Source organism: Thermobia domestica, chromosome 6 (genome assembly GCF_964235325.1).
Source record: "Thermobia domestica chromosome 6, izTheDome1.hap1.1, whole genome shotgun sequence".
Classification (NCBI taxonomy): Eukaryota; Metazoa; Arthropoda; class Insecta; order Zygentoma; family Lepismatidae; genus Thermobia; species Thermobia domestica.
The window spans coordinates 56,448,112-56,592,290 of NC_137459.1; the positions used below are offsets into that span (position 1 = coordinate 56,448,112).

Below are 144,179 nucleotides of genomic sequence, written 5' to 3' on the forward strand. Positions count from 1 at the left end.
GTTCCTAATAAAAAAAGTTCAGTCACTTTTGGATTGTCATAGGATAGTAGGAGTTGGATTTTGGGATGCAGCCTGAGAGATTCTAGAGGAGCTAACTGCTTGAAAAAATATTTTTGAATCATCTGTAACATATGAAATAAGGATATGTATCATAAAAAATTGAAAGTAACTATGTCTGCGTAATCATCACGGTCAAATTGCAAAGTCAAATGAATTGACGTTTGGTATATAATCAGGCTCCAATCCCAATTGGGAAGTTATCATACGCGTGTCACTTTCATTATAATACATATCCTTAGGGGGAGTAGAAGTCCGAATTTTTGCGAAAAATTTAGTATCTCACAAGCCGTTCAACTGAGAGCTGAAATTCAGCATATAACTCTTTATTAAAAATAAAGAGAATATGCCCTGGCATTTTTTAAAATTGTCTTTTATGAGTGGGGGGACGGGGGTGCATTTTCTATATATTGGAAATTGGTAGTGGGTTGATTTGTAAAAATAATCGAAAACGATTGATATTAGTTGAGAAAAAAATTGAGTAATGCAAACTAAAGTTCTTTTTGAATTTTATACCCACTGCTTTCTATTTATAATTGCTGAAGCTGGTGTTTAATATATGGAGCGTTCCGAGCATAAGGCAATCAAGCCATAAAGTTAGAGAAAAATGGCCATAAAATTTGTATTCTAAACTTAATTACATGGGCATTTACAATTAGTACGGCATGCTTAATTATATAGAAAATTAGTTTCTCTCTCTCTCTCTCTCTTTTTTTTTTTTTTTTTTTTTTTTTTTTTTTACGTTGGTCTACTTTTCCTTGATTCGAAACTTTTAAATTTCACCCTATTTTCTACTGAAATGTGTCTGTAAGGCAACAAAGAAATAATTACATATGATAAATTTAAATTCATTTTAATTCGGAAGATGAGAAACACTTTGCCATTATATATCGTAAAGGTCAGACCCACCAGTATTGTAACAAAGAGGTGCTTGAGCCAATGACGGGTGATAATTTCACAGTCTTGTTTTATTACAAGTGTAATCTCTTTAGTCAATGTAGAGGAGGACGTGGGTCATCGGTCAGAGTTGATGTCGATGGGTTTTGGTGGGTCGGAGTTGGTCGCAATGGTTCAGAGTGGTTCATAGTTGGTGGTGGGTCAGAGTGGATCACGATGGTTGATGTGTCAGAGTGGGCCAATGGGTCATTTGGGTGGTGGGTCATAGTGGGTCATGGTGGGTCGTGGATCAAATTTTCATTGACCCACACCATCTCTGGTTAAAATTGTACTAAAGATAAGAGGCACCGAAGATGCATGTCGGCTATTATGCTCAAATTTTGCGCATGGATAGTACTCCACCAGAAAGCAATAAATCTGAAACGGTTCACGGTATGACCTCCTAGAACTCGAGATGTAGGGGTTTGTCTGATTGGCTAAATTAAGACGTCAATGATTTATCCTTCAACAACCAAGCTTTTTATGATCGTTTCCGTGGGGAAGTCAGAAGAACACGTGCCTAGTAATCGTAATATTGATAGTTCGCGTCCACCCCGGGGTATTTGTTTTGTGTTTTTTTGTTTCACCTAAATATAAAAAATCACACATATAGGCATTTTAACATATTTTGGGAGAGTAATTTTGTGGTTCGTTGGCGTTTCATCGCGTCTCTGCCGCTGGTAGTAAAGTTTTCAAAATGGAACTTGGGCCATCACGGATCGTCGCTGCGGGGCCACCAATTTATGGCGAGAGGTTAATAGTTGACCATCTGTAGTCCACCGACGCTTACAGCTTAGGGTAATGAACGATGTCCTTGCCTTGTAGACTTCATGACTACCGATGTCGGCAGTCAACTAGCTTTTAGTATTCCTTTACTAACCATCTATCGTTCATGTTTGTACACGGTGTTGTCATAATAATAATAATAATAATAATAATAATAATAATAATAATAATAATAATAATAATAATAATTATTATTATTATTATTATTATTATTATTATTATTATTATTATTATTATTATTATTATTATTATTATTATTATTATTATTATTATTTGTAGTAATAGTAGTATAATTGATGATAGAATAATTATTGTCTATGTATTGTCTAGGTAGGGCTACACACAAGATTTTGCTCGTTTTGGTTCGACTTGACTCTAATCCGAGTCGAGTTAGAAGATATTTTTCGCGCCGAGTCCAAGAGTAGACCTCAAAGATGTCTGTTTCGAGTCGAGTCGAGTTTCAAAGAAAAGTCGTTCGTGCCCATCCCTACTAATGAGAGCTTAATCGGAGTTAAGCGAAATTGAAAGTCTCACTATTTATCTAAGCGACCCCGAAAACTATGAATCTAATATCGATCATTTTCTAGCAATCTTTTATATGTATCCCCCTCCCATTCACCATAGGTAACCCGACAGCACTCTTTTTGAAACTATAAGAAATGTGGTTAAAATTACTCTAGGCCAGTGGTTCTCAATCTAATTCCTATCACGATCCCCTTTTATCACACGCTCTTGCCAGCGACCCTTTTATAATTTGTTTTATAATAAGCTTGTGTGGGATTTTTAACATACCTATTTCTACAATAGTAGAATCCATTTTTTTGTTTATAGTGAACAGTGCCATGGAAAATCAGCTCCCGGGGCGAGAGTTTAGTACGATGTCACCGTATATATGAGTGACGTCGACAGACTAGCTACGAAGCGCCACCATGGTTAGCACGAAGCTCAATAACATTTTCAAAATAAACCCTACCTTTCCTTTCCTTAATTTTGAGCACATTTTATTATGTTTTTCCTTCTATTTTACACATGTGCACATGCACTTTCCTAACATGAGTAACACACTTCCTCCGAAATGTGTGGCCAATTTTTTCGGCGCCCAGCACTGACAGTGGATACAGTAACTGTAATATCTATATTCCCAACGACGAAGGTGCTGGTTCAAGATGGATGTTAAACTCCTTCATTGAAGAGGCCATTAACGTATCCGATCTAAGCCCACAACTTCTTGACCAAATAATAGAATGATCATGCGACAAGTCTTTGCAACTGGTTTTCTGAAACGAAGACTTGGACAAGTTCTGCCTGATGAGGAGAGAAGAATATCCTGGTCTGGTGATTGCTGCTTTAAAAGTAATAATTCCATTTGCTATATCGTACTTGTGCGAAAGTGTTTTTTTTTTTTATGGTAAACATTAAAACAAAGATAAGAAATCGCTTATCAGTTGAAAACGGCTTGATAATATTCGTCATGAAGATTGAACCGGGCATTGCTGCACTAGTGAAATTACACCATGCTTAGGTATCTCATTAGGTTTTAATTTTAATTGTATTTCAATGTGCAGGTTTTGTTTCATGTGTATTTTTCTAGTATTTCTATATACAGTTCTCATTAGTTTTATATCATACCTCTTTGATTTAAATTCATTTTTAAACAACTCTAGAGGAGACCGGGGCTTGTTGTGACAGGGGCAGGTTGTGACAGCTATGTTTCTAGGAATAGTGCAAACAATATACACCACCTGGCGACGCTAATTGACGTCTAAAGTCACGAGTTCACAGGCTATTGTTTCCCATCAGTGTGAGTCGCGCCAAGCCAGAGCAAAGAAGAAAGTTGGTTTTGTGGAGGTCTTGATATATTTTTCAAGGTAAGTTTGATTTCTGTTTTCTTCAATATAAAATAGTTGGAAATATTAATGTTTTTTTCTAAAAACTAAAGCAACTATAATACGCATGTAAACGGTTTTGTTTGTTGGTAAAGTAAAATTGAAATACTGAATTGCCAATAAAAGCAAGAAAATACCCATTGGGGCTAGTTGTGACAAACTGCTAGGGGTAAATTGTGACAAATGTCACAACTGACCCCGCAGGAAACCAGACAATAGAAGTTTATTGTCTAATTAATTTTATTAATTTTACATAAGGAATATTTTTAATGTTTTGTTAGGACGTGGACACGTTATTAGTATTGGGAAGAAATTTCCGATTTCTAACGCATAAAATCATTAGCACGGTGTTGATTGTATATGCATCAATGTTTGCATATTTAGACTGGTTTCTTTTGCATATGTCTCTTGTGGATGAGTGTACTCAAGGAATCCCGGGTTCGATTCCTGGTGGAGACACAAATGGTTCGGATCCCACCTTAGTTGTAGGTCCCTCCTTAGGACGTCATTACCATTCCATGGAAAACAAAGACTAACCGCCATGGGTTCACCGTGTCCAGAGACCTTTGAATCAAAGACTTGCCTTTGGACAGAACACAACATCATCATTAACAATAATAACAACATTCTTTTGCATGTAGTTTGCAGCAATTTGAATTTGCATTTTAATGTTTGCTTCAATCTTTCTCGTTGCAGATGGTACGAACATATAAGAGAAAGACAGAGAGGGGCCAGATACCAATTGAAGTGTACATAGATGAAATAGACTACTTATCTAATACCAGGCTCTATGGGCCTGGGAGCCTCTATAGAACTGACTGAGCCACACAGTCACAGAAACTATTCCTTGATTCTTTTTTTCAATTGACAGATAATAATTAAATGATTGTGTAACTACAGTATCTTTATATGCACATTAGAAAACTACATGTATGTTGTATTTTTCCATTTCAGGAAAGGAAAATCCTCTTTCAGCTTCTACCATTTGATACAAACGCAGCCGACAGGTATTTACAAACGCCCAGGAGGAGGAGTTGGTACAATATATCATGACTTGTAGTAAATTATACTATGGATTGTCACCCAGAGAAGTTCGTCGACTGGCTTATGAACACTCAGTTGCTAATCACATTCCCGCCCCAGAAAAATGGATTGACATGAACATGGCTGGAGTTGATTGGTTCACTTTATTTATGAAACGTCACCCTAGTTTATCAATCCGATCGACACAACCTACAAGCTCAAGTAGGGCAACAAACTTTAATAGGCATAATGTGAATATGTTTTTCGATAACCTTTCTGCTGTTCTTGATAAATATCAGTTCCAGCCTCAAGACATATATAATGTGGATGAAACTGGTATTACAACTGTACAGAAGACAGGTAAGGTAGTAGCAGAGAAAGGAGTCAAGATAGTAGGTGCTGCTACATCAGGTGAACGGGGTAGCTTAGTAACAGTTACAGTAGCAGTCAATGCTATCGGAAATGCTTTGCCACCAATGTTTGTCTTCCCTCGAAAGAGATTCGACCGACTTCGATTTCATGGTAAAAGTCCCATAGGAAGTATTGCAGGAAGTAATCCATCAGGTTGGATGGCAGGAGACCTGTTTGTGCAATTCATGGAGCATTTTGTCAAACATACAGGCAGTTCTCTTCAACATCGTGTCCTTTTGTTGCTTGATAACCATGAATCTCATATCTCAGTGCAGGTAATAAATTATGCCAAGAAAAATGGTGTTGTTCTCCTATCATTCCCACCTCACACGTCCCATAAGCTGCAACCCCTGGACAGAGGAGTATATTCTTCATTTTAAAAGTTAGTTGCAAATGGAATGGATGCATGGATGAAAAACAATCCTGGGTGTGCACTTAGTATCTATGACATCCCGACTATTGTGAAAACGGCATTTCCTCTTAGTGTAAATCCATCTAATATTCTTAATGCATTCAGAATAACTGGTATATATCCCTTTAATAGAGACATTTTTACAGATAATGAATTTTTGCCATCAGAGGTAACTGATCGATATATTGAAGATGATGACCACATTATAAAGTTAGCACTAGGACGTACTTCACTAACACATCACTCAACTTCAATAGCACCCTCAACCTCAACGAACTTTACAGGTCATAATGAAGAACAAGGACCAACTAACATTACACAAGAAGTGAATTCAGAACTCCCAGCTCTACCTGTGAAAGAAACAAACCAGCCTTATCCAGCAACAAACCGTAAAGAATCTGAAACCTTATCGACTGTTGACAATTGACCTTCTACAAGTAAAGAAAAACCACAACTGTCGTCTATGCAAAAAAAATGCCTCACGACGAAACGTCTAGAAATAACAGTAATCCTCATCATGTTAGTCCTAACGCCCTTCGTCCGTTACCAAAAGCTAGACCCAGAGAAACTAAAGGAGGAAGGAAGAAGCGAGTGTCCGCTGTACTCACTGATACTCCAGTTAAAGAAGCATTAGAAGCAGAAGCAAGAGCAAGACATAAAAAGTCTCTTAAGAAGAGTATAAGCCGTAATATTTTGAACAGCTCTATGAAAAAAGGGGTGAAAATTTCAAAACATAAAAATGATAGTGACGATGATAGTGAAGATTGTTTTTGTCTTGTGTGTCTGGAACCATTTTCTAATTCCAAACCCAGAGAAGCATGGGTTAAATGTGTTGACTGTAACCAGTGGTCACACGAAGCGTGCACAGACGGTAATCCTATTTATGTATGCCACAACTGCAACTCGGATGATGATAGGGGGTCTATGTAGTCTAGGTTTGCATCATAAGTCATTTCGGAAAGGAATTGTGATTCTATTATAAAACTGAGTATTAGGAAGGAAGTATTGTGGACTCATATAACTGTGTACGATAACGATAATTTAGAAAGAATATTCAAATGAAAAATTGAAACTGGTTTCTTTATGTATAGAAAATATTTTTGTTAGGGAACATTACTTTTTCGTTATGTTTAGCACAATTTATATTAAAATTACATAAGCGAAATCATGCACATTTCTTTCTGTCACAACTTACCCGATCAAAGTCACAACCTACCCCAGCAAGGGGCATGTTGTGACAAAACATTTGTGTTTGTATTTTCTATTGTATTATTCTTGTAATGAAAAATATAGATGCAGAAAAAATTATTGAAGTAGTCTAATGTCTAAACTTTATTTTAAGACAAAATTTTTTGACATTTAATAAAAATGGGATCTTAGAAAAAATAAAAACTGAATTTTGTCACAACAAGCCCCGGTCTCATCTACTAACTAACTAACTCTATGGCCTATGGAACCCGGAGGTTCAATGCCGCGTTCACAAAAGCTCTACACTGACTTCTATCCTTAGCCAATTGGATCCAGTTTCTACTTTGTATTCTTATCTCAGCGAGATCCATCTTAATATTGTCCTCCCATCTGCCCCTAGGTCTTCCTAATGGTCGTTTTCCGTTTGGTCTTCCAGTCAAGACTTTCAAAGCGTTTCTACTTTCTTCCATTCTAGCTACCTGACCTGCCCACCTAAGCCTCCTAGACTTGACGACCCTAACAATGTTGGGTAACCGTATAAATTATGTAGTTCCTCGTTATGAAGTTTCCGCCATTCCCCATTCCCGTTCCTCTTGGCTCCGAATATTCGTCTAAGGATCTTGTTCTCAAATACTTTCAGTCTATGTTCTTCCCTCAGAGTAAGCGACCATGTTTCGCAACCATACAGAACAACAGGCATGATTATCGTTTTGTATATTTTAAGCTTCAAATTTCTCGACAGAATTCTCGACGACAAGAGACTTTGAACCGAATAGTAACACGAATTCTACACCCTTTGAAAATGTTCAGTAGACTTATTTTTTATTGTTCTTTACAGTGTGTATAAAAAATAAAAGTATGCCTATCAGAACAAAATTAAAAATAATATTTAAAAATAATTTCTGGTATTAGATTCTAACTATATTTATCTCTTCCGCCTATCTTCGCGATCCCCTAGGGGCCGCGACTCCCAGGTTGAGAAACCCTGCTCTAGGCATACATGAGTTATGATGGAACATACATACATACACTTTTATATGTATAAATGCAGATAAGAGAGAGTTGAGAGAGAGCGATTAAGGAATTACCGCTCTCAATCTCTTCACTTTACTTTTGCGATTCGTGAATTTCTTACGTTGGGGCTAGCTAGTTTTTTGTCTTGAACCACGATCCGATTTTCGATATGCTCTACCTAAATGCTGTAAATGCGAATATTGAGAAGTTATCTGCGATGAAAGTAGCTGCAAATAAATATATTACATAACTTATTTATTGCTATTACACGATTTTTTAAATTTGTATTCAATATTCACACATAACACACCGACGTTCTGTGAATACCTCAGATGTTATATTTTAAAGATAAGAATTACTTATGTCGTGAAATGATATGAATATATATATTCAACTGATATATACAACTGATGATATGAATATATATATTCAACTCATATATACAACTGATGATATGAAAATATATATACAACTGATGAATTGTAATGTAACTATTTTACATAATTTTCATGCATTGAGGAAAGTAGAATATCATAAAGGAATCTCACCTGAACGGGTATCGAACTCACGATTTAAACGCTCGGTGGTGTACCACTGAGCTAACATGACCGCTTTTCGGAAGCTGCTTCTGAAATATAACTGAGCTCATACATAAATGCTCTTTTCCGTATGGAAATCACAATGACGAAACGAGAGCGTGAATACATAGTCTCGAAATATTGTATCATTAAGTATTTCAATCAATGTTACTTTTTTCTACACTTAATACCATTTCAACATGTCTTATTATATTTAACAGAAGGAAAAACATATCTGTACATCTTTTCCCGATTACTAAGGTTGGCTTTGGAGGTTCGAACCAGCAGCTTTAGTTTACTGTTTTCCGAAGACACCCGAAGTTGGACTTCGAAAGTGTTCGTCTCAAAACAGCTATAATCATATCGCTCAATCTGTTTGGTATATGGTATATGTTTTTATACGTGTAAAGTCAGTATAACAATTCATTCTTTAAACAGCTTTTCGTATGTATTAATATTCCTTTATAAAAACTGTTTTTATTATTATTATTACGGCGCACCATTTTCAGATTTCTTTCGCGAGTCGTTGACCAAGTCGTTCGCCACCAGCGTTGCCAGACTCACAGCTCGGAATTATTCCAAAACCTGATCGAACTTATGCTAGATTCGGTCAAATTATGCTAGATCATCATAATTACTAATTCAGGAGTTTAAAAAAAAAAAGTTGAGATACGATAACGTAACTTAAAATACACAGAGAGCAAGAATGCATGGATAGAACTCAATACTTCACGCACCAAAATTTTAACTCAACTAAATTACTGCAGTCGTTGCCAAACTCAATGGCGTATATATCGTATAAATGAATGCAAAGTTTTTGTTTACATATTTTGAAAGAAAATTACTTCGCAGCATAAGCGGAGTTGGGAATCGTCTGCTGGGGGAGGGGGCAGATTTTTGGTCGGTCTCGGAGCTGTCATTTCAGGAATAGATATGATCATGAAGTCAGAAGTAAAGATGGTTAAGTTGTCAAAAAGTTGGGGGGAGAATGGCCCCCATAGCTCCGCCCATGCCTCGGAGTTAAAGGATTAGAAAACCCTGGGTGGAGCCACAAAAAAAAAAAAGCCCAAAGCCGTTCCGAACTTACTTAGGAAAATAAGACTGCCTGTATGGTTTACCGAGTGTATGAATCAATGGAAGAGGATACATTTCTGCCGTTCTTTTTCTTCCCACGACCAACTTCTCCAGGTTTTACGGCTTTTTGATAACTTGCTGAAATTGTGCTAGATTTGGGCAGGATGCTAAAAGCAAGATGCTAGGTGCTTAAGACATGCAAATTATGCTAGATCTGGCAACGCTGTTCCCCACAATAGGCGTGTCGTGCAAGTAACCAATCACACGTCAGGTACTAGCTTTTACCTATTGCTTTCTTCTCACAGCTCAGAACATTGGTAACTATGGATAGACGTACAGCAGTAATTACTTTATGGGAGTTGGAAGGTTATTCTGCAACTGCAGCTAGCAGGCGAGTAGGTGTCCCGGCCTCTACAGGAAGGCAATGGATTCGGAAATATGGTGCTAGAGGTCAGACTGGTAATTTACGATCTCCTGGTCGTCCGCATGTGTCAACCGAAGCCCAAGATGCGAGATTAGTAAACGAAGCCCGGTTAGACCCACTAAGGACGTCTAGACAGATAAGGGAAGCTTCTCTCTTTCCTGGTAGTAAGCATACAGCTTTGCGAAGGCTTCGTCATGCTGGGTTACGTGGCCGTGTTGCTGCCGTGAAGGAAAAACTCTCAGACGACCACAAAATTTACCGTCTCGCGTTTGCACAGGCGAATGTGGGTCTCAATTGGGAAAACGTAGTTTTCTCAGATGAATCCATATTCACAACATCAAAGGAGGGACGCCGTTTTGTGTATCGTCCGAGAGGCACCCGATATGACCATGGATATGTGGCTGCTTGCAATCGCAGTGGCCATGTATCTATTTTATGTTGGGGTATGATTTCCAGTCGCGGAGCAGGACAGCTTCATAGAATTGAAGGACATCTGGACAATGCTCAGTACTTAGACATTATCAGTAATATCATGGTGCCATCTGTTTCAGCCTGATGGTGTAATTCAGTTCCAGCAATACCAGTCGCCAATACATAATTCCCGTGTGGTTCAGGAATGGTTCGCAGGGCACCCTGAGATTGATTTAATCGACTGGCCGCCTCGTGGAGCAGACCTCAATCTCATGGAAAATATGTGAGCAGAAGTGAAGCGTACTCTAAGGGAAAGTTGGCCTGAGGCAGATCCACCAAGAACTCAGGATGACCTGTGGCATCTTGTTTCCGAAGCATGGCTGGAGGTAGGGGAAGGAGATAGATTTGTCACCCATGTAATAGATTCCATGCCCAGAAGAATGGAGCGTGTAATAAATTCAGAAGGGTCTTGGACACAATATTAATGTCCCCGCCTTAACTCCCGAAAACAGCCCTTTTCAGGGCTACCTAAACGCTTCTGAAAATATTTCTAGAAGTAAACCACTCCTTGTATCCGATTTCTGTGCAATCCTACTAACAAAAGAATGATAATTAGCTGTAGGCTTTGAACTCAAGACCTCTTCAGTGGCAAGTCCGTACTCTACCAGTGAGCTAACATGAACACGCAAACCTAACCTGAAGAAACACGACTTTCAATTTCTGGTATTCGATGACAATGATGCTCATATACGTTGCAAATGTTGTATTCAACTTGGGATATTCCGCAACACACACACACACATAAACAAAGCGAAAGAGAGAGAGAGAGATGAATACACAAAAGCATATTCAACGTATTCGAATGAGACTCTAAGTAACGACATTCCGTTCTAAAGATTATTTGTGTTTCTTCCCGTGACGTTAAGGGGATCGGGAAAAGCTATGTGTCTTGAAGCAGGATACGACTTTGGATACTCTGTTTATACACTTTCTATATCCGTAGGAATATACTGTATTTCACGAATATAAATAACATACTGTAATGAGAATATTGAGAAGTTAAATCTGTATGACAAATAGCTGCAAATAAATACACTACATAACTTATTTATTGCTATTAAACGATTTTCCTAACTTGTATTTAACATTCTCATATATAATAACAACCTACTGTGAAAATTATCTCAGATGTTATATTTTAAACATAATAATTACTATGTTCTGCAATTATTATGTTATATATAAACAACATGTATTTTAATGTAATTATTTTATATAATTTTTCATGCATTGCGGAAAATATAATTTTAAAAAAAAGTATTGACCCAGATTGGATTCGAACTCATAACCTTATGAGTTGAAATCCGACAGCTTACCAATGAGCTAACACAAGGACTTCTAGAGTTAAGCTTCTAGCGACGTATAACGGATCTCAAGATAATTATGACATTCATATCCATGACAAACGCTGTTTCTGTTCTACTTTGACTTTTATTTTAGTACTCAGGCGATAATTATGTTCTATTTCTTAACTTTGAGCATTCTTTTACATATGGAAAGATTCTTTAACGTATTTAAAGGCTCCATTACGTATAGAAAGCTAAATGACAAACAAGCATGTGCAAGGTTTCGAAATATTGTATCATTAAGTATTTCAATCAATGTTGCTTTTTTAAACACTTGGTAACAAGTCTTATTATATTTAAAAGAAGAAAAACACATCTGCAAACTTTTTCCCGATTGCAAAGGCTGGCTTGGAGGTTCGAACCTGGCTTACTTTTTCCCGAAGATACCCGAAGCTGGACTTAGAAAATTTTTGCCTCAAAACACCAATAAAGAATGCGCTCAACCTTTTTGAGACAAGGTGTACATAGAAATACAAATATCTCGTTTGAGTTAAAATGTTGAGTACATTTGGAGTAGTTTAAGATTGAAATTTTGAATTTTAACATTGTAGATCGGTCGCGAGCCACAGCCTACTGGCTGCTGTGATAATCTTTGCCATAACCGAGAAACGATTAATCGCCCTCACTCTGTAGTTTGTCCGTCCTGCAGCTTATTACCTCTCTCTTTCTCTCTCTCTCTCTCCCAAATTGTGTTTAGTTGTACCAGTAAGGATGGCTGGCTCGATTTTTTTAAAAGTAGAATTAGTCGAAATTTAACTTTGCGGCCGTTCACACAAATATTTCCAATAATAATAATAATAATAATAATAATAATAATAATAATAATAATAATAATAATAATAATAATAATAATAATAATAATAATAATAATAAATCGATCAATAAGCTTTTGCAAATCAGCTATCCCAAGAGAGGTTTTCTTCATTCTCACCAGGCAAATGTCGGAATAGTACCTAACTTACAGGCCCCAAGTACTCTCCTATCCAACGCCTTTAACAAAGGACGTTATCCATATGACATCTTCGTCATCAAGCCGGAGATGCAATAACAACCGTTATAATGTGAAATAAATAAATAAATAAATAATAATAAACAAATAAATATTTTTTCTCTGAAGTAGTAGCTGGCAAATTAACGTGTTCTTTGGATTTTTTTCACTATTTGTCGATGTTTTTTTTTTTTTTTTTTACATTTTCGTCAATGGAATTTACAAAGCTATTGTTTCTTTTACTTTTTAACTAATTTTCTAACATCTTGCAAATTGCGAAGCAACTCTTAATTAGTCAATTAACAAAGAAAGTTTAAACCTTTTGGGATTTCCAATTCTTGAGGTAAATTTTAGACTTTCACTGAAACTGTTACTGCTTCCTTACTATTTATCGTAGGATCATGGTTCATACCTTGTTTTTTCAGGATATCTTTTCTAACGATACCACTTGCTTGTCCGTATTATACACCAGAAACGAGAAAAGCGTGGAAAACCGGGAGTTTTTTTCGATTTTTTCAAAATTTTTGCGCCCATTTATATATATGTACAAAAATACTGCGTCATTATTACTTGGCCTAGCATCATGGTTCAAACGCCAGTTTCTTCGTATTACGCGCTCTTTCCAACGCTACAATCACATGTCCGTATCGTGCACCTGAACGAAGAAATTCGTTTCTTTTTTGAAAAGTCACCCACCTCGGAACATTTCGCAACTCTGGCCCGGCCTAGGTTCACGTAGGAATCTGAAAATTTCTTGGAAAATACGTTGTTATATACAGAATTCATGTGCAAAATTTCAGTCTGATATCTTGAAAACAAAGACCATTTAAAAAAAAATTGAAGGTGATCCATTTATAGATATACAGGGTGGCCCAAAAGTAAGTATACAACCCTGCATTGATTAAATATGACAGTTTATTAAGATAACGAGGTTATTTGCTTCGGTCTATTTCCACTTTAACGTATAAGTGAAAAGAAATCAAATAATGAATTAGCCTAAGTTAAACCTGTCTGGATAATAATAAGTAAATTATATATAATGTCATAAGTCGATCAGTACACTAGACTTTTGTGACACCCTGTATATACATGTATTCTAAAAATTCCTACAACATTACTATTTGGCCTAGGATCATGGTTCAAACTTCATTTTCTTCAGTATTACGTGCCTTATCCAGCAGTACCACCCACATGTCTGTATTGAACACATGAATCCGAAAATTCGGTAAAAACCGGATTTTTTCTGAAAAATACACCCTCTTGGAATATTTGCGCCCCTCGGGTCCGGGTTCAGGTAGGGATCTAAAAAAATGAGAAATACTCAAAGGTGAACACAATCCGCATGCAAAATTTTAATTTTGATATCTTGAAACCTAAGGTTTGAACTTTTTGAAATTTTCCTTTAAAAAAAGTCACACCCATCCCTCTCCTTGGCACCACCAAGTTTACCATCCGGTTCCAAAACGAATCTGGGGTGTTCTTTGGTCCATGCTTGACTTGAACAATAAAAACAACCGGGTTCAATACGTGTTACATGAGCTTAATAAGTGTTTGAACACAACACTACTCCATGGTACTGATTCGTACTATAAATCCCCAAAGGGTTAAACACTATTAAGCAAATATTTTCAAAGTGACGGCTGTATCAAAATGATCAAAGATTGCTGTGACATACTCATACGCTACAAGTCTTTCCTGACTTGTTTTCTATCCATTCCTGCTAACAATTTTTCTTTTTTATCTGAAAGAAAATGAAACAGCAAAGAAAAATGTTTGTTTACCCCGTCCTTTTTTCTGTTTGTTTGTTTAGTAGGTTGAGGTAAAACTACTACTAGTACTAGCCGCTGAGTATTTATCGAAATCAATCGCTCCTTTCTTTTATGTCAATTGAGGCTACAAATGAGCACTTTTAATCCGAGGTTCACTGTTGTAATTGGTGGTATTGGGAACGACGGTGAATACTTGAAACAATACCGATGACAGGTCGTATGTTTTGTTATTTTTATGGAGGCCAACGATTTCTTGGCGCAAATATATTCACTTAATTTCTCTTAACTTTTAAAGTAAAGACCACATTTTTCGGAACCTCCTTCCGAGATTAGAAAGGAACTGGTTCCATCCCATATTGCCTTGCTCAGATTGTATCCAATTGACAGAATGTGAATTTGAATTTGGAAGGTAAGGAGAACGCATGTTACATCTTGAGGAAAAATCACTGCATGGTCAGAGCGCTGTTTTGCATTATAGAAAAGATCCTAGAAAATTAGATTCCCACGCCCGGAAAACGCAAATATTTTAAAAGAATTTAGACATCATTCTTGGTAACAGCCTGACGACCAGCTGTTTAGTGAGATTTTTTTCTTTGTTTTGAAATAAAATACATGAAAAGCAGTTGCTATTTGTTCCAATGAAGTGAGTATACTATTGATCAAATGTAGCGTATACCCGCGTGCTTCCTAAATTTTAGATGGCTATACGATAGTTTCTAAAAATTAGAGGTGGGTATACGCCGTATACCCGCGTATAGCCTCCATTACATCCCTGATTGAAAAAAGGAAACAGTTATTTCAGCGTTTCTGATAATTGTACTGCAAAGGGGAGAAAAGAAGGCTATTTTAATTATAATGAAATTTTCCTTTTTTATTCACAAAGTGCGGAATGTGGCAATTTCCTTCAGTTGGAGATGTAAAATACAGTCTATAAACTCTTAAATAAGAATAAGGAAATAAGTGTTTCAGCGTTTTCAAACATTTTACTTGCAAGGGAGGTGAGTGGAAAATTTCAATAATATTAACATTTTACATTATTTATTCAGAAAGTGCTTAATGTAAGGATTCTTTAAGTTCGAAGTGAGAAATTCGTTTCTTAAACTCTTAATTAAAAATAAGGGAAACAAAAATTTAATCGCTTTCAAAAATTCTACTCCTGCAAGGGGAGAAAAGGGGCGATATGTATGATTATATTTTCAACCTTGGTTGTTAATCCTGTAAAATTGATGTTGGAATGTAGTCTTATCGAACGTAGAGCACTTGGAGTAATCCCAGATTGGTAGCATTAGCTCAGGGTACTTCTTAAATTACCTCTATCTTAATGTTGAAAGTACGCACCTATATATGTGCTTTGAGGTACTAATAGAGATCTTCACCACTGTTTTGAGACAGCAAAACAGAAGTGTGTGTGTAATATAATAAAGAAACACAAATTGTAGTTATTTGTAACATGTATTTATATAATTATTGTGTATATGTGTGTTATGCATGTCTGATCCAATTAAGAAACTCATTGGTGTAATTTCGTACATCTTGGAGAAACTATTGTGATATATTACAGCTGTTCTCAATAGTAAATCAACATTATTTTTCTCAAAATGAAATCGAATTAGAGTATTTTTTTTAAGTTGAATAGAAGATTTTCTGCAAAAAGTTACTTTTCGAATGCACGGAAGGGCCTGTGATAATGAAACGTCACTCCATAAACAGCGTAATTATTTTCCATCACTAGAAGCATCTTCCGTCAGACTTACCATCTTGCCCGAGGTGAAAATTTTTAAAAGTGCGGAAGAGTGGAAAACAAAGTGTTGTTTCCAAACAATCTATAGTGATCAACATAAAATTTATAGTGGAAAACAATACATAGTGTTTTTGTGCTGATGATTCTCAAACAGTTATGGAAATAATGGTGTTTAAAAATAAGTGAAAATTTTTGCTGTATATAAAAGCATTGATGTCTGTTATCAGTAATAACAAAGCAGAGTTGGCAAGACTGTAAGATTACTGAATGTCAGTGGAATTGAAATCATGCGACTCGGTACAAAGTCCAGTATCACATCCGCACGACCAGTGTTGCCAGATTGAGCTACAAGTAGTGGATTCGGTGATTTTTCTAGCGCCTTCGCTATCAGAATTTCAAATTGAGCAACATGCTACCTTTTGGGCTACTTTCAATTATCTGTACGTTCTATATATATATATATATATATATATATATATATATATATATATATATATATATATATATGAGAAATCACAAATTATTAGTTTTATATAATAGAACTAATAAAAGTTTTGTATGTTGCGTATTCTGTTTACAATGAACAATGATTTTACCAAAACTAATCTATTCGATACTAGTTCAATTCTTACTTTAGTACTTTTTAATGCCTAGATCTGACAATAGGAGACTTTTGTTGAGTTTGTGTTGTTGTGGTGTTACTAACTGTGTTACTGTCTTAGTTAATGGCTAGGCCTAATAATAGAACAGAGCTGTGTAAACGGGATCATTGCAAAGTTAATTGAGTTACTGTATTATCCACATTAACATAATGAGTAACTGGAGTAAGTATAATAAAAAAACTTCCAAAATCAATGGCTCCCAGCTAAAAAATTTAGAAAATGAATTAAAGAAGTGAAAAATAACAGTGAAAAATCGTACTGTAAAGGTTGTAAAGTGTTTTTTTTTTTTTTTTTTTTTTTTAGGGTCTACAAAACTGACTTAAGTAAACATGTCTCCTTGGAAATCAAAAAGGTCGTTCATTTTATACTATAATCGTATGCCCATTTCATTGCATGCTACAGTTTCACTGCTCCAACCGTAGTATGGAGCACAATCCGAAACTGCAGTTGCCAACCCAGACACCTGGTGTATTTCTGCTCCAAGTGTTTCTATTAAGCCGATAAGGATATACACAGTATTATACGATAACGATATACTTATACGATTAGTAGAAGTGCATAGTTGCAAAGTAATTCATTTTTATATTTGGGCTACAAGTAGTTCAAATCAGCTACTTATGCAGCATAACCTCGCTACTTTTTAATCCTAAGATCTGGCAACATAGCGTACGACGTGTTTGAAACTATATCTTTCTCCCTTGTTCTTGCAATCTTCCTCTCTAAAAGAGCAGTGCTCCGAAGAGAAATTATATATATGTATCTAATTCATACAGCTATAAAAAGATTGACGTGCGATTCATAAAATGTTTTATGATTTCGTTTCACTTCACTTTATCGACGTAGTTAAGATAACAGACTACAGATGGCAGAAGCATATACTTTTATATCTTACGTTTGTATAAAGACTACAGTATAATGCATCCCAGAACATTAAAAAAAAAAAAAAAAGGAAAGACAAGTAACGAAAAGACATTAAAATAAACTTTGGTTAAAATAAATAAAATGAACATTATCTTAAGTAGTGAGTTTTGACTCAGAGGAGAAAACGCACAAGCCTTATGGACTTTTCGGGGTACACTTTTAAACACTTTAAAAACTGATTTTGAAGTTTATTTACGTATATTTGACAATTATATCTCCTATTTAAGGCATATTATTTATATTTTTGCTTATATTATCCGGTTAAGGAAATTAATTTTTAATGAATTAATTTTTAGTGGAACGCTATTGTATAATATTTGAATAGTTGCATCCTATTATTACTCTTACTATACGTATGTCTATAACAACTCAGAAAGAATACCCAAATGCTGGTACACGTAGCGGAAGCAATATGCATTTCTAAACAAGCTTATCATTGGATCTAAATTTGACTACCAGGCTGCAATGAAGCTAAGCAATGAGGTGCAATATGAAAAACTAGTGCTCCTTACTTAATAACATGCAGAAAAATATCTTGTACAGATGAGTGAATAATTCAAGAGTAGGATGAGAATCCTCTTCCATAAACATCGTATCCCCCTCTGTAAAGAAGAAACATTGTTGGGGAGTTGATGTTTATATGATTTCATATTGCAAAATATTTCATATTCAATTTCCGCCTGTAAAAACACCGTACGTTACATACTGTCCTTACGAAAATTGCAAACATGTAATGATTTTTTTTTCGAAAAAAGTATGTGTTGCATAAAAGTAGTTTCAAATTTGATTTCCTCACCATCGAGGATTCGATTCCCGGTAGGGAAAATCAGTCGAAAAGTGTCAGTTTCTTTAGGACATCTAACCTGAGTGAGGCTTCCCTGTTTTTTTTCTCATTCACTCCAACAAATTATGGGATGGAATCCCTAACATACAGGTTACATACCGCTTTCTTCCTTTCCACTTCCCAGATAGTGTGCTCAACGAAGGACGTCATCCCTCACACGTGACGTGATTAATGCCAAAAATGTCGGTAATGCCCCAAAATATCTATATATCTCGTATTAAAATGTTAGATTTATATGCTTGTCTCCAAAGAAAAGTTTATAGTTGTTTCTGTTTTCCTTTACGACAGTGCATTTTACCGCCAAACCACGTCAAAGATACTACCTTTAACCATATTTATATTTGAGTGTAATAGCAGTGGCGTATTTAGGGGGGTTCCGGGCTTAAGCCCCCGAAATCTTACTTCCTATAGTAAAGTATATAAAATATATTGCAGAATTTTCACATTTTCAGGCAAAGCCCCCCCCCCCGAAAGTTAGCAAAGCCCCTCCCGAAACAAAATCGTAAAAACGCCACTGGTTAATACTATTTGTGTAACCGCAAGTTAGTTGATGTCAAACTAAAAAAAAAGTAAGCGTTACGAGTAAACAATTACAACGTTTAATTAAGAAAGATTTTTAACCTATAGCGTACATCAAGACAAAGCTTGTTGGGGTACCAACTAGTTTTTATAATGTAAGGGGTCAAATGTAAATATATATATATATATATATATATATATATATATATATATATCCACAGTGTGTGTGGTGGGTTTAGTTCAAGCTAGGGGAGGTTTTGTGATGTTATTTAGATTTTCTTGTGCCGTGGTTTGAGGCTACATTTACAAGTAATAATTTTATATATTTGGATTTCTCTGTGGTCAGGTGTTGCAAATTCTCTAACGTCTTAATGATAGATGTACCAGCGGTGCCTAGAGGGGGTACCATGACGCGCAGAACGTCATGAGTATGTTTCGTTGAAAATTTCAACTAATTTAATTTTCTATCTAAAATTATTTTACAATTTCATCTTAAACTAAGAATGGTACATTAGAATTTGGATTTTGGAGTCGGGAGATTGTACATTCATCACTTCCAGCATGTTCTCTGATTCTTGGTTCCAAACCACGGTCAAGTTCTGGTAGACTATTCAGATATAATAAACTATTCAATGGAAAAACGTCTCCATAACACGATAGAAATAATAAAAAATACTATGAATATTCGAGAATGGAATGTCATGGAGTATTTCGTATCCCTTTGTGTGAATGGTAGAAGCTCCACAGATAATATGCGAATTATTGAGAGTTAAGAGGAACCCCTGTGGTATTGAACAACCCCATATTTTTTTCCATTTTTCATCCTAAGTGTCATGTGCATAGGGATGCGCACGAGACAAGATTTGTGGCTGTCTCGTCTCAAAAATGTGCTATAAAAGTGATGTCTCGACTCGAAAAATATATATTTCTCTATTGGAAGAGCCGTGTCTCGACTCGAATTTTGTCAGGAAAATCCTGTCACGACTCGTCTCGTGCGCATCCCTACATGTGCAATTTGGAGAGGGGAGATATTTAACCTAACTTGCCTTTCATCTTAAACAGAATTATTTATTTTCCACATATTGTTAAGAGTAATTCGTTGAAAATAGCTCATACTCTTTCCTCCTGGGCATGACTAAAGTATTTCTAGGCACGAAGTGATTCACTTGTAGGAAGCACGGTTGGTAATTTTCATTCCTTAACTATTTCCTAGTCTTTTTCAGAAGTACTAAAAGATCTAATGAATTCTGTTAAAAGTTCCAAAGCATTCTCTTGTACTTCATTCTACAAAAAGTCAAAAATATTTATTGGATAATTACATAAAATAAGAATGCTTTTTATTCATTACGGGTTGCGGCGAAAGGGGATATATTACCACTGAAGAAGAGAAAAACATTGATTAAGCTTAAAAGTGCCTACTATCTGATTTCGAGGGCACGTATAAGAAAACAATTAGAGCGCATCATATGCTATGAGGAGGATGGTCACTGCCGGAATTTTGCAATGAATACCCCAATCTTCCAAGCTTCATCTACCGTGTTCAAAGGACTCAAAGTGTCGGTATATTGTTTTGACAATCATTCATGCTTCCTGTCGCACATTGTATGATCTTCAAAGTTGACAGATTTGAATGCAAACGAAAGTCTAAGGAACTATTTACAGCAGTGGATGTAAGTAAAAATGTTAATTACTACGATTTCTACACTAATATCAGCCGTTTTCGATCATTCTTATCTGTATCCCCTTACCCCTTCCCTATGTGCGTTTGAGTAGTCTTACTCTCACTAAAGATGTACTTGAACCTAAGCCCACAAAGTGGGGATGATGTATATATTTCCTGAAAGTTTGGGTTAAGGTAAGATCAAAACTGGTTACCAAAATTAGGGAGATCTCATGCATTCCGCTTGGAAGCAGCACTTTAACTAACTAACTAACTCTATGGCCTATGGAACCCGGAGGTTCAATGCCGCGTTCACAAAAGCTTTCCACTAACTTCTATCCTTATCTAACTGCATCCAGTTTCTACTTTATATTCCAATCTCCGCGAGATCCATCTTAATATTGTCCTCCCATCTGCACTGCACCTAGGTCTTCCTAATGGTCATTTTCCGATTGGTCTTCCAGTCAAGACTTTCAAAGCGTTTCTACTTTCTTCCATTCTAGCTACATGACCTGCCCACATAAGCCTCCTAGACTTGACGACCCTAACAATGCTGGGTAAACCGTATAAATTATGTAGTTCCTCGTTATGAAGTTTCCGCCATTCCCCATTCCCGTTCCTCTTGGGTCCAAATATTCGTCCCAGGATCTTGTTCTCAAATACTTTCAGTCTATGTTCTTCCCTCAGAGTAAGCGACCATGTTTCGCAACCATACAGAACAACAGGCATGATTATCGTTTTGTATATTTTAAGCTTCAGATTCCTCGACAGAATTCGTGACGACAAGAAATTTTGAACTGAATAGTAACACGAATTTCCTGTTTTTAGACGACATTTAATTTCTTCGTGAATATGATTTTCCTCTGTTAATATTGATTCTAGATATTTGAAGGTATCCACTTTATCAAAAGTATTATTTAATATTTTAACGCATTCATAGATTGCTGTATTACGGTCCCGACGCATTTCCATGTATTTAGTTTTCTCTGCATTTACTTCTAAACCCATGTCCCTGCAAGCGTGTAATAAGATCTCTGCATTTCTTTCTATTGTTCTCCTATCATCTCCTATTAAATTTACATCATCAAAATATGCCATAACCTGGTGAATAACGTTCAACTCTAGGCCCTGGTTGCTATCTTTGATTTTCCTTATGGCGTATTCCAGAACAAAGTTAAATAATAATGGCGACAACACATCTCCTTGTTTCAGGCCATTTTCGACGTGAAAGCTCGTGGACAAAAATTTTCCTACCCGGACTTTACTTTGGGATTCATTTAAACATATCTTATTTAATCTAATTAGCTTTCTCGGTATTTGAATTTCTGTTAGAACGTTGTATAATGTTTATCTCCTAACCGGGTCGTACGCTTTTCTAAAATCAACAAATAGTTGATGTACCGGGTTATTGTATTCCCACCTTTTTTCGAGTATTTGGCGAATGGTAAATATTTGGTCGATAGTTGATCGATTTCGTCTAAATCCGCACTGATAATCTCCAATAATTTCATCTGCGTATGCAGTCAATCTTGCTAATAGAATATTTGAAAGGGTTTTATAGGGTGTTGAGAGAAGAGAAATGCCTCCATAATTATTACAGTCAATTTTGTCGCTTTTCTTGTGAATTGGAACAAAGATTGATTCTTTCCACTCTTGTGGCAATTCTTCCTTGTTCCAGATAAGGAGAATGAGTTTGTGTATCTTGTTCCACAATTTTTCGCCTCCAGCTAAAATTAACTCAGCCGGAATTTCATCTACACCCGGAGATTTCCGTTTCTTTAATTTCTTTATAGCGGTTTCTACTTCTATTCGGTTGGGTTCTGGAATATACGGTTCTGCGGTATGTGTCTCCTTTTTTCCACGCACACTAGGTTTTGATTGATTGTAAAGCAAACCGTCAAAGAAATATTTCCATCTATTTAAGATGCTATCCGTGTCAGTGAGAACTGTACCGTCAGATTTCTTTAATATATAAGCACGAGGTTGATATGCTTTCTTATATTCGCTAATCCCCTTATACATGTCCCGGATGTTTTTATTTTTACTATTATCTTCAAGTTCCTTAATTTTAGCTTTCAAAAAATCCCGTTTCTTTGTTCTAGAAGTTTTGGAAGTTTCCCGCCTGATATCTGCGAAATTTTGTGTAGTTATTTCATTCGGATTTTGTAGCCAGCGTAATTTTGCTTGATTTCTCTTCTCTGTTAGTTTAATGCATTCCTGGTGGAACCATGGTTTCTTCTTACGTATTTCCGCGTGTCCCAATTTTTCTTTTGCTGAAATTTTAATGCTATCTCTAATTTCAATCTAAGTGTCCTCAACACTAGTGCACTCCGAATCTTCTAAAACCGAGAATCTATTCGAAACTTCAATCTGGTATTCCTCTCGTACCTGGCTCTCTTCTAGTTTCTTTAAATTAAATCTCTCCGTTTTAGGACATTGAATATTACCTTTATTGAACGATAATCTCTCTCGTATTATCGCTGCTACCAGGTAGTGATAAGTGTCACAATCAGCTCCTCTGAACGACCGGACATCAATTATGCTACGCCTTCTTCTATCTACTAAAACGTGATCAATTTGATTATGTGTTTTTTCCGTCTGGTGATGTCCAAGTGTATTTATGAACGTCGCGATGTGGGAATTTTGTACTCTTCACGATTAGGTTTCTGGATGTTGCAAAGTTCACGAGTCTAACACCGTTGTCATTACTTTCCTTATGCAGACTTTTGTTCCCTATAATCGGTTTGAAAATATCCTCTCGTCCTACCTTCGCTTGAAATCCCCTAATAGAGTTTTCATATGGTATCGCGGGAGTTGGTCAAATATCCGTTCCACTTCTTCGTAAAAACTGTCTTTTGTGTCGTCATCTTTATCTTCAGTTGGGGCATGTACATTTAAAACAATAATATCACAACACCGTCCCTTAAGAGTAATAAAAGAAAGTCTGTCAGTAACAAATTCAACCCGTTTAATTGCCGGTAATATTCGTTTGTGAACGAAAAACCGTGTTCCTAACTGGTGATTTTTATTTCCTTCCCCGCAAAAGAACGTAAAATTTCCGGAATTCACAGATCCGTTTCCTTCCTACCTAACTTCCTGAACTCTTACTACGTCCATCCTGTATTTCTCTAACTCACTCGTTACGGATTTTAACGAGTCTGCCCTATAAAGACTCCTAATATTCCATGTTCCAAATCTCATGTCCATTTTCTTTTGCTGAGGTCGTGCCAAGATATCAGTCCTTGTCCGTGACTTTTGTGAATATTTCTGAACAAGTGCTTTTTTTTACAAGATGATGTTGTTAGCCTTACCCAAACACACAAGCTGGAGGACCACTCCTAGTCGGTTATCCGCGACTGCTTATTCAGTATATTCGCAGCTAACCTCTATATCTAGAGGCCTTCTCCTCAATCCGCATCCTGAGGACGCGCCATGCCGTGGTGGCATCAACCCACGTTATGGAGGCAGCACTTTACTCATTTTTATTAAAATCTTTAAGCGTGTCTATAAAGTCCGTTGTAACCGCGAAAAATCTGAAATGGTGAGACAGATATGAAAACTGAAAAACATGTCTTTCATCATTTCAAATGTACAACGTATCAAAGTAAAATAAATGGTCCCAGAGTCCCAGACGGGGTCCAACTCAAAATTGGTAAATGGAAAGGGGAGTCAACTTCCATATGCTATGAAAGTTGGTATTGAGTGAAAGAAGATTCTCTATTCTCGACTCGAGTCTCGATTCTCTACGACAAGCCTGTGCAAAATAACGTTGAGTTAAAATATCAACTCAATTTTCACTGCAAAGCCTATGGCCACTTGTATGAATCTGAAATGTTGGAATAGGTGTAAAAACAAAAACACAGATATGTTATTATTTCAAACGTATAATGATTCAAAGTAAAAAAAAATGTTCCAGGTTCCCTCGCAGGGTCCCAGACATGGTCCAACTTAAAATGTTGAAATGGGAAAGGGGTTCAAGTTGAGTATCGTATGAAAACTGGTGTGAAGTAAAAGATGAAAGAAGTATCGACTTTTGATGATAAGCCTGTGGAAAATGGCGGCGAGTCAAAATGTCAACACACGCTCGTTGAAACATTCTAGTTTTGTTTGTTTGTTTTACACCAGTCTCACCGGTTCAGATTAATAGGAATGAGCATAGACTTTTCAATGACACTTATGTTGACATTTTGTCCCACCGCCATTTTGCACAGGCTTATCGTAGAGAGTCGAGACTTCATTTATCTTCTTTCATTCAATACCAACTTTCACACGGCTTTGTGGGTTCAATAACCGGGATGTACTTGAACCTGAAGACTTTGTAGGTTCAGGTTCAAGTACATCCCGAGTCAGTAGGAGGCAGAATTTGGTCTTAAGAACATGGAAACTGTTACCAATCAGCTTATGAACCCCGAAAACTATGGATTTGACACCAATATCGGTCGCTTTTTTTTTAAATTATCTTCCCTCCGACTCCCCCTAGGTATATAATGAGAGACTTACTCTCATTGGGGAGCTGAACGTGGACTTAAAGGGCATCGAAACTGTCCTCAATCAGCTTATAGACCCCGTAAACTATGGATTTGACACAATTACCGGTCGTTTTTGAATATTGTTTATATTTCGTCACCTTCTCCTCCCTCTTAGGTATGCTATGAGGTATTACTCCAATCATAGTCTTTTTTCAGACTATAATTAAAACTTGTACCAAATTTAGTTAAATTTCCTCCAGACGTTCCAGAGTTATTCACTTTCTATATATAAAAATTATGAAATCAAAATAGGAGAAATGTTAGCATTACTGGAGTTCCAGTTCATTTCTATACTGTGGAACGAAGTCTTGCACCGAATTACATTTAAATTTTTCGTAACTTTTCAACATGACTAATCGCGGATTAACTTTTGTTTATACAACGATGGATCAAGAAAACAAATAATATTCTGAATATTTCCTGACCATAGTAGGAATAAAGATAGATATTTCACTTTTTATTGTTAGATTTTGCTTATAAACCGTTTTCAGTTTCACTGAACATATCCTAATGAAACACCACTATCTTAAAGTGAAAAGTGAGAAAATTTTAAAATAACACAGAGAACATACAAATCTAAGTTAAAAGGAAAAAATATATTATTAGTTAACAAGTTTCCTGCTTGCTTAATGCAGGAGGCATGGTATGTCAGTGGTAGAGCGCTTACCTCTGGTATGTGGAGTCCCTTGTTCGATCCTCGACTAAGTAAGTTTGTGGTGGACAACATCGTGTCCATAGGTTATCTCGGAATACTGCCGTTTCCTCCCACATTATCATTCCACCAATTCTTCCATTATCATTCACTTGTTTTAATCATCGTTTCCCTTAGCCTAAAGCGCATAATCGTGGAACGTTAAACTTAAAGATTTCATTTAATTTATTTTTTTTAACTTAATATAAAGCTACCTCCTGCAAACCACAAACTTAAATAATTACTTAATATTCAATAAAAAAAAAGAATCAGACTTTAAGAAGACAAGATAATATGCAATTATTTAATGCGTTTTTTATACTATATACAAACGTATAAAAGTGCAATAAATGTAAACCTGATCTATGGTAAACGAAATCTAAATTAACAATTTCACTAATTATCTCGATACATTTTGTTAATTATGAAAATTTTAACTTATTTATTCAAGATAGTGGGAAAGAACACGAGCTTAGTCGTTTCTAGTTACCTGGTCGTATGCAACCCCCCAAGCACCGCAGGTTTTAAGGTTGCCTATCACAGAGGCAAAAACTGTGGTTCTAGAATTCAACATGTCTGTGAAGTGGTCCCGCCCACCTAACGAATTTTTGTTTGTCTTATCTACATCGTTAGTTTACGTTAGTTTTGCTTAAATTATCGTTAGTTTCAAAAAATAAAATTTTTATTCAAAAAATAAATGGGCAGGCCAACTTCACGGTTCCTCACCCACAAACGAATTTCAATTTTCTTCACATCACATCATTAGTTTATCGTTACTTTACATTAGTTTTGCTAAAACTATCGTTAGTTTCGCCAAAATAACGATTTTATTCTAGAAATAAAGTTTCCCGCCAACTGTGAATTAGCCCGCCCATATTGAATTTTCTTAAACTTCCAACTCATATCGTTACTTTACGTTAGTTTTGCTAAAATTAACGTTTGTTTTGCAAAAATAACTTTTTTATTCGAGAAATAAAGGTTCCAGCCAAAAGTAAAGTTAGCCCGCCCATAAAGAATTATCATAAATTTCCATCTCACATCGTTAGTTTACCTTAGTTTTACTAAACCTATCGTTAATTACACAAAAATAACATTTTTTTTTTCGAGAAATAAATGGGCCGGCCGATGTATATAGAAAAACTGCCAGGCGACAAGAACTACAAGTACTACGAGCTCTGATTTTGCTTTCTCGCATTTCACATGTAGTAAAGTGTATGCAAATATTTGTGGTTGTTGTCGCCTTGTGTGTTGCTTATTAACTACAAGGAACACTTTCCTTTATATATTACAATGTAATAAAACAACGAATATAATCATATTCCTTTATATTAATTTACATATTGTAATACAATAAAGCAATGAATATAATCGTTATATTTTACTTTACTAATTTTAAATCTAATAACGTCGCGAAGAAAACTTATAATGTACGTGTAAATAAACAAGTATCTAACTAACTCTATGGCTTATGGAACTCGGAGGTTCAATGCAACGTTTATAGAAGTTCTAAATTGACTGGATCCTTAGACAACTGAATCTATTTCTACTTTGTATCCTTATTTCTGCGTGATCCATCTCAATATTGTCCTTCCCTCTGAGCCTAGGTCTTCCTAATGGTCGTTCTCCGATTGGATTTCCAGTTAAAACTTTGAAAGCGTTGCTACTTTCTTCCATTCTGATTACATGACCTGCTCCCCTGACCCTAACAATGTTTGGCAAACGATATAAATTATGCAGTTGCTCGTTATGTAGTTCCCGCCATTTCAAATTCCCGTTTCTCTTGGGTCCGAATATTCGTCTCAGGTTCTTGTTATCAAATACTTTCAGTCTACGTTCTTCCCTCAGAGTAAGCGACCATGATTCGCAACCAAACAGCACAACTAATAGCACTTTGATATAATAAATGCATAAGCAAACCATACCTCAGTACAAATGCGAAGAACTAATAACGTTCCCCACACATTTTAATCTGCATTTATTACATATAGTTAATTAATAACTTGTATACTTTAATAATTTTATGAGTATTAACATCTACTGTACACATAACTTAGCTATTACATTTTAAGAACTTTTCTTGACACAGGATTTCTGCAAAAGTTACTGTCCTTATATTTATATTATTATTATTATTATTATTATTATTATTATTATTATTATTATTATTATTATTATTATTATTATTATTTGAAGATCATTACTTATGTAAGATAGACTTTTATCAATGAACTTAAAAAGTCCGTTACTGAATCGTCTATGTCTGTGTTTCTGTCTGTCCGTCTGTTATTTGCGATTTTTTCAACCTTAAGTCCTCCATAGAACATCAAAAACTATCTGAGAAAGTGATGATTTTTTTTTTTTTTTTTTGCGTCACTCTTACCGTTCCCGAGATATTGGCCAAAAAGATGGCCGATTTCCGGAGATTTAAGGATCCATATCACTGGAACCATAAGTCATAGAGAGATTATGTTGGTGTTGACCAATGCCTAAGTGGATGGTGAACATTTTGGTACCAAATAGTAACCGGTAGCCACTGCACAACTGGCTACTGGCAAATTAGCCACCGTTCCCCAGATATTGGCCAAAAAAGTTCGAATTTCGGGAGATTTGAAGAGCCTTTTTCCTGGAACCGTAAGTCATAGAGAGATGATATTTTGCGAATTTTTGCGAGAAACAGAAGGAGGTGTGTATAAAAAGATTTACTTTTACATTTAGGAACAATCACAGTTACCCTTCCTGCCCCATCTCTCCATTTTTTTAAGTCCGTTCTAGCAGTGCTCTTGGAGCACTCTCAACTGGTTTCTTATGTATTTTGTTTACACAAGTTGATTCTAAGATTGCCTTAAGTGTATGAAAAGGTTTATTTTACCTATAAATATAATGAACTGATGCTGTTACCGTCCTATCTATTGCAGTTCCCTATTTTTTTCTTTTAATGACAGCAGTAGGCAAGAAAATCCCCAATCTAAACATTTGAGAAGCATTAAAGACGCTAGATAAGAACTTACCAATACAAGAAATAGACTAACAATCATCTTAATTTATATTATTCTTTATGGTTCTAATTAAATTAAATTTCTGGTTTTACGTGTCACGATTATGTTTTTAAGGTTAAAGGAGACTGGAGAAAAAGGAGAAAGGAGATCAAATATCTAGCCATAACAGCTAGTGTATGAAATTGTAAATTATCTTCTACTTATTATCTATAAATTATGCTAATGTGAATACGTTCCAGCAGCTTCAGTTGAGGCTGTAAAGGTGAAGTATACATGTCATCTTCATTGTCAATTTTAATAACTTTAGTACATTTTCTCCCTCCTGCAATTTAAGAAAGTAGATTCGACTCTACTCTCCTGGAATTCGGTGACACTTGCGTTCTGGGAGGAAAAATAATTTCAGAGCTAGAATTTTTTGCATTGCTTGGACAACAGCAATATTCGTCACATCAATGCTTACACGAAGTCAGATGGGAGAGCTTAATAAAATTTCTCTCTGATTACGTTATTTATTATTCTTTACTTGTAAGAATACAGCGAAATTCAGAGTTAAGCCAGTTGAGAATGTTCCAAACGCATTGCCAGAACTACATTAAAAAGAATTGAGACATGGATCGGGAAGGATAACGATCGTTGTTTCTAAATATAAAAGTAAATCTCTTTATCCACACCTTCTCTTTCTCCCCAAAATTAGCAAAATATCACCTCTCTATGACTTACAGTTCTCGAGATATGGCTGCTTAAATATCTAGAAATTCGTACTCTCTTGGCCAATATATGGGGAATGGTGGCCTGTTGGCCAGTAGACAGTTAATCTGTGGCCACCGGTTACTATTTGGTAAGAAAATGTTCATCATTCTCTTAGGTATTGATCAACATGAATATGATATATGTGCCACTTACGGTTCCCGAGATATGGTTCTTTAAATCTCCCGAAATCAGAACTATCTTTTGGCCAATATCAAGAGAGCGGTAAATCATAGAGAGATGATATTGGTGTTAATCAATCCCTAATAGAATGTTAAACAGTTTCGTACGATATTAATTGATGGCCACTATCGACTGGCCACCGGTCGAAACAGTGGATAGTTAGACAGTGGCCACCGGTTACTATTTGGTACCAAAATATTTACCATCGTCTTAGATATTGATCAACATCAACATTATCTCTCTAGAACTTATGGACCCCGAGCTATGGCTCCTTAAATATCTAGAAATTGGCCATTGTTTGGCCAATATCACTGGAACGGTAAGTCATAGGGAGATGATATTGGTGTTAAACAATACCTAAGAGGATGGTAAACATTTTTTGGTACCGATATTAATTGGTGGCCACTGGCCAACTGACCATTGGCCAAACAACTGGGAAGTTGGACAGTGGTCACCGGTTACTATTTGTCACCAAAATATTTACCATCCTCTTAGGTAATGAACAACACCAATATGATGTCTCTATGACTTACGGTTTCCAAGATATAGCTCCTTAAATCTCTGTAAATCGGCCATTTTTTGCCAATATCTCGGGAACGGTAAGGGTGACGAAAAAAATAATCACTTTCTCTGATAGCTTTTGATAGCGTATCGAATACAGGGTACAAAATTGAAAAAAATCGCAGATAACAGACAGACGGACAGAAGGACAAACAGACAGAGAGAAAACTCAGTAACGAACTTTTTAAGATCGTTGAATATATCTTATGCAAAAAAAAAAAAAATGTGAGTGGTAGACAGTGCTTTGGTAGTACATTTTGCTTTACTAAGAAACTGTGCTCTAGGGAATGTGCTTGTATTTTTCTACTCTTCTAAATTAAAGGAGTCTAAAACGAAGAATTGATATTAGAAATATTTCAGTTTAACATCCCACGATTATGCCCTTTAGGAAGACGATGATTAAGGCAAGCGAATGATGATAGGAAAATTGGTGGAATGAATAAGTGGAAATAAATGGGAGTACCCCGAGAAAACCCACGGACACGATGTGCCAACCACACACTTACTTGACTGCGGCTCGAACCAGGAATCTCATGCAGCAGAAGTAAGCGCTAAACCACTGAGCCACAGTGCCACGCAATAGTAACTGGGAAAGGATCGGATTGTGCATCGAATTGTCACTTCAGACGAAAAGTCTATCTGCAATGAAAATCGTAAATAGTCAGGACAATTGTAGGAATGGATTAACTTCCAGAAAAGTTTTCAAACCACGTCTTCATCCACAAAATGTCCTGAGGTATAGTGGTGGTCTATGATGAAAGCTACCCATCGTGTCTTTCACAGGTGAGGTAAAACCAGCAATGCAGACCGTTATAGTGCTGATCCTCATTAAATGTACAGGAAACTTAGGAAACTTGTCTGCCAAGTCTATCCAGTAATTGCCAACTTCAGGTGCGCACTCAGAATTATTTTTCCTGGGAGGAGTCCAGGCTTTCGGAGGGGTGGGGGATGGGCAATTCTACAACCCACTACGTCTACGTAGTATTGAACGGGTATTATTCTGCGCCTGAAAAGAAGATAAGTAATTCTAAGATAATTCCACCTATATTTTCAGAAAGAAAAAGTATAACTAGCTACATTGTTTATATAAGAGAAAGTGTAAGATCAAATTTTGATGCTACATCAATCATTTCCCTGTTAAGTATACTTTTATTGAGAAAGTGTGCAAATGCTTTGGGAGAAGTATGGACCCAGTGGACACCATCATGGGTGTATATCTGGCCAACATGCATGATGTTCTTATGCTCCATGAGGCAGCTCGCTTTAAAACAGCGCGCAAAATAAGGCAAAAGCTCTCGATGAATTACAATATGAAATGAACGAACTATGCTAATTCAGTGCTGAAACAAAAAGTGGCAGATCGGTGAATTATATTTGCAATAGACGAATACGATTAAAGACGGAGTATGTTTTTTCGAACATTGAATCCATATGAAAGAAGTTTCTATCGCTAACTACACAATTTAGAGGTCTGCACGGGCCGGAATTTTTAGCCCGAGCCCGGCCCGGCCCGTGAATTTATAATATGAGGCCCGACCCGAGTCTGAAATACGTTTTAGCATTTAGGCTCGAGCCCGGCCCGAGCTCGTGTGATAATCAAGTGAGCGCGAAATAAGCCAAAATTACAGAAACTTAATAATTAACGCTTAATAGTATTTTTATTTGCAACAATTAGAGGTTTAATTTTGTAGTTGTGTTTTAAAAGTTCTACAGAAAAAAAACGGTGCAATATATATCGTTGTACGGTATATTTACAAAGTTAGGCCCGAAAAGGCCCGAGCCCGGCCCAGGCCCGAAGTTATATATGCTTTGTAATTCCGAACCCGGGGTGAGGGCCGGGTAGGGCTTAGGCCCGCGGGCTCGGCCCAAGCCCATGCAGACCTCTACTATAATTGCGGTTCTATATAAGAGTGAATATTGAAACCAGAAATTTTAATAGTTTCTACTATTTTTAATTTCAATAGAAGAATAAGAGCTGAGATTTAATATCTTTCTAGGATTCTGAATCCATAAAAAATGTCGCCTCCTATTCCTGTTTCCACTTTATGGAAATCAAAATTGGAACTGAAAATTGAAAATTATCACTTCCTGTTGGAACAAAGGAATAAAGTTGTAGATGAAACGTATTCTTGTGGCACTATAGTGACCACGACGACTCTCTACACAAAACAAAGAACTGCTTTCTCTCACATCTGATGCATCGGAAGAATTCGGTACGATTCCTAGAGTTGCCTTGCGGACAGTGGCGGATCTAGAAGGTAAAAACTGGGGGGCCAGCCAAACCCCAGACTATGATATGTATCATGAGTTTACAATAAACTTCCAAAAATATATAAATAATAGCTTAAATTATTTTGGCCACTCAAAAAACTGGGGGCCTAAGCCCCTCGGCCCCAGGCTAGATCCGCAACTGCTTGCGAACGCATACTTGAGAAAAAATGAAACAGTGGAACTGCACCAACAACATTGCCGAACTTGGACATGGCAAGTGAGCGAAGAAAAACAGCACTTTAAAACAACTACACCACGAACACTAAAAATTATTCGAATTAAACGGTAACAACAATAATAGCAAAAATAAGAAACAACTACAATAACAAAAATAAACAAAAGGAAATTTAGTGGCAATCCGACAACACTGTACTCTCAGCAGATGTTGTTCGTATAACAGGAGAGACGATATTGGCAAAATTTCATGGGTGGGGTTTGTTAACCATAACAAACCCTCGCATTCTTTGGGTGGCGCAATTTGTAGATCTAGGTCAAGCTTCACGACTCATGGCAATCACCCTATATATATATATATATATATATATATATATATATATATATATATATATATATATATATATATATATATATATATATATACAGAATGTTAATGAACTATAGTGACAAACTGTAAGAGGTGATTCCTTACATCAAAATAAGAGAAAAAGTTCATATGGACCTGTGGGCAAAAGTGCATATTTTCAGAGCTAGGGCTGTCCAAATTTGCGAAAAAGCCAAATTTCAAGTGGCCCTATTTCGAATTTGAAAAACTGAGGATGATGGTCCTTATCAGCGTAAAGGAAGTCACGCATATGCAATATAAGAATGTATATTTCACTAATGTTCAATGGGTGTACAGAGTATTCGGTGCAGTGTGAAATTCCCAGACATGCCATCAACCGAATTTTGAGATATGCTCTGATTTTATGATTGGTCCAAAGTAAGCAAACGATAAGCCTTGATAGCAGTGAACACGGAATCCTTTAGCGCGATGTCGGAAGTGTTATGAATCGCCAGCAGCACTGTCTCTTGTACTCGGGAAAACGCATGATGCAATGTTTTCTTTCACGCTTATAAATGAAGAAAACATGAAATATACCGTGACGAAATACATCGCATCACACGTTATTCCGAACGCAAAAGAACATGGAGCTGCCGGTCCCTAAAACTTCCGATTTCCCTCCGAAGCGTTGGGTGTCCACTGTTGTCAGTGCTTACCTCCTGCCTACTTTAAACCCTTTTTGAAATTAGGGTATATCTGAAAACTCTATTGAGAGCATATCTGAGAATTATACCCTGTACATCTATTGAAAATTGACGAAATATGCACTTTTGAATTGTGTATGCATGGCTTCCATTACGCTGATAAGGACCATCATCCACAGTTTCTGGAATTCGAAATTGGGCCTCTTAAAGTTTGGATTTTTCGAGTTTTTGGACAGCCCTGGCTCTGAAACTATGCACTTTTTTCCATAGGTCCATAGGACCTTTTTTCTTTTATTTTGATGTGAGGAATCAGCTCTTACAGTTTGTCCGTATAGTTCATTAACACCCTGTATATATATGTAAAACGATCTCTTTTACATTTTCTTCAATGGCGATTAGTGTCAAAGAGGAAAACCCTAGATTTTCAACACTTCCGGTGGATAGGGATGACGGTTATTTTGGGGACGTTAATTCCACACACACACACACACACACACACACACACATATATATATATATATATATATATATATATATATATATATATATATATATATATATATATATATATATATATATATATATATATATATATATATAAACATTTTTCTCTCACTTTGACCTATTATTCTCAATATTGAAACTGAAAAGGGTAGTAGATATTTACTATTTCCGATAACACTATGGGAGTAAAGTCGGAGATAAAACTTGTCCTTGCGGTACTAATTGAAAATTTTTAAAATACATTTCACTCTCTATTACATTCTATCACTATGATGATCAGTGTTAAAAATGGAAATTCTAAAACGCGGGAAGTCCGAGTTCGATTCTTGATGGGAGCTCATGTGGTTCGTATCCCACATTAAGCTGTAGACACATGTCTCATATATCCTTGCTACTGAAAGGGAAACTAAAAAGTAATTTAAGTAATCCAACGGAAATTCTAGACTTCCATCACTTTCGGTTCGAAACAAAAGATAAAAGTCTTGTAAACGCTTATGTATAGGAAGATGAATATACATCGGAATATCAGAATACGGTATCTCGCTAATTATTATTATTATTATTATTATTATTATTATTATTATTATTATTATTATTATTATTATTGTTGTTATTATTATTATTATTGTTATTACAAAACTAAGTCGTAAGTCTTCCAATATCTCCACAACACAAAAAGTAGGTGTGTGTGTATGCCGCGATTGACCGCAGGCGTGAACCCAGAATTTTTTTCTTGGAAGATGTCCAATACTATAAAGGTAACCAAGAAAGTTCTGTCGCGTTTTAACCCACCACATTTGAACATTGATAAGCTACCTAAGACTACCTGGAAGGTAAAAAAAATAGTCCCCATCAGCATCGACGAACTTCTAACAACGTTCTGGAAGGCCATAGATTTCCTCGTGGTCCAACTTGGTGGGTCGTCAAGCGAACGAGTATTAAGTGCATTTTGCACCTCTACTAGGGATTTGAACCGGCGCCCTGTAAGGTGATTGTCCAAGTAATGGAGCAGGTGAAAATCGGACAGTGCAATGACTGGAGGGTATGGCGGATGCAATAGTGATTCATATCCAAGGCGTAGAATGTGTCTCGGATCATCCTAGCCACGTGGAGCTTAGTGTTGTCCTGTAACAGGAGGACCCCTTTGCGATTCAGCAGTGACGGTTCCAGAGTTTTGAGGTTTTTTTTTCTTGAACACGGCTCAAATGATAACAGTACACAGTGCGTTGATGCTCTGACCAGCTGGCAGCAGTTTCCGATGCACGATGAAGCGATAAGTCCACCAAATATACAGGAGGACCTTCTTCTAGTGCAGTATTGGTTTCGACTGCTTTGTAACTTTTCATAGGAAGCTAACCAATCATGACGGCGCCGTGGAGCGTCGTACAGGACCCACTTCTCATCACATGTCAACTCCCTGTCCAAAAATGGATTCTTCCTCAGACAAGGCAGCAAGAAAACACAGGTGACAGCAAGAATTAGCATTTAGCGCGGTGGCTCAGTGGTAGAGCATTCACCTCCAGTGCGTGCGGTCCCTGGTTCGATCTCAGCTCGCGCCGTGTGGACTTTGTGGTGGACAAACGCCGTGTTCGTGGGTTTTCTCGGGGTTCTCCCGTTGCCTCCCACTTTCTTCATTCCACCATTTCACTCAATTCTCATTATCACCGTCTCCCTTAGCCTAACCGGCATAAGCGTGGGACGTTAAACTTAAAGATTTCATTGCTTTTCATTTTCATTTCTCAGTGCCTGTTTATCTATCAGTTTCAAGTTACAAGATTTTTTCCGATATAGAAAGTAAAATGATCCGTCCTGTATGCAAAAATATGCGTATGTGTGTGCTCAATTTTGATAGTGCCTACGTAACTATAGCATGCCCGTAAATAATCATAGTGCCACATTCTTTATTTTGAATCAAATTACAATAAGTATCATTCTTTAGATGTGACTAAACTAACGCTATTGCATTCCAACATATCTTCTAGAAGCTTCTATATGGGATAAACAGGATGTTCTTGTTTTCAATTACTCTTTGTGTTATTGACCACGTGATATTCTTTCGATTTCATTCTCATACAATGATGCTATGCGTGTTTCATTTCCCTTGTGATGTTATTGAAAGAAGTTTTATGTTTCATACATTCCAGATATACTTATCAAAGGAAACACTTATTTTGATGCTCTTATTTAGTTATCTAGTTTCAGAAAGGAACAAAAACACAATGCGTAGTTAATTACGTCATTACATACTTTCTTGTTACTGCTGAGAAGAAATAATCAATACTTTCCGACACGTAATGCTGTAGGTATTATTGAACGAAGATAAATTACATGGGCCTCTGCTTCGAGAATAGCGGTCAGAAAATGTACAGTCAGTGACAAAAGTTCTTTCTGTTTGATGAAATAAGTTTAGTAAATAACTTCAGAATGGAAGGATAATTTGAGTACAGTTTTCACTAAATGAAAAAAATGTAATTTGCTGTACGTACGAGCGATAACACCGTTATTCCCAAAATAAATTTTACGAAACGGAAAGAACATTTGTCAGTGAACGTACAATGTACATGAAAAAAGAATACTACGTTTAGAAAAAGATAAAATACTGAACCTGAAAAATACAAGAAAGTACTACATAATTTCGAGCATTTAAGTAGTCTGACAGTGATAAACCAAAGAATTAAAATTTGTTTTGAAATTAATATTGTATTTTTAAAGAAATATTTCCGGGGGCATGGTGGTTCAGTGGAAAAGGGCTTACCTCTGCTGCGTGGGGTCCCTGGTTCGATCTCCTGTCAAGCAATCTTGTGGTAGACAATATCATGTCTGTGGATTTTCTCGGGGTACAACCGTTTCCTTCCACTTTCTCATTCCACCAATCCTTATTCACTTGATTTACTCATCGTTTCCCTTAACCTGAAAAGCATAATCGTGGGACGTTAAACTCAAAGACATCAAATTCAAGACTTAAAGAACTATTTTAAATTTATAATTAAAAGTTGCAATTGTTTTTGAACGAAAACAAGGAAATTCGAGCATTTCAGTAACTGAAATTTTCAATAAAATATAGCGAACATTTTATATATTAAAATTCCATGAAAGACCAGCACTTGTTTAAATCGTAAAGAAAATCGCAGATTTAACTACCATTTTCTCCTATTTAAGCAAAATATGATCGGCATTTTAGAAGGGTAAATTTGTCCAATTTTATGGGCCACAGTGGTTCAATCATAGAACGTTCACCTCTGGTGAATGGGATTCCTTGTCCGATACCAGTCAGCCTGAAGTGAACTTTATGGTGGACAAATATCGTATGTGTGGGTTTCCTTGAGGTTCTTCCGTTTCTCCCCACTTCAATAATTCCACGATTCTTACTGATCATCATCGTGATTCGATGCATAAACGTGCGACGTTAAATTTAAAAAAATAGCAATTTTACAAAAAGGAAATAAAAAGTATTTTTAAAACAAAAACGTGCATTAAATTAAGATGTTTTTTCCTAAATTTTACATCATTGCGTGTCTGGAAACTATAAACATCGACGCTTCCTGTATATATAAGTGTATGATTGAAAACTATAATTTAACCTAGAAAGAACTGAGCAATTCTGGAATGTTCTATGAGATATTAGGTACTGTAAAAATAAAATAATGTTTTTTTTTTCAATAGTTATAGTAATAAAGAATCATAGATGTTTATCCTGAAACATCCTCTTCTTGTTACACAATCCCAATAAAGATTTGGGGTTTCTCCGAGTCCTATAGCTGGAGGTCTTACTTTCGGAGTGCGTAGTTGAAAATTCCAATTTTATTGGAAAAAGAAAAAAATCAATTAGCTGAGTTGTACTCTAATAGTAAGTCTTGTTGTCGATATTGCATAAGGACATAAAACAAAATCATAATCCAAGATCGATCAATATTTTTCTAACAATGATCCCATATTCTTTGAAATACCTCATATACCGGTAAATATACGTATAATACATTGCCTCATAGGCTAATTTCTCAAAAGATTAGATAAAAATGAAGTACAATGAATTCTTTCAGCTTAACGTCCCACAATTATGTCCTTCAGGCTAAGCGAGATCATGATTCAAAGCAAGTGAATAATGATGAAAGAATTGGTGGAATGAAAATGTGTGAGAAAACGGGAGTACCCCGGGGAAACCCATGGGCACGATGTTGTCCACCACAAACTTACTTGGCCGGGGATAGAACCAGGGACCCCAAGCACCAGAGGTAAGCGCTCTACCACTGAGCGACCGAGCTCCTAATATTTGAGACAAGAAAAGTACAAAATGTCGTTCTGTAATTATGATCATATTGTTGAATAATGTTACCATCCAGCGAATATTTAATATTCGTAAAATTGATAACATCTTGGACATTATTCGACGGAGAAAACCTCACTTGAAATCACTGAGTTAATTAAAATCTTTTACAATCGTTTTGGACTGCAATTACATTATAGTAGTCACATCTCATTCAACATTAATGTACGGAGTCCTGTAATTATTTTTAAAAAATAAATAAACCATTTTATTGGAATCCATGAATGAATTACTACCCTCATCACAAAATATCTATATCTACCAGAAAGTAAAAAAAAAATATTGTCCAATGATAGTGCGCTCTCCTCTGATGCAAGATGTCCTTAGTCTGGTTCGTCCCAGGTCATGGAAGTTTGTGATGGAGAACATCGGGTATGTGGATTTCCCCGAGGTTCTTCCTTTTCCTCCCACCTTATAATTCCACCAACTATTAGATGATTATTCACTTCCACCAATCATCTGTCTTCTTTATCCTAAAGAACATAAACATAACACTAGAAATTTCAAGTATGAAAATGCAATCTCGTGTAGTGGATACTTCAAAATTCGCCTTATCAGCTAATCTACTGAGATTTAATAAACGTGTCTGTAGTGCTCAAGTGCTTTTCAGTAATTCAATTCCTACACAAATGGGGTATACTAATTTCCCAAAGGATGGGATAGAAATAGTTTCAAACTGAAGTAACTGAAGTTAGGATATAAAATTGAGTATATTGTCGCCTTTCTTTTCTTTAAGACGGGGAAACTACAAAAACTGGGCCAAATTAATCTATTACCTATAATGAAGCTTCTTTAAACATCAAAATTCTTAGAATTTTATTAACATTCACGCACTGATACGCATAGAAGAAACTTCTGAATCATGATGAGTTTTAGTATAATGAGAACTAATCTGGGCCAGATTTTCACGGTCTCTGAATTTTGAGAAACCGCTGCTATTAAAAGCAAGACATTTAGTATGTGCGATTTTTTACCAGTTCACCTACCTACCTATCTATCTACCATCCTTTAATTTTTTTCGAGTCTTGTTCCCTCTCTATCTTGTTCTTTAATGATAATCCCTGCTGATTAACATCAAATATACGAATATATTTTATCTATTAAGTTTCAGGATTGACTATTTTTCTAGTGCAAGCGCGAGTATTGGAGACTTTCCTGAGGTATTAATGAATACCAGTCTTCACAAAATTCGAAGTGTCCAGCGCAATGCAAAACCTGGAACAATCTATTATAAAGTATGAAGGTAACCAAAAAAGTTATGTCGCTTTTTCATGTACCACCTTCGAACATCGATATATCACCTAAGAAGTACCTGAAAGATCAAAAATGGTCCCCATTAGCATCGATGACCTTCTGCCAACGTTCTGAAAGGTCATGGATTCCATCGCGATAGAACTTGGTGGACCGTGAACACAGGTGTCTGCTCGCGTCGCCTTCTGGCCCGAAGTCAAATCATGTAGGACCCATGGAACCAACTTTTAGTGCTTCCCAAGTTGATGGAGGTGTTGCCGAATGATTTCTCCACTCACACTGAATTGTAGTCCCAGTTTCTCACATGTCTGGTCACTGTTTGCCTCAATTGCTGCCTCCATATTTTCATTTTGTACGTGTGTTTGTCTTTCGACAAGTAGTGCGTCTTCGAGTGTGTCGTCACCGTACTTAAACTTGTTAAACCACCGCTGCACTGTCCGAGTAGTCACGACACCCTCACCAAAGACCTGGCATATCTTCCTTCCCGCTACAACGGTGTTTCACCCCAGTTTGAAATAGTACGACATTCTTATGACGCTCTGTGGAGGTCCCATGTTCACTCTGGCCTTACGCAAGTTTACGGTGTAACTGAACTGCTACAACCAGGTAGTATGTTGGATGTACCCACATCAACAACTGGTCTTCGTCTTATTGCCATTCGAATTCTACTCACGGTATGAGGGTCAATTGAACATAGACCTCCACAAAAAGCGACAGAACTTTCTTTGTTACCTTTATACTATGTCGGTTATTGAAAACTGAAATGCAAATGTTGCGTCTCATTGACGCAAACCCTTAGGGAATGAAGCATCTGCTCTTATTTTCTTAATTTTGTGTTTCAGGGAAATATAAGGGTACGTAACATTTTCCAACTTTCCCGTAATCTTGGAAAGAAGATTCAACATTCACATGCAATTCAATGCAACGATATACCAAACAAGTTTCCCCTGCCATCTGTTTGTGCATTTTCTAAATTAAATTATCTACATGATGTTCTATTTTTCAATCCCAACCCATTCCACTTAATAAATTATTTTCATCGGAAGCGACATTTACCACTGGGATATACACAGAAGCAGAATAAATACATTAGAAAGAAGAAACTGATTGAAATGTTTTACATTGTAACTATGAAATTTCGTTACACAATTAAGTACATTAAAACATACATATAGAAATCTCAAGTTTTTCAACTTCAGATAAAGGTTGACTGTGTTCGCAATTTGAATTTCTACGAAGTTCAAAGCTGTTCGTAAAATGTGACAAACATTATTCACTATCAAGCAATGAAAATGAAATGAAATCTTTAAGTTTTACGTCCCATGGTTATGGTGGTTAGGCTATAGGAGACGTTGATGATGAGAAATGAAAGAAATGGTGGAATGAAGAAACTGAAAGGAAACGGGAGAACCCGGAGAAAACCCACGCACACGGTGTTTGACCATCACCAATCTCACTTGAGTTGGAACTGGGATCGAACCAAGGACGCAATGCACCAGAGGTGAATGCTCTACCATTGCGCAACCTTAATACCAATGTTTTGTGCCTGTCTGAGGAGCGTCGAACCCTCTCCAGAAAAGAACTATAAAGGACAGGATTTGTACAAAATTCATTATGGAACTGGAACTATATTTTCATGATATGATTATTAGAAGTACCTGAAACATATATATGAGAAAATAAAGATTTATAATTATTAGATTAATAGGAACTGCCTCAGTACGTGGAAAACTTTCCAAAGAAATGACAGTTCGTTTCCTTCCTAATGTAATGGTCTGTCTCGCTCAACAAATGAACACTTATTCTGCATTTTACAAGCTTTACTCACTACGTAGAATTGGAAAAAATAAAAACATATAATACTGGGCTTTAAAATACAAGACAAATACTGTTTGAAAAAAAAGTAAGTGGCTACTTTTAAGAACTTTACATTTTCGACAAATGAGAGTCTGAAATTTCTTTTTAGCTTTAATATGTTTAGAGAAAAAAAATTGTAACAAAATATAAACTGATAAATTTTGCAATTCTGCTGTAGTATCATCATTATCATCATCATAGGTATTCTGCCGTTATTGGCAGGTCACTTGCCGCAACTGAGAAGCTTCCATGTTAAAATGGTCTTTCGCTAACTTCTTCGTCTTCACGTACGATTTTTCTGTTTTTATATCGTCCATTGATTGTAGTCTATTTCGCCCTCTCCCGCTCTTTCCTGCCACCATGTCCTCTTGCACGTCCCTCATGATAGTTCCTTCTCAGCCAATATTTCAACCAGTTTCTCTTCCTCTTCTTAATAATATCTAAAATTACTATTTTCTGCCCCACCAATTCTAAGACTCTCTCATTCGTTTTCCGCTCGACCCAGTTAATTCTTTCCGTTCACATCATATTTCCACATTTCTTCCAGTCTTTTTCATCATCTTTGCGTAATGTCCATGTTTCTAACCCATAAAGTACAATACTCCGCACGAAGCATTTTATGAGTCTTTTTCCCTCAACTCTTCATTCAGGATCCCACAAAATAGACTTTTATTCCAACTAAAGGCTTCTTTCGCCATTCCTATCCTTGCTTTTATTTCACTTCCACAGTTCATATCATAATTAACAATACTACCCAGGTATCGAAAACAGCAAATATTGAAAGTTCGATACATAATAAACACACTATTAAGTTTCTATTTATTTTTTTTTTAAGATTTCTTACATAGAAGATTTCGTTAAATAATTTTTGGCACATCAATTGCTGATCCTAATTTCTTAGAAGTGTACTTTCATGGGATGTAGTCTTTTCCACAAGGATTTGAAGGCATGGGGAACTACAGACCAGTGATTTCTAATCTTGTTTACCTAATCCATCCTTCGTAAACCTTCGGGTTCGATTCCCGGCGGGAGCTCATGTGGTTCGGATTCCACGTTAATCAGTAGGTCCACGTCTCATATAGCCTCGCTGCTGAAAGGGACGCTAAACTAAAATCAACACAACTCAACTCAACTTTACGCCTCCCTCCTCGCCGCACGTTGGTCATACATGCTTTTTGTCTGAGGGGAAATCGAAATGAAATCGACCAATGGTGGTTGATGACAAAATTTAGTTTTTTATTAATTTTTTACCTAAGTTTGTACCACATTTAGGGAGTTGAAAATGAGTATTCATTTATTTTTTTTAGCCGCGCAGGTTTTTTTCGTGGCGGCGATTTTGTGTAGGCGCCTGAGCGTATTTTGTACTTTTTAGTGTATTTCGTTAAACGCTGTACCTTTTTATCTTTTAACGATAATGAGTCCAAACCAAAACTATATGATATATAATGGAATGGACAATATTCTGTGTTCTGTACTCATTGAGACGTGCTTCAGAACGTTGAGAAGAGCAGCTCGAAATATTCAGGTTGGAAACCTAGAAATTGAAATTTTGGAATGTACATTTTGAGACGAAATAAATGACACTCACTTTCAATTTTTGTCTACATAGAGACTAGATAATAGACAACGTCGCAACAAGTTTCAAATCTGAGAAGTATGTACTTGATTTTTTTTGGAAATTTTTAAACATTGCGAGTTTTCGAAAATAGTTTGTTTTCACCATCAAATATCTCAGGAATGACAAGAGTGTAAAATCTCAAGTTTGCTCAAAATAGACGATGGTTATGCAGTAACAAGTGGGTAAAATCACATCACTGAAATTTGAGTAGTTTCTGAGTTATAAGGTTTTCCTTCACTGGGACTTAATATCATGAGGCGCCATTGGAGTGAATATAAAATTTGTAGCAACAGTCAAAATAACACGACAGTAATGTTAAATTGATAAAGTGTACATAATTTATGAATCATATCTTGTACAAGAAACCAAAATCGTCTGTTATTTCTTACCTGTCTATAGCGCTGCTGTTAAGACATCAGTGAGATAGATAGTTGACTAATTTGTGTACAGAGTTTGGCACTGGCATTGAAAGTACGGCCTGTAGAAGTTGTGAACTCTCTGGGTGTGATATTTTGGCGAACCTTAGTGATTGACACCCACACTTTGTTATTCGTAGATAGTTTAAAAGCGATTCTTGGGTCAATGAAGATGGAAAAAGCGATCAAAAAATTTCCTGACTGATGTATTAAATTCCGCCAATCCACCATTTCTGTCATAAACACAGGTTCCGGTATCATTAGGTGCAAATGACAACATGGTATATTCTGGAAGTACTGAAGTACTACAATCAGCAAATCTAATTCTGTGTATTCATAACATCTGATTTGTGTTTTCGTCAGAGGTAAAAGTGTATGATATGATCTGGTATTAATAATTGTTTTACAAGTAGCAAATCTAGAGTTTCTTGGTGTGTGGCTTAATTTCTTCTGATGAAACATAGATAAATTGTATGTCTGAGTTACTATATCAACACGAAACCTGTACATCTGTTCAGCTTTTAAAATCGCGAATTTGACATCACTGCAACAACTTATAACTCAGAAACTACTTCAAGTCTCACTGATGTAATTTTACACACTTACTACCGCACAACTATCATCTATTTTGTGAAAATTTAGGATTTTTCACTTCTGTCCTCCCTGAGATATTTGATGGTGAAAATACACAATTTTCGAAAATTCGCAAAGTAAAAATTTCCAAAAATCAAGTATAAAGTTCTCAGATGTGAAACTTGTTTGAGACGTTCTTTACTAACTAGTCACTATGTAGACAAAGAATTGAAGCTGAGTCGTATTTATTTCCTTTCAAAATGTACATTCCAAAATTGCGATTTCTAGGTTTAAAACCTCAATGTTCAGAACTTCTTTTTCGACGTTCTGAAGTGTGTCTCAATGTGCACAGAACACAAAATATTGCCCATTCCATTATTTTTCATATGGTTTTGGTTTGAACTCATTATCTTTAAAACCTGAAAAGTTACAGCGTTTCACGGAATCCTCTGAAAAGTGCAAAATACGCTCAGGAGCCTATAAAAAATGGCGGCCACAAACAATCCTGCGCGGATAAAAAAATGAATATCCGTTTTCAACTCCCTGAATGTGCCACAATCTTAGGTAAAAAAATTAAAAAAGTAAATAAATTTTGTCAGCAACTTTTGACCTGGAAATTGATCGATTTCATTTGGATTGCCCCCTGATCATTTCTGCAATGTCAGATGCAGCATTAAATTCTGAAAATTTCAATGACAATAAAAGTTCTTTAAGTTTGTGATGTACAATAAAATATCATTTTGCATTCATCTTTGATTTTTTTTAAAATAATTTTAATTAATATAATTATTTTTAATAACGTACAAATCTTGTATATGAATAAAAGAGACAAACTGTCAAATATGTAGAGTCTGTAAATTTCCTAAAGGACAACTGTAAATAGTCGTTACAATTGGTGCTTTATTGATAATTTCGCAGTTTATTTCTGTCAGTGACTTGCTCGCACTTCACTCCCCTGAAGCTGAGAAGCACCTCTTTATAGGACAGTGGACTTCGATATTAAATAGAATTAGTTAGCTATGGCGCTCCTACAGTAGCTTAGTCTGAAATCCACATTAATGAATGCTTTTATTGAGCGGACATACGTACAAATATTCCACACATATTGTATAAAATATACAAGTATTACACTTTATGAAGTATCCCAATTCGCCTATAGTTATGCAACACACCATACGCAAATTGTAAATTCGTGTATTGTAAATTCGAAATTCCTTTGTTATTTTTTTTTTTAATTGACGAATTTGATTGTATTTACTTTGATTCAGAATACAGGTGGCATAGTGCCTCGGTGGTAGAGCGCTTTCATCTAGAGCGCGGGGTTCTTGGTTTGATCCACGGGCAAGTAAGTTTATGGTGGACAACATCGTGTCTGTGAGTTTTCTCGAGGTACTTCGGTTTGCTCCAACATTTTCATTCCATAACTTATTCCATCATCATTCACTTGCTTTAATCATCCGTCCCCCTTAGCCTTGAGGGCATAGTGTGAAACGTTACACTTAAAGATGTCATTTAAACATTCAGAATGCATATATTTCATTAAATATAAAAATTGATTTTTAGTGGCTTTAAAATGCGACTAAAACAACATAAACTGGCATTGACAACACAGAAGCTAGCAGAGATGCCCCTCCTTTGAAGGTGAAGTGATAAGCTTAACGGAACGGTTTTAGGATAATAGTTAAGACAACTTCGAATTCATTCCAATTGTCTTATATGATTTTCTATAACGTCGAAACCGAATCTAGTCACTTTTTCTACCTAAACACCTAAAAACCATATATTTATATGAATACACGCTACATATCATTTGAGCACTTTTCTGTCTATATGATTATTCTACGCGTCTTTGGCGCGGGAGATTCGAGTTCAATTCCCCCAAACGGAACTCACGTGGCTTGGATCTCACAATAAGCTGCAGGTCCACGCCTCATAGCCTCTCTGCTGAAAGGGACACTACACTCAAATCAGACCAAATCAAAAGAAACTATCAGGTGAAATATTTATCCTCCCCTTCAAAAATAAATTTTCCCAAAGTCAAAATGAAAACACTTTTACCAAAGTTGATACCTTGTTAAATCTCTTCGTTTTACCCTTAAACATAGATCTACCCGATTGTATGGAGTTCTAACTTTTGTGTTTTATTTCCTTATTTATCACCGAGGTAATGAAAATGTCATACTATTAAGCGAGCTCCGAACCACAACTGGGGGCAAAAATTCGGTGTTGTTGATGGGTGCACATACCAAAAATGCAAGATCAACTTTTACATTTTACGTTGTTCCTTACCCCACTATTTCTCTTCCTAGGAAGCTGAATTAGAAGACTTCGCCGCAAATTTCGACTCGATTACATGGAGATCACAGGAGAAGTTGTTAGACATAAGAAAACAAGTCTTCCTGAACTCGTCCATAAATAACGATTCTAAACTCTGAAGGGGCCACGGAGGCTCGTCAGTGGTAGAGTGCTCATCTCTGGTGTGCGCGGTCCCTGGTTCAATGCCGGGCCAAGTAAATTGGTGGTGGACAACATCGTATCAGTGGGTTTTCTTGGGGTATTCCCGTTCCCTCCCACATTTCATTCCACCAATTTTTCATCATAATTCATTTGCTTTAATCATCGTCTTTCTTGGCCTAAAGTACATAATAGTGGGACATTAAACTGAAGGATTCATTTCAAAAGTCTTGCCCTACTTAAATAATTTTCCCGTATACAAAAACAGAAGATGCATCTTATTTGACGGAAAGTGTCACCTAAAATCCTTGGACCTCAGAAATTAGTCTTTCTACAAATCACCCCTACACGACTTAACAAAGCAGAGACCAATTTTATCTCCTTCTTACATCCAGATGCAAACTCTTATATATATATATATATATATATATATATATATATATATATATATATATATATGTATGTATCGAAAGAAAGAGAGAGAGAGAGGGAGGGAGAGAAAGAGGGATTATTATTTTTAATAATGCATTTTTGCTCTACTTTATCATAGGTGTTCTGTAAATTCAATTTAATCCCGACTGCAATTTGAAGAGTACGAAGCAACTATGTAATAAATTCATGCTTAAGGGCTCATTTCGTGATCCTGTAAACAATCGGACCAAGAGTAGGTTAGAATGGATTAAACAGTTTTAAAAAATACTAATGAAAATTTAAACGAACAATAGAAAGTTATTGGGAAGAAATATTGAAAGGGGAGCAGGCAGTCTCTTAATATCTTATATCGAAATTGAATGATGATTAAAACTTTAAAGTAATGATAGAAATATGTTGATTCCTCTTAACATCACTGTCAATGTATAGGAAGAGAGATTTATCAAATATTCCCTGTAAGAAATAATATCCAGTTGCAAAAAAAAAAAAAAAAAAAAAAAGTGTTTTTGGTGCATGTGTTACATGCGAATCGCCAAAGGTGGAATATAATTGGAGTTTGAAAGATCAAATATATGTGCTATTCGACTGTACAGCTCGATCTATCAATTCTCCATGTTTGAAAATATTACGCTTCTTTCCCTCTGTAGTATTTATTTACTATTTTTTATTATTTAAAAGCAATACAGATGATTCAAATAATAATAATATTTTTCATTATTAAAATGATTTGTTGTCTTACTACTAAATTTTGCATCAAAATAATATCTTTTAGTAAGTATTTCTATTAGCAAAAATAGAGCTATCTATGTTTGCGCATGCGTGAAGGCGTCAATGGAGGTATATAAAAGAGGTAGTCACAATGAAACTATCATTTGTACAGGCGCTTTTGTCTTGTGTAAAGCTCGAAACAATTACTAGGAATTTTCATTTTGCTTCTGCGCATGCGCAAGTGTAAGTGAGTGTCAAATCAGCAAGGCAGCGTTTGCAGCATCCAAATTGTTTTGGAAACGACAGAGGAAGTAAGCTAGATAGATACCTTAAACTTAATTTTAGAGTACTTTTCGTTAACATTGTTTACTTTTTAATTTGTAATTTTAGTTTTTTGTTAACAATAAAATCTATATTACTTTATTTTTTGGCCCAATTTCTCACTTTCTGAGAGTATATATATATATGTGTGTGTGTGTGTGTGTGTGTGTCGGGGGGGAAGGTATTCTCCACTCATTCTTTCCTACATTTTTTTGTTTCTTTTGTTACTTAGCCTTTTGCATCTGTACTTTCTTGTAAAACATCTTACTGTCCGGCTCAAACCTCTAGACGTTTGCGCGCGAAAGCCAATGGCGCGTAAGAGCGACGTTGTCGGATTTCATTTCCTTTCGTGTACAAGTATAACGTGAAAAGTTTCTTTTGTGAAACACAGATAGAAGAACGAAGTAAAAATGTTTCAAACCGAGAAGGTGGAAGAATAAACACTGGTTTAGATTGACTTGTATATGAAGAAACTATCTTACAATAAAATAATGAACCACTGTATGTAGAATCATGCTTTTCTCCCCTAATTATTTAGAAACAGTTTTTTTCCTAATCATACACTAACATTCTATTAACAAAGACATTTTTGAGTGCAAATAATATTTCTCTCAAGCATAGAGTATTAGACAACCTCGCGTAATTTTCATTAAGCATTGCAGAAAAAGTGAGCACGCCTTAAACGTCAAGAGGTTTGAGCCAGACAGTAGTTTCTTTTTTAGTCATTATAAGTATTTTCTTAGTAACCTTGTTACTACTCTGTATTGATTGTTTTACACGATACTTCTTTAGTGCTCGAAACTTTGTCACTGTATAAAACGCCTACTCGATGTTTCCTCAAACTCTATTATCTAGTTAATACATTTTTATATTTGATGAAAACTCTCGGAGAAGACAAAACATCGCATTAAAAGAAATGTGAACGTGCATTAAGAAAATATCTATGATTTGTATTGTCATTTAAATTAATAGAATGAATCTATTGTGCGATGCGTGCCTTTTTTTATGTCTTTTTGTCAAAAAAAAGTTAATACTTGGAACGTTTTCTCTTAGTATTAGGTACACAGGACTTTGTTAGAAATTTAACTTCCATATATTGCATACTTTACATATGCATAGTCTTCATAACTTAATACTTTCATCAAACTAAGATCTATTATTAGTAGTATTAGTATTAGCCGTAGAAATTTTAGTTTTGCTGTTTTCTCAAGTTCCGAGTTTAATATTTGTGAATGTAAGTGACTTAGAAGTTTCCTTCAATGATAATTATGAAAGAAAATATTACTACCCAAAATTATAAATTGAAAACGTATGACATAGTTTCTCTCTGTGTGTGTGTGTGTGTATGTGCGTGTGTGTGTGTGTGTGTGTGTGTGTGTGTGTGTGTGTGTGTGTTTGTGTGTATGTCTGTCTAAAAAGTCTCTTATTCCTGTCTGTTAGTTATTACAACTTACACGTTCTGCTTCTGCGATAAACATTGAGCAATTGTAAGTGGTTGTCGTTTTGAAACTTAGTTTCCATAATTGTTTTGATTTAAATCTATCAAGAACTTCAACAACATATCTAATTAGTATAAGCATTTAAGACTTGCAAACATTGCGCGTACCTGCTGAAATTCAAGCAAGTGAGTGCGTGTTCCAAAGATGACTAATCTCATCAAATATGTTCATTTCGTTTTAATGTTCTCAAATACTTGATATCAAACAGAGATATGTTTTTCTTCTTTTCTTAAGTCCCAATGAATAAATATTAAGAGTAACATTTAACTAGACTATGTTTTAGGATACAAAGGAAACTTATAGTAATACGTGTCTCTATTAATAGACAATTACGGTAATTAAGTTTCCTAAAACTTCTTTTTTCTTTCGATTGCTCTTTATTCAGTACACGTCATCAGCTAAAGTTATGTTATTTTTAAAAACTCCAAAATTCAATGTAAAAGAAACATGAAATGAAAAAATGAAAATGAAATCTTTTTACGTCCCACGTTTATGCCGGTTAGACTAAAGGAGACGGTGATGATGAGTAATGAATGAATTGGTGGAATGAAGAAAGTGAGAGGAAACGGGAGAACCCCGAGAAAACCCACGCACACGGAAAACATGAAATGACGTCTCATTATTATACCCAGTGGCGTATTTACGATTTTGTTTCGGGGGGGGGGGGGCTTCGCTAACTTTATCCCTGGAAATTGAAAATTCTGCAAGATATTTCCTTTACTTTAATATAGTAAATAACATTTCGGAGGAAGAGCTTAAGCCAGAAAGCCCCCCTTAAATACGCCATTGATTATACCCTTTAGGTTAAAAGAGACCTGTGATTAATGAAAGTGATATGTTATGAAATAATTGGTGGAATTATAATATCAAGGAAACGGGAGAATTCCAATAAAATGTACGAATGGTCTTGTCCACCACTAAATTGCGTAGTAGGGGATCGAGCGGTGGCTCAGTGGTAGAGCGCATACCTCTGATGCGGGAGTCCCTGGTTCGATCCCCACCCAAGTAAGTTTGTGGTGGACAATATCCTGTCCATGGGTTTTCTCTGGGTACTCCCTTTTCCTTCCCCCTTCTCATTCCACCAATTCTATCATTCACTTGCTTTAATCATCGTCTCCCTTATCCTAAAGGGCATAATCGTGGGATGTTAAACTGAAAGATTTTACTTAATTTCCCTTTTTTCAATCTAACCAATCAAATTCGTCACTTTTCTTCTCTTTTGTGGTTTCTCTGACAAATACTCTTCCCAATACGGTTAACTTTCGACGGCATTCCGTAAGCATTAAGACGATATCCGGGACAAGCAAACCGTGACACCGCACGAATGACAGCAGCGTTGCCAAATCGATCGGATTTAACCGAAACGACCTTCTATTTTTCTCCCCTTATCATACACACTCTCTCTCTCTCTCCCTCTCTCTCTCTCTCTCTCTCTGTCTATCTTTTCACAGATTATTTTGTCATCTCTTGTGGGAATCCAACATATAATTTTATCTTGTCCGTTTATGAACTTCTGTTACCGAAAAACTTTTGGATTAATAATTGGCATGAAGGTAACTAATGTCTATGCTTCTTGATTCTGAAAGAGTGTCTTCTGATCACGGAAACAGTAATTGAACCATCTCACCGAATAACGCTATATGTTACATTTCAGTGAATTGAGGGAAAAAAGAGAAAACCTGTAATATATTCCTCGGCTACAGCATTGTTTCACTCAGAGACCAGTTTTTCAGCATACTAGTGATATCGCATGGGCAATGAACAAATGATACTTTCAATGTGTCTGTTATGTTCCGTACAGCACTTGATTCCATTAGTAACGCTGTACATTCCAAAAAAAAAAAAAAAAAAAAGTGTCATACAACATTATTCGGTAGGATGCTTCAATTAATGTTTGAAAATAAATGTTTTTGAAACGTAAAATGAGTGATTAAATATTTTCTCGACTTTTACAAGATCTGCAACACTATTGAGATGCGAAACTTAAAACTGTGCATTAATGTTCTATTTATACACTAGATCAAGAGTTAGACAACCCTAGATTAGCGGAAGGGCCACAGTAGCTCACTGATAGAGCGCTTACCTTTGGTGAGTGGAATCCCTGGTTCGATCCCCGGCTAAGTAAATTTATTGTGGAAAACATCGTGTCTGTGAGTTTTCTCGGGGTACTCTCATTTCCTCCCACTTTCTCATTAAACCAATTTTTCCGACATCGTTAACTTGCTTTGGGCATAAATATGGGACGTTAACTTGAAAGATTTCATTTAATTTCATTTTTCCAATCTAACCAATAAAATTCGTTAATTTTGTTATCTTTCGTGATTTACGTATATAAATGTTAATTAACAATTCTACTTTAGGTTGACCACACCTAATTTTGACACGATACAAATATGGTCTATCCAAAATTTCGGAAATGTATTTTACGGTTTATATGTTTCTATTTTAGTTGCTCTATCTAATGTTTGGTTGTCCCACCTCAATTTCCCAAGGTTTAAAGCATATATAGCCTACCCAAAATTAGCCATTTTGTTTTATTTTGTGGTTTATGTACCTCAACCCTCCTCCATCATTGTAATTTAGATAGGTCCATCTACATTTTGAAAGGGATGTAAGTGTGACCCATTTTTTGGGGGGGGTAATTTTGCTGCATTTTGTGGTCTATATATCCAAATTTTAGTTGCTCAATTTAGTTTTTGACTGGACCATACAAATATCATAAGAATGCAATTATTCCCCACCCAATTTCTGACTTTTTGTAGTTTGTTTTATGAACTCAAAACAAGTAGCAGTGTCACATGGATACCACGTCAAGAAGTTTGGTTCGTATAGCGTGACATTTTTTTTTCAATTGTAATTGTAACCGAAAGTAATGCTACAATTTCCGGCTTAGAAAGATTAGAGCAGAAATGTAATTTACTCTCAGAAAACTTAAGTGATTGCAGAAAACCACTATTCGCTATCTGTTACCGTTTTCACTCTAAAACGATCAAAGTTAAAATCGAAAATGGATAATTTCTGCTATTTCCGGTTTCAGTAGAGATGTATTAGAGTAGATACAGAATATATTTATGGAACGCTTAATTCATTATATATATATATATTACGGTTCTTCTTATATGGACATCAACGCTAAAACCGGAAGTGGTTGATTTCTACCAGTTCCGGTTTGAATAAAGGTTTAAGAGGAAAGATAGTACCTATTTCTAGAAGGCTAAATCGACCACAGAAACAGACTTTTGCTGTATCTTATCGTCTTTAGTCTATGTGGATCAACATTGAAACCGGAAGTTGCAGTGTAATTCTATCACTTGTGGTTTTAGTAGAGAGTTAAAATGTACATAATAATATATTCCTTGGGGGACACGGTGGCTCAGCGGTATAGCGTTCACCTCTAGTGTCGGGGTCCCTTCTTCGATTCCAGCTCGTGCCAAGTGGACTTTACGGTGAACAAACACCGTGTGTGGGGGATTTTTCGATGATCTCCCGATTCCTCCCACTTCTTTCATTGCACCATTGCATTCATTTCTCATCATTACCGTCTCCTTTAGCCTAGCCAGCATAATCGTGGGAGTTTGGCTAAGAGCATATAATTGGAAGTTCTCACTAACTACCTCTATAAAAATTGTAGTGGAAGTATCACAGGATTGTGAAACTTGCATATTTTGATAGAGCACATACTAGTTCCTTAGTGAAGTCTTGACTCGACTACGGTAGGTCCCATAGTTTTGGAGCTATGGACCTCTAAAGTTCAGTTTTTCATGTTTTCGGCAGCCTATAACTCCGAAAGGAAGCATTTGTGCACCCAAGTTAGTCTATACTTTTTCTCTTATCTTGGTGTCAGGAGTCACCTCCCAAACGTTGTCTGTGTTGTTTTGAAACACCCTATATATATATATATATATATATATATATATATATATATATATATATATATATATATATATATCCACATTTTAGTTGTTCCAGTTTTTGTTGACCCAGCTAATTTTAGTTGTTGAGGAGATCTGAGATCGATTTCCGGTTGAGCTAATGTAGTTCAAATTCCTCATTAAGCAATAGGTCTACATCTCATATAGCCTTCAGTGGTCAAAGGGACACTGAACTTCAATCCAACCACTTCAATTTGTCAACTTTGTTCTACTTCATGATTTGTATATGTTAGCGCACCATTATATTTGAGTTTGATCCATCAAAATTTTGACAGGAGTGCAAATATGCCACACCCATTTTTTATATTTTATGGTTTATGTATCTAAAAAATAAGTTCATCGCCCTAATTTTGGTTTCTACTACTTCCAGTTTTAATAGTAATACAATTAGTGAGACAGAACCTATACTTGTGACGTTCAACTCTTAACAAAAAGTCGTTTCTTTCTATCTTTTTCTTTCTTATTGAGATGAATAATCAAACCTGAATTTATATATTGCTTTTACTTTTGATTTCAATAGAGGAATGAAGTCTATCAAAAACTGTTAGTATTAGGATTAAGATTAAGATTTTTTTTTTTTTTTTTTGGCATCTACAGCCATGTTAACCCGTCACGTATGAAGGATGACGTTCCTCGACTAGCACACTATCCCGGAAAAGGGAAGGAAGAAAGGATTGGGGAAGGAAGGAAGCGGCCTGGGACCTATATGTTAGGTATCATCCCAGCATTTGCCTGGTATCCATGAGGAAACCTAGGAAAACCTTACTAAGGTTTGCTAGTCTGAAAATATTTTATATTTTTGCGAACGAGTGTCCCCATTGGGAATCGAACCCGGGACTGCTTGTACTAAAGACAAGAACGCTAGCGATTACGTTACGCAGGGCTACCATATCAAAAGTTGTTTTATGCTACCTATTACGATTTTTGCTCGGTTTGGGACCAATATTGTAATTTACTGTTTTTCTTTCCAACAAAGCGATATGGTCAGAATCTAATCTGTTCTTGTGACCGTGAGTTCATGTTTCAAAATCTTGCTTTATATCTCCGTTTATGCTATTTTGCGGACAATATGAAAATCAAAACTTCTATATTTCTACCGCATCTACTTTCAATAGAAAGATGAGAGCGGAGAATGAATATATTAGTGGTTAGTTCCGTTGTAGTTTAACGATCTTTTTTTTCAGAACGGAGGGTTTATGAGACGTACACCTACACTCTAACGCGCGATCCGAAACACATGATCTCTCATGGGGAATCGGATCCTGGTCTCCCACACCGGTAGTGAGTACACTAATCATGGATTTCCCCAGGGCTCTAATCTAGGTCCGTTATTGTTCCTTTCATTCATTAACGATCTTTCTGATCTGCTAATGACCTCAAAATATATGGTAGGATAAATACCAACCACGACTGTCTCAATTTACAACGTGACATGGAAAATATTGCTAATTGGTGTTCTGTTAACAAAATGTAAACATAAACAAATGTAACGTTTTATCGTTTACCAGAAGCAAAAGTCAAATAAAGTTTAATTACTCAATGAATCAAATCTTACTAAATAGATTAAATTCAGTCAAATATCTTGGAGTTACATTTGATACAAAACTGGAATTTAATAACCATATAGAGAACATAGTTAATGAATCTCTCAAGATGTTAAGGTTCATAATTAGAACTGGAAAGGAATTTAACAATTTTACCACACTTATTATTCCTATGTCCGATCAAAACTAGAATATGCTGCTGTGATCTAGAACCCATCACAACAGTAATACCGACACCAACTGGAAAACGTCCCATCTAAATTTATCAAATACTTGACATACAAAGAACTGGAATCTATTCTTATTATTAAAACTATCTAACATTAATAGACAACTTCTGTATCCCTACACTTGAACCAAGGCGAAATGTGATAGATATTTTTCTCCATAAAATAGTACAAAACGAGTTTAATTGTACGTATCTCATATCAACATTAAATGTTCATGTCCCGACACTTAAAACTCGTCCCGGTAACTCTGTCCTGTTCTGTTGCAAAAAAGCTAGGACCAACGAATTATTGAAATCACCAATCTGGAGAATGTGCTCTACTTATAACAAAATATGTATCGAACACAAAGAAATAGACATATGTAATATGAACTATATGTTTAAGAAAACTATCGTAAAACTATGTGCGAAACTGGCAATTCCGTACAAGCGAAAAACGTGCTTTTTCTTCATTTACATGGAAGAAAGACGTCATCGTAGAAATTCATCACTTAAAGCCATCAAATTGTATACACAGTTAGAGATTCAATCAAATCTAATCACATAAGAAGCTGTTTATTATTATTATTATTATTATTATTATTATTATTATTATTATTATTATTATTATTATTATTATTATTATTATTATTTTCAATACGAGGCGTTTTGCAGGGTCAGATGCTGTGTAAGTTCGAGAAGTATATAGTATAAGTAACTCAAAACCCCTTAACGTTAGACAACCCGCATCACTCTTTTATGTTGAAAGTTGCATACTTTTCCATTCATGTTAAGAACGTCAATTCTGTTGGAGCCCATCTATTATAAGCGCGCTCTCGGAAAATGTGTGAAACATACTTCGGCTCCACCCCCACCGCCCTCTTATGGAGGAAACCTTCCCTTCGCTTTGGGGAAAGAAGTGAATGACATCGACTGTGTTGTCAATTTGTCATTCAAAAATGTCGTCTTGGTGTACGGCAATCCTGTCCACATCCAACTATTCAAGAATCCCGGCAACAGTAACTTGTCCCTCCTCTTTCGAGGGGAAACACAAATCGACAGCAGCGCCAGCAGGGGTACACTTGAAATAGAAAGGCTTTTGTATTATATATGACGAAAAATGGTTTTGTGGTCTGGATTCAGTAACCCAAAAAACTGTTTTCGACATGAATTGAGCGTGTAAGAAACAATTGTCATGGGCTGCGGTGGCTCAGTGGTAGAGCGTTCACCTCTGGTGCTTGGGGTCCCGGGTTCGATCCCAGCCCCCGTCAAGTGAACATTGCGGTGGACAAACAACGTGTGCGTGGGTTTCCTCGGGATTCTCCCGTTTCCTCCCACTTCCTTCATTTCATCATTTCATTCATTTTTCATCATCACTGTCTCCTATAGCCTCACCGGCATAAACGTGCGATGTAAAACTCAAAGATTTCATTTCAACAATTGTCATATCTGACTTTGTCCCTCCAATCAAACCGAGTGGAATAAATTGACGATTTTATGTTTCAACATTGATCACCACTGAGCAAACACGATAAGAAATAATAAGACGCATATAGTTTTTTTAATCAATTCAGGCTTCCAATAACAGATACTACCTAGGTATTCCTATCATTATATACTTACCAAAACCGGAAGAATCAACAATACAAAACAGCTTTCAGTTTTAATAATTACCTTCATAAAGCAAAAAGGTCAGAGATATGGCTTTCTGGTAGGGTCCGCGCATGCAGCGTCCCCAAAATAATGGCATCTTGATTTTTATCTTTCTATTCAAATGTAAGAGGTGAAAATGTACGATTTGTGATTCAATACAGATTTGCTATAGTGAGGAAAGCATTTGTGTTGTATTGCCGTAACACATGAAAATCGAAAACAAAAATACTAAAATATACTACATTTGCTTACATTTGGTTACATTGCACTACATTACGTTAGGTTACACTACATTACTCTAGCTTAGGTTCAGTTGTAAGTCAGTTACCTTCAAAACAGAGGTGTGTGAACTTTTACAATTTGTAATAGAAAATTACGTACTACGTATTTGCGTATAAATACGGCGGCCGGATGTAAGTCAATAAAAACTATAGTGCAAAAAGCACAAACCTGTGCTGGGTGGCCACTAAAAAGCACGAATGTTATTTAACCGAGTCAGGGTAGGGCGGAATTGGTTGGCCCACGTAATACCGCGGGGATGGGCCCAATGGAAGCAGACACGTCAGCGACGGTGAGTGCGCGTGAGCGAGGGTATTGAAAACAGATGGGTTTTGCCTGGCTTCATACTAGTAACGCTCCATTTGTAAGCAGTAAACGGTGTCTTTCACGCAATTTCAACAACTGATGCTCGTTACTTTTATAGAATTCTATAAAACTCAAAGACAATGTCACAACATTGACATATACGCGAAGTTTTCGCAATGCATTTTCCGCCACTAAATCATAACAAGCGTATCCCTTCGCCAAAATAGTTCTTCCTCCTCAGTATATAGTGCCGATTACAACATCAAAAGCAGCCTGCACCAACCACTTTCTTATCTTCAACTATTCCCCTCACCTGGTTTTCACTCACTCTTCTTCAAAAACCAAAATAAATTCTCCAATCCACCAGAGGCGTCATTTAGGGGGCAGGAACTGGCAATTGCTTCCTCCAAGAGTTTGAGGAATACATATACTTCAATCGATTGTCTACTATACTAGTACAAAACGTGAAAGTCTTATGTCAGTGGTGCTCTTGTCCCCCTAAAGCAAAGTAAGAAATGACGCCCCAGCAATTCACTCGGTAAATTTCTGAAAATTGGTCCGACAATACAACATTTAACTCGTGAAGAACGGTGATACTGAGAAGCAGTTAGTTTTACATGAATTCAGTATTGTAAGAACAGGCTCCATCCGCGATTTCATTCCTCTATTGAAAGGTTAAAGTAGAAATTACTGACACATTTCCGGTTCCAATATTCACTTTCGTCGACCGAAAAACTTTAATAGGGGCTAAGAACGTATTTTGTGTGTGTGGTTAGAAACCAAACAATTTCAACAAATAGGATCCAAAAAATAATATTTCATCTCAGATCTTATTTTTCTACTGAAGCAGGATGTAGGGATTAGGAATTAAATTTCTGGGCTTTCGATGGCCATGTTAGCCGGTCTCACATATGAGAGATGACATCCCTTGGCGATCATATTACCTAGGGAATTAAATGGGAAGAAAGGAATTCGGAAGGAAGGATACGGCACTCTTATGTTAGGTACCATACCGGCACGTACCCGGTGCGAATATGGAACACCAGAAAAACCTCACCCAAGATGGCTGGCCTGAAAAAGCTATTACACCTTTTCGACCGAGTGTCCTCACCAGGAATTGAACCCAAGATCGCTCACACAAATGGGAGAACGTTAACGACTACGCTACGAAACCGGATGAAGTAAAAATACTAATGCAACGTCTGACTTCAATATTGATTCTGTATAGACATAATGTGCAGTAGGGTCTCGTCAGTTCTTCTAGCTCAATAAAACAAAAGTAAAATTAAGAATTCGGGAATTTGAAACTGACAAGCTTATCCCAGGATTTTGTAAACTAAAATCTTTAGAGCAGAGGCAATGGGTTTGTGATCTGTGTTGCTTAACAAATTAAATTAAATACTTTTCAATTGGATACAGATTGTGATATAAGAGAGTAAAAAGAGGGTGAAAGAGAAAGGATGAACTTAGAATAGGTAAATGTCTACACAGCGCTTGCCTGAAACATTCGGCTATTCTCCATTGATGATTCTCTCGGTATACTGTCGTCTATCTTCAGGACCATGGTATGGGTTATGGACGGCGAAGAGCTTGAACAGTGGCTCGGTGCGGAAGCAACAAAATTACGATAAACTTATAGCGTGAAATGACTTGGGAGTATGATAACTTCCTAATAACCGCATAATTCTTGTCGTCGTTGATTAAAGAATACGCAACTAATATGCGTTGGCCTTATAAAAAATGGGAAGTTCCAGGTGCCGAAAATCTGGTGTCGTGGAGAATTGAATACTTTGGGGCAAAAACCCGTTGAGTCCAAAAAGTGAAATTGTAAACGACATAGCTTCACCAGGGTTTCTCTTCATCTGATTTGCTTCAAACTTGGAACATATATACTAGACCGAAAATAAATCGACACGTATTTTCTTTTTTGTTTCTTTTGTAAAATATGTTAAGGGGGCAAAGGGCCCCTTTTTTTTAAAAAAAAGGTCCGATTGACTAAAAGGGCCACTTTAAAGAAACGAAAGTCTGCCTACTCAAAGATTACTTCAAAACAGGAAATACAGGTTTTGTCGTTTTCGCCAGAAAAGGGTTGCAGGGGCAATGCCCCATTCGAAATGACATAGGTCCCCGCACCATCCTTACGGAAATTTGACTTTGGTTGAATTGCTCGAAACGCTTGGTTGAAATATGTTGTAGATATGGTGTTCCTAAGAAAAAGTATCAATGGGCACAACCATTAATCACTGAGCGTCTGGCCACTACAGGGCCATTTTTTTTAAACAGCCAAAAATAACGACATTCTGAATTTCAGTAAAAATGGCTGAAACCGTAATATGATGTAGATATTGTGATACTGAGAAAATGTCTTAATGGGAATAACCACCAATCACTGTTCGTTTAGCCACTAGGAGGCCACTTTTTTGAAAGAAGCCGAAGATAGTGACATTCTGGATTTCCATGAAAATGACTCGAACAGTGATATGTTATATTCGTTGTGATCCTGAAAAAAGTCTCAATAGGCATAACCACCAATCACTGACTGTTTGGCTACTACAGGGCCATTTTTGAAAACAGCAGGAGGTAACGGTGGATTCTGGATTTCGGTGGAATTGCTTGAATCCGTGATATGTTGTAGACATTGTAATCCTGAAAAAGAGTCTCAACAGACACAGCCACTAATCACTGACCGTTTGGCCACTGCGAGCCCACTTTTTTCAAAGCAACCGAAAATAGTGACGTTCTGAATTTCGGTGAAAATGACTGAAACTGTGATATGTTATAGATATTGTGATCCTGAAAAATAGTCTCAATTGACACAACCAAAAATCACACATCATTTGGTCACTACAGGGCTACTTTCTTGAAAACGGCCGAGTATAACGATGTTTTGGATTTCGGTAAGATTGAGTAAAACAAAGATATGTTGAGGATCTTCTCATCATGAGAAAAAGTCTTACGGACACAACCATCGAATTATGACCGTTTGGCCTCTACAGGTCCAGATTTTTTTAAAACAGCCAGGTATAACGATATTTTTGATTTCGGTGTAAATGAATGAAACTGTGATATATTGTAGATGTCGTGATCCTGAGAAAAATTGTCTAGAGCTTCCCAGGGGTTTCCTTTGCCCCGCAAGATGAACATCTGAATGTTGTCTATACTTAAATGATATTGGCCGCTACTCTCCCCATCCCTCCTCTGGGTTGTGGGATACAATTTTTCAGGGTTTCATACAATTCTACCAAAATTCCAGAGTACCCTTACCTTCTGCTGTTTTAAAAAATGTGGCCCCGTATTTGCCAAATGGACACTGATTGGTAGTTGCGCCCATTGAGACTTTCTCTCAGGATCACAATATCTACAACATATCATGTTTTCAAGCAATTCCACAGAAATCCAGAATGCCGTTAGCTCCAGCTCGTTTATAAAAAATGGATCTATAGTGGTCAAACGGTCAGTGATGGGTGGTTGTGCATCTTGAGAGTTTTTCTCAGAATCGCAATATCTACAACACATCACGGTTTCAAGGAATTCTACGAAATCCAGAATACCGTTACCTTCTGTTCTTTTTTATAAGAAGAAACGGTAGCCCTGTAGTAGAGACCTGCACTGGCCGGGCTTGGGCGGGCCGACTCTGTTATTTCTTTGAGCCGGGCCGGGCTTGGGCGGGCCGACACTGATTTCTCTTCAGGTCGGGCCAGGCTGGGGCCGATTAATTGCAATTCTTTAATAATTATTGACTTTCGTTAAACGATAATTGGAATAAATCTAAACGTTGAAGAAGTGTGCCCGTGAAAAATGTTACAAACAATGCAATAGTTATTTACAGTTTGTGTTACTTAGCGGCTCCACTTTCACTATAGAGGATTGCAGGCATTGCGCGGTAAATTGAGCTCTGACCTTGATCTTCACTGAACCCAAAATATGACAAGGAGGGGTGAGAAAGTTTGGCTTGTCGCTAAACAATATTGCCATCATCACTTTATGCTAAAATCAATAAAGTTAGATTTTTGTCACAGGAAATGGAGTTTTTGTTCTCTTGATGACAGCAAAGTTCTAGGAGGCAATGGTACCATTCGGGAGGCAAGCGTTAGGTTGTGAACTAGAGTTTAGAAAATGTTTCTGAGGGTTAGGTCAAGTTTAATACTAAATTTTGAGAAAGATTGGGGCTCGAGCTAAAGTTTTTAAAAATTTATCGGGCCGAGGTCAGGCCAAAAACTTTTAAAATTTATCGGGCCAGGCCGGGCTCGGGCCGAAAATCTCCAAAACATTTCGGGCTCGGGCTGGGTTGGGTCTAGGTACATTCGGGCTGGATTGGGCTCGGGCCGAAAAATTCAGCCCGTGCAGGTCTCTACCCGGTAGTAGCCAAACCGTTAGTGAATGGTGGCTGCGCCTGTAGAGACTTTTTTTCAGAATTACAATGTCTACAACATATCACGGACTCAAACAGTTCCACCGAAATTCAGAATAACCTTACCTTCTGCTGTTTTTATAAAATGGCCCTGTAGTGGCCAAACGGTCACTGATTGGTGGTTGTGCCTATTGAGACTTTTTCTCAGAATCACAACATCTACAACATATCACAGTTTCAGTCATTTTCATCGAAATCCAGAATATCACTATCTTCGGTTGCTTTCAAAAAAGGGGCCTCCTAGTGGCCAAACGATCAGTGATCGGTAGTTATTCCCATTAAGACTTTTTCTCAGTATCACAATGTCTACACCATATTACGGTTTCAGTCATTTTTACCGAAATCCAGAATGTCGTTATCTTTTGCTGTTTTCAAAAAAAGTGGCCCTGTAGTGACCAAACGGTCAGTGATTTGTGGTTGAGCCCATTGAGCTTTTTTTTAAAAAGGAACACCATGTCTACAACGTATCACGGTCTCAAGCAATTCCTTCGACACCCAATTTCCGTAAGAATTGTGCGGGATCCTTTGTCATTTCGAAGGGGGCATTGCCCCTGCAACCCTTTTTTTCTGGCGAAAACGACAAAACCTGTATTTTCTACTTTGAAGTCGTGTTTGGATAGGCAGAGTTTTGTTTCCTTAAATTGGTCCTTTAATCAATCCTACTCATAAGGCTAAACAAAAGTTTAATATCTACGGGTATTTTTCTAATTTTGTCATACGTAGTTCATACTGAAAGAACTTGCTGCACCAGTGGATTGGGGGCTCTATTGTAACGTATTCGTGATGGTTACATTTGTACGTCATTCGTTGGTTTCATCGCAGTGCTTCAATCAATACCAAATATACAAAAAAAAAAAAAAAAAAAAATCATTTGCAAGATTGGCGAGTAGTACCAAACATGTGTAAGTCATTTCAGTACATCGAGCTGCGACAAACTTTGTTGGTTTGGTCGTGGTATTCCAAGAAATAACATATTTATATACAAACTCAATTTTCACGCTGGCAGCCATATTGGATTACAGATTATACTCTTTGATATTTTGTGGAAATCTACTATTAACCATAAACGTTCGCTTCTCCAACACCAGTGGTGTGAGCTGGATATGCGTTCGATACATAGTGCGGCATTTTGAACTCAAGATGTCGCGTTTTTGAACATTTTGAATATTTTAGTCACTTACTAATCAACATTAATGCCAAATTTGTTTTCCTAGCTTCAGCAGTTTGGTATGCTTATCCTTTCTTTATAGGTTTTAAGCGACCATCTTGGATTCAAGGTGCCCATAGATTTTCAATTAAGCTTTTGTTTATATTTTCACCCACCGCAATTTTTGACAGGGTTGTCGTAGAAGGTCGAGACGTGCTCCATCTTCTTTCACTTGACAACAGCTTTCAAACGATGTCCAACCTCTCTTGCCATTTGAAACTTTTTAGTTGGACCCCACCAGGACCATGTAGGGACCCTGGGACAAGATGTTTTCACTTAAATTGTTGTACTTTGAAAATAATGCCACACTTCCTTTCCTGTTTTCACATTTGTCTCACCGTTTCCGATTTATAGTGGTGACCATGGACTTTTCAATTAAGTTTTTGTTTACAGTTTGACCCGTCGCTATTTTGCACAGGGTTGTTGTAGAGAGTCGAGACTTGCTGCATTTTCTTTCATTTTACAACAGCTTTCAAATCATGTGCTATTTAACCCCCATCGCCATTTGAAAATTTTGAGTTGTACCCCGTCTAGGACCCTACGAGGGACCCTGGGACAAAGTTTTTTACCCCAAAAAGTTTGTCGTTGGAAATGATGGGATACGTGTTGGCCGAGTTTTCCATTTACCTAACCGTTTCCGAACAAATGACTCGGTTCATACTATTGTGCCAGATAATTTTTTTGTAGTTCTTACATTAGAAAATATGTTGTAACTCACGATATTCCGCCCGGTGGCACGTATAGCTTTGGGATTCGTCTAGTTATAACATATCAAATGCAAACACAATCGTCTCGTTCGGATCTCAGCGGAGCCACTGCGTGACCCTTCCTTGTCAGATAGGTTTTGATGCTCTATCGGATGCAGGGTTCAAAATTGAAAAAAAATCGCAAATAACAGACAGACATAGAGAATTCAATAACGAACTTTTTAAGTTCGTTGATAATAATAATAATAATAATAATAATAATAATAATAATAATAATAATAATAATAATCCACTTATCATTCTCGCCGATTATACTCCAAGTAGTAATAATGATTTGCGAGACAGAGAAAACATTCGCTGTATTGCAAAAAAAAAAAAAAAAATATTTTATTTATGTGAGTATATTGTATGTGAGAAATTATTATCCTATCATGTTACAATTCTGTGTACTTTCAGTTGGGTGACTTTCAAGTTTGGATTCAAAAAGAAACTTTTTTTTTTAATTAAAAAAACCTCAGCCATTATGCATAAATGCTAACTTCCGTAAAACTAGTTATTTCAATGTTTCGTTTTAAATTTGGAACAGTTAATAGATATGTTATTTAACAACATTGATGAATCATATATTAATTTGGAAATTGGATTTTAATTATTATCACAAGCTTTTCTTTATAGATAAAATAAATTAAATGTAGTTACATAACTCATGAAAATATTATTTGCAATTGAGTGAAGGCAAAAAGCTATATTATTCAACTGGATATCCAACCGAGAAATTTAAATAATTTTTAAATGTTACTAGCTGAGCCTGCGCTCTCTACACAGCGCATCATTCACATATGAGCATGAATTCCCTTGTCATTCCTCATATCTGTACATGTCCCTTTACAGACACAAGTGAAACAAGTCTTGATAAAAATCGCAAGGGGTGCCATCCCTAACAGCATAATTACATAGCACGCATATGCCTATTATGTTCCCTCAGGTACGCTCATGTCCAAAATGATTGTCGCATGTCTATAAGTGTCTTCTTGTAAGAATATAATTCGATGATGATTTTGCAGGGCACTTTTAATACTGATACAATGTGTATAATCGGGAAATGTATATTTGTGGTTAATTTCATAGGAAAAGAATTATAAATACGAAAATTAGAATGAATAAAACAAAATGTTGCAAAATGGGCAAGAAAGTTTTATTTTCGTTTTCTTGTTCTTATTCACTGCTCTTTTGACATGAAATTTGCCACATACATGTCTTTGCCGATTATACACATATTAACATTATAAGAAATACCGGGCGAATTCGTTATCAAATGATATTCCAACAACGACATATTTATAGACATGCGACAATAATTTTGGACATGAGTGTACATGGGAATGTGTCCAGTATGTGCCTTATATACTTCTGAGAAAGAAATCACATGGATAGCAAGTGATATTCACAGTCTATGTCCGCCCCTAGGCACATGCCTGACATGTACCTAGGGAACGTCAATGAACCACAAAATATGTTAAATCGCCTATGTGCGTAATGTGTTTACATTAAGGTGAGACTAAACAATACTTTAAACAAGTAAAAAAAATGTAGAGCTACCCTGTGGTGGGCGCGAACCACCAACCTTTGGATTACTAACCGTGTGCTCTTCCGACTTGAGCACAGAAGCGACGAAGAGAACATCCCTTGTAGAGGGACAAATTTTTGAGGTCTTTTGCATTCGGCTAATCAGAGTGCTCCTTTAAAAGCATATATTCGACTATAACCGTTTGAAATCAGATTAAGTCTGCTCGCCATATAATTTTATAACAAATTAACGAGTGTATATTTACTTTATCTCATGGTTCTTCCATATTCGCTTTCAAATGATCGGCGACAGTTTCCCTCTAATAAAGTTGGTGCGTTTGTTGCTTCTAGTACACAATTGCTTAGAAAAAGAAGCAATAAACGCATCAAATGTGGGAGAAGAATTTAGAACACCTAAATGCCTAGCACATCTTGTGCAGTTAGGGTATCTGAAACAATATGTAACTAAAGGACGTACCTAAAACATGACAGATATATGTCCCAAGTGACGACATAAAAACAAATGACTGTTAGAGTGCGAAACTCATCCCAGATATATAAATGTTACATATGTGGTACATAGTTGCAAATATCAATTAGGTGTAACAAGTACCTAAAACTGTAGGTAGCTGAAGTACATACTTAGCACATGAATATCGTATGTGCCAAGTGTCGGGTACCTAAAAAGTAGCTGGGACACCTAAATAGCACATGGCTAGCACATCTTGTGCTGTTAGGGATGAAGGGGAGATTTTTTTCGATTTTTCAATATCTCGCACCGTTTGTAAGATTGAGCCTACTTTCAGTTGGAGTTTCCAATTCATATGTGATCTGTATTTTCTTTTTTTCTTGTGTGCAGTATGTAATAAGCAAATATATTGCATACACAATTAATTATAATGTAAGTGATATATGGTGTTCATTGGGCGAAACACTCCAAACAATAAAGATTCGTCTTAGCCTGGAGAAATAGTTATCTTCCTTTTTGCATTAACATTTGGCCATAAAACAAACGCCTGAGAGGTATACACCCAGTACACAATCATGTTATGTTGGAATGTATAACTCATAGGATATGATTTTTTATTTCAATACTTCCAGTATACCCCTAAAATATGTAATAAAGAAATAACGACCACATTTTTTAAATATTCAATTAGAACTGGACAATCTACACAAAATTTGAAATCGACCAGTGAAAACGGCATGTTTCTAGCACTTGTGGTTTTCGAGATCTCATTGTCGAAAGGGTTGGAGACAAACATATAAAATTTTCTTAGGAGACAAACATATAAACCTAACATTTTAACATATAGATATCTACTAAAAACTATCATTTATGAATGGTTTGTACTTTCCAATGTCTGTAATGTCTCAAACGTATTTACTGAATTTCCTGTACGTGTACCATAAGAAATTCCTACATCCGCTTGTGACATGATCCCATAATTAATTTCTGATTCATGTGATGAAGTTTATTTTCCCTCGTTTTCGGTAACCTAGTAAGATAGTGAAATCGGCCCTTGATCCAAATTGGGTCGTTATTGACCCAAAATGTTAGTTTTGACCTAAAACCACCCCCCAAAAAAAACTTTCGGCCTTTACCCTAATCCCTTACCGAATTATCTTATCATCATGCTCAAATTTCAATATTTTAAAATTCTGGTGAGCGTGGTCGAAATACTTTGAAAGTTTCATGCATCGTAGACACTATGTAGGGTTAAGTGTGATTTTTTTTCAAAAAAATCTATGCGTATTTTCTTGTCTTTTTTGCGTGTTAAAAACTTCAAAAAATCGTAGAAATTGTTTTTGGGGGACACGTTTCTGACTTTTTGTTTAAAATGTTATAAATTAGGTAATACCCTTAGGTACGACATATATATATATATATATATATATATATATATATATATATATCGTACCTAACGGTATTGCCTAAGGGTATTACCTAAGACTATATTTTGGGATTTGAAAGCGATGGTAACTACCAAAAATTTAAATCTGAAAAAAAGCGTTTTTTAGATTTTCGACCATTTTAGCACCCTCAAGGTCAAAACTTTGAACATTTCTTTGCCAGAGTTCACGATTTTCCTTTCTCTTTCGTCACTAATTTATTTAAAGCAGTCTCTAAAGTTGAAAATATTCCAATCAAGGAAGCCAGCGTTGAAGATTGAATGAATTTTGGCAAATTATATGGTGTTTGGTTTGTGATTTGTACTCATTATCAGAGAATATTTATGTGTTGCCCATTGCTTTCTATGTTAAAATAAATTAATATTAGTAAATGAATTTATTCAAACGTATATATGTAAAATGAAAACACATTGATATAGCTATAATCCAAATAACGTTTTACTTGTTTTTCTCTTAAATTAAATGTGTTTTGGTTTTAGTTTTTCAACTCTTAAACTTTATTTTTGTACATCAAAGCTCGTGATTCTTGAATTTATAAGATTCAATTGATTCAATTGCAAATTGCGGTGCAATCTATATTATAAAATTAAAAGTGACTATGTTTGTGACTCTTAATCTCTTGAACCACCCGACCGATCTCAATCAAATTTTTGACGTAGATGCGGGTTTGGCCTGGAAGTGTTTCTAAGTATTCACTTTGAATGTAGAACTTAGGCGATGGGGAGGGGGAGATAGAAAAAAATAAATACAACTTAATAACTCTTGAACCAAACAATCCATCTCGATCAAATTTTCAACATAGATGACGCTAGGGACTGGCATGGATTTTATTATTTCGCTTTGGTAGAACAACGTAGGCGAGGGGAGGAGGGAAAATAAAATATATGAAAATGAATAAAACCACCCGACCGATCTCGATCAAACTTTCAACATAAATAAGATTCGGGCCAGGATGTTTTTGTCATTCCACTTTTACGGTGCAACGTAAGGGAGGGGGAAGATATATGTAACAAAATAAAAGTAACTGTCTTTGTAACTTCATCACGCTTAAAACATCCGACCGATCTTAATCAAATTTTCAACATAGATGAGGTTCAGACCTGGGGTGTATTTTATCATATCACTTTGACGGTAGAGCTTAGGGTAGGAGGAGGGGAGAGATATATGAAAATGAATAAAACTTAATATATCTTGAACTACCCAACCGATCTCGATTAAATTTTCAACATACAGTAGATGATGTTCGGGCCTGTGATAATTTTTATCATTTAACTTTGTTGGTGTAACATAGGGAAGAGGTAAGGATATATGACTGTCTTTGTGACTTCACAACTCTTGAACAACTCAACCGATATCGACCAAATTTCCAACATAGATGTGGTTTGGGCCTGGAATGGTATTTATCTATTCACTTTCACGATAGAGCTTTGGGGAGGGGAAAGAAAAAGTTAAAAAGTGAATAAAACTTAATAACTCTTGAACCAAACGATCAATCTCGATCAAATTTTTAACGTAGATGATTTTCGGGCATGAGGTGTTTTATATTATTTCACTTTGACGGTAGAGCTTAGGATTGGGTGAGGGGAAAGGAGGATACATTAGAATAAATAAAATTTAATAACTCTTGAACCACCGAACCGATCTCGATCAAGTTTTCAAACTAGATGAAGTTTTAACCTGAGATGCTTTTTATCATATCACTTTGAGCGTATAGCTTAAGAGAGGAGAGGAAGAGACATTTAAAAATGTTCGAAAATGACCGATATTAGTGTCGAATTTATAGTTTCTGACAAGTAAACCTTACGTTTGGGTGAATCGAGTTGCTGACTGAGACACATATGAGAAAGTAGTACTAAATGTGGTCAGTATTTCAGAGAAGTTGTAGGTGCGAAGCTCCAGGGGTTTAGGAGATACAGCTACCAGAACATCACATGGAAGTACAGAAGAGTCTTCATACAGTTGGAGGTAAAAGCTCTGTAAGACCTCTTGTAACGACAAAAGGTGAATAACAAATATATGGGTACATATTAGGACTAGAGGGAAGTCATATAGCAAGGGTATACCTGACGGCGGTCATCTTGAAATCCACCATTTTGAATTAAGGTTAAGTTTGTAAAATAGGAAGAGGGTCATTTGATACATGATTTAAGGCGCAAATTTAATCAGAAGAACAATGGTGACGTTAATTTTGATTTACGCGCAATTGGTAAAAAGTTACAGGGAAATTAAATATTGTAGCAGCATATGTATTAGTAATTTACCCCACCTTGTAAATTTTGAGTTTATGATAATAATTAAATAAAAAGCAGGTGGGTAAGTATTAGATCTATGGTAAGAGTTGCCTTGATGGCGACCATGTTCAAATCGATTGCCTTTGTCAGGTGTGCTCACTGTGAGCAGAGCATTTGTGCAAGTCATGCACTCTTTTCTGAACTACATATTGATTGTACTAATTGAGGACTTTTCTGGAAGAAAGACCCAAGTTCAATTATGACTCAATTCCACTTTGGTCATTTTTCCTTAAATTAGCAACTTGTTTATGCGATAACAAATGTTGGTTAATGATAAAGCAAAAATGGTTATACCGTTGGATTTATGGTAAAATTTGCTATTAATAAGGTGTCACTGTTATGTGTTTTGTTTAAAACTTTTGTCTGATTCAAAATGTCGGATTTGAACATGGCCGCCATCAAGGCAATTCTTACCATAGACCTAATATTTATCCACCTGCTTTTTATTTAATTATTATCATAAACTCAAAATTTACAAGGTGGGGTAAATTACTAATACATATGCTGCTACAATATTTAATTTCCCTGTAACATTTTACCAATTGCGCGTACATCAAAATTAACGTCACCATTGTTCTTCTGATTAAATTTGCGCCTTAAATCATGTATCACATGATCCTCTTCCTATTTTACAAACTTAACCTTAATTCAAAATGGCGGATTTCAAGATGACCGCCGTCAGATATACCCTTACTATATGACTTCCCTCTAGTCCTAATATGTACCCATATATTTGTTATTCACCTTTTGTCGTTACAAGAGGTCTTACAGAGCTTTTACCTCCAACTGTATGAAGACTCTTCTGTACTTCCATGTGATGTTCTGGTAGCTGTATCTCCTAAACCCCTGGAGCTTCGCACCTAAAACTTCTCTGAAATACTGACCACATTTAGTACTACTTTCTCATATGTGTCTCAGTCAACAACTCGATTCGCCCAAACGTAAGGTTTACTTGTGAGTCGCTGAGATTAACAGTGTTCCGATGCTGTTTAAATCCGAATTTAGTTTCGTAGCTTGGGAGAGGGGGAAGTATATATATATATATATATATATATATATATATATATATATATATATATATATATATATATATATATATATATATATATATATATGATAGAAAATGACCGATATTAGTGCCGAATCTATAGATTTTCAGGTCGTTGAAATAAACAGTGACACTTCTGATGCCGTTGAAATCCAAATTCAGCCCCGCAACTTGGGGAGGGCGAAGTATATAAAAATGATCGAAATGACCAATATCAGTGTGGAATTCGTAGTTTTCGGGGTCAGTGAGATGAACAGTGGCACTTCCGATGCCGTGCCCCGCAACATGAGGAGAGAAGGGAGGTATATTAAAAATCATCGAATATGACTAATATCAAAGCGCGCTTTAGTAATAGTAAAAAGTGACTGACTAGCGGAACTTATTACTTTGTTTTCTTGATTTAACCCAGTGAAGCGAGTAATGTAAGTGTCCAGTTGATGGAAAGCGAAGCTCATAATGATGTAAAAGGATAAACAAATATAAATTTAAAGCGAAACGCATTTAATAAACATTACGTAATGCGCTCCAAAAACTTAACGGAAAATCATCTAACTTTCGTACATCTCTTAGTAAATATATCGACTTTTTCTAGTTTTTTTTTTACCCTCCTTGTCTAATATGTTGGTCTGCAAGTATCTAGAGAAATTTAGCGTGGTTATAGTGTCCTGTATGAGTATTTCTTTTTTCGAAACAACTCGTGTTTCCTTAACTGTTCCTCTCATAATATTTTTACAGGTTCTTGACTCTAAAAAGACGTCCGATATATTAATCGTCACGCTTATGAATGAACATTTGCTGTTGGTCTCTTCTAGTAAACCATGTTTTGTTTCACTTTGAACGTTCTTAATCGAGATTTGGAAGATATGTCCAACAACATTTTCTTCTCTCTTTTTACAGAAAAGTAACCTATAAAACATGTGCCCTAATTTAAGAATCTCTTTTCATTTGAAGTTGCATAAATGTAATGAATTTCTTATACTCAGAAAAGAAGTGTTATATGTGTGCTGTGTATTAGTAGAAGTTCAAAATTTATTTATGAATTAGTAAAGTTTATAATCTTAAGCTTATGTAAGGTTCTTTTTGTATTTCAGATTGGCCTCGATTGAATATGAGGGCTGGGAAGAAAATCAGATCATTTACCTTATTCAACCCTGAAATAGCTACTCGTGATGCTGTTATGAACTTCTACTGGGTGATCACTATAGTAATCTTTGTTGTTATGGTTCCCAGTATCACTATCGCTTGCAAAGGAATGAAGGATGTCTTTGATCTTGATAAGACCATCGCTCAGGTGAACGCTCCCGATATACGTTTTGTTTTGGTCCGGTCCGAAATTATCTCATTCCATACAAAATCAGGAGTGATCGGTGTCCATTATGGCATTAGAGAGAAGCTGATTATAGATCAGTATTGGTATGCTTTCATATGGGTTTTGATTGCGATTCTAACAGTTGTTATGTTTCTACCAAATTTCATATGGACTTGGTTTGACAACGGCAAGATGGAGAAATTTCTTTACCGCATTGATAAGACTGTTTCATCTCAAACCCTGCTTAGGGATGTTGCAGATATGGTTGTTGGCAAGATACATAAATTCAGATTTTACGGAGGCCTGCTTTGGGGTTGTCATATCTTCAATCTAGTTGGTGCTGCACTTTACTTTTTGATATCATATAATCTTCAAAGACACGAAGACAGCACATCAACTTTTGAGAAAATGTTCAATGTGAATAGTAGCGTGTGTCAGGCCATTTCCTACTTCTTCTTCTATTGTAGTACCATCATGATCACAATTAGTGTTATTTACTTAGCATTTAATGTGGTACTGTACAATTTTATTTGGGTCCGTGCTTTGTATATTGGTTGGCTCTTCAACAGTGATGACGGAAGAGCTATGTATCGTCTTGCTAAAACAATATCGTTCGATGAGATGGTTTTCTTGCTCCTGTTGCGTAAAAACATAAATCCAATATGTCATGAGGGATTCATTTCCCACCTGTCAGCTATTCTATCTGGCTACCAAAATGATCAGTCGACTTGCAAAACATGTATGGAGCGACGTAAAAACCAATGATTTGTAACAAACTATAAAAAAAAGTGTGTATGAGAGTCTTCCTTGATACCTTGTGAACATATGCAAGGCATGGTCCAAGAGATTTCAGATTTAACCAAAAAAAAAAAGTGATCACTTGATGTAAAGATTTTATTAAATATTTACATGACAAAGATATGACATTCTTACGAAACTTGATCCCGATGCTCATAATGATGTAAAAAGATAACCAAATAGAAATTTAAAGAGCTTTTGGTAAATATATCAAATGATTGGGTTTAGCATATTGTGTACCTTCGAGCTACTTTTTTTTTTTTTTTTTTTTTTTTACATAAAAGTATTAAAGATGGCTAAGAAATGTAATGGAGGCAAAGATGTGCGGAATAGCTTTAAATGGTATCATCTGAAATTTGTTTATATCAATGAACATCAAGAGAAATGAATGTAGCTTAGTTCAGTAATTATAGAAATGTAATTGGTGTAAAAAATGTGAACTTCGACTATCTCACTGCTAACGATGATCTGGTAGAAATGACAAAGTCAAGACGAAATAATTAGTTGGTAACATGTAAATGTTAATCATTGCATTGTTGAAAATCAACTTAAAATCCAATTATGTATAGTTTTTATATATATATTTGTGTAATTGAAACAACTTATTCCGAGTGTTATTCCACTATGTTTGCTTCCAAAATAACACTTTTAATTGTAATTTTGTTTCTAGAAAGAACAATTATGTTTTAACTGGTGATTAAAAAGTATGACTTGTACTTTATGGAATTAAATGTGAGTATCGACTCTTGCACGGCATTTATTTTTCACTTGTGCCTTATGGAATGGCAATTTGTTAAAATTCAGATAGTTCAGTTGATTGGATACAAATTAGGGTACAGCGGGGTAATTTGAATAATTTCAGACATTTTCTCATATATCTCGGAAACTGTAATTGGTATTCAAATGTAAAATTGTGAACAAAAACTTTGAACCTTACTATTACTTAATATTTTTTCTTAAGATAGTATCTGAGATACATCGTTGTGAAATTTGGGTATTCAATTTCCCCGCCGAAATTTCGAAAAACGTAAATGTGAGGGGCAATTTGAATAACGAGTGGGGTAATATGAATAATCAACAAAATAAACAAGTCTTATACAAATAATAATGTATAAACTATTTAATAGTTAGATTGCAATTTCTACGGTAGTTGAAATATGCTAGTTTTGAATGAAAAGAAGTAGGCCTAGGGCCATTCCATCGTCACGGGCAGGACATTTACACTACATTTTTGATGCTTTAAAGTTGTATATTTCTTAAAGTACAACATGAATTCTGCTAATTGTATGATATATGAGCAGTACAGACTTAGGAGTATATGTAGCTGATGTTTTCAGTATTTTTTTCTGTTTAGAGTAGAAAATATTAATTCCTAATCGTCTGTCACGGGCGGGGACAAAAAAAAGAAGTGACTTTCGACACACCAAGTGAATGTTACAAAACTCTGTGAATTCTTAGCTCAAAATGTTTTTATTTAAACGGAAATGCATAAATGATGAAATTTTTTAACAAACTCCACAAAGGAGAAATTTGCCAAATAGTTATATTAATGAATAAACAAAACTTTACTGTGTCACGGGCAGGACACCGTGTGAATCAACACACAAAATCTCAATGAGAATGATTTCAAAAATGAAATAAAATCGAAAATAAGTCAATTTCTGCTGTTCTGTTATAGCATTGTATACAAATAATTCTATTTTCTTTACTTGAGGCCCGCTTTTATCACATAAAAATAATAATATGTCGTACACTTTTTTCTCACCACTTACACTTTAGGAAATGGTTTTATTTGCCCATTTACACCCATCTTGTAGGGAAATTCATACAAAACACTATCTAACAGTATATAAAATAGGTGCTGGTATTCAGTGACCGTGCCGTGGAAAATCAGCGCCCAAGGCGAGAGTATACGACGCGTCGCGACGACGCCCCCGTAAATGAGTGAGGTCGACAGACCAGCCGCAAAGCGTCACTGTGGTTTGCGCGACGCGTAAGAAAATTTTCAAAAGTAAACCCTGCTTTTCTTTGATTTTGAGCACTTTTTAATACTTTTCTTTCCATTTTCTATATATCTTTGATTTTTTCCTCCTGAAGTTTGCGCCCCCTTACTTTGACGCCCGGGGCCGTCACCCTGCTCGCCCCTTCCCCCCACGGCACGGCACTGCTGGTATGACAGGTATTATTTGATCGAAATGCACATAAGACACATCTTCAACAGTCTTGAAAATTTTACCGCAATCGCTTACGGTCTTCATACAAATTTCCTTGACTTCGTCCTCTTCTACTGGGCTTTGTGCGATAGTTGCATGTCTGTTTCCTTTCTCTGTTCACTAGAGAAAAATTCCATCAACAAAAATGTTCCTTGTGTTATATCTTCAACAGCTGGTCTAACACAAGCCTTGTTAGCATACAAACGTAAGTCGTCGCTCAGAATAGCTTCATGGCTTTCGGAATCATCATTTTCAGAATCAGAATAAAAGTCTGTTACAAATTTAAAGATTTTAATCGGATGAAGCTCTGATTTAAAAGTTCGACGAACTACCAAATTTTCGCTGTCAAATTGCAGAAAAAAACTGTTTTGATTGGAGACATTCGATTGACAATTGAGAATTTTCCCGTCTTTTATTCCAAGCTTTTTTTTTTTTTTAATTTCTGCTGATGATAGTAGGAAAACAAATATATTTTGAAACGAAGAGCTTAAAGCTGCTACGAAATCAGCAGCACATTCTACAATTACTTTCTTTTGTTTCACAAAGTTCCATACTGGCCTTTTTGTACGTACTCCAATCCCACCCACTTCTCCCTTGAAACGAACAAAAAGGTGACGCTAATGATAATATTTATAAGACACTTATTTTAAGTTAAAACATCATACTGACAGTAACAGATAATCCTCTATTTAAGTAAATGATGTTCATGCTTAGAAAACGTTATTTTAGTACACATGAAATAATTTTCTATCATGAATAACCAATGTACACAAACTTTCCCATCAGTGGCGTTCCCACTGTCACGGGCAGGACAAATTTTCAAATTGAAATAAATCGAAATATATTATTAGCATTAGTCCAAAATTTGGTAAATGTAAAGTACACGTGCAAATTGTTACTTCTACTAAGTACAAACTACATTCTCAAATTTAGTAATTCAGTACAATAACTTTTGGCAGTTTTCTGTCACGGGCAGGACACTCAAGTTGACGTTTATATCTTTAATGATATTATAAACAATTTTTATCCTGTAAACACTTTTTCAACTGTAGCTTGTAGCAAAAAGAAGCATCTTGAATATCTCGAAGTTACGTCAGCCAAACATGCACAATATACCGTAAAATGTTGCCGATAACAAGAATAAAAAAATTCCTCGCAGCTGACATGTTACAAATTCACAACTTAGACTTAAATTTTTACGTGAATTCTAAGTATAAATAAGTTTTTCTTTGTGAAAAGGTAAATTTCGTTCTATTTACTTCATATATACGTAAAAATGCATTGGTTTTGACAGTTTTCGAAAATTTGGGTTCAGGCTCACTTTCGCGTGGAATGGCCCCCTACATAAATTGTAAATATGTGTCACCTATAGCTATCTTTTTGAATGTAGGCCTACACTAAAAAAAATGTTCAGAACACTGTCTAAGGCAAAGAGTCGTAATTGGTTAATTCATCCTCCATCGTTCGTATTTAACGACAACGACAACAGATAAACTGTTTTCGACCTTCTGCACCGACACAGACTTCGTAGAACTATGTCTTACAAGGCTGGCAACGAATCCAGTCTCCCTTTCTAGCAGAACGTTCTGAATAGTAATTAAGAAGGCAAAAACAGCAATTCTTTGTTTCACGTAAATTGCCTGCAGCCATCTTTGTTAGACTTAGGCCTACATTTTCGTCACTGGAAGGGGTGGAGGATATCAGTTTCTTTCGAGCATTCATTTGTTTTTTTCTTGGCAGGTTCTGTATTAGCACTCTTCTTTCTTGTAGTGTCTTTGGATTTTGTTGCACCCGATGCTTGCGTCTTTCCTCGGAGGTGTTTTATTCTCATTGCCCGAATATTTTCAGAAGTGGCATGATTTTCCTGCGACCCGACGTCTCTTCTGCACACAAACTTTTTCTGGGCTGGGAAGCACTTGTTGTATGGGTTCATCTATAGGCTTCGTTGGGACAAAGTTTTGAGAGCCATGACCGGAAGAAGAAGGCGCGCTGTTAAGATCTTCTTCCCGAGAAGACTGCCCCTCAAAATGTATAATAAGGCCATACGTTTCCGAAGGGGCGAATTGAAATTCTTCAATAGCTTATGGACTAAACGGGTAGATACCAGTACATGAAAACCCATTAGCTGCCAGTCCAACAGAAGCTGTCCACTTCTAGGCTTCAGAGAACAAAATGAAGAACTGAGATTTACTAATCACTGACCTCGGGTTTTAGTGAATCCAGATAGTTGCCTCTTGGTGGTAATTGGCTTTAAGGACCTTAAAAACAGAGCGATCGAGTGGTTATAATACGTGTGTTGTGTCTGGAGGTAGGTAAAGTATTTCGATGTCATGACTTTGGTAGAACTCTAAGGACAAAAGTTGTGAGTGAGATTTTGGGTTTTAAAGTCCGGATTTAAGCGTACGCCTTTGAATATTACTACAGGAGGTATAAAAGACCTTCTGGCATTGCAACATGCTATCACCGTTACATTTTCCCCTCGCTCAACAGATGTTAAACTTACTATCTCTTTTCTACCCTTTTCTGCAAAAATTTTAGGGGTCTGTTATTTAGAGGAAGATTACTTTCTTCCATATTATAAATACGGTTACGATGGTTTATGGAGATCATACTCGTTCATTAATTTTCCCAGTAAGTCAAAATAAGAATTCGCAGTTTCCTTGTTAACACTAGAAGCTTTCGCTTTTGACAAACAAATATAAAATAGTAGGCCTATAGTTCTAATTTCACTGCTATTCAAATTGCCCCGTTTTGAATTATCCAAATTGCCCCGCAGTCGACTAATATTCCATTCAGAACGTGGTATGAAAACTGCTGATTAGTTGACGCCAGTGTACAGTATATCAATGCCCCACATGCTACTGATACGATTATAATCCAGAGCGGTTTCATTTTATCCAGTTAATAATAAGGAAAGCTTAAGGAAACAACGTTGAAAATTATAACGATCTAAAAATACACACATTCGTACTTACCTTGCAGCAAACAAAAAATCGTATAAACCTTCAGAACCGAAGGAATAGTTTGTATTTCTGAGAGCGACTTCAGCAAACCACCACCTACAAATCCACCACAGGTTCACTAACATGGCGAGCCGCGTTTCCACTCCAGCTGGCAAAATGCTTAACATTATTCAAATTCCCCGCCTATTCAAATTACCCCGCTGTACCCTATCACAAATAGCAGCAAATTTAAGCGTTTGGATTGGTGATTTCTTTTAAAAATGTCCTTTATTTAATGAATTAAATGATTTTGCAAGACTTTTTTACTTGTCCTTTAAATAATGTCAATTAACCGCACTAGAATATAAATTTAATTAAAGTTCAATTGATTTGATATAACAAATCTCAAATTCAGAGACATTTTAAATGTAAAATTTGCCTGTTTTTGAAATATGTAGATGTTAACTATGGATTAACGTAAAGAAGAGAACGATTAATTTCTGTACGTCACTTAGTTTAGTTTATACACCTGTAATGCATGATTTTTAATATTGGTGTTGTATCAGATTGAATCATGTACTTGGGCCTGGCTTTGCTTGTAATTACTGATGCTTATTATTGTTTATGTTTATGAACTTGTATTTCACTTATGAAAATGTACATTGACATACGAGGTGTGCTCAAAATGTATCAAACCTTTGGTTGAGAAAATGCATTAGTTAATTTGGAAATCCAAAACACTAATCTCTTTCAAAGTAGTCTCCTTGGTAACATACATGCTTCTTCAAGCGCTCCTGCCAATGTTGAAAACACTTCAAGAACGCAGTTTTTGGAATATTGAGCAACCGTGCCCTCGCATTCCGTATGTCTTCTCTTGACTCAAATCGGGTCCCTTTTAGTGGCATTTTCAACTTGGGAAACAACCAAAAGGCACGCGGGGACATGTTGGGTGAGTAGGGAGACTGACGACCCACAGGAATGTTATGTTTGGCGATGAAAACCTCAATCAAATTTCGCAGACACTCTCTTCATGCTCAAATTTTCGTTCAAAATTGAATGTACCGATCCGATTGGATGGTTTCCACTTGGATATTGCCGAACTTTTGACAAAATCTGATACAATATCACTGCTAAAACATTTCTGTCATTTTACCAAAAAAAAAAAAAAAAAAAAAAAACTTACAATCCGACAGCCGCTTACTAGACGTCTTCCCTCGTTGGCCGACTGCCAGTAACTGACGCTACCTGCTGGCGGGAAAAAATTCACGACTGTCCATGAGTGTCCCCTCTACATCTACACTGAAGAAAGCAACACTCTCGTCATCGGTTTACATGGGAAAAAATAAGGTTCGATACTTTTGAACACACCTCGTATTATGTAGGCTTATATGTAACCTTGTTTCCAATATTTCTTGTTATTATATACTTATTTCACATCTCCCTCTCTCCCTCCCTCCCCCCTCTCTCTCTCTCTGTAAGTGTGTGTGTAAAATACTCATTATAAAATAAATTATTCGAGTATAAATAATTTCTTTCATTCCCTGATATAAACAAAAGCAAAGTTAATAAACTATTTTCTTGCTGATTCCTTAGTAGCTCAAATTAGTTTATCACTAAGAGTAACACGTCCTAGTCCGTACTCTGAATTAGACATTAAAAAATGGACTATAATTAAAAATTTTATTAGCTTTTAAGTTTTACATGAATGTATATTTTAAGGGGTAGTTCTGCATATTATGACACTTCTATATACTATAACCAATACAGTAACTTCTCAGTAAATAGAGCCTTTTGTTTCATATTACATTATTATACTCTTAAGATGAAGAGTGTACACCCAACCACAAAAGTATCTCCCCCTAAGTGCTCTAATTCCACTACTTGGGGTCCAGGTCATTTGCAGTTGTGAGAACGACTAGACAGATGCAACCCAACTTACACCTAACTTTTCTCGACACTCGCAACAGTTGGAAGCCCTGATCGAGATGTTTATCCAGGTAAAATTGTAAAGTAGGTGACTAACGAAACAGTTCTCCATTCTAAGATGAATCTCTGTGGTTCGGGTCGTGTTTTCCAAAGAACACCAATTATCTATCTTAATATTGCTGTGTATGTAATGTATTATTTCTTTATATGCCGTATGTTTAGAGAAATAAAAATACTGACCACGCATTTATCAGGAAATGCTTGAAAATAGCTGAAAATATCAAATCTAGAACAACTGCTGGAAATAAGTTAGGAAATGATTGATTTCATTGATAGATTTTCTTCAATTCTCCTCATTCCAACATCTTTTCCTTTCTGGAGGAGAGAGGATCTTTCGTGTCACACTATGTATTGAAATTGAAACATTTGAAAAAGTTTCAACCTGGCCGGGATTCGAACCCGGGTGCGCCGAACAGTAGTTCAATACGCTAACCACTTACCCACCGCGTCACTTATCCTTTTATCTAAACTTTCCGGTAGTTAAAATCGTCGCATGTAAGACTATACAAACTAATAATGCTCGCATGAGAAGACGTTCCTTATGAAAGCCACAATGACTCACTCGAGATTTCCTTCACCATTGACTTCAAACCTAACTTCTCTTGTAGTTAGTTACTGTACTAAGCTGTGAACAAGTATTGCAGACGTACTTGGGAGATCGGTACAGATACGCTACTTAGAAGGCAGACAGAAGGTCTTCATCTTCTGAAGGGTTTTACTTTAAATTTTGAAGGTCATTGTTTTAATTCATACTCTGACCAACTCTTTTGTGTTTTGTAGTACCTATCTACCAATTATTTGTGAACACCTATTGTTTTCATTGCCTTGATCCTCTTGGATCATGCATCGATTACCGGGGATAGTTGTACCTCCAACCTGCAACCCCTCGGACGATCCTGGGAGGGATCCTCGCAGAAATCGACGCGGTCGACCGTTGTCTGAAAGTAGTGCTGAATCTGTCGATAAACGCTCTCGATCCCGTTAACCTACTTATATACAGAAACCACCAGACCGTACGGAAGAAATGCAGATTACCACCGATCCGCCAGAGCCTACACCGTCCACTTCAGTAACACCTCCTATCTATATTGCATCACCGACCCGCCCGAAGATTTATTCATTTCTGTTAACCAATTATGACGCCAAATACAGCAATAGTCGTCACATTTTCAATCAAATCATGAAGTACTTCCCGCGGGCTAGTGTAAAGCAAATTATTTTCACCAAGAATGGTGTTATCATAAAGTCAGATGACGAAAAATTCGGCATAACACTCCGTAACAAAGCCAGTTATGAAATATTTGGTAAAAATGCCAAGCTTTCGAATCTGACTGATAAAGTAAAGCAAAATCCACCACCACCTCGCACACCGATGATGTCTGTGGTTATTCGAGGCGTTTCGCCAGAAATAACGGATGATGAAGTTCTCGAGGAACTTAAAGCAGAAGGCGTTGATGTAGCGAAATGCATTCGCATTAAAAATAACAATGGTGCTACATACATGGTTCGTGTCTTAACCACGTCCCAGAATTCTATTGACACCTTGTTGCAAGAGGGAGCTTTCATCTTCAAAAAACGACACCGTGTAGAGCCATCACGTACTACCTCACCTCTCCCAGTTAGATGTGAGAAATGTCAAACTTATAATGCGCACATCACGTCAAAATGCCCAAATGTTCCCAAATGTGGGTATTGTGCAGGACAACATGAAACCAAGGAGTGCCCGAATACAGGAAAGCAGCCACATTGTTCCACATGTTCAAGCACAACGCATCCAACTTACAGTTACAAATGCAAATCTAAGCCGGCACCTGATCCAAAGCAACCAGAAATGACAGTTCCGCTCCGTACAACGGATGCTTCAGTCCCATTCTCACAATCTATTGCTTCACCTATCACTGTGGAAAACTTCTTGCGATATATCACTCTTATTTTGCAAAACATTTTTCCATTCCAACGTCAGCTTATTCTCGACCATGTTATTGCAGCAGCCTCTGTTATTTTCCAAGTTAATCTATATGCCACGTATTCTGGTCCCTTTGTTCACTTTCATATTGCACCACGCGATACTGCAGTTTAAAACCCAATCCTTCTGTTTCAGTATGGGTCTTACTATTCTTTTTATGAATATTCGATCTCTAACTCAACATCGAATACTATTTGAGCAACTACTTCTAGAAGAGCAGGTCGATATATTTGCATTGAATGAGACAGCTCTTAAACCTCCACAATCCATACGCTTTCCCAGGTACCAGTTTGTGCGGCATGATTACAGAGACACTAACGCCAGAGCACAAGGCGGCGTAGCAATTGGAATACGGAATAAACTTCCTTATCGACATCACTCCGTACCAACGTATGTTCCATTACCCGAGCACTTAGTGACGACAATATATCTATCAAACTTGGCTCTAACTGTGGCTACGATCTATGTCCGTCCAGGACATATACTTCCACTAGAATTCTTTCGATACTTGTTTTCTCAGTATCGTCATCTTTTAATCTTAGCAGATCTGAATATTCACAGTCGCTCCGATAGAGATAAAACTCAGTTTTCTGATTATATATCGCTAGGTTTGCATGGACATATATACAATCTCCCCAGACACACCAGGCCCAGTAGTCAAACTACTCCTGATGTTCTTATTAGCACAGCTTCATTAGTTGCTAAAGTCACTGTAACTGTTCTTGATTGTATCGGTAGTGACCACCTACCAATAAAGGTCCAAATCAATCATGCACGCCAACAATCGTCTCCATCATTCACAAGAAATATTCTCTTGTACGATAAAGCTAACTGGGAGCAGTATAGAACTGATATTAATATCGCGTTGGATCAGATGGAACCACCAACATCTGAAATTGATCTCAACAACGCCGTTCATAACATAACCACTGCACTTGTTGACAGTGCTAACAAGAATATCCCTACCTACCATGGTAAAACGTATCAACCAATATTACCACCTCAGTACCTCACACTTGTAAGAAAATCCAGGCAGTATTTTCGTGAATACGAGAGGACACGAAACCTTGAATATTTAGCTCAAGCGCGTCGTTGGCAACGCACAGTTCACAACTACATTGTTGCCCATAAAAGACTTAGTTGGAGTAAAGTGTGCAACAAGTTGAACACGGAAACGCACCCTACAAAATACTGGAAACAATTTAATCTATTGACTGGACAGAAAGTTGGTACTACTTACCCTCTGGTACAGGACGATCATCTTTTGCAGACAGATCAAGCAAAAGCTGATGCTTTTGCATCTCATTTGCAAGCAGTCTTTACACCGCCTCTATCCACACACCATTTAAGTCCCCGGCTATCTGAGCCAGCGCTTAACCGATTGCTCCAACCTTCTACATCGCATGAGTTAGATAACTCTAACCCTTTGACTCAGGAGATTACTTCTGATGAAATACGTGGAGCTCTTAAACGTAAACGTAATACTGCTCCTGGATTTGATTCTATATCTTACAGAATTCTTAAAGAATGCTCAGTAAAATTTTTTGTCTTCTTAGCAACAATTTATACGTTTATTCTACGAACTGGCTATTATCCGCAGGACTGGAAGATGTCTAAAGTTTGTATGTTTTTAAAACCAAACAAACCACCTCACTCCGTGATATCGTATCGACCCATACAATTAACATCTACGTTAGGTAAACTATTTGAAAAAATCCTAGTACACCGTCTCCATCCATACCTTAATGAGCATAACCTTCTACCTTCTCACCAAACAGGATTCCGGCCGCTATATAGTATTAATGACCAATTACTTCGCCTTACCACTATTATTACAAATCATTATAACAAAGCACTACCGTCTTGTCTCATACTTATGGATCTGGAGAAAGCGTTTGACCGCATTTGGCATTACGGCTTATTTTATAAACTTTTGAAACTAAGAATTCCTCTCACTTATCTCCGAGTTATATATTCCTTTATACTCAACCGTATTGCCTATGTGAACATCAACGGCACTCTATTACATCCTATATTTCCATTCACCGGTGTACCACAGGGTTCAAGCTTATCACCTCTTCTTTACATCCTCTATGCCTCGGATTTGCCATCTCCAGCACCTAATACATATTTATTCCAATATGCGGATGATACCGCTTTTCTCACTCTTGGTAAAACAATCCAGCAGATTAACGTCCACTTACAGGTTACAATTACAGCATTTCTTCACTGGTGCGATAAATGGAGACTCACTGTTAACGAAGACAAAACACAGGCTATAGTCATTTTACCACCCAACCGCCGCAGCAGGGTTCATCGAAATCCAAATTTGCTACGGATACGTGTTGGCGATCATCATTTACAACCTACTAAAACTGTTACATATTTAGGTATTGTTTTCGATGATAAATTGCGGTGGACAGCCCAACTCCAGAAACTTGTTGTAAAAGCAAAAAACCGATTACAGCTTCTACGTCGTCTTGTGGGTCAAAACTGGGGTTTAAACTCTAAATTATTACTAAATACTTACAAAGCCTTTATGCGTAGTGTCCTTACTTTCGGTCATATAGCCTGGTGCTCTGCTCCGCAGAAGTTTTACAATAGATTAGAAATTCTTGAACGTCATGCTATCAGACTCGCATTTCGCATAAAACTACCGTACCCCAATGACGACCTTTATAATAAGATTGATTTTCCTCCGCTTGTCCACCACATAGCTCTCTTACGCCAAAAATTTATAGCTAAATGTCTTCATTCATATAAAGATATATTTCTCGACACCATATTCACAGACTTGGAACAAGACTCTCAGTACCGATATTGCTATACACCTCTCAGCATCCTCCTTTCCATTTATGCTCGACAATTTCCAGATGATCATCATCATGCAAGATTTTTCCGACGACAGCTCATCCATGACGACATCCCTCATCTCTTACCATTATAGCACTGTCTCCCACAACACTAATAAGGGCTTCCCCCTGTTTCACATCAGTCTTGAGTCGCCCCAAGACAGAAGAATAACCAGCATTCGTCTCACTAACTTGTTTCATTGTGTTGTGATGTGATGTGCACTGCATTCATTATCATAAGCATAACAATCTTCCCTTACAATGCGCTTATATTCATTACAACTTTTGTATACACATATTTTGACTATTCATTTCTTTTGTTGCTTTCTCTGCACCTCTTATTTATTTTATGCACATATTCTCTTCTACTATTTATGTATTAGTTTAGATATTATTACTGCTCATAATGTCATATTATTATTTTTTATATATTCGATTATATTAATGTACGTATATATGTTTGCACCATTTTCTTTTTGTATATTGTTACTTACAAAAATTTTCCTTTGACAGCTCACTACCCAACTAAAATGCAATCAAAAATAATTGATGCTCCCACATCCCAGGCCAAGAGAGAGGGCGAAACCCTCTAGTGGCAGTTCTTCTTATTTCCACACGTTGAATGACAATAAAGATTCTAAACAAACCTGTCTCTCTAAAAAAAAAAAAATCCTTCTTTAACTCAAAAGCAAGTTATATAGAACTTCGTCAATGAGGAAAATATCACAAAATGTTCTTCAAATTGAGGCTGCCTCATCATTTTTAACTGCTCCCGATTTACATTACTACTATTCTTCCTCATCGTAACTTCTAATTCCCAAAGAAGGAGAGCCAGCAGCATTTACGCCGATTCCAAAAGTTTCAGTATTCGCGAGCTATTCTAGTCAGCTGTTTGAAGTTGATATTGTAAAATGTACGGAAAAAAATTGGGCAAGAGAACAGAACTTAACCAACTCCTGTGGGGCTTCTAACACGTTCTTATTATTATTATTATTATTATTATTATTATTATTATTATTATTATTATTATTATTATTATTATTACTATGGATCCGTATTGTAAAACTGCAAGCTTATTTTAATGAAAAAAGTGTTACGAAAATTTAAAAAATCCTTGGGCAAGGTTGGAACTCACGCCAGAAACTATTTTCATTACTAGAACGTTGCCCTAGAACACTCAGCCACAAGGGCCGACAGCATTCGGTCTTAATTTCAGCTATATGTACACTGAGAAAAATGATTGGATTGAAATTGACCCTATTGGTGCATATTTTAACCCAACCACGTGGCTAAAACTGCTCCGACCCAAATAGGGTCAAAGCGTTTAGTTAAATTGGGTTGAAATAAATTCAACCCAACGTGTAGTTAAATATAGGAGTCCAACCCAACGACCCAATTGGTTTAAAATCGCTTAACCGGTTAATACGTTTAACCCAACTTGGTGTACAATATGACCCAACAAAGTGTAAATTCCATTAACCCGATAATGCGTTTGACCAAAAGTGTAGTTAAAAGTAAATAAACATGGGGTAAGAAATGACCACAGTGTGGGGTCGCTTGGAGAAGGGGAGTGTAAATAACCCACCAATGAGATAAAATTGACCATGGTTGAGTTAAAATATAACGAAATAATGGGTTAAAAGAGTAAAGGTCACATTAACCGTTACGGGATTTAACAAACCATGAGTTGGTTACAAAGGTTACCCAACACTACACAATATAAAATGATTACCACTTTAGCGTGTTACTTGGGATTTTATTCAACACCACGGTCACGGTCACGGTCACGGTCATTTTGTGGTTATGTATAGAGTATCGGGCCAGAGCCCCTGACTCCATGAGGAATATGTTATCAAGAATATATCAAGATGTGCTGGTGGTTTGTTGGATGTTACTATTGTTTTGGTATGTATGGGAGACTACATCTGCAACTGTCGCAGAGTAGCTGATTATGAATTCTTTACCAGTCCTGGAGAGATTTTAAATGCGTGGTGTTCGATGGACGTTCCGCAGTGCGCATTCGGTGCCGATATTAGCTATAGCTGGATTTATATGTCTGGGTAAAGTACGCCAGAACTTATTGTGGAGATGCCGTAGTACGTCTCTGACAGTGGGTAGCTCTAAGTCTTCCAGGATCTGGCTGTTTCGTGTATATTTATCGTGACCAGTGATTATACGACCAGCTCGAGTTTGCACACTTTCGAGAGTTTGTACGTGACTATGTGAAGCATGTTGCCAGGCAGGGCATGCATAAGAGATGGTAGACAGGATTATCATTTTGAAGATGTGAGCTCGGACCTCATGAGAAAGGGAGCTACAGCGCAAGATGGGGTACAACGCTGAGATTTTTCGTAATGCTCTCTGTTTTATGTCTCTGATGTGTGCGGCAAACGTTAGACCACGATCTAAAGTTACACCCAAATATTTTGCGTGCGTAGCATGAGGAATGCGTGTGTTCTCATAGGTTAGATTTCGATGGACGCGGATGCGTCTCCGACTATGGATGACAGCACAGCTTTTGTCTGCATTTATTTTGATTCTCCAACGTCTTGCCCATTCTTGAAAACCTATGAGTTGGCGTTGCATGTATATGTAACACTGTGCAAGTGAGCTACTGGTCGTGAAAAAGGCAGTATCGTCGGCGTATGTTGCAACAAAGCAATGGGGTAAGGTCGGGATATCTGCTGTGTACAGATTATATAAAAGCGGTGAAAGTACAGCGCCTTGTGGAACACCTGCTTTAATAGGTCTAGACGTGGATTTAACTCCGTCAACAGACACATGGAATTTTCTGCCAATGAGGTAGGAACGCAGTAAATGCAGAAGACGATCTGAAAAACCTTGCGTGTATAGTTTATATAAAAGTCCAGCTAACCATACTTTATCAAAGGCTTTTGAGACATCCAGATAGACCCCAAGGGTGTGTTGTTTTCTGTTGAAAGCCACTGTTAAATGATCCACTACTCGAACGAGTTGTGTAGTAGTGCTATGTTGTGCACGAAACCCGAACTGATGAAATGGTAGAAGGTCTCTAGTAGCTACATGCTGTTTCAGCCTCCAGAGAAACACACGTTCAAAGAGTTTACTTAGGTGTGACAGAAGACTTATTGGCCTATAGTTTTCCGGGAGAAGTGGATTCTTCCCGGGCTTGGGGATGGTGATAATACGAGCTTCCTTCCAGGTCTTCGGGAAATAGCATAAGTGAAAGATGGCATTAAATAAATAGGTTAGGAAGACCAGTAGTTTTCTGGTTGGATGTTTTAAGATATCAGATCGAATTCTGTCGGGTCCGGATGCTGTCTTCTCCGGCAGACATTTGATATGTCTTTCTATTTCTCGAGGTGTAACTAAGATGATGTCATGTATAGGGTTTTGTGTAGTTAGGCTATGTAGTGTGGTTCGGATGTGCTGTTTGAGATAGGGATCAAGACGTGATCTGTTAGGCTGGAACTGTTCTTCCAGGGAGTCAGCGAAAATATCCGCTTGTGACTGTGGGTCTTGAGTCAGTCCTTGTTGGCCTTGAATAACTCTAGCTCTGGAAGCATTTGTAGCACGCTGAAAGGATTTAGAGAATGTCCATATTTTTCTATCATTTGGTGTGATATTTCGAAAGGTATCTTCCCAGTACTGTTGATTTTGTCGCTGTGTGAGCATCTTGAGTTTCGCACGCAGTTTATTCCATAATGTTTTGTATGCTGGATGTAGTGTATGCTGCCATCGGCGTCTAGCCCAACGTTTTAAATGGAGATAGATCTGCAGATGTAGACTGTCACATTGTCCCGTGTGTGTTGGAGAGATTTTGGTAGTGGAGCTCGCTGCCTCTGCTGTTCGAAGTGCTAATGTGATGTGAGAAACCGCTTGGTCGATGTCCTCAATGGTAGCTGGCCGATCTCGGAGATCTATCATAGTGTTTAGTTTTTGTTTAAAGATATCCCAATCGGTTTCTATTTGCTTAAAAATAGGGGCAGAATGGGCAATGCTGCGGTGTGATACGTGAAAAATGACTGGATCATGGTCAGAGTCTAAATCTGAGATGACATAAGGATGGACAGTAAAGGATACGTCTTTACAAAGAGCGACGTCAAGCACATCGGGTTGTCCGCCGAACTTTGGATAATGAGTTGGGTCTGGCGGAGCACTGATGTTGAAGTTGGACGTGAGGAGGTATTGGTGTAAATCGTCTCCAGCGTCGTTAGGTTTAATTGAGTTCCATTCTCCATGTTTAGCATTAAGATCTCCAGCTAAAATGACCTTTGGCCCTAAGTTTGCGATGATATCGAAGTCTGTGGGCTCTAGTTGTGTGGCCGGGGACCTGTACCCGGTAACCAATATTAATGGAACGCCTGGAGTTATTAGCTCAACAGCAAGTGCCTCCAAAGTAAGTAGGGGTGGTATTGTAACCAACCTGACTGGGAAAGCCTTTTTGATTATAAGTAGTAATCCTCCTTTCTGTCTGCCGACTCTATCCTGCCGATATACAATATAATTGGGTAGTCGCCAAGTAGTGATCCGAGCAGTAAAGTGTGTTTCTTGTACAAACATGACATCAACTCTATGGTGTGTAAGAAATCTAATTAGCATTTGTTTCTGCCCCTCGAGACCATCTGCATTCCATGTAGCAAGGATAAGTGTATGATGTAGGACGCTGGAGTTAGAAACAGCCATCGTCAACCATTTCTGCTATTGTTTCTATTACTGCTGCAGCCTTGGAAGCTGAATCTGCTGCTTGACGGAAACGGGTAATACCACGTTTAATATGCGTTATGATTTTGTGGAAATGTAACCCCTTGAGGAATGAAAGAATAGACTTTAGGTTCAGGTCTTCTTTGGGGCTATCCTGTTTTTCGGCAGATGCTGGTTGGATGTGGGAAGCAGGAGGGGCTTCAGCGTCTTCATTGTCCGTAGCCATAGGTTGGACATTAATAATAGTGGGATCGGGAATTGTCTCTGCTGCTGGCTTGTTGACAGTTTTCTCCGCTTTATCTTGAAGTTTTCTTGGTTGTTGTGCCGGCAATTTAAGAGCCTCAGAATAGGATTTGAATACGGGACATCCACGGTAATTTGCCGGGTGATCTCCCTTACAATTTGCGCAAGTGGCGGGTGTGGAGGAGTCGGATTTACTGCAGGACTGGGTAAAATGAAATTGCCCACATTTGAGACAGCGTGGATGCGCTTGGCAGGTGTCCTGTGAATGCCCCAAGCGTTGGCATCTGTAACACTGTAGCACCGAGGGAGGCTTATATGGTTCGATTTGGACCTTGTAATGAAGTAGGTTGTTGATAGCATAGATCTCTTTAATAGCTGCACTTCGTTCCAGAGCAATCAAAAACAGTGGCATCATAATTTTCTTGTTATCTGTCTTGCTTTTGCGAGACATTTGATGAACGCTTGTTGGTTTGTAGCCCAGTCGGATAAATTCATCCTTCAGATCGTCTAAGTCAGTGTCAATAGGCAGCTTTCGCACAACCACCTTAATAGGCCTTTCGTTTTTTGCTACCCCTGTGGCATACTCAGTTTTCGTTTGATCGCAGTAAGCCTTGATAGAATTGTAGTCATCTTTGTTTGCCGCTTGAATCCGAATGCGCTCCTTAGTTGGCTGAGCTAGAGGGGGCTCCTTCAATGCTCGGGACAAGGTCTTAATAAATGTATAGGTGTTGTTAATTCCGTAGATGAAAATCGGAGGAGGCTTGACACTGTGTGGCTGACTTGTTGTTGCAGTTTTAGTGCTAGTGCTAGTACTAGCATTATCTGATTGTGCTGGGGCCAAAACCTCGAACTTATTACTGAGTGGAAGAGGTGGATATTCGGAGACACTATTAGTGAGGTGTTCTGTCTTGGTGTTTGCTAAAGACGACCTTCGTCGCTTCAGCGTTCCTACTACCGTGAAGTCCATGTCTTCAGGCTTACTCGAAGCGGATGGTTGTGAAGCGCTGGACTGCTTAAGTGCAGTGGATTTTAATTTCGCTGGGGCGGCTGCTTGTTTCTTTTTGCCTAAAGGCACTAGAAAATCTTCCGGTTTGTACGTTGGTTTTGTTATTTTTCCCCTGAGACCTGGAATCCGGGGTGATTGTACTTTTTTATCTGATCTTGCTGCTGGCTTCTGAGAAGCCATCTTTATTACTAAGGTGGGAGATGGCGCCAGCTTACCACAAAAGGGGTAGTGACGGCCCCTGTGTATATTCTGGTGTTAGAGCAAAGCTCTAAGTTTAGAGTTTATTAAAGTGCTCTTTCCTCCAGAGAGGGAGCACGAAAGTAATCGTTCACCGGTATAAGTGCCAAAGTCGTCAACTATTTTTTTTTTTTTATTTCCTTCAGGTACCTCTACCTCCGAAGAGGAGAGTATCAAAATAAATCGTAAGCCGAGAGAATAGCAAGGTTGTCAACAGTTCAGACCAAATCAAAGTGTCAACCTCCGTGTAGGTATGCAAATACAATTCGACGGTTGTTTCCTAAACCCCAAAGAGGCAAGTATTCCAACCGTATGTACGAAGATCGCGAATAAAATAACAATTGGGGATGGACACACTAAATGACTTGGTTATTTTTCTTCGCCAGCTACGAATACCCTATTTTTTTACCTGGTTAGAGATTCCAGGTGGCCAGTTCCAACACCAACGATATCGCCTTCCGAGTATATCAGAAATAATTACGTACTGCCTGTGAATATTTTCATTTCTCATAGCCAGTAAGTAGTTATTTCAAAGCTTTTCGCAGTATATTTGACATTTTGCAAAGCAACAAATAACATTCTATGTTTTCTGTAATTGGCCAAAATAATTGTTTCTTAAACTTGTGAACAGTCTGACAATAGTTACACAGTAACGGTGGCGCCATCTGTTATTCTTATATGCTAGGACGTAGGAAAAAAGATTACAGCACTGCTATTCATGCATTATGGTTTCGATGCAATGATTTTTTTCCTTTTTGGCACTACTTTCTTCCTTCGTAGCCTTCCGCTTGGACCGGAGCTAACATTGCTATTGTAATCGTGCTCTGTCAAGATATAACTCTGTATAATTTTGACTGAATAGACAGTAAATAATAAACATGTGTTGTAATTTTTGTAGTACTTAATAGTCCACTTAAATCAGCTTCGATTAGACTATATGTTTCACGTATCATGACACTTTCCGTTAACCAGGTATGACTCAAGTGTTGGTTTAGAATACTCTACGGTGACATATAGTCATTTTGTTGACCCAACGGTTAATGCAGTTGGGTTGCAAGTGACCACCCATCGTTCCTAAAATACCCAATTTGGTTTAAATCTTTTTAACCACACCGCATGGTCACGTTTCAACCCAATCATTTTTCTCAGTGTAGGTCATGACTCCTGATGTCATATCTGTATCGGCCAATAAGATCAGAGGATATCTGAAATTCTTGAAATCTCCCGCACACCAAGGTCTGCAGGGTCCTTAGTTACGCCTCTGGGCCCGTTCCATACACAACAAATTAATTAAGGGGACAATATTGACAAATCTGACAATAATATACGAATATATATTACTTCTATTGCCACTAATAATAGACATTTTTTTTACTGAAATGGGACCAGGAGTCATTATTGTTTTATTTACTTTTAGTGTGCTGTTCTTTTTAAGTAATGTAGTGAACCTGTTTGATGCTTCACTTATAATTTAATTTTCGTATCGTCTATGGAGTAAGACAATTTTGTCTTAAAATAAGAAAACCTCGAACGGCGGGGAGCTTCCCTGGGTGCAGTGCCCCCCCTGTCCCCCTGCGTCGTGACAATATTTTTTTCTTAATTATTCCATTATTATTATTATTATTATTATTATTATTATTATTATTATTATTATTATTATTATTATTACTATTATTATTATTATCATTGCAAAGTCGATACTTGGCTACTTATTTTATATTTTTATGAATTTTCTGATTAGATTTCAAGTCTTTTTGTTGAATAATCAACACACTCCACTTAGGGGTTTGGAGGAGGGAAATATTATCCTGTTGTTTTTCATTTGTTTACTTGCACGCTACACCAAGCCCGGATACCACATTTTATCTTTCTATATCTACGGGAAGTGCCCTAAAGGTTGTGATGATCATAAGAGAATAAGTGAATAAGTGATGAGATTGATGAACTTTGTGTATTAACAACATTTAATGTATCAGGTTGTCGGAAAAGTCATGACGTACTTCGGCAAAATAAGACAAATGATGTTTTTTGGATATACTAGAGTTGGATATACATGCAATAGTTTGTCATGAATAGCTAAGATGTTGAAAGTTTTGTGTAATAATATATTGCTCTTTGTTTGGTTTGGTTTTACCGATATGATCAGAGATGGCGTAGGTCAATGAAAACTTGACCCTCCACCCACCGCGACCCACTCTGACCCATGATCCACAACCTACCTTGGTCCACTCTGACCCACTACCCACCATGACCCACTCCGACCCACCACTCACCATGACCCACTAAACCACATCGTCATCAACTCTGACACATGATCCACGTCCTCGTTTCTACAGACTACAGAGTTTATACTTGTAATAAAATCAGGTTGTCAAATTCTAACTAATCGTAGTTTGAATTTCTACGGTCAATCCATCAAGTAACGCTCTGTTTCAATAATGATGGATCTGACCTTTACAATATAATAGTAAAGTGTTTGTCATGGGCAAAATTACGATGAACTTCAATTAAATTATCATTGTCTAATTATTAACTAACTAACTAACTCTATGGCCTATGGAACCCGGAGGTTCAGTGCCGCGTTCACAAAAGCTCTCCACTGACTTCTATCCTTAGCTAATTGCATCCAGTTTCTACTTTGTATTCCTATCTCTGCAAGATCCATCTTAATATTGTCCTCCCATCTGCGTCTAGGTCTTCCTAATGGTCGTTTTCCTATGGGTCTACCAGTCAAGACTTTGAAAGCGTTTCTACTTTCTTCCATTCTAGCTACATGACCTGCCCACCTAAGCCTCCTAGACTTGACGACCCTAACAATGTTGGGTAAACCGTATAAGCTATGTAGTTCCTCGTTATGAAGCTTCCGCCATTCCCCATTCTCGTTCCTCTTGGGTCCAAATATTCTTCTCAGGATCCTGTTCTCAAATACTTTCAGTCTATGTTCTTCTAATTATTTCCTTGTTGAATTATCGATACTTTTCAGTGTAAAAACGCATGACATTTTAAAGTTTCAAATCAAGGTACGTAGACCAACATACAGAAGCTTACATTACAAATTCTATGTCTATCTTTATCATAATTTTATGGGTTGATTGCCTTGTGCTCTAAGCGCTCCATATAATAAACAAGCTTCAGCAATTATTATGAAGCGTATAGTAAGCATATATGGATATATGATGTGAAGCACTGCATTTTTTGTTGAGTTTATTTTGAAATGAATGAAATCTTTGAGTTTCACGTCCCACGGTTATGCCGGTTAGGCTAAAGGAGACAGGGATTATGAGAAATGAATGAAATGGTGGAATTAAGAAAGTGTGAGGAAACGGGAGAAGCCTCAGAAAACCCACGCACACGGTTTTTGTCCACCACAAAGTTCACTTAGCGGGAGCAGGGTTTGAACCCGGGACCACAAGCACCAGAAATGAACGGTCTACCACTGAGCCACCGCGCCAGTGTCGAGCTGCCGTATATCCAGTGTCCTGAAACACCAGATTCCAATCAATATAACTATCTGTCCAATACCGTGCCGTGAAAAATCAGGGCCCGAGGCGAGAACATACGACAGCACCTCCGTACATATGAGTCGTTAATTTAAAGTTGACGTCTCTGGACAATTCTTTGTGGATAATACTTTACTATTTTATCATGACTGAAATCAGAAAATTTCAGCATTATTACACTGGAATCGTAAAAGAGTGTAATTACTGAATTCACTGCAGCTCCATCTTTTCCTTCTCTCAGAACAGTGATGCGTTAGAGTAGAGGCTTAAGCGTTCGTTTCATAATGTTGGGGACGCGAGTTCGATTCCGGCAGTGGCAATTCAGGAAATTTTTATAATCTACAAAACTGATACTTCTGATGTATACTAACATGAAAAATATTCAGTTTCTCTGGGTCTAAGAGCTGGAGCAACTTCCTTAAGAGGTGAAATACCAACAACACAAAATTGCGTCATTCGTATCAACCTTCGTAACTGTCTGACAAGTAAGTGTTTGGACAAGAATTGACGAACACATAAGGGCTAAACACGTCCTTACTGCAGTAGTATGAGCCAAAAACGAGATAAAAGGAATTGTTCCTAGCTGTGCACAAATTGCAAATAGTGATCGAACTTACAATAGGGATCAATAGTCACGAGAATGATCCTATTTAAGATGTCACCTCACCTTTCTACTTAGAAAAAGGGCGAAACAAAATGTATTTCAGTTATCAGCTAACAAATATTTATATTCCATTTCTTGTCATAAAATGATAACTCCATGTGCAAATCCATAAACGTAATAATATTGTTGCATTCATGTGTAAACCTAAGAAACATCTGACATACTCTACATCTTTTCTGTTCATATGAATACCTTCGACTGTGTTACTTTTTCTTTCCATTGTGGTAATAATAATAATAATAATAATAATAATAATAATAATAATAATAATAATAATAATAATAATAATAATAATAATAAAGGAATAACATAATTACGATACGAATTACATAAATATTATCTTCCCATTCAGAAAAATTAATAATTACCATGACGGGATTTGAACCCAAGTAGCTGTAATGGGAGTTTCCTGCTTTCACAATTTTGTTTAAACAAATCGCCCCAACCGGAGTATTGTTCGCCACTGGCACCTCATGTCCTTTCGAAGTATTACAAACACTACAGGAACACGAACATAGAAAGGACAATTAAAATTCCGACCTTTCTCTTCAGAGGAATTCGAAACCCTAGTGGATTGCGCCTCATGATTAGAAGCCTAACGCTCGGGATCACTCGGCTAGTACCACCGGTTCAATTTGCCACAAACTCCTCATATGAATATAAGAAAATAAACTAGTATTTACGGAACTTAAACATAGATATGTCTATTTCTACACGTGTTGATACAATTCAAAGAATGTGAAAATGATTTATGTCCTCTTTTCTTCTTTGGAAATTAGAAGTTATGGTAAAGACGAAACGTAATGCAAATTGGGACCATCCCTGCAACCGATAACCAGCGCCGTAACTTAGATTCCTTTCTGGGGGGCAAGCATTAATGAGCTTTTTGGGCCGCCTAGAAAAAGTTGATTTTCTAATTATTTAGCTCCCTCTCTCCAACTTTCTCATAATGTTTAAGGACCCGCGGAGCCTGTGGGCCCTCCAGCACGGCAAGGTCTGCTGTTCCGTTAGTTACTCTCTGGGCCTATTCCATACATGACAAAATTATTAAGGGGACAATATTGATGAATCTCAAAGCCATACGAATGAATATTACTCAAATGGGTCCACGACTCATTTTTGTTCTATTTACCTTTTGTGTGCTGTTTTGTTTATGTAATGTAGCGAGCCTATTTGATGCTTCATTTCTAATTTCATGTTCTATCGCATATGGAGTAAGAAAATTTTGTCTCAAAATGGCCCCCCTCGAGCGGCGAGGAGCTTCTCGGGGGGTTAGTTGTCTCCCACAAGTTACGGATCTGCCGATGACGTACGCTCAACTTGAAGAACATTTCATATCTTCCTCATTGAGCAACGTCTATATAACTTGTTTTTTTTTTTAGTTAAACAAGGAAATCTCGAGTAAGTCATTAAAGTCACACAAGTTGCTTATATTTTCTTATTTATATTTTTTATTTATATTTTGTTTATATTTGTTTGTTTTTGTTATATTTAAGTATCTTGTTTATATTTTTCCATGAAACGATTTTAACTAGGTATTAGTTTGGGTGGAAGGTTAAGTGGCGCAGTAGGTGAGTGGTTAATACATTCAACATTTATTCGGTAGACCCGTGTTCGAATCGCGGCCAGGCTGACACCTTTTCAAGTGTTCCTGTTTCAATATATCATTGTATTCACTAAATTATCAACATTACAGATTTTTTTTACAAACAAAACACAAAACTACTTTATTTTGAATCAAATACGGTACGTGTATTATACTCGTAAATAAACTAAAAACAAATCGATTGCTGCGTAATAATCGTGGTTAAGTGATCAAGGCGCTTGATCAGTAATTTGAAGGTAGTCGAATCGAATCGGATCCAGGAACAACTGGTACTTTTTTTACTTTATAATTTTTGATGACGATTGATCGGCGATGACACACGTTTTACTTTCTTCTGATATTTGAATACTCGGATGTTTCAATAATTGAACTATCAAATCTTCAATAATAATAATAATAATAATAATTATTATTATTATTATTACTATTATTATTATCATTACTATTATTATTATTATTATCTTATAGAAGATTAAAAGTTAGGAGCTCATTATCCCTCAGGGCATTACATTACAACCAGAAATGTAACATTTGGCAAGAATATTTCGGTTTTGTTTAGTGTTGCTCACCAGAAGAGGAATTTCTCATCTCGTTTCTGATATAAAACAAACAAAATTGAGACGGGAGTAAACATTTTACACTCAAGACGGGACAAGGCTAACTCAAATTATCGTCTCGCTTTGGAGATGGAAATCGAGACGAGACGAAAAGTATCGTAAACATTTCTCGTTTGATCTCGATTCTCGAAATAGCGTATGTCCATTCTTTAAGTAACAATTGCTTTGTAGACTGAATCTTATACACTATTTTCTTTCTTTGTATTTCGGAGCTCATTGAAGTTATTATGGTCTGTGTAGGTATTTTTGTAGCAAATCTTTTATAATTACTTCTGCATGTTCTAAAAATTAGTTTATTATATGCCTTACTGTTCAGTGAGATTAACCTGAACAGCACAATTACATAACAGGCATATGTGTATGATGTTCCCTCAAGTACATGGAAATGTGCCCAATATATGCCTTATGTCCCTGTGAGGGAGAAATATCATGGACAGCAAGTGGTAGTCACGGTCTATGTCCGCCCCTAGGCATATGTCTAACATGTACCTGAGGAACTTACCTAACATGATCTAGGTATGTTCTTTTCCATACCATAAGCGAAAATTATTCCCCCAAAATATGTTAAATCGCCTTAATGCGTAATTAGTTTACTTTAAGGTGAGTCTAAACAGCACTCTAAAAAAAAGTAAAAAAAAATACACGAAGGCGCGAGCCACCAATCCTTTGATTACTAGGCACATGCTCTTCCGACTTGGCCAGGGAGGCATCGAAGAAAAAGTCGCTTGTAGAGGCATAAATCGTAGGGGTCTTTTTAACTTGGCTCATCAGAGTGCTCTTGTAACCCTATATATTTGACGACAACCGTTTGGGATCAGATAAAATCCGTTCGCCATGTAATTTTATAACAAAATGATGCGCGTCTCTTTACTTTATTTGATGTTTCTTCCATATTCACTTTCAGATGATCGGCAATAGTTAGCATCTAAAAATACAATTCGTTATCCCTAACTACATAAACAATTAGCTGTTCATATATGAATGAATTATTCATCTTATTTTTTATTCTTCAGTTATGTCATTTCTTTCTTCAAAATTCATCTTCCAAATTTGATGCATTTGTTGCTTCTTTTTTCTAAGCGATTGTGTGCTAGAAGTAGTGGAAAACTTTCCGTTCTAAAAAGAAAAATATCAGTAATCAAGTAACAATTTCTCAGTAATCATAAAATTGACTGAATTCATGTACAGAAATGTTAAAAAGTGAAAGATCGTTTAAAGAATATGAAAATTTTCATGGCTCAGACAATTCTCAGTACTATGTAGGAGCAAGCGAAACAATTTTTCATGAATCGAAATATTTTCTGTCTTCTATGGAAAAATTGGAGAACTATTTATGAGTCGGAAAATTTTCATCATTTTGAAGCAAAAAGTAAAAGAACATTTTGTGATTCGGAAAGTTTTATTGCTCTGTAGAAACAAGTGAAACTAATATTCATAGATCGGAAAATTTTCATTACAATGTAGATAGAAGTAGAAAAAAACTTTTCATAAGCCGGACAATGTTGAATATTATATATAGTGATGTTAGGTGGAAAATTTTACATTATATTTAACTGCACTTTGAGCTACAAAATTGAATTTGTGTAGAGCAAAGTTAGTCAGTAACAAATTATATTTTTTCAATTAGCTTTCGGGAACCGAAAAAGTTTCTTATATTTCATGTTGGGAAGTAAAAGTATACATAGTGTCTGTCTCTCTCTCTCTCTCTCTCTCTCTCTCTTCCTCTGCGAGCTCCGTTCCTAAGCGGTTAGCATATGCGCCTTTGGCATGGGAAAGAGAGGGGAGCTCATGTAGTTCGGATTCCACGTTAATCAGTTGGTCTCGTGTTATATAGCCTCGCTGTTGAAAGGGATGTTGAACTCAAAATCAACTCAATTCAACTGTGTGTGTGTGTGTGTGTGTGTGTGTGTGTGTAAAGTGCCGAGAACATACATCGAGTTCGTAGAATACAAATATTCCATTCTATTTTTTTTTTAAATTTAAATTTATTAAAAGTGGTGAATATTTTCCGATTCATAAAAACATACTTCACTTATTCGTACATCGTTGGTTAGCCGTAAAATTTATTGGTAATAAATATTGTCTTAAAATGTTTCATGAAGTAAAAATCTAAGGATTCTTCATTTCTTCAAAAATGTTTCGAAAACTTCAATGCGTTCTTCCCTAGAATCCACCATTGAGCTCACAAAATTATATTTCGTCAGTTTAATACGTGTAAGACGAAGTTTTCTCATAACTTTATTACTTTTCCAGATTTACATACTGCAACATTTATAAATAAGTAGAGATATCATAAAATGCCTACTGTAAATTTTTGACTATCCAAAATTCGAGTTTAAGTAACTTATGGAAACAAATACTGAGAATTTTCTGGACATAAACATTTATTTATTCATATATTCATTCAGAAGGTAAAGTGAAATATAACTAATAAGGAAGCTGATTTGTGTAGTTCTTCTTCCAATAAAATAATAAAAGAAACGTAAAAAGCTGCACTATTAGGGCTGCGTCCTAAAAGCAGCAAGTAATTTCATTTTAATTTACAAAATAAAAAAAACATATTTCTTTTTTATATATGTATGTACTTGTTCTACCGAATCGTCATTGTTTCCAATACATTTTATACATTATAAAGGTAGTTTTACAATACAAATATCTGCTCTAAGATGTTGATTATACAAAATCCAATATTGAAATTATGATTTACGAGTGTTAAACACAATAAAATAAAAGCATTTCTTCTTATTTTCTGTTACAAAAATAATCTTCATAAGGAACTTTCATGTAGTTATTTCATTACATAGGCAGGCCTATATGTGAAGAAATAGTGGAATTTTCTGTTTTTCAAACAATTGATAAATTCACAAATGTTTGTTTTCGGTTTCTTGTTAAATTTTAAATATTTGAAGGGGATATTTGTTCTCTACGAACTCGATGTATGTTTCCTGCATTTCACACACACACATACACAGCCACAGAGAGAGATAGATAGAGAGAGAGAGAGACAGGGAAACACTATGTAAATTTTTACTTCCCACCATGAAATATTAGAACATTTTTCGGTTCCCAAAAGCTAATTGGAAAATTATAATTTGTTGCTGTTTAATTTTCCTTCTACAGGAATTGAATTTTATATATCAATGTGCAGTAAAACATAGTGGAAAATTTTCCACCTAACATCACTATACATAATATCCAAAACTGTCCGGCCTATGAAAGTTTTTCAACTTCTTTCTAAATCGCAATGAAAATTTTCCGATCCATGAAAATTCCTTTCACTTGTTTCTACAGAGCAATAAAACTTTCCGATTCACAAAAAGTTGTTTCACCTTTTGCTTCAAAATGATGAAAAATATTCGACTCATAAAAAGTTTACCAATTTTTTCATAGAAGACAGAAAATATTTCGATTCATGAAAAATTGTTTCACTTGTTCCTACATAGTACTGAAAATTGTCTGAGCCATGAAAATTTTCAGATTCTTTAAACGATCTTTCACTTTTTAACAATTTGTTTAGAACGGAAAATTTTCGGGAAAATTATAGAAGAAAATTTTACACCTTACATCACGGCTAAACAATGATGTAGGAATAAGTGGAGTATGTTCTTATGAATCGGAAATTTTCCGGAAAATTTTCATCACTGACTAGAAGCACAGAAATTGGACCAGAAAGCTCGAGAAACTTTTACTCCGTATCCGCAAATGCAAACACATGACTGTCATTCGTGCGTCGCTGCAGATATCAATTACGTGTCATAAGTATCTGAAAAAGTATGCACCTAAAGGAAGTACCTCAAACATGAAAGATATATGTCCGAAGTGACGACATAAAAACAAATGACTATAACAGTGCGAAACTGAGCCATGTATATAAATGCTACATTTGTGGTAAATAGTCGCAAATATCAATTAGGTATAACAAGCACCTAAAACTTTAGGTAGCTGAAGTACATACTTAGCACATAAATACCATATGTAACAAGTGTCGGGTACCTAAAAAGTAGCTGGGAGACTTAATGGCATGTGCCTAACACTTCTTCTGCTGTTAGGGAAGTTATTTTTATTACAGTTATCTTCCTCAAAACGTCCAGTAGAATAGTTTCTACATGAAATTTTAGTGCAACACTTTGGTTTAAAATTTTGGTAGTTGCAGAGGTGTGTCCTGCAGGTCCAGACACCCTCCCGAAATCCCGACATATCTGTAAGTTTTGCCTAATTTTAGGGCAACTTTAAAAATTTTAATATAATAATAATTATTATAATTATTATTATTATTATTATTATTATTATTACTGAAAATTTAAGGCCTCAATGTTACGTCCTATTACAATGTAAATAAGCATACTGAAGTTGATAGGGAACAAAAAGAAAGGATAAGAGATACTTTTGAGGGATTAGTAAACGAAATCTTTGAGTTTTACGTCCCACGATTATGCCGGTGAGGCTAAAGGAGACGGTCGAGGGATTAGTGTCCGAAAGGAAACGAGAGGGGAGAAAGAAGGTGTCAGCTCCTGGAATATATTAATTTCGAAACTTCGGATGCCTAAACAGAAATTAAGTAGGAGTTGTCTTCACCACGATACATAGTAACACGTTTTCTTTGAATAAAAGACTTTGGCTTATGTATGCGTTATATTGATATTTGAGCAAAATATACATACCAGTATAAAAAAGAATAGTTCCTATTTACAAATTTTGGTTGAACGGATGTATGGAACGTGTTGAAAATGGCGAACGAAAATATTATTATTTCTAGTAGTAGGAGTAATAGTGGAAGACATTCGGAATAATTGCTCAGAAACAATAACGTTTCAGACACATTTATGACTCATACTAGTCCCTAAGCATGACCCTTAGGGTTTGTATTCATGAATTCTTTGCTAAACACGTTACGTTTTCACACTATACGAATCAAGGTTGTAGATAGATATGTGACGCCATTTTGCTAGTATTTCCCCTGTGAAGAAAGCCGTTTCCATTCTAACTTGTAAGACCGAAAGAAATTGCATATTTTTTTCATTTTATTACACATCAGAAGTATGGATATTGTAGTTGATAAAACAAATTACCGCGGCGAGGATCGAACCAGGGACCTCTGAATTACGAAACGAACGCTCACGCCACTACGTTAAGACTGCTTTAGTAAGTAAGAGTCAGAAAACTCTTTTACGAAGCAATTGCACACGTTTACGATAACGACGAAACACACTGATTTCTGTCATGATAAAATACTATAGTCGAGAGACTTCAAATTTAAATTATAAAACAAAAGTATACATATAGTGCTTCAGACCACTTTTTTTCCGGATTCACCGAAAGTATCTCCGTAACTTGTCTTTATTATAATTAGTAATACTTGTTTTACAGTTATTGCCAGTAACCTTGAACGACAGGGACACGAACATAGATACATCGAGGACATAAACAATTTCAAAGGATCTCCCGCCGGGAATTGAACACGGGACCGCGAGCACTGGACTATCTGAGGCAGTGATGGCTTGGGTCAATGAAAACTTGAACCACCACACACCTTGACCCACCATGGTCCTCCACCAACCTTAACCCATTCTGACCCACAACCCACTATCACCCACTTGGACCCTTAACCCACAATGACCCACTCTGACTCACCACCCACCCACCCGCTCAGACTCATCACCTACCAAAACACATCGTTATCAACTCTGACACATGATACACAGTCTCTTCTCTACTGACTAAAGAGTTTATACTTGTAATAATAAAACCAGGTTGTGAAATTCTAACTAATCGGAGTTTGAATTTTTACTGCCACTCGCTCAAGCACCGGTCTGTTAAAATAACGGTGGATCTGACCTTTACGATATAAAATGGTAAAGTTCTTGTCTTGGGCCAAATTTCCATGAATTTCAATTAAATTATCATGGTATAATTATTTCCTTGTTGAATTATCGATACTTTTCAGTGGAAAAACGCTTGAAATTTCAAAGACCCAAATCAAGGTAAGTAGACCAACGTACTGCTTGATTGCCCTAAGCACTCCATATAATAAACATAAGCTTCAGCAATTTTTATAGTAGAAAGCGCAAGGTTTCTGTTTCTCAATTTGTTTGTGAATTCGTTTCTCAACTAATATCGACCGTTTACGATTATTTTTACAAACCAACCCACTACCAATTTTGCATATATAGAAGTGCCACACCCCTCATAAAGAAGAATTTTTTAAAATGCTATGAAACGTTATGTTCATTTTCAATAAAGAGTTAATATACTGAATTTCAGCTCCGTAAGTTCAACATCTTGTGAGATACTCATTTTTTTCGCAAAAATTCAGATCCCCACTACACCTTAAGATATTATTATAATGGAAATGATATGATAACATCCCACTTTTGATTAAGTCCTAACTATATACCAAAAGTCATTTCATTTGACTTTGCAATTTGGTCATGATCAAGCACACATAGTTACATCCATTTTTATATAATAATTTATATAGTATAGTGATTCAAAAATGTATTGTTTCCAGTAGTTAGCTCCTGTAAAAACTTACAGGTTGTGTGTCTTGAAAGCCAAGTAGTAGTATAAGTCCTATTTTTATTATTGCAATTACAAATATCAATGTCCAAAAATGTCTGAAGTTCTTTATTCACTTATAGATACTCATCTCACGAAAGAAAACAGAAACAAATGAAAATGGAAGGGTAATGAAGGCCATGAAAGTAAAACGTGAGACAAGTTCACCAGTGTTCAGAAGCATACTTTTAAAGGACGCTCGACCCTAGCAATAGGAGCTAAATACGCGGTTGTGATTAGTTGAAGTTATCCGTTTCTCGCCACCTACCACAAATATAGTAGAAATGAACCACATACTACAGTCGGTCTTCGTGGCCGAGACTGCTAGTACAACTGGTTAGTAATTATAATTACTTTTGGCGTGGGTTCAAACTCGGCTCAAATGAACTTTTTTAATTCGTATATTTTATTTTTTATTAAGTTTCCATAACACTTTTTCCATTAAAATACGATAAATAATACTCAAAAAAGTTGTTTACTTACGTTACGCGTGCACTTTTGCTTTACGACTCCATAGTAGGTAGTAGTAGTAGTAGTAGTAGTAACAACGGGTCAGTAGTCCCGCAGGGCTTGTTTCGTTCCAGCTTGACTGCCATGATATTAATTTAACATCAGCTGCTTCTTCAATTTTCTTCTTCTTTAATTTCAAGGGTGACATTTTCTTCTATTAATATAATACAAAATACATACACCAGAAGACTTGGACAATCGCAAACTGCATCCATACTGAAACATGTATTTAGTTCCTATGGCTATTGTCGAGGGTGAAATAAAAATATACTCTTCAGAAGATTCTGTCTACAATGCAGTAAGTAGAGTGGTCCATAGATAAGAGTTGGTCGGTGTGTCACAGTGGGTCATGGTGGAACGCAGTGCGTAATGGTGAGTCACAGTGACTCATGGTGGGGGTGAGTCGCAGTGGTTCACATATCGTTGACCGTCGACGCACTGATCCACTCAGAAAACTCGACCCACTTGACCCACAGACCCACTGACCCACTCCAACTCTGATCTGAGGGTGGGGTACTTGGTTCGGTCCCAAGGCAAGTAAGCTTGAAGTGATCAAAACCGTGCTCGTGGGTTTTTTCGGGACACTCTAATTTCCTTCCATTTTCTTCTTCCACTAATTTGCCCGTCATAATTAACTTGCTTTAATCATAGTCTCCCTAAGCCTAACAGGGAAAAACGTGGGACAATGGGTGATATCAATAAAAATAAGTAACTACTCCTGAGAAGTTCTGCTCGAGAATCGGAGTAACTACACCTGGAGTAATCTCCTCCCTCAATTTCGTATCAATAAAACAAGCCACTACTCAGGTCTAGTCTGCTCCAGATTTATGAATGTTTACTCGCGCTTCCTCTGCACGTAGCACTGAGTCGTATCAATAAAAGAAGTGATTACTCATTTCTTCCATTCATCGCGCAGTCATTTCGTTGTTTTTAACCTATGGTGTAGTATCTTAAAAGCCATGAAACGGGCAAGTAGCAACGACAGCTTCAATCAAAGTGCATTTATGGATATTGTAAAAGAGTTTCCAGTGGTACTTTCAAAGTCACAGCTACCAGAAAGTAAACGAAGGAAAGCCGAAACTTTGAAGGTAATTACAGTGAAATGCAACGAAATATCAAATACATCTACGACTGAGACACAAATTCAAAAGAGAATCTTTAATATTCGAGCGAGAATAAAACAAAAATAAAAAAGAAGAATTTAAAAAAAAAAAAACGGGAAAGAAGAAAGTAATACTGAAACCATGGGAATGAACCTATTTGAGCTGATGGATGTTGATTGGAATCCAGCAATATCAAGATTAACACGACAAGAGCATATCACGTGTTGTCCAAGGTCTTTGTAGATTGTTTGGCTTTAAGAACGAAATCAGACACTTGGCTCCTTTGTTTTCTTTTTTAAAAAGTCCAGCCACCCACGTCATAAATCACGTCCATGTGATTGCGTTTTCTACACCATACGTGTCCCCTTTTGCCTTGACATAAACAAAATACATTCTCATGTATACACCCTTTCTATCAACGTTAAGTTGAGTTGATTATTAGTTTAACGTCCTTTTGAGTAGCGTGCCTATATGAGACAGAACCCACTGATTAACGTGGAATCCAAACCACATGAGCTCCTGCCGGGAATCGAACGCGGGTCTCCTATGCCAAAGGCATGTACGCTAACCGCTTAGCCACGAAATAGCTCTTCCTATTAACGTATTACTATCCAAAATACTAGGTTTCTTTAATGCCACTTGTGTATAGTCAAGTGCTCCGATAGCACCCGGAAATGTATATTGTTCTTGCCACTCTGCCTTTGCTGTTTGTATATTACGCACACTTCCGGAAACAATCCATTTTCAGGTAGTCATAGACAGTACTTTGAGCCACACCAGAATCCCCTGACATTCCGACCTGGAATCCCGGATCACTCACGTAACGCAAGGAAACCAAGGGCACCGATTTCTCTGTAAATTTGGGGGGGAGGGCATTCAGATGCAGAAGGTATATTTATCAGGATTTTAAGACAAATTGCACTCTAATTATGCCAAATATTGTATATTCATAAATACAATAGGGGGCCCACATGAGCTTTGGGGAGCCCGGGCTCCCACAGGATCGGCGCCCTTGAAGAAAACCCGCATCTTTTCATCATTACATAGTCCATCACCCCGAATTTCGGTTGATTCTCCTTAGAAAATGTTGTGCTAATTACTACATTTTCTTTCATAAACTTATAATGATTTTTGTAATCTCCATTTCCAGCATTTCTATGCAGTTTATAAGTTTTTCTACGTAGTAAAACAATCATATACCCTGCCACATTTCGCACGGAGTCACCTATTTAGCTTGCTCCACAAATTTGGAGAAGTTACTAGCATCACAGAGGAGTCTTTGATTTTTATTGATATCAAACGCGTAGTAGTTACTCGGCTCGAGAATAGAGGTGTGGTTGCTTCAAAAGGGCGGGAGTAGTAGTGGTCCGCGTATATCTCGCCGAGTCAGCAAAAATTTTCTCGATTCTGATTGGCTGAGAGAGGTCACGTGACTTTAGGCCCCGCCCACGCGGGAAATTCAAATTTTTTAGGTCACGTGGTATGACGTCATGAGTCACCCTGCGGGGAAATCCCTCATTCTCTTTTATGACATGGATTTTTGAAATTTGTTCCCTTTTACGGGTAAGATGTGTGTTTTGATTGGTTGATAGCTGTCACGTGATTTTAGACCCTGCGATATTTGAAATTCGTTCCCTTTTACGGGTAAGATGAGTGTTTATGATTGGTTGACAGAGGTCACGTGATCTTAGACCCTGGGATATTTGAAATTCGTTCCCTTTTATGGGTAACATGAATGCTTTGGTACCACGCTGATGATTGGCTGACAGAGGTCACGTGATCTTAGGCTCTGGGATTTAAAAAAATTCGTTCCCTTTTACGGGTAAGATAAGTGCTTTGGTACCTTGATTCTGATTGGATGATAGAGATCACGTGATTTTAGGTCCTAGGATTTTTGAAATTAGGGTGTCCTTTCTGATGTATACTTTGGTATTTCGATTCTGATTGGTTGATAGAGGTCACATGATTTTAGACCCGCCACACAGTGAACAGGTTACATGGGAAAAACCCCTCACTTATTTGTTTTATTTTATGTGTAAGATGCGTGTTTTGGTACCTCAATTTTGATTGGTGGATAGAAGTCACATGATCTTAGCCCCCCCCCCAGTTCATGAGGGAAATACAGAGCGATATGACGGCGATCCATCCTAGACCGGGATTTTTTTTTAATGGTTATGCGTAAAGTTCCCATGAAGGGTTCAACCTCCACCTTAAATAACCCTTTTTTGGTATCATGATATTGTACTGAAGTTTACCTTAAATATTATCGTTCTCTTTGGCAGATAAGATGATTACCAGCTTTCTTACCTTGATGGAGATCCTGTCCTTGAATTAGTAGCCTATGTCTCTGGAAGTAACAATGGTGAAAGAGGGGTGTCGCTTGTAGATTTCTTATAACACATTGTTGTGAGTTTCAGCGATTTATTGCTCAGTAAGCGCTTCATTAATGGAAACAGTGTTGCCAGATTTTTTTTTTACCTAAACTGCTCCGATTCTTTTCGAAACGGTTCCGCAGAGTACAAGAAATTTTAAACTAAAAATTTTTCGAACTAAAAAAAATTTCAAAACTAAAAAAATTTTAAACAAAAATTTTCAAACAAAAAAATTTTCGAACTAAAAAATTTTGAAACAAAAATTTCAAAAAATTTCGAACTAAAAATTTGAAACAAAAAAGTTTCAAACAAAATTTTCGAACCCAAAAAAAATTTCGAACTAAAAAAAAAATTGAAACAAAATTTTGTCGAACTAAAACATTTTTTAAAAACAAAAGTTTCGAACTAAAGATGTAAATCACATCTAAAAATTTTCAAATCAAACTTTTTATCGAACTAAACTTTTTAAACTAAACGAAATTTAAACCAAGTTTTAGAAAAATCCTAAGAAATGTTTCTCCAGGAATCGAACTCAGGTCTTTCAAACCAAAGATGTGTATGCTAACCGTTTAGCTATGAATGAATTCGGTTTTTAATCGATCTTGGTGGGTTTCGAACCATGGTTCTTGAAAAGGATACACATATACTTTAAGAAAATAAATCTGACAGTGTAACGTGGATTAAAATAAAATGCTGATAGACTTTTTTGTGTGTAGACATAGAAGCACATATGATTGAAAATGCAAACGTCAGCGGATCGCATTACTTTTGTTTTACTACGAACGTGTCAGCATGATTCATGGAAAAAAAAGCAAACATTGACATTCTCGTATGGAATATGAGGAAAATGAAATGTCGTCACAGTTACGACAAGTAGTGACATGATCCTGACAGAAAGCATTTGGGATCAGAACTGTGATACTAGATGTTGTAACTATTGAGAAACTTGAATGACGTCACGATCGATTGTTACACATCGTTTTCGTTCGTGATTCATGACAAAAGCAGCGAGCGTTTTGATTGGTTCGTTGTGATGTCATTTTATAAATTTCCTCGTTTCTGATTGGTTGATGATGACATCGTTTTCACAACGACCTAAATAAAAATCTAAATTTCATTTTTCAAATCCTACATCGCTCTCAACTGTGAAGTGAAGAAGATCTGCTTTTTTAGAAGTGTCTTCATTTAAGCTTTACTGCACCGACTTTTTGTTCATTGAATTTGAGGTAAGTTCAGTGAGATTTTATTTGTCACCCAAGATTCGAAAATCATTTTTATTTTATATTTGTGGGGATGGATCACTCATACACTGTTTTACTTTTAGTACGAAATATTTAGACTATGAAGAAATTAGTGGAATGGGAAAGTGGGAGTACGAATCAGGATCCCCACACATTAGAAGTAAGCACGATAAATGATATGGTTTAGCGTCCCTTCAGCTTAATGTTGAATGTGAACTCCCGTCGAGAATTGAACCATGGCCAAAGATGTGTGCGCTTAGTTTTGAAAAGAATGCATTACAGAATATTAAAAACTATGTCTGAGAATAATATGGTTCGATACCCTTTGAAAGCATTAGCGTCCCCCTTCAGCTTAACGTGATATTCGAGCAACCGCCCGGGATTGAACCAAGACCAGAGGCGTGTACGTCAATCATTTAGCTTAGTTTTGAAAAGAATGTATGATAACGTATGAGAATATTAAATTTCAAAAAAGGCTTGACAGCGATCCGATGTGGGAAAGCAAACCCCACCGAGGATTGAACCAGGGCCTTCCACGTTAGAAGCATGTACGCTAACCGCTTAAATAAAAAAGAGTGCATGAATATTTGGTTAAAAGATTTACGCTATACAGATTTTGTTTTGACAATTACGTATGTGTAACGTTAATGGTTGGTGAACCTCTTCAACTTGCAAACGCATCATTTAAAGGTCGTTGTGAGTAGAAAAAAAAAATGCTTACGCGTACTTTGTCACATCTCAGCACTGTTGAAACATTCATTCATGCATTCTTTTTATCACTATAGAATGGTAGGTCAGTTACATGCTGATGTAATGGTCTCCGAGTTTGACAGCAATAAAATACACATTTCAGTAACATAATTATTTTTAAAAAACTTTGATTTCTAGTACATGTGCTTTCATAAGGAGATTCTGAACGCCCCGCCAGGGAATCAAACTCAGGACCTTTACATGAATTGCTTAGTTAAGAATTTATCATGAATGTTATGATTTCCTGGGCTAAGCGGTTAGCATACGCGCCTTTGGCGTGGGAGACCCGGGTTCGATTCCCGGCGGGAGCTCATGTGGTTCGGATTCCACGTTAATCAGTAGGTCCACGTCTCATATAACCTCGCTGCTGAAAGGGACGCTAAACTAAAAATCAAAAAATCAACTCAAATTCACGCTGCTCAATTCCTTTTTTCCCATTACATATTTGTTTTACCGTACCTGTTTGTTGTTTTCATTTTTTAATCATGGCCGAATCGGGTTTTACTGTTCGCAATGAAATCACTCGTCATTATAGACGATTTATGTACGTTTATGTATTATGAGATGTACGTCAACCATTTAGCTTAGTTTTGAAAAGAATGTATGATAACGCGTGAGAATATTAAATTACAGAAAAGGCTTGACATGCCCCGACGTGGAAAGCAAACCCACCGAGGCTTGAACCAGGGCATTCCACGTCCGAACCATGTACGCTAACCGCTTAGTCACAATAATAATAAAAAAATACGCTATACAGATTTTGTTTCGACAATTACGTATGTGTTACGTTAATGTTTGATGAATCTCTTCAACTTGCAAACGCATCATTTAAAGGTCGTTGTGAGTGGGGAAAAAAAATGCTTACGCGTGCTTTATCACATCTCAGCACTGATGAAACATTTATTCATTTCATGCATTCTTTTTATCACTATAGAATGGTAGGTCAGTTAAATGCTGATGTAATGCTCTCGAGTTTGACAGCAATAAAACACTCATTTCAGTAACATAATTATTTTTTTAAAAAAAAACTTTGATTTCTAGTACATATGCTTTCATAATGAGATTCTGAACGTCACCGCCAGGAATCAAACTCAGGACCTTTACATGAATTACTTAGTTAAGAATTTATCATAAACGTTATGATTTCCTGTTTATCAGGTGATTAAGATTTTTCTTTCTTCTTTTCTTTTGTAGTAAATTCACGCTGCTCAATTCCTTTTTTCCACACATTACATATTTGTTTTACCGTACCTGTTTGTTTGTTTTCATTTTTAACCATGGCCGAATCGGGTTTTACTGTTCGCAATGAAATCACTCGTCATTATAGACGATTTAACATTGAGGGCAGAATGCTCGAAATTCAATTTAATGCACCACCCGTAGGAACCGATATCATACAGTATGTACATAACAGTTTCCAAGCAATGCTGGACCATTTGTTAGCCAATGTCGACGATGAGGCGATGGTTGGTTTATCAGTAATATCACCACGCAACACGAATAAACCATTTTGGGTGAGTTTTCGCCAAGCACGAAACCTAACACTGGAAACGATGTGGGCCTCCTTTGAAAGAGTGTTACAAAGTAACAATGCATTTCTCCTGCACGAACCATTCACCGTTCATTTCCATCGTGTGGATATTCCACGTGGCTATGGCGGTGGTTTGCGGCAAGGAGTACTTCAAAATGAAGAATTGTTACGTAGCAAGCGAGGGATTGTACGTGTAAAAAATCAAGATTCAAGGTGCCTGGCGTACGCCCTTGTTATTGCTATTGGCCTGAAAAAATACAAGAATGTAGATGTAAAACGACATAAGCAGTATCAAAATCAGAGAAAATGTATTGTGGACCAAGAAGTCGATGCGTTATGTGCAAATGCAGGAGTGAATTTGGATCATGGTGCCAGTGTAAATGAAATACGACAATTCCAGGCATACCTCAAAGAATATAAAATTGCAGTGTATACCAGTTTCACAGGCCGTGACATCATGTACGAGGGGCCCAACGATGAAAATCGCACTCCCATAAATTTGATTTGTTTGGCTGGCCATTTTGATATCATCCAATCTTTAACTGCTTGTTTTGCAACCAAGTTCTACTGTGAAGCGTGCCATAAAAAATACAGTGAACGTAACAGACATGTGAAAAATTGTCCTGTAACGTGCTCCAAATGTCTACAGAGACCACTATGCGACAAGAACCAAACGCCGGTATTATGCAACGACTGCAATCGTCAATTTTACGGCGAAGAATGTTTTAATAATCATCGTAATATTGTATATCATCATGGGGAACCTGTATGCAAAATGGTGAAGCAATGTACTAGATGCTACAGAGTATATTCCTTTGTGCATACTGGACAACGACTTCATGATTGTAATGAGATCTTTTGCAATGTTTGTAAGAAGATTGTTCCAGGATCACATCAATGTTTTATGCTTCCCGATCGCCAATGCTTGAAACCAGGTGTTCCTTCACTCATGCACGCAAAGAAAGCCTTGTTGATATTCTATGATATAGAATCTATGCAGGACACGAATATTGGCGATAATACGTATGTACACATTCCAAATTTATTGGTTGCACAACAAGTATGTTATGCATGTGTTGAAAACAATAATATCCAGCAGTCTTGCAGTACGTGTGGTCAGCGCCAGCATATTTTCCAAGGAGAGGATCCAGTTTATAATTTTCTTCAGTACTTGCGGGAACGTCGTCCCAATATAAATAGGATTTTCTGCCTCGCGCACAACGCTAAGGGATACGATGGACATTTTATCCTAAAGACCATGGTAGAACAATGCCAATGGAGACCTGACGTCATATTAAATGGGACCAAGATACTGAGTTTAACCTTGAATAATCTGACGTTCATTGACTCGTTGAACTTCCTACCTATGGCATTAAGTAAATTGTCAAAAGCGTTCAATTTACCCGCAACCAAAGGCTACTTCCCGCATTTCTTCAACACCAAGGAGAATCAATCATATATTGGACCACTTCCAGAAACAAAGTATTATGGTGCAGATGAAATGGCCGTCGAAGACAGGAACAAGTTCATGCAGTGGTACAACGATCATCGTAATGACACGTTTGATTTTCAGAAAGAAATTCTCAAGTATTGTATTCAAGATGTCAATGTACTGAGACAAGCATGCGTTTCGTTTATGACGTCATTTGAAACAGAAACCAAAGTGAATCCCTTCTTGGAGACGATCACGATTGCCAGTGCTTCTAATTTAGTATTCCGCCGGAATTTCCTTAAACCCAACACTATTGGAATTCTACCGGCACATGGCTATCGATGGAGAAGTACCCAATCGATCGCTGCAATACAATGGCTGGCCTACATTGAAAAAACCGAAGGAAAACAAATCTTACATGCGGCCCGACAAAAAGAAGTGTTTATTGCGGGATTCCATGTTGATGGTTACTACCAAGATCCTGAGACGTTAGAGGAGCACATCTACGAGCATGCCGGCTGCTTTTACCACGGGTGTAAAGTATGTTTTACTACAGGCCGTAATCAGCCCATCTACAACAATCCAGAAGACACCATGGAATTCCGTTATGAACGAACGCAACGCAAAAATGCAAGACTGCGTGAATTGGGGTACATTGTACATGAAATGTGGGAGTGCGAATTTAATCAGTTCTTAAAACAAAATCCTGCAATGGCGACGTATCTGAAGAATCACCCGTACATGAACCGCAGACCATTAAATCCAAGAGATAGCTTTTTTGGAGGAAGGACCAATTGCGTGAAATTGTACCACCAAGTCGACGAAAAAGCGGGGGAAGTAATAAAATATTTCGATATTGTCTCGCTTTATCCTTACATCAATAAGTGTGCTAAATACCCTGTAGGCCATCCACGAATTTATCTACAGGGTGATGAAAATATACCACCAATAAATAAAGTCAATGGTCTAATCAAAATGACGATATTACCAAGTCGCCATCTTTATCATGGTCTCCTGCCTTACCGATGCAACAAGAAACTACTCTTTCCACTGTGTGCTGCGTGTGCCGAAGAAATGAACCCAGACCCTACAGCAACGTGTACACACAACGATCAGGAGCGATGCCTCACTGGAACATGGGTATCATATGAAATCCAGAAAGCAGTAGAATTAGGATATCAACCAGTGGAAATTTTTGAAATTTGGGATTATGACATTGAACAATATGATCCCATCACGAAAACAGGTGGCTTGTTCACGGAATATATCAATACGTTTTTGAAATCAAAAATGGAAGCGTCTGGCTGGCCCAGTTCCTGTGTGACCGAAGAAGATAAATCAAAATTCATACAAACCGTCCTGGAGCGTGAAGGTATTGCATTGGATCCGTCCAAAATTGAAAATAATCCTGCACGAAGAAGTTTATCTAAGCTTTGTGTGAACTCTCTATGGGGAAAGCTTTGCCAAAGATCAAACTTTAGCCAGACCACAATTATTGATCGGCCGGAAGAATTTTATGAAAAACTCACTTCCCCCGACATTAAACTCCATCAAATTGTACCCATCAATGATACGATGTTGTATGCGTTCTGGGAGTACAATGAACATGTGCCTGTTCAAAACCGAAACACCAATGTCGTGTTAGGTGCATTTACAACATGTCAGGCACGCCTGGAACTGTACAAGTACCTGGAAATGTTGCAGGAACGTGTTTTATATTTCGACACGGATTCTGTGATATTTACAGAAAAGCCCGGGGAGCCAACCATTGAACCTTCAACGTACTTGGGATGCTTATCGAATGAGATGGAGTCTTACGGACCACGAGCATACATCAAAACATTTGTCAGTGGAGGACCAAAAAATTACAGCCTAGAAATATACAATCCGGATACCAACGTCACCAGCTACATATGCAAAGTTAGAGGATTTACATTAAATTACAATGCAGGACAACAATTAAATTTCAATACGCTAAAAGAAATGATTACAAATCAATGCCGTGGACAAGTCACCATCACTATCCCCCATAAGATATGCAGGACCAAAAACCATACCATCGTCACACGCAAAGAAGAAAAAATGTACAGTATCCAGTACACAAAACGTCGATTTAAAGAATTCAATTCTTATGATACGGTTCCGTACGGGTACGTTAAAAAACAGAAGATGGAACTGGAAAAAGAAGATGAAGAAGAAAAAACTGTAAATACCCAATAAGGCCGCCATTTCTTTTTTCCTTTTCCTTTTCTTCTTTCCCTTCCTTAACCACAAAGCAGCAACACCAAGAAGAAAATAAAGTACCCACAAGAGTTCATAAATCATCAACATCACCATCAGTGGAAGAAATGCAGTCATCTCGTATCCAAGGAGGAACCTTGACCATAAAGCAGCAACAGCTAGAAAAATGCAGTACCCAGAAAAAGTTCGTAAACATCCATCAGTGGATGAAATGGTGTTATCTCGTACCCGAGGAGGAAGATGAGCCTAAAGTGATCCATCATTTACGAGTAAGTTTTATTTCTCTCTTATCAATATTGACTCATTTTTATTGTTTCAGAAAAAAGAAATTCTTAAAGTAATCCGTCGTTTCTTCTTTTTCTTTACAGGATACGTCTACAACATTCGAAGATGATGACACGTCCAACATATTCATTAAACTAGATCCTGTATTTATTATGTTAATAAACTTGTATAGGAATAGCACATACCTTTCGTTAAAATACAACAAGTTGAAAAAAAATATGTTTTATTATTTCTTGAAACCCTGAACACTTGTTTTCAAATAAAATGGTAATCTTGAAAATTTAAGGTGGAAAATATATCCAAGATTTGGTTTACATGATTTTGTTCGAAAAAATAATTAAAGAATTTTTTTAGTGTCCAAAATTTGATTTTTAATTTAGTTCAAAAATTGATTTGAAAACTTTCAAATGTGGTTTACAACTTTAGTTCGAAACTTGTTTTTAAAAATTGGTTCGAAAATTTTTTGTTTAAATTTTTTTCGTTCGAAAAATTTTTGTTTAATTTTTTTAGTTTGAAATTTATTTGTAATTTTTGTTTCGAAATTTTTTTGTTTGAAAATTTTTGTTTGAAACTTTTTTGTTTCAAAATTTTTAGTAACAAACTTTTTTTGGTTCGAAAATTTTTTTAGTTTTGAAATTTTTTTTTAGTTCGAAAAATTTTTAGTTTAAAATTTCTTGTACTCTGCGGAACCGTTTCGAAAAGAATCGGAGCAGTTTAGGTAAAAAAAAAATCTGGCAACACTGTTTCCATTAATGAAGCGCTTACTGAGCAATAAATCGCTGAAACTCACAACAATGTGTTATAAGAAATCTACAAGCGACACCCCTCTTTCACCATTGTTACTTCCAGAGACATAGGCTACTAATTCAAGGACAGGATCTCCATCAAGGTAAGAAAGCTGGTAATCATCTTATCTGCCAAAGAGAACGATAATATTTAAGGTAAACTTCAGTACAATATCATGATACCAAAAAAGGGTTATTTAAGGTGGAGGTTGAACCCTTCATGGGAACTTTACGCATAACCATTAAAAAAAAATCCCGGTCTAGGATGGATCGCCGTCATATCGCTCTGTATTTCCCTCATGAACTGGGGGGGGGGGGGCTAAGATCATGTGACTTCTATCCACCAATCAAAATTGAGGTACCAAAACACGCATCTTACACATAAAATAAAACAAATAAGTGAGGGGTTTTTCCCATGTAACCTGTTCACTGTGTGGCGGGTCTAAAATCATGTGACCTCTATCAACCAATCAGAATCGAAATACCAAAGTATACATCAGAAAGGACACCCTAATTTCAAAAATCCTAGGACCTAAAATCACGTGATCTCTATCATCCAATCAGAATCAAGGTACCAAAGCACTTATCTTACCCGTAAAAGGGAACGAATTTTTTTAAATCCCAGAGCCTAAGATCACGTGACCTCTGTCAGCCAATCATCAGCGTGGTACCAAAGCATTCATGTTACCCATAAAAGGGAACGAATTTCAAATATCCCAGGGTCTAAGATCACGTGACCTCTGTCAACCAATCATAAACACTCATCTTACCCGTAAAAGGGAACGAATTTCAAATATCGCAGGGTCTAAAATCACGTGACAGCTATCAACCAATCAAAACACACATCTTACCCGTAAAAGGGAACAAATTTCAAAAATCCATGTCATAAAAGAGAATGAGGGATTTCCCCGCAGGGTGACTCATGACGTCATACCACGTGACCTAAAAAATTTGAATTTCCCGCGTGGGCGGGGCCTAAAGTCACGTGACCTCTCTCAGCCAATCAGAATCGAGAAAATTTTTGCTGACTCGGCGAGATATACGCGGACCACTACTACTGCGGGGCTTCTCCGAGGTCAGCCGAGACGACTAGTGCTCAGTTCTCTTTTTATTGATACCAATGCGAGTAACTACTTCAAAATTGGGCGTAATGAGTAACTTCTCCGTTTTATTGATATCACCCATTAAACGCAAAGATCAGGAAATGTCAAAAGTGCTAAGAACAGTATCCCAGAAGTGCCTAAAAGACATGAGTTGCAACGAAACTTTGTGTAGGGACAAAACGCAAAAAAACGAATATTTGTTTTTTATATATATATTTCCTGCGGATAAACTGTTTTAGAGTGCAAAAACCCCTACCCAAAATTGTGAAATTTGACTTCCTAAAGCCAAGAGGTAATATGAATGTGAATGTAATTGTGCACAAATATTGTATACGTAAAATGAAGCAATATGTGTTCGTATTTTACTTTAAAAAAACAGAGCTGAGTGGGGCAGAGACCCTTCCAAACCTTTGACTACGAATTATCAAAAGTGCTAATAAGTGTACGTCAGAAGTATCTAAAGGATATGGAGGATTGCAATGAAACTTGTAGGTACAATATGCAAAAAATAAGCAAACATGTGTGGAGAAACAGTGTTGGGGCAAGGCCTCTTCCGCAAAAAGTAAATATTATTGTAGAAGTAAGGGAAGGATTGGATAGAAGCGATTGAAATTGTGTAGATATTGTATATGTAAAATAAGATAATTCGTGTCTCCCAATTGTCCCCATCCGATTTGCTTCAAATGTGTCCCACCAAGAGTAAACAGAAATCGAAACTTGTTTTGGTTTATGTGGAAAAACATTGTAAGGGTCAAAGGCAACCCCTGAAATACTATAAAATACGCCATAGATAGGAAACAGCCAGTGCTAAAATGTGAAATGTTATCAATAGATAGATGACCTAAAAGTTAGAATCAATAAAGTGAATTTCGAATGTGTCCTGTTGCTACCCTCAAAAGTTCAAGTTCAAAGACTGAACATTGCGCACTCTAGCGTGATATAAGCAGACAGACAAACGAGCAATTGCCATATAAACAAAACACATGTCGATTTACTTTCTGCTTACCTTTGATATGCCAAATGTGAAGCAAATCGGATGGGGACAACTGGGAAACACGAATTGCCTTATTTTACATTTGCAATATCACATACAATTTCATTCGCTTCGATCCACTCTTTCCTGCACTTCTACGATAATATTTACTTTCTTCGGATGAGGCCTTGGCCCCAACACTGTTTCTCCACACAAGCTATAAAAACATGTTTGCTTACTATTTGCATATTGTCCCTACACAAAATGTCGTTGCAAATCTAAATATCCTTTAGGCACTTCTGATGTATACTTATTAGCACTTCTGATAATTCCTGATCAGAGGTTTGGAAGGGTCTGTGCCCTACCGAACTTTTTTTTTTTTTTTTTTTTTTAGGAAAATACGAAACACATCTTGTCTCGTTTAACGTATACAATGTGCACAAATACATTCACTTCAGTCCACTTCTTCTTGCCTTTAGAGCGTCAAATTTCAAACTTTTACGTGGGGGCTTTTGACCCCTAAAACCGTTTTTTCCGCAGAAAATAAAAAAAACGTATCGGTTTATGTTTTGCCTATTTTCCCTCCACAAAGTTTCTTCATGTCCTTTAGGCACTTCTGACATATTGTTATTAGCACTGTTGACATTTCGTGATATTTGAGTTTAATGTTCCACGATTATGTTTGTTAGATTAAGAGAGACTATGATTAAGGCAAGTGAATTATGATAGACGAATTAATGGAAGGAGAAAGTGGGAAGAAATTGGAGTGTCCCGAGAAAACCCACGAGCACGATGTAGTCCACTTCAAGCTTACTTGCCTTGGGAACGAACCAAGTACCCCACCCTCAGATCAGAGTTGGAGTGGGTCGGTGATCAGTGGGTCAAGTGGGTCGAGTTTTCTGAGTGGATCAGTGGGAGTAGAATAAAGGGGGTTCATCCCCGTGGGAAAATTTTGGATGTGGGAACGTTCCCAGGCGGTCTAAACCGGTATAAACTAGTATGTTGCTATGCTCATGCTCTTGGACACCTACCAGCTGTAGACACAAGATGAAACATGCCTCTTCCCCTTCTTCTTGCTCTCGTCGTGTATTGCCTAGTTATCTGAAACCAACGCCCTATCCCCTCCTGCGAAGAGCGTAAGTGGAGCGTATGTGTTTGTGTAGATAATTCCGTTAGCAGCTGTTGCAAAGGAAGAAACGTAAAATTAAAGATGTCATCGTCAATTAATTTCTTAGATAAGTTTAATATGTCATCAATGGCACCCTTTAAAAAAAGGCGAGATTTGCAGATTGGTATACCGTTTCGTGCTGTAAACTGTGAGGTAATTACAACAATGTATGCCAGAAAGGCATGTGTAACACTTGAAGGAGGCGAAAAAGTGATTTTACAAGGACGCAGTACTGAAAAATTGGAAGCAGATAGTGGTGCATTCTTAACGTATTAACAAAGTAGAAATGTGTGTTTAACATATAAAGGAATGAAGATTAATGTATCTGGACGTAACATGCACGATCTTGAATTTACTGAGTTGGTATATTCATCGTAAGTGTATAGTGGCATGTAGAAACAAGATAAAACATGAATTTTCCTCTTCTCCCCCTCCTCTTCATGCATGCGCAGAAATCTGTATGCATAGTGCCGTTATTTTATGTTAGACAGCTACTGGAGCAACATGTCTTTGAGTGCTTGTGAATCAACTATGGATACCAAGAAAGAGTACTTGTTAAATGTGGAATATAGACTTAATTCAATGAAAACTAAATTAATTTGTATTTGACTGGATAGTGATACATTTGAGGCAGTAGTTCGTGTTGGTAAAGGACTTATGTTTGGAGTGGAGTTAAATTTGGCAGAGTGGGAGAAACTTGCACATTTGACCCCGTTTCTTACGGACTATTTAAATTATCAAGTGGAAATTACATTTATAAAATCTCTTGGCCGAAAAAACGAACTGGTGGTGCAAAAACTAATGGGTGGAAAATTAGTGATGTTAGAGAAGAAAGTAACACTTCATGCTCCTCAAAACACTGTGTACTTAACTTCAAGTGATTGGCTTTATTTCTTGGAAATATTACCGTGTATTGAACATGCTGTGAAAAACAGTAAAATTTGCAGTGTTGTGCTACGTGAATATTTTGACTTTTGTATAGATACTATTTGCAATCATGTACAATCGCAGTGTCTTACATGAAGAGGACTTGGAGGAATCCATATATGTGTAGATGTACATAGTATTATTAATGGTATGAACATAAGTTTTCCAAGTGTATATCTTGATTAGAACAGTGATGTGAATATTGACGGTGAAATATTAAAATTGGAAATGAAAGTATTTTGCAAACAAAACTCATAGATTCAATTATGGCTGATGTATTTGATAGTGTACAGACACATCCATGGTGGGGGAAAACCGATACTCAACCTTCGGAGGGTATCAACGAAGTGAACGTCTGCTCATAAAGAAGAAAACTGATTTATACTGAACAGTGTTGTTAAAAATTCAAAAATAAAAAATATACTGAAAGTGAAATGTCTTATTTGTGTTTTGTGCACGTTTAATACACTTTAATATGATAAGATTTTTAATAAGTGTACTAATGTTTTTATAAGAAAATCCTAATATATTTCCCTGTATACTATAAGTGTTATGTATAATAATAATAATAATAATTAATTCAAATATTTGAAATGTTTGTTAATAAATGATAGTATTTGAAATTATTATTATTAGTAGTATTATACAAGTCTTAAATATGAGAGGCCTGGCTTATTTAAAAAAGAAACTTTACAATAATTAATATTAAATTTTAAAACAAAGTCCTATCAGCATCATAATAATAATTTTGAATTCACGTACTTGTTTAAATTTACGAAAAAATATCTAGTTAAATATTTGAATTATTATTATTATTTAGTTATATGATTAGATCATTCAATTAACAAATCAGTACTATCTTCTTTTCTAAACATAGTATGAATTTCTTTAATTCAATTAGTTTAAAAATATGTTTTATGATATATTTATTTAATTACATAATTGATCATAAAATATATTTATTTATTACGAAAGAGGAGAAAATAAGAAATAAAACATTTGTTTTCAAATAGAAAAAAGAAGAATGCAAAGTATTTATTGATGTTGATAATATTTACACAACAGAAACGAAGGGAAGTATAGTACATTTTCTTTAAAAAAGGAATTTCATCAGTTCTTTCTTCTTCTTCATATTTCCCGTGCAAATGACTTTACAAAGTCACATTTTACAACACATACGCACAGTTCTTTAATAGTCTTTTTATATGACCGCTTGATGAGTACTCCACATATGACATATGACGATGATGCTGCTGCTGACGATGATAGAACTTAGATAGAAATCATATGTACAATGCTCTGCCGACACACACGCTGACGATCCTTTATTCTCTGGAATGAAAAGAATTGAAAATCATAGCTTAAAATTTATTTTATCCATAATCATGAACAAATGAAAAAATGATAATATGTTTACAAAACACGTTATAACAATAAAGAAGGAGAAATGACTACTTATAGTAATAGAAAGAATTTAAGGTTTATTATATATATAATAAAAAGTATACAAAACAAACGAAGAAGGAGAAAAAGAGTCATAATAATAATAATGAAGACATGATAATATGTATATAGGAGAAATGAATATCTGTATTAAAAATACATTAATCGGCGATCATTTTTTCCGGAGTTGATGAGATAGGTATAATGAAAATCGTTTAAGCACTTTCCTTTACCTTTAAAGCAAAGTAATAGGTATGAATAATGCCCACATAGGGACGATTTCTCACTTTGAATTTGTTTATTATTAAATGAATAAGAAAGTCAATTTCTACGTAGAAATTGAATATGTTGCATTACATATGGAGGAAAACAAAATGTATCGAAGGAGTGGGCACATCCATCAATATTAATATAAAGGAAATCCAATGGATACGGATTTTATTAGCGGGATCTGTATTTGTGATGATAGCTGCAGGTAGTGGAACATGCATTGCTAACTCATTCGCTGCATATACGCCAACGAAGTAATTGTGAAATAAATAATTTGTTTGAAGTGCATGCAATACATCTAGTGTAGATGACATGTACATATGCAGACATGTACATATATGTTATGGTATTTAAATAATAATAATAATAACAATAATAACGTACCTTTAAAAATACATGATGGTATTCCGATAATGATCCACTTCTAAGTGAGATTGGAACTCGCCATATGTGATGCATGAGACATGTGCTGGTACAGGATACTTAAAATGAACGTCCAGACGAACACAGCCGTGACGTATAAGATTCCAATGTTGCACAGCGTTGGCTCTCCATCTTGCGTAATGTCGAAAACAAAGATAGTGTACCCTTGAGGAAAGTCAAGGCGAGGAATATTGTCGACATGGTTGGAAAAGTGAATACCTGATCCACAGAATAAGGTATGATGTGAAGAAGCATAGAGGTTGTTTACGAAATTTGGTTGGAAATGTTTTCAAGGTACAGGTTTTCCATCAATGTATAATGAGAAGAAATTGATGTCAAAATGTTTGAAATGAAAAGGATTTTAAGTTATCGTTCCTGTATAGGCATCATTTTGACTAAACGCCACAATCACTCGAGTTGGTAATACTCAATAATAAATTATCAATTGTTTTTGATTGAAGATCCTTTGGAATGACTAATGACTTCATTTGCACTTTTGTGAGAGGATATTTGGCTGTTGCTGATTGTAGAAGCTTGTTATATGCTAGTTTTATTGTCAGTAGCGATCACTAGCGATGAGATAAAAGTTTTGCTTCGCAGGAATTAACTTGATGCGTAATTCTACTCCTTGGATTAAAAATTTATCCTGAGTAAAAATATCACAATGAAGATGTTCAAGCATGTCGAATTTGGCACTGTTTTTGTTAATTCATAACGTTGATGAAATCCTCTATTACCCCTAGATGTTGATCCATATGTCCAGCAGAATCTTGAAACCAGAATGCACATTCGAGATGAGTATTTTTAGCAGAATCATCATAATTTAAGAGTTTTCCGATGTGGGATCGATATGGATGATTATGAGATGGAAATGAAATCAGTCTGTTTTTTAAATACACTTCCACTTCACTGAACATAGAATTTAGAAAGTAATTAATAGTAGCCACAACTTTATCACTTTCACCAAATGCTGATCCGTCAGGCTTAACGATTTGAGCTTCAATGTAAAGAAGGATATGTGGTAGATCTATGTATTCATTACTTGTTCCTGCTATGAGAAATTCTATAGTTGTATTATGAGCTAGTGAACTGATTGGTTTGTGTGTAACAACATGATTACTGGTTTGCTTTGGTTTTGTAGAAAAAATATCTAGTTCACTTTTTACACACTCACAGGATTTGTGATATAAGATAGCCATGATGATGATTTAAAATCAAAGATATCGTGTGATAGTTTCCTCTTCTTATAAGACTGATTTTTCTTTGTTTTTTGTGTACGTTTCCTCTTGCCCTTCTTCTTCTTGTTCTTGATGATGTGTAATGATGAAGGGTTAAAAATGGAATGATGTGTAATTCTTCATTTCCTTCGTCGATATCCAGATTCTAGCATAGATTTCAGTTTACCTTTAGCTTTTTCTTGCAAAATGGACCTCGCTTCTCCCATTCGTTGATGAAAGGAGTCGTTAATACGTTGTTTATCAACGATGACATCATTAATAACGTTTGCTCCAGATTTTTATAATTTCTTTCCTATTGTTTTAGCTCTTTCTTTTACTAATGGCATGACAGAACGAAATAATCCTCAAACAAAACTTCCAATACTATGTCCAACTTGATAAGGTGGTCAAACATAAACGTTTCCAGTTCCAGAAAGAGCTTGTTGTTGATAATATTGTAAATATAGATTATTCTTATTTGTTGACGTTGACGTACTGGTCGAAAATGTAATTCAACGAATACAGTTCAGAAAGTGAATGCCAGTGGAGACCCTGTACTATCTCTTATATGTATTTTGATGGGTTCAAAATGCATCTTCTCTATAGGCACATAAAGTGGAGGATTAAAAATTTCTAAAGCACTACTTTTAAATGTGTGATTCACAGGATTCATATTTAAGATAGGTAATAATGGTGCTACTGTGTCTCCAACAAATACGGATTGAATTATATCACAATATGCACACATTGCAGATGGAAGTCCTAAACGTAAATTTGGAACTCTTTGGCCCTGTTGCATATCCTTTAAATCAACGTTTGGATCAAATCCCAAAATCGCACTAACACTTTGTGATAGTGCAACGTCTACATCTATGTCTTTATGAAGACGTCGTATAACACAGGTATTACTCTCTCGAGTGTAGGAAATGTGTAAATTTGTGAATCTGTTATGCTTATCTTTATCAATTCTGAAATGTCTGTGTAATAACATACAGGAATAGTTACAAATTTCCATTCATCACTTTTTGCAGGTTTGTAAAAAAATTATTATTTTATTCATTAATATTTAATATTGAACGAGAATAATGAATCTCAACAATAGCCACTTCCCAATTTTCACGGAGTTCCATTCTTTGTTGAAGTTAAGTAATGTATGATGTTAAGGTGTTGTCAGGAAAATATTCCATAGAATTTTTACTGGGGAGCGTAACGTAAAAATCTCCGTCAGGTTTCATTGTACTTCTCGATCTTCTTTATGGATGATGCAGGTATCCAGGAATCGAAAGAAGAAGGATATTCTTTCCAATGAACAAGATATTCTTTTCTGCTGCCGTTTCTTCTTGTACGTATGATTTTATCTATGTAAATCTTCTCTGATAACGTCACAGGTTGTAATTCCTCTTTATAAAATAATCCATCCAGTGGTTCCTTGTTTAAATCTTCAATTTCATAAACAGGTGGATCACTTGGTATTATCTTCACTTTAAATATTTCCCAAATCCAGTTTCGCATGTATCCTTTATACTTTATCCTGCACGTCTAGTTTTACTATTTCGTACTGTATCACCAATCCTAAAATGTTTTGAGAAATCTGAATTCTTCTCTTTTTTCTTCTTCTTTATTTTATTATCATACTGACTTTATTTTATTATCATACTTTACTATGCCATACTTGTAATAGGTTATTTTGAGAAACATTTGCAGGTGACATCTTAATGCTTGAATGGTAACCTTCATTCTATGATTTTATAAGAAGAATTAATACATTTAAATAATTACACGTTTGATACTTTGTGAAATATATCCACATTTTTTTCTTTTAGAGTTCTCTTACGTTCTAAAATACTAGCCTTTAGTTCAGGATTTTTAGTTGTAATATGTTTTATTTTGTTGTCCTCTAATTACTGTTGTATTGCTTTATTAGAAAACTCACTTCGTTTATCTGTTCGGAAAATAAGTGGTTTTCTCTCTTGAAAACAATTTTCAATACTTTTAATACATTATTTGTACTTTTAGATTTTCATGGCAGAGCCCAGGCATATTGACTGAACACGTCTATCAGTGAGAGAATATAACAATATCCATCATTAAATTTATGAAGAGATTGAAGACCATTAATATCACTTTCCCACTCATCATCAATGTTATTCACTACATAAAAAACTCTTTTAAAACGACGACGTATTGGTTTGTGTAACGTATATGTTTGTTTCAGTAAGCACTTTCTTACACAGTGTACAGGAATTTTCTTCTTTGTAGCTAACCACAATCTTTTAGCAATTGAAAACGAATCAGGATGTGAAAGTTTGTAGTAAATCTTGCTAAACTGTTTGTTTATGGTTTCCATCTTGACGATACTGGACATTTACGTGCAGGTTTCTTTTCCTCATGGGAGATACTACTTTTTTCCTGTTCTTCTTCTTCTTCTTCTGAATCTTTGTTGTCCTGTGCAAAGGATTTCAGAGGTATTTTTCCCTTGACGATGATGCTGCTGGTGATGATTTAGTTCGGCCTAAGATATTTGACAAACATTTTGGATTTCCAATAAGTTCTTGAGGTGTGCAATTAAATCTACAATGTGAGGTCCTTCTAGTTTATCATCTTTGATGTAAACAGCTTCTTTATTATTCCACGTGAAATTATAATCATGTTTCATTCTATGTAGTAGCAATTGAAACATTATGGGTATAGATAACAATATCTCTTCTTCTACATGAGGCTTCTCTAATTTAGTTGACGTAATCGAAAGTGTCACAGGTTCTTCTTGTTTTCGTATTAAATATAAATATTTTTGAAGATTATTATTATATTGATTCCACTTTTCTCATCACTAAGCGATGATGAATGCAAAATCTGCTGTATTTCCTGATCCAAATTAGATTCATGTTTCTCCAGGGCTGGTGATGATTCTGGTGTTTTTATACGATTAAGATCTTCAGGTGGAACCAAAATCATTTTCTTTACCTGTTCCATTGCACTAACGGAATAGTAAACCTGATAATGCACCACTTAAAATAGGAGCTAATAATGCCGGTAGGAATCCACCCTGCTGCAGTAATAAATGCTTCTTCTTTTTGATGAAATTTCCTTTCTTCACAAGATATCGAAGCGTTCTCTTGTATCACTTTAATCTTCCTTCCTGTGTCTTTGTAAGAGGTACATTCCCTTTTCATACATTATAACAACATTCGCAAATACAACGAATCACTGAAGAGTCTGCATTGCACACTACAGCTTTACGTAATTTAGTATTTGCTTTGCTCAGCGTACGAAGATCTCCGTGTTTTACTCTTGGAGACATATTGCCAGGATGAACAAATACAGTTTGAAACTAACAGTATAAACTCATCTTCTTATTCTATTTCGTTGGAACATAAACATAATGATAAATATCATAAGGAAAGATATTTGTTTGAAAACGAAGTTCAACTGGCGTATCCTGTTTTAAATTAATAAATAAATATCCATATAACTTTGTTGTGTCGTTAAAACATTCTTGAAGAAGTTTTTTGAAATGAAAATGAAATGAAATCTTTGAGTTTTACGTTCCACGGTCATGTCCGTTAGGCTAAAGGAGACGCTGATGATGATAATGAATGAAAAAGTGGAATGAATAAAGTAGGAGGAAACGGGAAAACCCCGAGAAAACCCACGTACACGGTGTTTGTCCACCACAGTGTTCACTTGGCGGGGCTGGGATCGAAGCCGGGACCCCAAGCACCAGAGGTGAACGCTCTACACTGAACCACCGTGGCCCCTGAATTTTTTGATTCTCAGGAGTTAGTTGATAACTTATACTTTTAATTTGTGATTTAGCTCTTGGATTTTTAAATAACACGAGATAAGAACAATTCAAGCTCATATCTCTGTTTCCTTTTCACTGATGAAATATGTTTTGTGTAATAAACAGTACAATAAGAATTCTATGATGAAAACCCTTTGTAAAGAAATCAACTATATTGCGGTTCACTTCACACATATGATCATCAATAATAATAAGATCAAGTCCAGTTTCAGCTAAAAAGTTTTTTGTTCGAGGAAATCCTTCAATAAATTTTACTTTTATCGAAATTTCTCTAAATGCACTTTGCCATTCTGCATAGTACCAATAAATATGAGGAAACGATGTATTAACCATACGTGATAAATTAGACAGTAATCGTCTTACAAAGGAAGTTTTCCATATCCACTTGGTCCTGCAACAATACATGAAAAGGGATGTTTCCACGTCGTATCCATGTTATGAAGTATGATAATTCTCTCTTCATGTATATATTTATAAGGACCGTATTACATTTGTCTTCTTCTTTTGTTGGAAGCAGTGTATCCATATGGAAGAGTGTCATATGAATATCGAATTCTACGTCGTTTTATATAATTTATCTTATAAACTTTTGTTTCGGGCATGCTGACGATAGTATGATCTTTCCTGCGGCAATTTTTTTCTCATTTGTAATTTTGACTTCGGTGTTACGAGATTCTGTTCCTTCTTCTTTTCTGCCTCTTCATTGTCTACTATCATTTTCTTCATTACATCAAAATTTAGGTGTTTAGAAGATTCATAGTTTAATGAAAAGACCCGTATCTTGCATACTTAAAACTCCTTCTTCGTACCCCGTCACAAAAATACGTAATGAGTAGTTCCTGGGTCCAGCCGATACATATTCTGAAATATAGGCCTCTTTGCCATATTTGCGTAATTCATTTGTTAAATCACCTAAAAGGTCACCAATTGGAATTGTACTTTCACAAGGTTTTTGAGTATATTTTACTGAATCAGTATCAAAATAAGATACTCTTTCTACTAATTGTTCTAAATACTTGTACAAATCCAATCTTGCTTGTGCTGTTGAGTATGCGGCTGTGACAACGTATACTGTTGGTAGTCAAGCAGGAACTTACTCTGTGTATTGCCAATATACATATAACACGTCATCATTTACTGGAAATATTTTATGTACGTCTATATCATAAGATGTTAATTTCTCATATAAGTCCTTGGGCTTATTAATAATGCTTACATGCCCCACGTTCTCACGTTGACCAAATTTTTCCCAAAATGAATTTAACATTAAATTAGCTAAACTCCTAAGTGTTGGATTATGTTTAATTTTCTTTACATCTAGACGTATTCCTCCTTTTATAAAATTGTTGTATGTACTTCTAATTTGGCTCATCTGTTTCATACCATGATGGACAGCCACTAGCTTCCGTTTTTGCTTTCAGGAAGGTGTTTATGTACTCTCCAAATAAGCCGCCACTTTTTGTTTCTTCTTCATATTGAACAACATCATATGCCAAAATTTCATGAATATCCACTATTTTGTATCCTTTTTCCAATGCTTTTCTTACTTCATCTGCTACCCATGTACCATGTAGAACCCGGTCTTCATCGCTGTGATTACAAGATGTCTGGTTTTATTTCATCACAACATGTACGACAAAGTGGAAACATCAATCTATCATTTGATTTGTAAGGAAAAACTGGGTAGAAGACAATTTTTGGAGGTAGAATACTTAGCTTAACTAATCCTTCTACTTCATCAATGCTGATAATTTTTGAACCTCCAGACAGATTGTGAGGTGATGAATTGGAAATTTCTTAGTTTTACGTATAGCATTCACACGTCCCCCATAAAAAGCATCACGACGATTTAACGATGCTTTCTTTGTGTATGGATGATTGCTAACATACTTCTTCATCTCCTCCTTTCCTGCCAATTGTTTCTTTAAATTCTCAGCCCCATATTTCGTGCACTTCACTAAGATTTTTTAAATTTTTGAATCTTCTTCTTTGTTGCATCATATCGAAATTCCATGGTATCTGTAGCATTGTTATATATGGGTTTATGTCCGACGTTAGGGTAACAAAAAATACAGCCATGTGTCCAACATCCTTCATACTCTCACACGTGTATTCTTTCTGTATCGGGATCTATTCATTCACCATCTACTTTCATTGATCCAATTTGTTTTCCTTACTACGTGCATCATTGGTAATTTGAATGCTTCTTGTTTTTCCCCCAAGCTATCAATTGTACTGCTTCAATTGATTGTACATCTCTCCATCGATACCCGTTCATTGGTATGTTACCAATCGTATTTTCCTTTAAGAAGTTTCTTCGATACACCAAGTTACGTGCACTGGCGATTGTAATGAATTCAAGTAAGGAATATACATTTTTTTAGATTCAAATGTATTCATAAAGGAAATACATGCTTGGCGTAAAACTTCAACATCCTGAACGTAATACTTGACGAGTTCTTCTTTCATTTTAAAGGTGTCATTACGATGTTCAGTATACCATTACAGAAACTTGTGTCTTTCCTCTAATTTCATGGTATCTGCTCCATAATACCTAATGTCTGGAAGTGTACCTTCATATGTTTGGCTCTCACGTCGATTGAAAAAGTGTGGGAAATATCCTTTGCAAGATTGATGACCAAACGCACCACTTAATTTACTTAAGGGCATAGGAACAAAACTTAGTTAATCAATGAAGGTTACGTTCCCTACTTTAAGAGATAGATTTTTCGCCCCATTCATGATCACATTTGGAGTCCAATTCAACTTCTCAACCATGGTCTTAATGATGAAATGTGCATCATAGCCCTTAGAGTTGTGTGCAATACATGTTACTGATTTAATGTTTGGAAGTCGTTTTGTAGATGTTTTAAAAGTCTTCTATTACATTTTCTCCTTCAAATATATTTTCTCGTTTTCCACAAAAGATACAATCATTTTTTATGTTGTTATCTTCATAACAACGGTAACATGCATGCTGACTAACCATGACATTAGGTATATGTTCATATATGTTTGCGTCTTCATCTTCTATTTTCGTATTGTGTATACATTCAATATAATAAAATACAATCATAGCTTTTTCTTCAATGATATTTTTTTCATTGCCCTTTTTGATTTTCTTCTTTCATTCACTTTTATGTAACATTCATGATTAGGTGGTACTGTAGTATACCAAATATTGCAATACATTTCTTTACATACGTGAGATCCTTTTCCTATCACAACATACATTTTAAACACTGGGCACAACATTTCACAATTGAACATAAAGGCTTTCCATTTTGATAAGGAGCTGACTTGTGATATTCATAGCATGACTGACCATAAAATTCTCGACTACAATCATTGCATGTAATATGGGCTTCTTTAAAATCACATGGTGGCTTCTGATGATCACGGTAACATACAGCTGTACAATGTTTCAAATGTGTATGCTTTGTTGTATACTTTTATGACAGGTTTCGCAATAATAACTACAGTTAAACATGCTGTCAAGCTATCAGTCACTTTGTAATGATTATCTATGAAAAGTAAATTTAAAGGTGTTCTCTCGTTATCACTTCGTGGTGCTTCAAACATAACTTCCTGAAAATCCTCCATACACTGTTATTTTATAATCCTTTAAGTGTTCCTGAAATTTACGACTTTCAGCAATTCCACCACCACAACTGACATTTACACCGGCAGCTTCACACAGGTATTTCAATGTATTACATCTTCTTGTGAAATCATACAGTGAAGGTTACCATTCAAGCATCAAGATGTCACCTGCAAATCTTTCTCAAAATAACCTTTTACAAGTATGGCATAATAGAGTATGATAATAAAATAAAGAAGAAGAAAAAGAGAAGAAGAATCCAGATTTCTCAAAACATCTTAGGATTGGTGATACAGTACGAAATAGTAAAACTAGACGTGCAGGATAAAGGATAAAGGATACATGCAAAACTGGATTTGGAAAATATTTAAAGTGAAGAAGATAATACCAAGTGATCCATCTGTTTATGAAATTGAAGATTTAAACAAGGAACCACTGGATGGATTATTTTATAAAGAGGAATTACAACCTGTGACGTTATCAGGGAATATTTACATAGATAAAATCATACGTACAAAAAGAAACGGTAGCAGAAAAGAATATCTTGTTCATTGGAAAGGATATCCTTCTTCTTTCGATTCCTGGATACTTGCATCATCCATAAAGAGGATCGAGAAGTACAATGAAACCTGACGGAGATTTTTACGTTACGCTTCCCAGTAAAAATTCTATGGAATATTTTCCTGACAACACCTTAACATCATACATTACTTAACTTCAACAAAGAATGGAATTCCGTGAAAAGTGGGAAGTGGCTATTGTTGAGATTCATTATCCTCATTCAATATTAAATATTAATGAATAAAATAATATTTTTTACAAACCTGCAAAAACTGATGAATGGAAATTTGTAACTATTCCTGTATGTTATTACACAGACATTTCAGAATTGATAAAGATAACCATAACAGATTCATAAGCATAACAGATTCACAAATTTCAGATTAACAATTAACAGATTCACAAAAAAAGTAGTGTTATAAAATCTTTAATCTTCCACATTATGTGTCTATAGAGAAAATGCATTTTGAACACATCGAAATACATGTAAGAGATGGTACAGACTTTCGGTACTATACATGTTAAACTACATTTTCCACCAGTGCGCCAACATCGACAAATATGAATAATACATAAATAAAATATTATCAAAAAAACGCTCTTTCTGGAAATGGAAACGTTACGTTGGATCACCTTATCAAGTAGAACATGGTATTGGTAAAGGTAAAGGTAAACTGAAATCTATGCTAGAATCTGAATATCGACGAAGGAAAACAAGAATTACACAAAATTCCATCTTTAACCCTTCAAGAACAAGAAGAAGAAAAGCAAGAGGAAACGTATACAAAAAACAAAGAAAAATCAGTCTTATAAGAAGAGGAAACTATCACACGATATCTTTGATTTTAAATCATCATCATGGCTATCTTACATCACAAATCCTGTGAGTGTGTAAAAAGTGAACTAGATATTTTTTCTACAAAACCAACGCAAACCAGTAATCATGTTGTTACACACAAACCAATCAGTTCACTAGCTCATAATACAACTATAGAATTTGTCATAGCAGGAACAAGTAATGTATACATAGATCTACCACATATCCTTCTTTACATTGAAGCTCAAATCGTTAAGCCTGGCGGATCAGCATTTGGTGAAAGTGATAAAGTTGTGGCTACTATTAATTACTTTCTAAATTCTATGTTCAGTGAAGTGGAAGTGTATTTAAAAAACAGACTGATTTCATTTCCATCTCATAATCATCCATATCGATCACACATCGGAAAACTCTTAAATTATGATGATTCTGCTAAAAATACTCATCTCGAATGTGCATTCTGGTTTCAAGATTCTGCTGGACATATGGATCAACATCTAGTAGTAATAGAGGATTTCATCAACGTTATGAATTAACAAAAACAGTGCCAAATTCGACATGCTTGAACATCTTCATTGTGATATTTTTACTCAGGATAAATTTTTAATCCAAGGAGTAGAATTACGCATCAAGTTAATTCCTGCGAAGCGAAACTTTTATCTCATCGCTAGTGATCGCTACTGACAATAAAACTAGCATATAACAAGCTTCTACAATCAGCAACAGCCAAATATCCTCTCACAAAAGTGCAAATAAAGTCATTCGTCATTCCAAAGGATCTTCAATCAAAAAAAATGATAATTTATTTATTGAGTATTACCAACTCGAGTGATTGTGGCGTTTAGTCAAAATGATGCCTATACAGGAACGATAACTTAAAATCCTTTTCATTTCAAACATTTTGACATCAATTTCTTCTTATTATACATTGATGGAAAACCTGTACCTTGAAAACATTTCCAACCAAATTTCGTAAACAACCTCTATGCTTCTTCACATCATACCTTATTCTGTGGATCAGGTATTCACTTTTCCAATCATGTCGACAATATTCCTCGCCTTGACTTTCCTCAAGGGTACACTATCTTTGTTTTCGACATTACGCAAGATGGAGAAGCCAACGCTGTGCAACATTGGAATCTTATACGTCACGGCTGTGTTCGTCTGGACGTTCATTTTAAGAATCCTGTACCAGTACCTGTCTCATGAATCAGAGATGGCGAGTACCAATCTCTCTTAGAAGTAGATCATGAGAAAAGCATCATCATGGATTTTTAAAGGTGCGTTTCTAATATTATTTAAATATTATTATTATTATTATTATTATTATTTAAATACCGTAACATATATGTATAGTCTATCAGGAAAATAAATGTACACCTGTTTTTAATGTCTGGCACTCCTGCGCTCCATCCATGGAGAGTATGAGAATTAAATCAATCAAATGTTTACTAAGGGGCAAGAAGAAAAGTCTAATCTGAATAATACATTGCAGAGGGACACAAGCTGTGAATACGAATAGCGCATAGTGTAAGAAAGGACGGCACCGAATGAGAAAACCAGAAACAGCTGCTGAGCGGAGAAAAAAGAGTAAAAATTGTCGAAGTGGGAACATAAAACACAAATAGAACAAATACGCCGACAATTAAATATTCTCCTAGCCATGATCTTGGTGTAGTGGTTAAGGTGCTTGCTTACAAATTGAAAGGACGGTAGTTTGAATCCCCTGCAAGATCTTTTAAAATTTTGTTAATAATACATACAGCTCATGAGAGATGGTAAAGGAGGTCGTATTTAGTCTTTCGTAGCAATTATTATTGGTAATGTTTAGTACTGATAATACTTTTTGACTTTGCGTATTGCTTTTATTCTTGTCTTCATTTCGAAAGAGAAGAATATTAGAAATAAAGCCACCAAAATTCCTCTTATTTTGAATGTAGACGCCATTTGCAATTTGTAAAGAATAAAAATTGAACGTTCCGACGTAGCTGCAAAAAGTAAAAAAAAGTGAAGGTGGAGGGGTTCGAAGCCCATACTCATGGTTATTAAAAATACAATCACTACATGCCTTAAACCTCTCCTCTACGTTTCTACGTTGAGTACTAAGAGGCTTGTGTTTAGGTTAGGCTGGTCAATACGTTTTGCAAAGAGACCCAGTTTAGCTCTGACACAGCACAGGAGCGAGAAGGGAGAAGGGTGCAAGGCACTTTTTTCTCTCTCCCTGTGTGTGTCTATCTATCTATCTGTATATATATATATATATATATATATATATATATATATATATATATATATATATAACGCTATTTGTGAATGCCATAACCACAGGCAGGTTTTAATTTTTTTTGCAGGGATTGTTAGTGATGATATGAAGTTACACATTGAAAGTGAAGTAACTTGTGAAACGTGTTATTTGAAAGAATAATATAATAAATATACTTCCTCCTAACGCAGATTTGTAAATCATGTATTTCGAGTTCGGGAGCGTGAATGGCGAGGAGTGTTATTTGATTTGCTTTTTAGTAACACGTTGTATTACAAATAGTGGTAGGCAACATAAGTGGTAAGTATAATAATAATAATAATAATAATAATAATAATAATAATAATAATAGTTATTGTTTGTGGCAACGCAATATCTTCCTCAATTTTTAATCAAACGTAATGATTGAAACGCCATATCTCCCTTACAATCCAAATATTAGCAGTTTACAACGAGAGAACGGGAAATGGTAGATTGATGTGAGCAACGTTGGACAGTATGCACTCATAGTACTCAGAAAAATAAGCAATTTCAATGCAAAAAGAACGAAGAGGCATTGCCATGGAAAGTCATGGGGCCACGGCAGAACCCTCTTTAGGCAAAATGTCGGTAACTTATATCGAAAGAACAGGAGGCGATAGTGGGATGGGACCAACGTTGGACACCGTGGATCCCATAAGGCGCATCGAAAAAATTATGGAGTGGGGCAGCCAGCCTTACTTATTTCCACATGATAATATAAAATTATATTGTGCGAAATATACGCACGAGTTAGCTAGTAATATTTCATATTATTATTATTATTATCAACAGCGTCTTTTCATTACGTGTCCATGTTTGACATGAAACGAAAGAGAAGATCCATCATTCGTAGAAAGAATAAGAATAGACAATTACTTTAACTGTGAAGGGCGACGAAAAATACGAAAAGAGTGACAACCTGTAGCGAAAAGTAACAATACTTTCTCTCAAATGGATAAAAAATCAAACCAAGATAGATTCGAACTCGGGTGGACGGCGCGAAAAGCCAGTGCTTTTTCCACACACCCACTGTGTCGTTAGGGATTACAAGCACTGCATTAACAGCTATCCATTCCGTCGGTTGTATACTATGATCATACGTTACTTCTTTGCTGGAAGTCGACAATGCTCTTACATGTAGCAGTTAAACCTATATGTTATGTATTACATGAGGTATTTAGACCTACATGCTTTTCATACAATGTAATAAAAGGGTCATGCTGGGAATAAGAAAAAGAACATTCCTTGGACAAAAAAAGGGAAATTATTGGCATCAGAAATATTTATCTACGAGGCATGCGCAGTAATATAATTCAGAATAGTTACTGTTTAGTTCAGTAAACGAAGAAAGGGGTATAGAAAGCAAACATGTCGCGTCAACGAGATCGATCACAGTTAACAGAGGCGGAAGCAGATGTGAGTAATACAACAACTTTGGTTAAATTGATATTTCGTTCTGTATCCGAAATTGATATTTTCTGTAGATCGTATTACAACTTTACGGGAGAGCAGAGAAAGACTTACTAACCCTATCATATAAAAATCTTTACTAACCCGATCATATAGACACAAATGGATGTAACTGTGAATACTAAAATTTGGATTTAACGAAAGCCGTTTAGACATTCAGTGGTTTGCAGGGTTGTATAAGACACACAAAGATGACACAATACAATTCTTCACACCTCAGCTTCCAGTAGCTAGATACATGCAATTTCTGGTTAGATACTGAAATTGCTGTCGGATTTTAATACATGGCGTATTTCAAGATACAAAATGTTTGCATTACTTCATTGTTTGTAGACAGCTATTAGCTTAGTGTTCTGAAAGGTTGTGTGTAAACTAGGGTTGGGCAATTCCGGAATTTTTACTTTAAGGTTATCTGCCTTTCTACGGCCTACTCTGAATTTCAAATTTTGGGACAGTAATGCAGATTCAGAAACCTCTACCTGAGCAAAGTCCAACAGAAAAAAAATGAAGTCTTTACACCGAATAAATACGAAGTTTGATCAGTTAAAATCCATTTCTATTGACCGCAAGGAGCTATAGGCTTATATTACTCTTTTGATTTTTTTCTTTTAACCCAATTATTCCAAAGGTGGCTCTAATTTCGAGTTTCGGGCCTGCTTAAAATTCTGGAAATTGTGCCTAAGCAACTTTCCAGTTTTGATCATCTACATTTCCTCCGTATTTATTCGGTGTAAGGACTTCAAACTTGTTCTGTTGGACTTTACTTATCTAAAGGTTTCTAAATCTGCCATACTGCCTCCAAAATCTGAAATTCAGAGTGAGAGTGGGCGCGGCCCCACCTACGCCCCTGTCTAGTGGTGTCATATGAAACTAGCCCACGCCCTTTCGCGCGGTTTTAGTTTCATTTCTCATACTCTTGACTGCGAAGATATTACGTTTTGAAATAGCGTTCATTTGCTAAGCAAAACTGAACATTATTGAAAATGTACTTGCATGCATTGTGCTGCGAATGTCCCAAATATTGTTTCCCTTCAATAAAATTATTAAGTTAAACAACAACCAATACACAGGCTTGCAGAAAATATTATAAAATTAGAACAGCATGAAATGTGCTTCAAACATCACTTTTGGAAAATTTATTATTTTAAAATAATTTTGTTAGCATCAGTATTCCGAAAGAGAAATCAAATTATTGCAACTAAAATTCCACCCACCTCCAGGTGATCAATTGAGTAGAAGTTATGTACACGTGTGTACAATTGCAATAAAAATACAATTATGTCAGCTAAATACCGTAAAAATATCATATCAAATCCAATGGTCATTCGAAGTCATTTTGCAAACTACTAGTGTTACACAAGTTATGTTAAAAAAAGAGAAAAAAGGTGAGTTATCAGTGACAGTAAAAAGTCATTTCCAAAACAGCTTGTGCTACAAAAACTAAATTTGATATATTAAGGTGCATTATCACAAATGCACAACGAAAATATTTGATCTTTTTCTCGAAAATCATCTTGAACAAGTGGCCAATAAAAAATCATTAAAAAACTATATAAATCCATTTTTAGTCAAACGATTTTATTTCCATTATCAATGTTGCACTGTATACAAGACGAATCTGTAATACTGGTTGCAAGTAAAGAGTAAAAATTCTTAACAAATATGTTATTACACCATTTGAAATATGTATTAAACTGTTCAAAATGTTAAAAACATTTTTTGTTCGTGTTTTTAAACATATTTAAAACATTTTGAACATCTTTTTCATGTTTTAAACACATATTTTGTTCATTTTTTTAAAAAAAGTGTATTTTTCCAACCCCGCTACACAGACCATAATACATTCAATGAGCTCCGAAATACAAAGTAACAAAATAGCATATAAGATTCACACTACAAAGTAATTGTTACTTATAGAATGGATATACACTATTTCGAGAATCGAGATAAAACGAGAAATTTTTACGATACTTTTCATCTCGTCTCGATGTCCATCTCCAAACGAGACGATAATTTGAGCTAGCCTTGTAAAGTCTTGAATGTAAAATGTTTACTCTCGTCTCAATTTTGTTTGCTTTGTTACAGAAACGAGATGAGAAATTCCTCTTCTAATGAGCAACACTAAACAAAACCGAAATATTCTTGCCACATGTTACATTTCTGGTTGTAATGTAATGCCTGAGCGATAATAAGCTCCTAGCTTTTAATCTTATATAAGATAAGAATTATTATTATTAGTTTATTATTAGCATTATTATTCCTGAAGATTTGATAGTTCAAGTATTGAAACATCGGAGTATACAAATATCAGAAGAAAATAAAACTGTGTCATCGCCGATCAAACGCCACCAAAAATTCTAAAATAAAAAAGTGCTAGTCGTTCGTGGATCCGATTCGATTTGACTACCCTCAGATTACTGGTCGAGCGCCTTGACCACTTAACCACGATTATTACGCAACAATTGATTTGTCTTTAGTTTGTTTATGAGTATAATACACGTACCATAATTGATTCAAAGTAAAGGAGTTATGTATTTTGTTTTTAAAAAATCTGTAATGTTGATAATTTAGTGAACACAATGATATAATGCCCTCTGGGTCCTCAATTACATATTCCTGTGTTTTGCCAATCAATCTGGCTATTAACAAGATACTGTTTTGAGCGAACAGAAAATACTCTTTATTTAGGCGAGCCTTAAGAACTAACGCTTCAGATGACCGGTTAGCGGTGTAGTTTCCTAATACGGCAACCCGTGTTCTATTCACGCCTTCGCCGTTTACACTTTTTAAAATATTTCATTTACAAGGCTGAGCTCCAGTTGGATGCTGCTAAATGAAAGATAATCTCCAGTGGGGAAATTCGGTGATGATGTAATCCTAAAAATAAGGGACGGAAAATGAATGAAGAAAACGAGTTACAGAGTTAATTCTTTTAATCGTTCTATTTTCGATCATAACCGTTAATTGCATGCATTTTTAAATTGTTGTTTATTGAGAATATATTCTTTCCTTTTCTCTTTGTGTCTGAATGTGTAAATTTGCACAAATATTAAACAAATCACGAACCTTGAGTTATATTTGCAAGCTAAAGGGAAATAAGCCTACTTTAATACGGATAATTTCTCCAACTCGTTTGAGTGTTATTGAATTTTGCATTTTTAATATTTACAAACAAATACTGCATAACAATATTTAGCATTTTCAAAAGTCATTTTAGGAATAATGAAATCAACACTTACTTCTTTCGAAATAGTATTATGTATGAATCAGTAATGCCGCAACCTAGGAGCTCACGCCCTATTAGACCCCCAAAATTTTCATTGGTTTCTTCCCTTGAAATGATCCATCCACACTTTTAATAGATTTTGCATGTATTACTACTGTTAATAGTTTCAAAACTCAAAGCTTTGAGTTAGTTACCATAGCTACCATATAAACCGCATAAACTATCCGTATATTATTTGATACGTGGATATGAATAGTTATTTGAACTAGGTAAGCTTGATTATATAATCCTCATTTGAGTTAATTATAAGATTAACTAAGTCCCCCGATTGTTATCTTCTCATCAGAGCCTCTGATATCCGTATATTTTTCAAGGGGCTGTGTACAGTTTTACGTGTGTATTATACAAACAAGAAATACTGTGAGTACAAGCATCCAAAGACGCCCTTTTTTCATTTCGTCATCCAGAGTTTCGCTCCACTTCTGCACGAAAACACACTTTACGATTTGTGCTTTTAATTGTTGGGGCAACTTCACCCTGCTGTGCTAGCTACTGCCAGGTGTAATTAATCTTCGAGCAGGAGTTAGTGGAGTGTCCTATCTCACGGATTTTGAACCTCAACAATTTCTGTAGCCCGCTGTACATTACTGCATAAAAGAAAAATAGGAAAAGCAAAAATGGATCAAAAGATTGCGATATTAGCCAATTATTAGTTTTCGGATCAGGGACCACAAATTTTTCAACTGCTCCTAATTCGAGTTTTTTATTTGCTACGGAATAAGCACATAACACTGAGTTAAGTGATAGGTTGGGTTCAACCACACTATATGTAGCTCTCTAGATATAAAAAGAATAAAAAAATTTTATTTAAAATATATTGAACCTTTTGATTCCAACAACAGGGTTTAGTTATAAATCAACTATCACCCTTTCAAAAAGTTATCTATAAGGAAATGGTTTTATTGGTTTGTAATAACTGTTTTTTTTTTTTTTTTGTTAGGGAGGAAGAGACAATATGGGTTCAATATCAGAGTTGAAGTCTATGATAAAAACGATTTTCATCCTCCTGCCTCTCAGAGGGTTACGCCCTCTCTTTGGCATGTGATTCTTATACACAAAATAGGCGCTAGGAAAGGTAGGTGATGGGCTAGGAGATATTCTTTATTAACTGCTGAAGTGGAACATCTATTAAAGGGGTTGTGAACTCATCATCATTTAATTTTATGTTATCGTTTTACATTTATTTTAATTTATGCTGAAATATATAATACATGGTGCAACAATACCTGTAAGATTAAATAATTATATAGTGCAAAAGGAGAAATATAAAATAAATGCAAAAGAAAAGAAAACAAACATGTTTAATCATCAGTGCAACAAAATCAAAAATATAGAGTAGGTGCAACATGTGGCCAATGAAATTATGAGAAGTGAAAATGATAAATGAGATGAAGTGCTAGCACGTCACAAACATAAATGTGTTAATCAGACAGATGAAGGGTTATATCTTCTGTCCCGGGGCGACTCGGGACTAATGAACACAGTGGGAAGCCCTTGTTAATGGTGAGGATCTTCGTGCAATAATGGAAAAAGATGAGGTATGTGATCGGCAATGAAATAAATGTCGTAGATTTCTCGTTCGTCCGGAGTCAAGTGTGTGCTGTTGATATATAGAGATATAAATATGTTTAATGGTGAAAGTATGAACCGGTAGGTGGAGTCTGTGAGAGCATCGCAGTGAAGAATGTCTAAAAAGAGCGGATGACCTGTGTTTATCCGAGAAGTGACATATCTAATACGGAGGTCTGCAAGATGTTCTGTAATTTTCGGAAACGAGATATATTCATAGGTGAGCCATGTGGGATATGGTAGCTTAAGGCGATAAGCTAGACGAATAACATGTCTCTCCAGTATGCAGAGCTTTTCGTAATAAGAAGCAGAAGCATTACACCAGGCAGTATGCCCATAAGTTAGGATAGGGCGGAGGAACGCCTTATAGGTGTGAAGCAAGACATCCGCTTTTAAGCCCCAAGTTGTTCCAGTGAGTCGGCGTAAGAGATTCAATCGATTTTTAGCCTTAGCTGTTAGCCTCTTCAGGTGGGCGTTCCAGGTGAGCTTAGAATCGAAGACCACGCCTAAGTAGGTGACAGTGGGTGTAGGGTGGATAAGATATCCATCAATAGTGACTCGGAGAAGAGTTGGGTTCCTGTGAACTCTGGAACGTCTTTTAGGTGGTAAGAACACTACTGCTTGTGTTTTGTCTTCGTTGATAGTCAGATGCCACTTCTTACACCAGGTGATGAAATTATTGAGTGTAGTTTGAAGAGCAGTATTAAGTTGATGTACAGTTTTGCCAAGAGCGAGGAAAGCCGTATCATCTGCATATTGAAAAGTGAATACATTGTGCGGAGTTGAAGGTATGTCAGAAGCATAAAGTATATACAGTAAGGGGCTAAGTGCTGATCCCTGAGGAACTCCAGTAAACGGAAATACAGGCCAAGAGAGCACATTACCAACAGTGACATAAGCAATACGATTTGTAAGAAAAGAGTGAATGAGCCTCAAATAGCATATGGGAAGGTTGAACGACTGAAGTTTTTGAATTAGTCCATAATGCCAAACCTTATCAAAAGTCTTTTCTAAATCCATGAGTATAAGACATGAGGGGAATGCTTTGTTATACTGGTTTGTGATGATAGTGCTAAGGCGAAGCAATTGATCATTTATTGAGAAACGTGGTCTGAAGCCTGCTTGATGAATAGGTAGTTTGTTACGTGTTTCCAGGTATGAATGAAGCCGGCACACGAGAATTTTCTCTAGTAGCTTACTGAACACTGATGTAAGTTGGATTGGTCTATAAGAGCTGACAGAATGTATAGGCTTATTTGGTTTATGAAACATGCAGACTTTTGATACTTTCCATTCCAATGGATAGAGACCAGTTTTTAGGATGAAATTGTAGATTGCGACAAGGAGGACCAGCAGCGATTGTGGAGCTTCTTGAATATGACCGTAAGATACGTTATCAATTCCTGGTGCTGTATTCTTTTTCCGCTTTAGTGCGATTTGAAGTTCGGAAGCGGTGATAGGTACTGTAAGAGGATGCTCCGGATCAATGACATGCTCTGTGGAAGGTTGCAGAGCAGGGATGTTAGATAGGTTTATCCGTTCCGAACGTGTGGAAGCGGCAGAAGGAGTAAATACCGTCTGTAACTGAGTAGCAAAGGCGTTCGCTTTATCTTGATCCGAAAAGAGAGGTGTGCCATGGTCAATGAGAGGGTAGGTAGTTTTGGTGTTCTTCCCAGCAAGTTGATTGAAACGCTTCCAATATCTAGAAGGATGTGCGTCCTCAGATAAGTTATTACATGTTTTAATCCAGTTCCTACGTTTATATGCATCCAGATAGTTTTTAACTGTGCGTTGCCACTGACGGTGGCGCTGAAGAGACTCACGGTTTCCTGTTCGATAATAGTCGCGAAGATGTTGTCGCGCTTTCTGTGCAAGTGCAAGGTACGTAGGAGGCAATTTCGGTTTATAAGGATGTACTTGATCTTCCGGAATGTGATGCTGAGAGCTGCGTTGTATTGCAGTAGTGATTGTGTTGATACAAGAATCGAGGTCAGTGTCATTGGTAGGTGGTGTTACACTATGAAGTGTATCCTCAATTTCTTGTCGGAATTCAGGCCAATGAGCCTTATCATATCTCAGGACAGAGCGAGGCGCAAGTACAGGACGAGTTGGGAGGCCATGCGTTAACGTTAGTTTTACTGGATGATGGTCACTACCAATAGAGTCGAGCACATCAAGCTGGCATTTATTGATGAGATTCACAGATGTAATAACAACATCTGGTGTAGTTTGGCTTATAGGTCTAGTGTGCTTAGGAAGAACATGAATATAGAGCTGAAGATGGTCAGTTATATACTCTTGAAATTCATCTTTTTCTCTAGCACTCCTACTATGGATGTTAATATCTGCCATGATAACGATATTGGAAAAGGTATTCGCTATATATCGGAAATATTCTAAAGGTAAAGGTTGGCGTGGTCTAATATAGATTGTACTGAAATTTATGGTTATTGATGGGAAGTATATGGAACAAAGGAGGTACTCCGGGATATTATCGAAAGCTTGTGGGGTATATGTCCTAATTGGGTATTTTGGAGAATGTCCTATTGCGACTCCACCTTGGCCACGAGCCATGTGGTCGTGATAATCGTGACGTAGTAATAGATATCCAGGAATACGAGCTAATATATTTGGTTTTAATGCGGTTTCGTTGAGAGCAAATACAGTGATATGTTCCTCGAGTAACAGAGCTTCTAACAAACATCTGTGTTGCAAAAATGATCGTATATTAACAAAGAGGAAACTAATCTCCATAGTGAAAAATATACAGATGAGTTTATACTGCAGTTTCCAGTGATCCAACATGGAAATGAACATAATTGTTGGAATAGGTGGCATGAAGATTTATGTGAAAAATTGATTTTGCAACAGAAATGATATGTTGGGTAATATGGGCTCTCTGGAATGGAAAGATGTTT

The 144,179-nt window shown here is 36.3% G+C and overlaps 2 protein-coding genes across 2 annotated transcripts; both read left to right on the forward strand.

Annotated features, from left to right (window-relative positions):
* The first annotated feature begins 4,714 nt into the window (after window positions 1–4,714).
* Window positions 4,715–5,479, forward strand: LOC145687187 (uncharacterized). Its single transcript, XM_081760651.1, has one exon. It carries the CDS (start codon window positions 4,715–4,717, stop codon window positions 5,477–5,479), a length of 765 nt encoding a protein of 254 aa, XP_081616777.1.
* A 42,723-nt stretch (window positions 5,480–48,202) lies between these two features.
* On the forward strand, window positions 48,203–73,152 carry LOC145688013 (uncharacterized). The gene is made up of 2 exons (XM_081761681.1): window positions 48,203–48,342; window positions 72,009–73,152. The coding sequence occupies exon 2, from the start codon at window positions 72,026–72,028 to the stop codon at window positions 72,989–72,991; it is 966 nt and encodes a 321-aa protein (XP_081617807.1). The 5' UTR covers window positions 48,203–48,342; window positions 72,009–72,025; the 3' UTR covers window positions 72,992–73,152.
* The last annotated feature ends 71,027 nt before the right edge of the window (window positions 73,153–144,179 follow it).

Bases quoted from the DNA above. Each gene is read 5' to 3' on its own strand.
- LOC145687187 (XM_081760651.1), top strand. From the start codon at position 4,715: ATGACTTGTAGTAAATTATACTATGGATTGTCACCCAGAGAAGTTCGT.
- LOC145688013 (XM_081761681.1), top strand. From the start codon at position 72,026: ATGAGGGCTGGGAAGAAAATCAGATCATTTACCTTATTCAACCCTGAA.